The 137,596-nt window shown below is 42.6% G+C and overlaps 18 protein-coding genes and 2 long non-coding RNA genes across 24 annotated transcripts; 4 read left to right on the top strand and 16 right to left on the bottom strand.

The window, feature by feature from the left end:
• Positions 1-19,673: 19,673 nt before the first annotated feature.
• Positions 19,674-23,019, bottom strand: LOC129582770 (cytoplasmic polyadenylation element-binding protein 3-like). Its single transcript, XM_055474380.1, has 6 exons — positions 22,472-23,019; positions 22,047-22,173; positions 21,308-21,619; positions 20,507-20,956; positions 20,130-20,358; positions 19,674-19,834 (listed from the first exon to the last, which is right to left on the bottom strand). Exons 1-6 carry the CDS (start codon positions 22,655-22,657, stop codon positions 19,765-19,767), a joined length of 1,374 nt encoding a protein of 457 aa, XP_055330355.1. The 5' UTR covers positions 22,658-23,019; the 3' UTR covers positions 19,674-19,764.
• Positions 23,020-23,481: 462 nt separating this feature from the next.
• Positions 23,482-42,261, bottom strand: LOC129582661 (uncharacterized). The gene is made up of 11 exons (XM_055474238.1): positions 41,824-42,261; positions 34,304-34,508; positions 28,493-28,563; positions 28,320-28,421; positions 27,914-28,078; positions 27,335-27,450; positions 26,757-26,865; positions 26,062-26,305; positions 25,021-25,376; positions 24,468-24,556; positions 23,482-24,034 (listed from the first exon to the last, which is right to left on the bottom strand). Exons 1-11 carry the CDS (start codon positions 41,882-41,884, stop codon positions 23,825-23,827), a joined length of 1,728 nt encoding a protein of 575 aa, XP_055330213.1. The 5' UTR covers positions 41,885-42,261; the 3' UTR covers positions 23,482-23,824.
• A 3,555-nt stretch (positions 42,262-45,816) lies between these two features.
• Positions 45,817-46,942, top strand: LOC129582669 (C-type lectin domain-containing protein 141-like). Its single transcript, XM_055474247.1, has 2 exons — positions 45,817-45,973; positions 46,146-46,942. Exons 1-2 carry the CDS (start codon positions 45,907-45,909, stop codon positions 46,469-46,471), a joined length of 393 nt encoding a protein of 130 aa, XP_055330222.1. The 5' UTR covers positions 45,817-45,906; the 3' UTR covers positions 46,472-46,942.
• A 2,480-nt stretch (positions 46,943-49,422) lies between these two features.
• On the top strand, positions 49,423-50,348 carry LOC129582671 (uncharacterized). Its single transcript, XR_008689662.1, has 3 exons — positions 49,423-49,661; positions 49,849-49,980; positions 50,248-50,348. It is a non-coding gene; the product is annotated as an uncharacterized LOC129582671 (long non-coding RNA).
• Positions 50,349-51,966: 1,618 nt separating this feature from the next.
• On the bottom strand, positions 51,967-54,018 carry LOC129582664 (carbonic anhydrase 2-like). The gene is made up of 6 exons (XM_055474240.1): positions 53,834-54,018; positions 53,666-53,779; positions 53,424-53,603; positions 53,185-53,336; positions 52,930-53,107; positions 51,967-52,741 (listed from the first exon to the last, which is right to left on the bottom strand). The coding sequence occupies exons 1-6, from the start codon at positions 53,898-53,900 to the stop codon at positions 52,290-52,292; spliced, it is 1,143 nt and encodes a 380-aa protein (XP_055330215.1). The 5' UTR covers positions 53,901-54,018; the 3' UTR covers positions 51,967-52,289.
• Positions 54,019-54,211: 193 nt separating this feature from the next.
• LOC129582666 (uncharacterized) lies at positions 54,212-55,848 on the bottom strand. Its single transcript, XM_055474242.1, has 2 exons — positions 55,380-55,848; positions 54,212-54,928 (listed from the first exon to the last, which is right to left on the bottom strand). The coding sequence occupies exons 1-2, from the start codon at positions 55,734-55,736 to the stop codon at positions 54,473-54,475; spliced, it is 813 nt and encodes a 270-aa protein (XP_055330217.1). The 5' UTR covers positions 55,737-55,848; the 3' UTR covers positions 54,212-54,472.
• A 1,787-nt stretch (positions 55,849-57,635) lies between these two features.
• LOC129582667 (uncharacterized) lies at positions 57,636-59,505 on the bottom strand. Of its 2 annotated transcripts, none has more exons than XR_008689660.1 (3): positions 58,995-59,505; positions 58,452-58,541; positions 57,636-58,324 (listed from the first exon to the last, which is right to left on the bottom strand). XR_008689660.1 is itself a non-coding variant. In XM_055474244.1 (3 exons), the coding sequence occupies exons 1-3, from the start codon at positions 59,343-59,345 to the stop codon at positions 58,296-58,298; spliced, it is 465 nt and encodes a 154-aa protein (XP_055330219.1). In that variant the 5' UTR covers positions 59,346-59,505; the 3' UTR covers positions 57,636-58,295. The 2 variants fall into 2 exon arrangements, 1 of the variants encoding a protein (XP_055330219.1); XM_055474244.1 differs by having other exon boundaries at positions 58,457-58,541.
• Positions 59,506-60,957: 1,452 nt separating this feature from the next.
• LOC129582833 (uncharacterized) lies at positions 60,958-62,638 on the bottom strand. Its single transcript, XM_055474448.1, has 2 exons — positions 62,579-62,638; positions 60,958-61,778 (listed from the first exon to the last, which is right to left on the bottom strand). The coding sequence occupies exons 1-2, from the start codon at positions 62,616-62,618 to the stop codon at positions 60,958-60,960; spliced, it is 861 nt and encodes a 286-aa protein (XP_055330423.1). The 5' UTR covers positions 62,619-62,638.
• Positions 62,639-68,383: 5,745 nt separating this feature from the next.
• Positions 68,384-85,342, bottom strand: LOC129582832 (uncharacterized). Its single transcript, XM_055474447.1, has 11 exons — positions 84,595-85,342; positions 79,330-81,305; positions 79,180-79,241; positions 78,900-78,958; positions 78,421-78,526; positions 78,213-78,322; positions 78,033-78,141; positions 72,485-72,629; positions 72,311-72,432; positions 69,039-69,204; positions 68,384-68,903 (listed from the first exon to the last, which is right to left on the bottom strand). The coding sequence occupies exons 5-11, from the start codon at positions 78,464-78,466 to the stop codon at positions 68,384-68,386; spliced, it is 1,218 nt and encodes a 405-aa protein (XP_055330422.1). The 5' UTR covers positions 78,467-78,526; positions 78,900-78,958; positions 79,180-79,241; positions 79,330-81,305; positions 84,595-85,342.
• A 551-nt stretch (positions 85,343-85,893) lies between these two features.
• LOC129582668 (uncharacterized) lies at positions 85,894-87,719 on the bottom strand. 2 transcript variants are annotated; one of them, XM_055474245.1, is made up of 7 exons: positions 87,333-87,719; positions 87,166-87,201; positions 86,944-87,089; positions 86,736-86,845; positions 86,558-86,666; positions 86,176-86,422; positions 85,894-86,109 (listed from the first exon to the last, which is right to left on the bottom strand). In XM_055474245.1, the coding sequence occupies exons 4-7, from the start codon at positions 86,769-86,771 to the stop codon at positions 86,049-86,051; spliced, it is 453 nt and encodes a 150-aa protein (XP_055330220.1). In that variant the 5' UTR covers positions 86,772-86,845; positions 86,944-87,089; positions 87,166-87,201; positions 87,333-87,719; the 3' UTR covers positions 85,894-86,048. The 2 variants fall into 2 exon arrangements, with proteins under 2 accessions (XP_055330220.1, XP_055330221.1); XM_055474246.1 differs by having other exon boundaries at positions 86,558-86,588.
• Positions 87,720-88,825: 1,106 nt separating this feature from the next.
• On the bottom strand, positions 88,826-105,742 carry LOC129582662 (uncharacterized). Its single transcript, XM_055474239.1, has 12 exons — positions 105,162-105,742; positions 95,962-96,166; positions 91,678-91,751; positions 91,198-91,287; positions 90,975-91,139; positions 90,773-90,882; positions 90,578-90,686; positions 90,183-90,423; positions 90,059-90,123; positions 89,477-89,758; positions 89,304-89,395; positions 88,826-89,241 (listed from the first exon to the last, which is right to left on the bottom strand). The coding sequence occupies exons 1-12, from the start codon at positions 105,235-105,237 to the stop codon at positions 89,038-89,040; spliced, it is 1,713 nt and encodes a 570-aa protein (XP_055330214.1). The 5' UTR covers positions 105,238-105,742; the 3' UTR covers positions 88,826-89,037.
• Positions 97,253-99,259, top strand: LOC129582670 (uncharacterized). The gene is made up of 4 exons (XR_008689661.1): positions 97,253-98,287; positions 98,444-98,608; positions 98,915-99,033; positions 99,107-99,259. It is a non-coding gene; the product is annotated as an uncharacterized LOC129582670 (long non-coding RNA).
• An 821-nt stretch (positions 105,743-106,563) lies between the features above and the next one.
• On the top strand, positions 106,564-110,097 carry LOC129582665 (uncharacterized). The gene is made up of 3 exons (XM_055474241.1): positions 106,564-107,353; positions 108,472-108,837; positions 109,473-110,097. Exons 1-3 carry the CDS (start codon positions 107,034-107,036, stop codon positions 109,852-109,854), a joined length of 1,068 nt encoding a protein of 355 aa, XP_055330216.1. The 5' UTR covers positions 106,564-107,033; the 3' UTR covers positions 109,855-110,097.
• A 276-nt stretch (positions 110,098-110,373) lies between these two features.
• Positions 110,374-111,848, bottom strand: LOC129582734 (uncharacterized). Its single transcript, XM_055474338.1, has 2 exons — positions 111,418-111,848; positions 110,374-110,912 (listed from the first exon to the last, which is right to left on the bottom strand). Exons 1-2 carry the CDS (start codon positions 111,752-111,754, stop codon positions 110,677-110,679), a joined length of 573 nt encoding a protein of 190 aa, XP_055330313.1. The 5' UTR covers positions 111,755-111,848; the 3' UTR covers positions 110,374-110,676.
• Positions 111,849-115,283: 3,435 nt separating this feature from the next.
• On the bottom strand, positions 115,284-116,477 carry LOC129582620 (kelch-like protein 31). Its single transcript, XM_055474175.1, has 2 exons — positions 116,194-116,477; positions 115,284-115,994 (listed from the first exon to the last, which is right to left on the bottom strand). Exons 1-2 carry the CDS (start codon positions 116,475-116,477, stop codon positions 115,472-115,474), a joined length of 807 nt encoding a protein of 268 aa, XP_055330150.1. The 3' UTR covers positions 115,284-115,471.
• Positions 116,478-116,482: 5 nt separating this feature from the next.
• Positions 116,483-119,233, bottom strand: LOC129582619 (uncharacterized). 3 transcript variants are annotated; one of them, XM_055474171.1, is made up of 5 exons: positions 119,106-119,233; positions 118,306-118,995; positions 117,745-117,828; positions 117,487-117,671; positions 116,483-116,827 (listed from the first exon to the last, which is right to left on the bottom strand). In XM_055474171.1, the coding sequence occupies exons 2-5, from the start codon at positions 118,757-118,759 to the stop codon at positions 116,483-116,485; spliced, it is 1,068 nt and encodes a 355-aa protein (XP_055330146.1). In that variant the 5' UTR covers positions 118,760-118,995; positions 119,106-119,233. The 3 variants fall into 3 exon arrangements, with proteins under 3 accessions (XP_055330146.1, XP_055330147.1, XP_055330148.1); XM_055474172.1 differs by having other exon boundaries at positions 118,306-118,942; positions 119,106-119,231; XM_055474173.1 differs by having other exon boundaries at positions 118,306-118,942; positions 119,195-119,211.
• Positions 119,234-120,234: 1,001 nt separating this feature from the next.
• Positions 120,235-122,909, bottom strand: LOC129582650 (uncharacterized). Its single transcript, XM_055474217.1, has 4 exons — positions 122,236-122,909; positions 121,591-121,891; positions 121,309-121,509; positions 120,235-121,054 (listed from the first exon to the last, which is right to left on the bottom strand). The coding sequence occupies exons 1-4, from the start codon at positions 122,565-122,567 to the stop codon at positions 120,407-120,409; spliced, it is 1,482 nt and encodes a 493-aa protein (XP_055330192.1). The 5' UTR covers positions 122,568-122,909; the 3' UTR covers positions 120,235-120,406.
• Positions 122,910-125,202: 2,293 nt separating this feature from the next.
• Positions 125,203-126,293, bottom strand: LOC129582831 (uncharacterized). Its single transcript, XM_055474446.1, has 3 exons — positions 125,973-126,293; positions 125,445-125,603; positions 125,203-125,325 (listed from the first exon to the last, which is right to left on the bottom strand). Exons 1-3 carry the CDS (start codon positions 126,291-126,293, stop codon positions 125,203-125,205), a joined length of 603 nt encoding a protein of 200 aa, XP_055330421.1.
• Positions 126,294-127,896: 1,603 nt separating this feature from the next.
• On the bottom strand, positions 127,897-128,740 carry LOC129582830 (uncharacterized). The gene is made up of 4 exons (XM_055474445.1): positions 128,643-128,740; positions 128,372-128,544; positions 128,136-128,204; positions 127,897-127,907 (listed from the first exon to the last, which is right to left on the bottom strand). Exons 1-4 carry the CDS (start codon positions 128,738-128,740, stop codon positions 127,897-127,899), a joined length of 351 nt encoding a protein of 116 aa, XP_055330420.1.
• Positions 128,741-135,250: 6,510 nt separating this feature from the next.
• Positions 135,251-136,885, bottom strand: LOC129582829 (uncharacterized). The gene is made up of 2 exons (XM_055474444.1): positions 136,871-136,885; positions 135,251-136,691 (listed from the first exon to the last, which is right to left on the bottom strand). Exon 2 carries the CDS (start codon positions 136,373-136,375, stop codon positions 135,251-135,253), a length of 1,125 nt encoding a protein of 374 aa, XP_055330419.1. The 5' UTR covers positions 136,376-136,691; positions 136,871-136,885.
• Between the last annotated feature and the right edge of the window lie 711 nt (positions 136,886-137,596).

Below are 137,596 nucleotides of genomic sequence, written 5' to 3'. Positions count from 1 at the left end.
TCAGCGGGTTGGTCCGGTTTGGATCCACGCCGCTGGTATGAGCTTGGCTTGTGGCCGGATGTGGACTGAAGTTAAAGTCCATGTTCGGGAATATGGATGGATACAAGGACGGGTACAATGGCCTTGACCCAAAGTAGCTGTGGCTGGGTGTCGCCTGGCTTGGGTCAAAGCCTGGCCCGCTTGACGTAGACGTATAAGTCTGCGTTGCGGGTGTCACTATCGTCGTTGGACCAATAGTGGCTGTTGTTGTGACCGGGATTGGTGGTGGCGGCAGCGTTACTGTCGCCGTGGATGATCCCTGGTTCACCGGGCTGGGAGGCGCTGGTATGGTTGGCCCTGTTGGGGGGTGTCCAACCGATGGTCCTTCCACAGCCATGTTAACATGGTAGTTCTGCTGGTGATACACTGGCTCGCGGTAGAAGCGTTGGCCCTGCCGTAGAGCCTCGTCAACTTTTTCTTGTCGACGCTGTGTATCCGAGTCCGGAAAGGTATGATAGGACGGTGGTTCTGCGGACAACTCGGAATTTAAGTCCACGAGGTGTGATTTTTCCGCATCTAAGCAGGCGTTCTCCGTGCTTAGCCTTTCCAGGTCCTCGTTCAGCTCAGTTATACGTTGGGTGGCCGCCTGGTAGTCTTTGACCAGGCCGGCATTAGTGGCCTCCAATATGATGATCCGGTCATGTTGGCCCTGGATCACCTGTTTGGCTTGTGCGAAGGCCTGCTCCAATTGGACAAAGTTTTGATGTCCAATGGCGCTGTTTTGCTCAAGTTGGACCCGAATGGTTAATTCGGTCTTGAGCTGGCTCTGGAGGGCAACGGTCTGTTGCTGGAGTTGCACGTTCTGTGCCTCCTTCTGTTGAACCGTTTGGCTCAACAGTCCTCCTTGTTGGATCGTCTTCATGAGATTTTGGTGGCTCTCATAAAGAAGATTGTAGCCGTTCCGCAGGCGGTTGATTTCGTCCTGCAGGTTGGCCAAGTCGTCGGTGAGACGCTCATTTTCGTTCTGAAGGCGGTCCGCCTCAGAATCGGTTTCGTCAATGGTGGTCCGGGCCGCAGTCAAGTCGTCCTTGGCTTTGGCCAGCTCAGTCCTCGTAGAGGTGAGCAATGCCTCAAGTCCCGCCACTGCCATTTCTAGGCTGTGAATTGTCCTGCCGAGCTGGTCCCGCTCAGCATTGGGACATGGTGACAACTTGAGCTGGGTCAGCTCAAGTTGGGTCTGGGCCAGTATGGCCGAGACGCGTTTAGCCTCTGCGTCCGATTTGGACGCAAGGTCTTTATGTTTGCAGATCTCGTCCTGCATCCAACGTTCGGATGACAGGGCTGCTTCTGCTATGTCCGCCAGCTGTTTGGTCAGGTCCCTCACTGTTGTCCGAAGTTGGTCGACTTCGTCGATCTCCTCGGGCCGGGTTGCCTGGATCAGCTTTGCCGGGCTGACGTTGGCGTTGTTTGTGACCCAGGTGGGCTGATTCAGGTCCATCCTGGCTGTGGCCCTGTTAAGTTGGGCCAGGTCCACAATTGGCTTTCGGTCCGGTTTGGACGGGCCAGACGCGCCGATGACGTCATTGGTCATTGATGGCGTTGTTTGTGTTGAGCCATCGGTCTCAAACATGATTGGCGACTGACTCATGGGCTGTTGGCCCTGGTCATGTGCCTTTGGACAAGCCTTTTTGGCTTGGCCCTTTGCCTTGCGTCCACCTTTGGCCACCGTTGGTGCCTCAGGTTGGATCTGGTCCGAGCCCGATAGGGTTGGACTTGTTATCAGACCCTGGACGTCAAGGTTGGACCGGGCCAAGCTGTTTGGCCCTGGTCCATCGGTGCGTGTCTTGTCCTCACTTGTGGCCGCCGTTGGCGCCTCAAGTTGGACTTGGCCCGAGCCAGGTATGGCCGGTTGTTGTGCCAAGTCCCGAGGGACACTCTTGGCCTGGGCCGTCCTATCGGCGCCAGGTTGGCTGTCCTGAGGCTGGTTGGCCTCGGACAACCCGTCGGATGCCTCCAGGAATGTGTCGTCCCGGGTGGCGTCCAGACTTTCGTCGCTGGTTTCCAGGTCGGCCGGCAGGATTTGGTTGTCCCGCCTGGCTCTGGCCTCGGCCGAACTCGTAGAGCCGGCCGAGTTTGGCTCGTCCGGGTCAGAACTGGTTGGCATGGCGCTACGAAGCCCGTAAGGCCCCGTTGGTTCGCGTAGTTCTTCCCGCGAGGCTTGGCATAATCGTTTTGCTGGCGCCTGTCCATGGGACTGAGCAATCTCCGTTGGAGTTGCTCATGGCTGGTGTATGGCATCACCTTGGCCAAGGCGCTTTCAGTTTGGCCCATGGTATTGGGACTTAGAAAAAATCTTTGGTCTTGGTCCGGACCGGAATGTTGGGTTGGATCGCTGGTCGATGCTGGTCAGGTACGCTAGAGCTCAGGTTTAGCGTTAGCTTCCTATGGCCCATGTTACGTTACTGACCAGTGTGACGTCAGTTACAAAATGGTCTTGCAATTAGCTCTACGTCACGAGTAGCGTGCCGTGAGCAAAATTCAAAAAATAATATCAGTCACAACGACTGTTATAATACGGGGAAGTTTCCCACGTGTTCTGATTGGTCAGAATTTTATGGAAAATTACCACGCTGACGTCACGCGACTTTTTCGCGAAAATTCCGGCTGGACAAAATGGCGGTTGTTTTTCGCCGAAAATTCAGTAAAAATCAGGAACAATTTTCTCGAGAGTTCTGTTACACAATTCTAGTGCATAATTCTACGAGGAATCCGGAAAAGCTATTTTTAAGCGAATCGGATAAGCGGTTCAAAAGTTATAGAATTTTGAAGTGTGGTTCTACGCGGAAACCTCGAAATTTTCGAAAGTTCTACGAAAACCTACGACGCCACAGCAGGTCTTACCGGTCGTTTTTCGATTCAGACAATGCTGCTCCGTCGTTCCACTTCACCCTCTTCTTCCGTGAGGGTCGCAGCGCACCCGATAGGGCGTTATGTGTGACAGGACCGTACCCAACGCAGTTTTTGCGCGGGGAGCCAAAGCTGCGGGAGGCTTACTTATAAGCCTGACCCGTATCAACGCAACCCGGTAGGGCGCCTATTTGGTCAGCAGGGTCGTACCCAACACAGTTTTTGTGCGGGGAGCCAAAGCTGCGGGAGGCTTACTTATAAGCCTGACCCGTATGATTATTCCGTCGCGCTGCAGGTTTCCAATGAAACCTGTATGTTGCAGCAGGCAGATGAAGGTCGCGGGTTGGCTGGCCTACTTATAGGCAATCAGCGTAGTTCGACCGAGATGATGCCTTCACTGGGAGATCAGAGGTTCGCAGGAAGGAAAACCGAGCGATACTGCTACCATAGATATGACAGAATGATGCCTTCATGGGAGCATCACAGAGGTTGCGGAATATGCCGAGCGAACTGCTACCAGTCGATATGACACAGAAGCAGTGGAAAATGGGGCAAATATGCCTTTATGGTAACAATAAAGCAACCACAAACAAACACAGAAAAGCCAATGCGGCATATGCTGTGGAAAGTAGCTGCCAGCGAGCTCGTCAGAATCGTGATAATGATTCAGCGTGCTGCAGGTATGCAACAGCTGATGCCGTAAAGCATGGAATCGCTCGCGCTGGGCGGCGCCCAAAGCCAGAAAGCGCTATTGGTCAGCGTGACAAAGTATCTGACAAGCAGCGTTGCGCGGCACGCATGGCGTTATGTGCACTAACTGCCAACCCAGTAAACGACAAGTTGTGATTGATTGAAAATAATTTTTCGATTTTCTAAGCCAGCAAAATATATTGCAGGTTTTCCTAATTATAAAATTTTATTTTTAATAATTATTAGATACAATCAGAGAAACTGTTCATCGCGGAATAACTTCAATAACAATAACGCGCATATACTAATCTGTCTGACCGCGTCTTAAAGGGAATAAAGGACGAAGCTTATAACTGACAGATTAAACTTGTAATCTTTTCCCGTTCAGTTTCTACGATCTGTTTTTATTTTTACAATTCCTCTATATTCTTGGCCTCTGCTTACCAGTGTCCAGTGTGGCGGCGATGACGCCGCCGAATAAATCGTTCATGATTCGCCCCAGTCCCTCCGCCTTGATTATCCCGTGCAGATTGGCAACGAAGATGCAGTACGGAGAGCCCGGACTGGGTATGTAGCCGTGCAGCGCGTAGGTGGGGTCGGCCAGCTGCCACGGGATCACCTGCACCCACTTGCCACGCGGTAAAACCAGTTGTGCTGGTTGTGATGGCCGTCGTAGGAGTAGCGGCCCAACAGCTTCATCACCGAGCGCTCATCCGCGAACAGAAGGTACACATGTCCTATAAAATAAGCAACCAATGTCAAACACTGCGGCAACCAGTGAAATACATGTCGCGACAACGCGAAATTTTCAAAAATTATCCCCGGCTGGTTAAATGTTTTTGCAGTGCTGTCGTCAACGTGGCCTCCATCGCCTGCGCCTTTTCCGCATCACATGCGAAACTCACGATAACAAACACACAAGCTTCCCGCTCGACGGGTAAGTGAAAACGACAACGATCAGGCGGACGCAGCCAGACGGGTGCGGGAGACGGTCTAAAAGCGTCGCGCAGATGCTTTATAATGCGTAACTTGTGGGTGACGCCGGCTAGGACCGTCTGTATCCTCGGAAAGGGAATGAAGTGTTTTGTGTAGATCAGACCGCTGTGTCTCTTCAACAACGGTGAATCCGGGGGGCCGGTAACCGGTAACTTGACCTTTATCCACCATTTCTGAACAATAGGTGGGAGCGCCGGCGACGCCGGAAGAATTAACCTGCTGCGTTTTGATACTGAATGTTTCGCAGGAGTTTTTGCAGCCGTTGGAGATATGCAGCATTGTGGCGGATCGAAAGCGTAAGGGTCCACCGTCTTTGTCTCGCAGTGCCACTTGCAGTCTGCTGACCTTACAGTTGACAACATGTGTATCACTCTCCCAGTAGAACGGCAGAAGCCAGACGCTTCCCATGTGGATCCATTCGCCGTGACCTTTGTGGAGTCAAAGTGAATGAGGGCGCGGTCGTCGTTTATGCCCTGGAATATATACCAGCCACCATGTGTCGTCAGAGTTGCGAACCGCAACCGTTCTCTGATAGCCCATCTGATTGTCATCTGCTAGCAGCGGCCGATACCGCGGCATCACGCGCCACGCCGAACTCATAATGCCTGAAGAAATCATCCGTTTATCATAGAAAGTATACGACATTTGCAACAGAACATTAACTAAATTCTGGCCGCATCGAGGCCGCACCCTCCTTTTGGCCCAAGCAATTTGGCCCAATATATATATATATATATATATATATATATATACACACATCTATATTTCGTCGAAACATGATCGGTGCATGCAATAGGGCAAACACGAATTTTATATGAAAATCAGTTTATGATTCATTCCCATTCCATTCCATTCCAAAGCATTCCCTTTGGCTGTACATGCAGATAATCTTTACGATATCCCCTACCCGAAAAAGAAAGCCGAAATATCAGTCTATAAGGTATGAAATTCGAAACAGTGATAGTGCACTGGATCACTAGTTCGGTGACTCGTCACCTCACTAGCTCTTTTCACTGGAAAGTGGTGGGTGCCCGGTAGTATACATCCGGTGGTACCTCGAATACTTGTTTACCTAACCGGTTCTGTTCGCCGGACAGTAATGGTAGCTCGGTCGGCTACTCACCTAACGGACTCTGTGCACTCGACCGTAGTGGTAGCTCGGTCACTCGTATTATCTACCGGGCTCTGTGCACCAACGGTAGTGACATCTCGGTCACCCGCTCACCTACCGGGCCCTCTGCACCGGACAGTAGTGGTAGCTCGGTCACTCGTTTACCTGGCGGGCTTTCTGCGCCGGACAGCAGTGGTAAGCCGGTCATCCACTCACCTAACGGACTTTCTGCGCCGGACAGTAGTGGAAGCTCGGTCACTCGTTTCACCTAACGGGCTCTGTGCACTCGTTTACCTAGGGGACTCTGTGCACGGGATAGTAGTGGTAGCTCGGTCCCCTCGGCTTCGCCTCCGGGTTTCTTGTGGTTTATGGGTGGTCGATTCGAACTTCTGTTTTGACCGTTTTTATTCGTACCTTTTGGCTCTGTCAACTGGACTACAGTGGTATACTGGCAGTTCGGTCACTCATGTACACTGTACAATAATGACAGCTCGGTCACTCGTTCCCTAACGGGCTTTGTGCACTGGACAGTAGTGACAGCTCGGTCACCCGCTCACATAGCTATTCAAAGAGGTAGTGGTAGTTCGGTCTATCGCTGACTGAACAGACAATAACAGTAGTGATAGTGTAGCGATAGCTGCTCGGCCGGCACTTGTTTAGAAATTGTCCTCGATGACAACGTTAGATATGTAGTCGCTCTTGTCGTAATAACGGTCTGCTCATTAAATTCATTCTGATATTTCAATTAGTGGAAAATACTTACATATTTTAACTACATTTTAGTTGGTTCACGTGGCAACACTGCCTGGTTAAAAATACCACGACGATAATTTTTATTATAATAACTTAGTTACATACTTTTGGTGAGGGTAGTCAAAACTCTTCCGCTTTGGCGTTCGAAGCGGGAGAAGATTTGAAAGAAATGAATACTATCTGGCCGGGTTTTCTACTACGGGCTTTCAGAATATAATATTGGTTTTGGTCGGTCTTTTCTGGTTTGTCGGCTCTGGTGTATCCCATTCGTGGCAATATAGATCTGAATCTTGATATACCTTTTGTAGATTTGGGATCGGGAATGTATACCTGGCTGATCGCTTCGGATGGTTTAAACAGCGGAGAACAATTTCAACCGGGAATTTGCCCAACCACTGCTCTGCCGGGAAAACAGCTTATGACTAGAACAGGCGCGGGAGCTTCATGTACTGTAACATGACATTCTTTAGCAAAACTGAGGAGCAATAGAAGATTCTTGTCTCTGCTTTCACTTCCGGTTGCATACGAACAAATGGACTCTGTGTACTGCAGTAGTAAAAGTCAGTCGCGTTTCCCGTGACAGCCATGCAGTCAGCATCGGTAATGGGTTTACCCAGTACGGCGATTCAGCCATTCCAGGGCGTGTAGAGCAGTGGACTGCCACCGTCGTTGTGGTGGATACGAGGGTCAACTTGTTGAGCCATACTGTTCTTACCAATCCAAGCTTTTCGCGACATTTTTTTAAAATAATTCATGCTGATAACGGGAACCGCAGACCTTTGAAGACGCTCGAGTTATGTGTGAGACATTTCTATGTACTCGTATGTCGATTTGCTCTTTCGTGCATCCGCTGACAACTGTCGCTGCTGACAACTTTACGATAACTGAATACAGTACCGTAAATTTTACCATCGTATATCGCTAATAGCTTTTTATGTTTACGAAAACTCCCAAATTCATGCGCTGCTGGCCGAAAAGTCTGCATCGAAAACACTTTCTAAAGTACATCTGCTGATGTATGAACTGGACTGCAAGAGCGTTAGGGAAAACTGTCATGGCCGCAGAGCGGATACTTACTCACGTACAACAAATATAGATATTCGCCAATTTTTCTCTGCACCGACAGTCGAGATGGCAACATGTGGATTCTTTACATGCGATGGAGTTTGGCATGCAATCCTTATAATGCCGATCAAGTCGGAAGGAAGATTATGTAACAAACTGGCGAGTTTCGTACCCATGAGTCGTGACTCCAGATATGATCATATGAGTATGTAGTTGTGCTTGTACTTGAAGCAGCACGTTTCTTTTCGAAGGGGTAATGCTGCGTCTGCCGTTGGTGCTATCCAGATTTGCTTCCTTTAATCCGAACTGCGCGCTAATGTTAATAAAACGCACTACGAACTTACGAAGCACTTTCTTTTACTGGAGGCGGTTACGAGTTAAATACTAGAGATCAACTTCTCGATATTTATTTTTAACTGCCAAAGTAGTTGATAATTTTTACTACGTGGTAGTATGTACAATGTTACAAGATACAGAAGTATACGTTTCTTTCCTTGCGGAGTAATTGCCAGTGAACAATCAGTTTTCTTTTATCTAGTCATCTCTTCAGAATGGCTTTGAAGTCTGATAATTTTGTTCTGTATGTCTGCGTCGTTGGACCAATCGAAGATCGAAAACAGCTATGGAAAAATACGTCGTGAGAACGCCATGACTACTACCTGTGCTGATGCGACCATAAGAATAAAGATGTCCCTGCACGACCGTGCCCTGCCAGAATGAGTGACTGAACATTCATTTACTGCGTTGTCGAGTCAATTTGGCACTTTATCGTACAATGAGTTAGTACCTCTTCTGCACTTCAAAATCTCGATCCTGAACTCCCGTGTTTTCTAGTTACATATGTAACTTATCTACATACTGTATGATTATGAAGATATACGTAGTTTGATGAAGAAAACTAAAAATTATATTATCGAATGATATACGTAGCGTCGTCTTATTAACTACTTCCAAATTTTCTTACTACCACTACTAGTGTAGTTTAAATTTCCACTGTTGTAATTTTTCATGCTGATTCTGGGCAACTGCGATTGGTTCCGACAGTGTTTTATCTGCTTAATAACTCGTGCATATCTATGGAATCGTGGGCCATGGGGCACGAGCGTCTTAGTGACACCAAGGATGGACTAATGCAAAAAACAATTTAATGAACGACAGGACAATATTGCGAATTTTTTGTACTAAGCACACCCTCGACACGACAAAGCTAAAACAAGAATACTGGCTAAGAAACATTATTGAAATGGATAACAAAATTGAGAACGGAAAGGTCACTAGAACAGGTGATTTTATGCAAAAAGGAAGCCACCTATCAGCGTAGGCATGTGATGCAAAACGTCTCAAACATGGAAGAGTTGGTCGATGCCATATATTGCCAGTCGGCTCAGTGTGGACACATCCAGCAAACGCAAATCCACCGTGTCCCACATGAGCAATGTCCCATCCGAGTCGAAGCCGCTAAACCTACAACGCGTCCCAAATACAAGTTTGCCCTCAGACGTATTAACCAAGTGCGGGTACCCTTTCCCACTAGCAAGGCATTTACGTGTATGAGGATCTCTTTCTCTACGTCGTAAATGCGCGTTCCTAGCAGAAATTGACTATTTCCGAATTTTCTAAGCAATTAACAACCGCTCACCTACGTAATGCGGATGAAGAGAGCAAAATTTCCCCATACAGTATAACCGAGTACATCGCATGGTCACCGGCGGCGTTTTTCGGTAAGTTACAGGAGAAACTGCAGCTCGCAAGCCACGCATAACCGGCTGAGCATGTTCAAAATGTACAGTACGAGTGAGCAGTTGTTCAGAAAAGCCGGAGAACTTTGCCTGTACAGCAGCGGGAGTGGAAAAAGCGTTAGATTAGTTTATCCTCATATATACTTACACGGAAATGTAATTTCTAATGGCCTCCCAGTCCTCTGGATAGGCCAGAGTGCGCACCCAACGCGCATGCACAGTCGTGACCTTTGTTAGCATGGCTGTGGTGACCGGCGGGAAGTTGTTGTCGAGAGCGTGCACGAAGCGCGCGCTCATGCGGGTTCGGCCTTCGCTGCAGCGCAAAAGCAGCCGTGGGATGGTGATCTGAAGTTTGTCAATGTCCAGTGCGTGTGACTCCCGCGTAAGGTGCAGCATTAGGTCCTGCTCTTGTGCCCGCAGGAGACGGGCGGGTGGGTACCTATCACACTCGAATACATGGTACGCTGTCGGACCAAACAGGTCGCCGACGGTCCAGTTGTACATTATAATGGCGTCTCCAATCAGGTCCTTGAATATCAGGGCGTCGAGTGCTGCCCGGTGTTTCAAGTGCTCACCATTTAACCGAGAAACCGGTTGCGGTTTGCGGCTAGTGTGGTCCTTGTAGACGAGAAATGGCAGTTTCGTTTGTTTGGAGTACTGCATGTGATCAAGCCAGTCGAACAAAATATTCACGTCATTGGGCGGCAGGAATCGGAGCACGGTGACACTGATGGTGTTTGGAGTGATGTATCGGCTCAAGAGAGTCGCCGCTTTGAAGCAGTTATCGCTGTCGGACTGCAGCTGCCAACAGCTCTCAAAAGAAATACTGACGTGGTCCGCAATACGGGCACTGCTCAGTAGGAGCTGCCAAAATGCGCACACTCTGTCGCAAAATGGATCAATAAATGATCGGGCAATGGGCACACTTAGGATTCCAAAATACAAATTTTACAATATTTTCTGTTACCGTTTGGCCCTCATTTGGGAGTGTACATCCAGATGTGCCAAGATGTCGCTCAAGAGCCACGGCGTCAGGTGGGCGATGGGCACACTCGTTAGCAATGCATCACTTTCCAAACCTGAAGCATGATGACAATTTGAGTCTGCAGTAAATATTTTCAAGTAGGGTATTTTTCCGATAGCTGTCGCATCTTTTTTCCCTATTACAATTACGCACGCAAACGTCAGCGTGACGCCTGCGAAGCTCTTCCTTGTTGGTGGACGCGATAGGGCAAAAAAGATGTGACAGCTGTCGGAAAACTACAATAGGCTCAAGGTTTTCATTACATACAGAGTACTGTACATTTTCAGATGTCTGTGTTCAAGGTTAAAGTTAAATTTAGTGCCGTGACCTTAAGCGATTATCGACACTTGAGGTGAATTTCATCTGTTTAGCGTTAATCATGCAACAAAGGTAGGCATCACAGACCGTTGTCTTACAGTGAGACCCAATGTGAGCTTCATGCTTCACCCACTGAGTGGGTGAAGCATGTATTACTTAATGCCAGTACGTAGCACAAGAAGCATAAATGCAGTACTTCACAGTATATCTATATTAATTCTATGCATGTCACTAACCGGTCTCAGGGTGATGGGCAAAACGATTTCGGATGGGCTGCAAACTAGCCCGGCTGGTTAAATGATTCTGCACGACTGTCGTCAACGTGGCCTCCGTTGCCTGGGCGGTTTCCCCATCTCTTGCGAAACTTACGACAATAAACGTGCAACCTCCTTCTTCGACGCGCATGTGGAACCGACAGCGATCCAGTGCACGCGGCCAGGCCGATGTGGATGGCGGTCTGAAAGCGTCGCGCAGATGCTTGATAATGCGGTATTTGTCAAAAGGGTCGCTGAGTACCGTCTGCGCTCCCACCAAGGGAATAAAGTGTTTCGTATAGAGCAGACCGCTGTGACACTCCAGCAAGGGCGGATCCGAGGGCGGCCAGTCATTGGCTACTTGACCTTTATCCACCATTTCTGAATAATCGGTGGGAGCATCGGCGATGCCCGGGCATTCAGCTACCTGCGATGTGATATTGAATATGTCACAGAAGTTGTTACAACTGTGGGAGATACGGTTTCTTCTGGCGGGTCGAAAGCGAAACGGTCCGTCGTCTTCATCACGCAGCGCCACTTGCAGTTCGGTTGTTGAATGTGCACCACGCTCCCAGAAGAACGGCAGCAGCCACACGCTTCCCATGTGGATCCACGTCGCCGTGACCTTTGTGGAGTCAAAGTGAATGAGGGCGTGGTCGTCGTTTATGTCTTGGATGTATCCCAGCCACCACGTGTCATCAGCGTTGCGAACCGCAACGGTGTTTTGGTAGCCCATCTGAGTGCCATCTGCTAACATCGGTCGATACCGCGGCATCGCGCCCCAGAGCGAATCCATAATGATCTGAAGAAATCACATGCCTATCATAGAAATAACTTAGGATGAATGATTTTGTTTGTGGCAAGGCCGGCAAAACGCTGCAGTGAATCAAACTTTTCATACGAGATTCGAGATATTATTCCTGATTTCTGAGCTTGTGGATTTGCCATCACAAAGCCGTTCCGAGGAAAAATAATCAAAGGTTCGAAGAAGAAACTGTAAAAACCTAACGAAGACCAAAACAGAAGCATACGTAAACTGCAGTCTAGGATGAACATTACACAGAAAAGGAAGCGAAAAGATGAGTTTTGCAAAACCGTTTCTAAAACCGAAAAAAAAGGACGCTGACTAGTTTAGCTCCCTGATTCGGTCAGTAATTCGAATTCCACAAATATATTTCTCAAAATCCTTAGACATTGAAAAGGTTAAGGTATTTTTTACTTCTATCTGTCGACCTTTTTGACCAAGCGCGTCGCATCCTGTTTATGTTAACCTAGGAAGAAATACATCCAAACTCCAAAGGCAGCAAACTGTCACAAGTGTGAGTCATTTGTGTGGTCATGTGGTGCTCAGTTTCCGTTCCACACGTCACATGTACAGTAATTACAAGTTTATGAATAAGCAAAAATTACACAACAAGTTATTATTTTTTTAGTTTTGTTGAAAAGTACTTCTTGTTCGTGCAAGAATAACAATTGTAGCAATATTTGGAACACCGTAGTTGACAGCATCTTTACTACTAAATGTTAGTATTAAACACTAAATTTATGTATTACGTACCGACCTGAACCTCGGACAAATAAATCCTTTATAATAAAATATTAAAATAATACTGGCAATCCAAAAGTAGGCAGATTAAGTTACTTCCGATTTTTGGCAGCTGTTCAAATCCTACTTCTCCAATCGCTGCTGACACAATTACGCCGAATCATACAGCAGAACTAGTAATCGCTAGGTCAGCTCCTGAATTCTCTTCGATTGTTGTGACTTTAGATTTTTACCTTACACATGTCCATACAACCTTTGTGCAAATTTTTCTATAGTTGTAGTTTACGGAAATGTATCATGTGGATGTCCGGGTTAATGGTGCAAACATAAAATATCCTGTTAAGATTATAAAGGCATTCGCCCTTGTGTGCGTACAGTATTTGTACATTTACTTGCTTTGCACTCAGTTTGCAGGACTTCATAATTATACAAGAAGACATTTCAAGTCTTGAAGTGTCTTCTTGTATAATGGCCAAAGCCTAAGAGCCTTCCAATAAATTTAGACTATTATGGTAGTCTGAACAGGAACTTCGGATACAGATTCAGAATACTGCAATACCTACTTAACTCTTAATGGTCTGACATACTTCTAACCGTTAACTCAGTGATGGCCATTGGTCTGTTTAGCGTCCCTAGCCAGTGAAAGATAGAACAGATGCAAAAGAGGCATAGGCAGGCTACTGAGCCTTTACGCATTCAGCACACACAGCGACTTAAGCGGCCAGTACCGGGATAGAACTTAAATGCTTTTTCTTGCGCTTAAAATTCTATAGGACAAAAGGAAATCCATATTCTGATGCCGGCTTGTATCCGGCAGCATGACACCATCGCGGATAATAATTTTTTTCACTATTATTAGCAAGCGTACCACTTTCGAAACTGGTTTTAACAGGCAATAGCCATCAAATAACAAAAAGGCAAGCGCGGGCACACTACATCACAGTTAACTTGCTTGTAAGGAAACTTAAACTGTAAATTGCTTTCGAAACTTGCTTGTAAGGAGCGACGACTATTTGTACAGTACTCTGTAGCCAGGATTTACCTAATCTGCAAATGTTCGGCAAACTGCATAAAAAAGTGAATCCATTCACTTTTTTATGCAGCTTTGAAAAGTAATTTGGAGGCTCGCAAAGAGACTGTGGCGGACAATGCTGAAAAATAAACAAACCAACCTGTGCACAGTTCGTTTTTGATTGGGATGTATGTATCAGTTTTACGATGTTCGGCCATTAAGTGTTAATACAGTAATTACAGTTCTAGTACTGTATCTGTCGTAATGAGCCGCCAGATGTACAGGTTGATCGCGCCAAAGATCATGCAAGACACCAGTTACTGAATTTTTGAAAGGGGCAGCTATATGCTTTAAAAAAGAGTAAAGCTTCGCCTTACTCCTCCTTTTAGGCGCGTAGCACATCGAAGGATTCCAGTTTTAATATCACTGTATTTTCAATAAAACGTTATACTAGACAGTAGACATTAAGAACACCTGCATCAGAATGATTTACAGAATTATTTTTAAAATAAATTTTCTCCAATGCAAGTTGACGTGATAGACCTGTACTTACTTCGAAGTAAATGTTGAATAAAAAAATTTCTTCGCTTAATTGCGCTGCAACGCTATTAACTCGAGCTGAAGAACTGCTTATTCAGCTGTTCCCGCTGTATTTTTCTTGTTAATAAAAATTTTCGTGTGCTGAGAATTAGCTTTGCTGCTGACGTACGAACATTGTGCAGATTAAGATAAAAGCACAGCATTGTTCGAACACTATCTATCGAATGAGCCTAAACAGTTCACCGCGCGAGAAGTGGCCCGCAAGAAACAAATTAAAAGAGGAGACCGAGATTTTGTTCAGCCACCCGGTAGATGTAGTACATAAAAAAAGCTAACGAAAAAAGCACATCGTATAAAAATAATTAAACAAATGCCGAAAAGTTATTTTTTTATCGTAATGCTAACTTCTAAATTGTTGGTAACCGCATTTAAAGAAGAAGTACCATTTTCAAAGAAATGGTCAAGAAGAACCTGACTACTTTATTTGCATAAGGCAACTGCGGAGAGTTAGTTAGAAAAGTCCCGAGTTTACGGTTTAAAATTACTGTGTTGTCGAGTCAACTTGGAACCATTTTGTACAGTGAGTCGTATCCGATTAGCATATAACTCACTGTACGGGAAAGGTGCCAAGTTGACTCGACAACACAGTAGTTTTTTAAACAGTGCATTTAAACCTCTAAAAGTCGCATATTATTTTAATTTGGCATTCCGAGATTCCACATTCCAAGGGACAGAAGAGGGGGTGGGTGCAGGACCACGGCAGGTTACCGAGGTAGTGGGATCAATTTTGTAGAGTCGACAGCGAGCGAAACACAGCAAATACGGTATTTTCTATTGATGTAGGCTTTATTTCAGACCAAAGGCCTTTGTTTAACATGCAGTGGTGGCGGTTTATGAAAGGTCACAAATTTATTTATAGATCAGATTTCCCGCCGGTCCCTGGAGGCAATGCCATCATGGGCAAATTACGATTAAAGTTCTGTTATTTAGCGATGCATGCTGGCAAAGAGCGCTAGGACAAGAAAATTGCCCAAGAGATAATTTAAGTCGGGGGATCGTTAAAGCCGGTCTCTCGTGGGCACTATGGGGATGTATTTGCATATCGAACGCCATATATTATTTACGTAAAAGACAGAAATAAAAAAAGTGCACCATTTTTTAATACCCGCAGTAAAACGGCATCCACAAACTTTTTAATGGACTTCCGTAACGGACAGAAATCAATCAATGCATTGGTCTTGATTATACAGGACCTTCGCTGCGCTTCGGCCAACCATGCAACTCAGTGTACGCAATAGCCGCTACAATCACGATTTTAGATGCTTATTATAAGGATGAAAACAAAACCACTCGAGGATTAATACCGCGATGGCAAAGGTCAATCAATTTGGAAACCGGACTGATCTTGTGTGCGCTCGTGATACGGAAGCAGATGACTTGGGAGAGTCTGATATTTTGTCCCATTTTCCTGTTTATGTGCGCTTTGAGATCATACCATTTTTAAGTAAGTCGAAGCAGAAATATGCAGCTCCCGTTGCCGTATGGGTGGGGTCGTTGTCTTTCCGGTCTATCACTCGAGAGTGGATAAACAGCGTCTGGATCGGCAAATCATCCATTACCGTCGTGTGTACAGTATATCCAGTGCATTCTGTGAACAAGAACGAACGTATATGCCATTCGACAGCACATGTACAGAATAAGTACAGTGTTATATCGTTAGTAAATAATTGCTACAGGAAATACCTACGCACTAAAATTATTATCTAAGTTAATGATAAAATTGCCATTCGTATAACTTGTGCCGTACTTTGCATCCGGATGATAACTGTCGGAGAATGCTATTCACCTGGGGGAGCGCCGGATACATCTGTTTCGAGAAAAACGTCACGGCTGCACCTTTAAAACGGATAAAAGTTTTGTAGGTTTTGCGCTCTACCGTTTGCCCTGAGCAGTGAGCACTCCTGATGATGGACATAATGACTTGCCGCAAAATGGCTGCCGCAAAATGACTTTATCCTACAGCGCAGACTGGTTTAGAATAAGAGATAAGGGCTCTTTGTTGGCTTCCTCGTAGAAATGGACAATCGTTTTCCATAATCTTTTCCATAATCTACGTGAACCTTTGCCATAATCTACTCGTACATAATACAAATGCAGAGTACGAAACGCAAATGCAAGCTTGCTCAATGCACATAACAAGCGGAACTAAATTACATTCCTGCGAGATCCCAAAAAAGACTCTAAATATATGTAGATCATATTTTATATGCGGTCAGATCAAGTACTGAATTAAGTGACCTTTGAGCACTCTGCTAACTATAAAACCAACAAACCTCTCGTCGATCGTTCCCACACTGCATCCATAATCCACATCACAGACCGGCGCCAGTTTATCTTCGCCGATCTGCATGAACGGTACTCCCATTTTTTCCGTATCCACATTTTTCTAGGGCGGCCCCAATGGACCGCTTACGCTGGTTGTCGGAGAAATAAAGCAGCGACACCGCTACAAGAAACACGCTCCGAATCCACTACGCTGTACGATCCAATGGCAGCGGTTTCCTTATCATCCAGTGACCAGTTTATCGGATCATACCCTAAAACTTTTCTCGTAAGCAGTTATCGATAACTGCATAGATTCATAGTGATTATTTTTTAATTTCATTCGTTCCTATTTAGAAATTTCGTGGTTCTTTGCTTTTTGTGCCTGGTATAGAATTTTACTTATTTATTTACTTAGTTACTTACTTATTTACTTAGAATTTTTTGTGTCTGGCATCCATTTTAATTACTGCTTTTATGCTAAACTGCTCATTACTAGATAAGCGTAGACAGGATTTTTTAAAGTATTGCGCTTTCGCAAACCTTGTTTTAGGTTGTATCATGGCAGTACTATACTATTAAGGCAGCAAAGCGAATTCGATTGCGCAATGCTAAGGCAAGCCGTTGTGTATACGCCATATACTTAAGTATATGGCGTATACACAACGAAATGCATTTACCATACCATCATTAGAAGCTTCTAATGATGGCATGGTAAATGCATTTCGCTTTATCGTGCAACAAAATCATCGTGGCATAGTTCAAAAGAAAGCCCAGAAAATTTTACGTTTTCTGGTGCAAACGTTTTCAGTAAAAAAGGCGAACTAAGGTTTTAAAAACGTTTTGAAAGCAAATCGAGTTACCATACAAAGTGAATGCAACGGTCGGTCCAGACCGCACGACCGTTGTAGGCAAACTACATACACTTCGGAACCCTTCTGAAACCTCTAATCAGCCCGAACTCCACGCAAACTATACATCAGAAATCTTAAAATTTTTTTCTCTTTTTTCCAAGCTGTAGGACATTCGTTTTGAACTTGAACAAACCTCAAAGCGCTTATCATAGCAACCTATGGAGCCTACGAGCCGTAAAGCATTGCGCTGGTGGATGGCTTGCCTTATCGTGACGTAGCACCGGAAGTAGGCGTGTCGCTTTTTTGCCTTAATAGTATAGTACTGCCATGGTTGTATACATACCAGTATAGATAAGACATGACACTTCTCCAACAGCATGACACTGGTTTCCGCCAGCGTTGCTTAGTCTCCGAAACATGGAGACTGTCCGTTACGCCATTATGTGGCGCTGTCAAAATCATTGCGTGGCTTCCAGCTTTTTTTTTACTACAAATGCTGCAACTGCAATACAATAAAATTTGATAAATTCCGAGTATGGAACAAGATCCGATTTTTATGTGCCAACCCTATTATTACTTAACATCAACACCGGCTATCGCACAACGGAAATACTGTATTCGCTCGCACATCTTGAACCACAGAGTGTGTGTACGGGAAAAACGCGCATTCAATATACACACTCTAACCGGGCGAAATGCGCGATTCGCGATTTGATAAATTTCTGATGTCTTTGCAACATCTGCTGTGGAGAACTTCTTGAATATTAAAAAAAGTTAGAGCTCTAAGAATTTTTAACCATGTTATGTCATGCAGCCATTATACATTTTGTAAGCACGAGTTACAAACTGATTTGTTGTGGTTTACTGCCCCGTAGAGCATCAATAGCTTGAACTGCGATAATTAGATAACAGCTCCAGAAACCTTTTTTCAGAGTGAACTGTCATTTAAATGAAAAGTCTTGATTTATTGGATAAATTCACAAGAAGAACTGTTCATCTTGAAACCAAATGAGCAATATTTCGTAGTCGTGCATTTTGCCCGGTTAGAGTGTGTATATTGAATGCGTGTTTTTCCCGTACACACACTCTGTGGTTCAAGATGTGCGAGCGAATACAGTACTGAAAATTAAGAGCGGCAGTACAAAATTTTAACCAAAATCTGAAAATCTGTTAGACTGTTGATTATAATTGATACGTTTTGAAAGAAATTAAACAATAATAATATCAGTGCTGCCGCTTATACATATTCTGTTTTGCCGTGCACATTCCACAAATATTATGCGCTCTCAGCCCAGACTTCCGTTCCATAAATGGAATGCGTGTTATGCGTTTTATGCCCTTTCGCGTGTATATGTAGGTGAATTTTACTGCCAACTGCCACGATTAACACATCCTCTAAATTTGTCTGAAAAAAGCTTTAAACTAAACTAAACAAAACGTGCCATAGAAGCATAAGCAAACGAGCTAGTAACTTGCGTTATAATCATAAAGATAACACATCCATAAAACATATAAGGCAGCGACCTCCACATGATGATGTATTGAGAAAGCGTTACAGTAATGTGTAATTAAATTCAATTCAAGTTCATATCGTTAAAGTTGACGATAAATAATGAGTTTCTTGATCTAAAATTTATTTCCAAATTGAAATGAAAAACCGTATCAAACGTGAGATTTGATTTTGTGCAGTGTGCATACAGGAAAGCAACAACATGTGGGCGCACCGATAGCGGTATGCGTTAACGATAAATCTAGCGGCACTTTACCCTTACCCATAATTGCCCTACTGCATTCAATTTCACTGCACTTAATAATTTTTTGTAAAATTTTGTGCGTTATGCCTCAGATGTTTTAATCAGCGTTTTCACGCCAAAAAATAAATCACTGCATTTTATTCGCGAAAGAAGCGGTACATTCATGCCCCTGCCTAATCACAGTGCAAGTACGTACTGAATAATTTTGCGATAGATGGATGTTTTACGATGGATAATTTACTTTCTTGATTGTTAATCACATATCTTTTTCCTATTCCTGCTAGCGCAATTTGTTTTTACTTTCGCACAGGTAATTATTGCGTATTGTGCTCTTGGAGTACAATTTGATATCCGGTGGCCGCGGTTTAGGCTTTAATACGTTGTGTCAACAATATCGTACTTACACAAATAAACCCCGATTTCCTCCAACCCCCGCTCGCGTGCGTAATCAAGAAACTAGCGAAAATGACATTAGCACGTTGTCCAGTGCTCATTGGAACTAAAGCCAGTTTTTTTGTTCTTAGATTTATAGCTGAAATAACATAATTTTACACCTTAACTGGCGGCAGACGCTATTTGGTTTTAATTCCTATTGTATGTCCCGTATTTTAACCGCATTCTTTAAAAAGAACGTCAAAAAGTGTAGTGTGGAGTAACTTCCTCGTTTTTTTAACTGACTTTCTTTAATAGCAACATTTCTAACATGCCCGAAGCTTCCCCTCGTCGTCCATCAGGTAAGTAAAAAATTCTAGGAATACAATTACCGTGCAAATTAAGACGAAAAAGTGTTAATACGAATAAGCCTCGCAGACAATTAATGTTTTATTAACATGCTATACGGAAGTAGCAACACAACTAAACTCAGAACTACAAGCGCGGCACTAGCAACACGATCAAAATTCATTCCGGCACGTCCTCACATCCAACGTCGATCCCATAGTCTTCCGTTGGGTAAATGGCAAGATATCCCCTAAAAATGTAAAAAGATAACACAATTAAACAAAGACGCAATTATTAAATGCTGCGCGCAAGCGTAGGGCTGGCTGCAGTAAGTTTGGTCTAGTGTAATGGCTGGCGGATTAAAAAACACGGTGAAATGTAAACAAAAAATACTAATAAAAACTAAAAAAACCCTTTTCTTATTTAATTGAATTTAATGAATTTTCCGGTAATTTTTTTAAATTTTTTTATTAATTTAAGAATGAAGAGAATTTTAGCAAAATATCGCTATGCCATATCACAGACATATATAATCAAATACACACCGGATGCGGCCGGAAGCGCTGTTGCTCATTCCCGGCAACAGGCGAAAAAAAATGAAGTCCACCCCAAGGGGTCCGTCCCCGGCAACGTATTCCGGGTCGATCTGTGTGTCGATTGCGTTCTGAAAGGTCGTCGCATCCAATCGCTCAAGGATGGACTGGGCATCGGGCCGCGGGTCGGAATTCCAGTTCACATTGTCCAGCGGAAAATTCAGGTACGCCAGCGTGCGGTCTGCAAAAAACCAATAAACAAGATTACTAATTGTATAATAATAATTCTTAATGATATTTTTTATTTACATATTTTTAGTGATAACAATAACTATAATAAGCTTTTAGCAATAATAATTATAATACAATAATTTTTTACTAATTCTTACGCAGTTGGAAACGCATACGGCGCGGTCGCTGCTCCTCCGCTGCTTGGCCACCACTGCTTCCATTTCCACCTTCAGGGTGTCCTGCGCCCTGTCCGTCGCCACCTGCCGGCAACAGTCCTTCGCGGCGCGCTTCACCCCCACACCCACCGCTACCGACGACAACCAAGCACTGACCGGACCCCGCAGCCACACTTGCAGTTCCGCAACCGCCGCTGCGGTATACATCGCCGTGGCTGTTGTAATGACCATATCCGCTGCTCCCGTCAATCGCCGGATACTGGGACAAGAATCCCGCGCTGCACACAGCGTCCTCCAGGAAGGGGTCGATCTTGATCTGGCGGGTGAACTTGGCCGTCCGGATCTCCACCGTCTCCGTGGTGATGGCTTTCAGGTGGCTGGTCGGGTTGTTGAAGGTGACGCGGCCCGGTCCGATCGGGTACTTTGTCTTATCTGTCAAAAAAACGGTTTAAATTAATTTACAGCAATTTTCTGTCAGCTGTCTTATCTGTATCGAATGAAACGCTGTTCTCAGCTAACAGTAATTTTTTACTCTCAATTACCGACATACCCTACTGAAATGAAACACGAGAGGAATTAACAATGGCTTTTTTAAAAATTAAGTTGAATTAAAAATTAGATGCATTTAGCAAACTTGAACGCTATTAAAGTAGCTAACCGTGATAGGTAGCCACTGCACTACAACAACTAGCTTTACCAAAATTGAACATCGTTACGCCGATCCTTTGCCATCTATCATTGCACAGAACAAATTTTTTTATGTTATTCTTGAATGATGCTTACCAGTGTCCAGTGTGGCGGGGATGACGCCGCCGAACAAATCGTTCATGATCCGCCCCAGCCCCTCCGCCGTGATCATCCCGTGCAGATTCGCCACGAAGATGCGGTAGGGTGTGCCCGGAGTGGGGACGTATCCGTGCAGCGCGTAGGTGGCATCGGCCAGCTGCCACGGGATGACCTGCGCCGATTTGCCCAGCATTCGTCGACTGGCCACGCGGTAGAACCAGTTGTTCTGGTTGTGATGCCCGTCGTAGGAGCAGCGGCCCAACAGCTTCATCACCCAGCGCTCGTCTTCAAACAGCAGGTACAGGTGTCCTATAAAAAAGTAAAGAATGTCAGGCAGGATGGCAGCTGATGGATCAGGAAATACATGTCGCGAAACTGTCAAAAATAATTCAAAACGGTATCATAAAATGCTGAAATGACATGAAATCGAAATCGCATGCCAAGTTTAATCCGAAAATGTTATTAAATTAGCTGCCAATGCTCAACCAAAATCAACCTTCTACTGGTTGTTCTAATTGCGTTGGACACTCCGAAAAAATGAAAATTATTAATAATTTCTGCACAAAATCAAGACAACTGAATGCATGTACGACTAGATGTTTCACGCAAAATTCATTCAATTTTAAATTATTTTTAAAACTATTATTATGTGCTTTATGTTATAACGCATGTTAGCCATGCATTCGTATACGACTGATAAGTAATTTTCCCTATTACTTTGCACATTTGTACTGACCCTTTGGATGTTGCGTTGAGGAGTGATCGTACACACCCGGCCATTCCTCGCGCAGTGGACCACAAACTCCGAACGTTTTCCGCAGGTCCGTTTCCGTGATGTCCCACGGCACACCACCCAAAAATACCTGAAATCAATGTGCACAGTGTTGCAGAAGAACATAAACATCAGTCCATCGCAATCGAGCAAAAGCACAACAAGGAAATGGTACGTAGTTTTGTTAGCGACGTATACGGAAATTTCTCTGCTTTAAATAATTATATTCATACGACTCCAGCCCAGTTTACTAGGAGGAAAATAGGAAATACAAAGAGAAAGCTATATTCTACCACGCGGCTGGTTACGTCGCCGTACTACTGCTGCTCCGATCTGCATGAGACTACAGAGATTTTGAGACCTCAGCACAGTTTATCAGCAATCTTTACCTTGCAGGAGAACGGCGAGTTTGTGCGACAGTTTCGCGGTGGCAGCGTCCCGCTCCAGACCACATAACTATTCCCTGAATCCCGCAGGATGGCCATTCGAGCTGCACGGGAGCTGTCGGGAGATCCACTGTAGAAGCGTCCCAGCGGAGTCAGCGGAGGAGGTGACACGGGCACGCCACGTTCCATCGTCGGACTGGGAGACGGATTGACCCATGTTCCGAATTCCAGAGAATGCTGCGGCGGAGAACTGGCCAGGAGGGAACGAAGCGATGGAGGAAGGCGAGTCGAAAGACAGATCCCGAAAGGAATCCTCCAGACCAGTGAAAAAGGAGTTGGTCTTCTGCGCCATGTTGTACACTGGACAAGCACGTTCAAACACGACTTAAAAAATGAATCACAAAATATTATGAACCGTGTACTGGTTTCGGGGCAAGCCCAAACGAAAAAATATTGTATCAAATATTCAGACAGATTTAAAGGTCACAAGACGGTGGGCACCAAACAATCTAGAAATCGTCAGAATATCGGAAGACTGAGAGCGTTGACGTTCGAAGTAGAGTGGTAGCGATCTGACATCCTGATGACGGGCTTTCCTTGAAATCAACGAGCCCCTGGATAATGGGCCGGAAAATCGAGTTACGATGTACTACCGGTGGTAGCATCAGGTGAGGCACAACATGGAACCGTACGTACAAGTGTTCATCGACCAATAATAATAATTACAATTATTTACACATACGCTCTGTGCTTTTAAATTAATGGCATGTATCCGTTGTATCGTACGTGCAGCACTTGTACTGTACATCGCGTACCTTTGAACAGTTTTTGAACCGCGGTCAACGCGCAGCACGCTGAAGAGACGCGGAGTGCTGCCGCTACGATTACACATACGTACTCGAGCGAACCTAATACTTACTAGTACGAGCGCTGTACAGAATTTGTACAGAATTCAACTTGCTGTTATTTTAATTATTATTAACCGTAAGTATTTACAGATATACATTCAGCGGCAAACATCACCAAGACTTTATTCGGTATAATCAATGGCAGCAGATTCTGATGAAACGTTGAAACTCGCGATAGAAACAGCAAACAAAATAAAACCATAATTAAGTACAACAAAATAAAACCATAATTATGTACAGCCGAATACAACAAACAAACCGATACAACTTTGTATTGCCTTCATATCCACAAATCAGTAGAGAGAAGAACATGTTCATTTGTTCAAATAAATATCACAGACGGGCATTAATCACCAATATGGTGTTTTTCTTCTGTTGTCAACAACAGGATAGCGGCCAAGGATTTTGGTCCAGTTTTGAGCAGTCTGACGTCAGTAGTGTTGCCATGTTAGGCTCGATGAAATCGCAATAACATCGTGATGGATATTAGCCAAATACAAGAAACCGGAAATATCCGCCAGCCCGACGAATACGCCGCGGCACACTCCGTGAATTCGGTGACGTTGAACAGGTCAACCGTGGAGAGACTGGTGGGCGTCGGGCACTGGTTGGGAATACTGCTCAGACTGACGAAACCGCTGCTGTCCATTTGATAGGTCTGTTGAAAAATAAAAAAAAAACAAATCAAAATCAATATCGTCTATTTATATCAAATAAGAAGCTGATCATTAATTAAAAAGATATCAATCAAATCTAAAGCAACTCTGATGGAAGATGAGCAAATAAAATTTCTAATATCAAAAGCAATATGAAATAAAAACTACGGTAGATGAATTATGCTCGCTCTAATTTAAGACTTAAAAAATTTGACATGGAAACGATGCGCCAAAGCTTTTAAATAACAGAAATCCTTGCGAATCAATGAAACTAGCTATAAGACAGATATGAACTGCGCCATCGCACTACGATATTCCTCCATTTGTAACACTGCTGCACAGTCGCAGACGTGTTCAAGAATTGCAGCATGAATAAAAAATACTATACTCTGGTACTTGTAGTTATTAAGCATTAGTTAACAAAAGTGAACTTACAAAACAGTGCTTGCGCGTGCTTCGCGTTTCCGTCGCCACAAAATAGCCAATCTGATTCTCCATCCAGTGTCCATGACAAGCGAAGTGCACTGTAAAATTAATCATATCGTTAGCCAACGTAAAAATGTCCCTGGCTGTATAAAAAAGCCAGCGCAAAAAACGCTAATAATACATAAAAGTGACAGAACCACAATTCTTAAATTATCGTTCAATTAAACTGATTCAAGGTTCAGAAATATTAAGAGGAAACTTCATAAAAACGAAAACGGCAAAAAAATGTAGATGAATGTGCCAATATATACCAATTGATGTATCAACAGCCGAACCCGCAGAATAAGTAAATAAAACGTAGAATGCAGGCATAAAATGCAGTAAATATTGTGCCAATAGACAACCCGGAACCGAGATCAGAAAATAAAATGCTCATTAAAACAAATAGACAGTGATTTTTCTTATTTATGATTTTAGCTTTATTTATTTGCGGTTTGTGATTTGCTTGATTATCTGAAGTAAAACTTTCCTAAGTTTCTTTAACTGGTCTTTTTTTTCTTACTGGGATTGGTGTCTTCCGGCGCCGTGGGACAGTCATCATCCACCGGGTGCGCCTGCATCTGGACGGCGGAATGCCGCTGACAGCCGATGGTGACCTTGGTCATCTGGCTGCAGCGCTGGTACCCCCGTGGCGGCCACTGCGCGGCGAAATCCCGCGGCGTGGAGACCAGATACTGGCCGGGGAAGGGACAGGCGATGGACTGCGTGTTCTGCGCGATCAGCGTGGTCCACGCCGTGCGGTTGTTGAGGAATTCCTCCGAACAGGCCAACTCCTCCGAGCGACTGATTTCGCCTTCTTGCACCTGCACAATCTGGTCGGCACGCCGCAGCCAGTTGTAGCAGCGGAAACCCTTTTCACTGTGAACAATAAAAATGATAATTTAACACAGGTGCATAGACAGATATAACAAACTATAATGAAATAGTAAACTGATTAAAATATTATAAAATGCGTAGTCAAAACTTGAATTATCTAATCTTTTCCAATTATATTACACATTATTATTTTTATTACTTCCAGTATCTAATCGTTTTCATATACTTGGATTGGCTGAAAAGCACGTTCTGGAGACAGATTAACAAGAACTATCGCGCAAATAATTTCTACTAAACTCAAATCGCAGAAGATAATATTAACTACTAGCATCCAACTGACCACAAATATTATTATTTATTAATAATAATTATTTAAAGGATCTTTCACATAAATTTGAGCAAATGGCAAACAAAAACAATTTCGGAAAAAGATATTATTATTATATCTTTTTTCGAAAGATATTATTATAACATATTATTATTATTACGGTGTATTTCCATATTTCTGTAGACAAGCGAATGATTCGGTCATATCTATCAGTATCAGGACAATCGCCACTGTACTACGAAATCCGATATCATTAAGACATTACGGACCTTTATGACGGCGCCTACAAGATTAATAGCAATTTTATTTACACAATAACAAAACACTACTACCATATTGTATTCTTTCCCAAATGATAATTTTATCGAGAATCAAAAAATAGAATTATTCGGCATTTACCAGCCGCGTGCCACCAGGGTGACCACCCGGAACCAGGAGCTGGACGGGGCATCCGGGGAATCGCGGTTCATACAGGTGGCCTCCTGGCGCACCTGGTGCTTCTCGCTGGTCTGGTTGACCGTCAGGATCTGGAAGGAGGTCTTGGCCGGCGTGAAGACGTAGCGCTGGGTCCCGGCCATATCCTGCCACGTGGCCCGATCCGTCAGCCAGCTGGGGAAGATGCATTCCGGCTGGGGATCGCTCACTGCAGCAAAAAGGGAAGACAGTCAAAACGCCAACACCACATGTCACCGGCATCCTGCGGCTTATCGAATTTATCTGCTGTTAACCACAGCTGGAACGTAATCCGATTGCGTCATCCCGCAAACCGGGATAACATTCGCAGGGATGCGAATTAATCCCACCCGCAAAAAGCGGTAAAAAGTAGAACATCTTAGCTCAATCTTGCATTAAATAGGAAATTCCATCAAAAATCGTCATCAGTAAACCGAAATTTTTTAGTTGTTAAGAACGTCTGTTTTCGGTTTTATGATAAATGCAGGCGGGAAAATTTCTACGCAGAAATTATTAAAAAAATTTATAACCGCTGCATGATTTTATTGTTAATTTTATTATGGAAATTAAAAAAAATCCTAAGTGAATGAAAAAAAGATAAATAAATGAAGAACAATAATTAAAAAATTAAACAAGCGTACCTCGTGTCATGGCGAGCGTTAGCGGGCCTTCTGTCGGTGAATTAACCGCCTTGCAGCTGGCATCTGCCGACTGGGATAACTGGACGCCGTTTGCGGTTTCCTTATATAACTGCAGACAAAAACAAATAGTCAAAAATTAATTTTTAAATGAATTTCATAAAAAAGGGGGACAAACGACTTCATATTATTTTCTCAAATAAATTTCATGAAAACAAAAACAGATGACCTTTAAATTATTAGATAAATTTCTAGAAAACTAAACCAGATGCTTTTAAAACAAACTTATTAACATTAATGAAATTCCGCAACTGTCAAGCATTTAATACACAATTTTCCTTTTAGCTGGAAATAAAATCGTCCACCATGCCAAATTATCCAATCAGTTTTCACATTATACAGTGTAAATTTCCGCAAGCAGTACTATACCGATACTTGCCGATACCATCGGTAAATTCAATAAGAAACGAGACATTTCCGGCCATAAATATTATCTTAACTCAAGCGCCGGCGCACGGAAGAATAATGGAATAATTGGGTGCAATTATGTACTGTAGCGTCGCTCAGGAGAAATGACTTACGAAGCAGCGGAAGGATTCGTCGTAGCTGCTGGCCAGATGGTTGTGGTGGAAGATGTGCCCCACGAGGTACTGCTTCTCACCGTCCCGCCAATGGGCCAGACACTCCAGCCGCACTTCTGCAGAGAACGGCGAATAATCAGGCATAACAAAGACAGTACAATCACTTAGCGAAATTGAGCATAATCATCGCCGGATGGATGCGAGCAAGTTTTCTATTCTTCACTAACACACCCAGAAAAATTCTACACAAATTAAATAATTACGCAGTACTCGGTTAGCGTCTGTAGGAGTTTTATCCACTAAAATGCGAAAGCAACTATCTTAAAGAAACATTTTTAGACGCATGCGTATCGAATGACAAATAATTTCGATTTTCAAAACAAGCGTACTTATGCAACTATTTTAAAAGCTGGATTTCGCATTCTATAGAAATGTCTATTTATTTTTTTAAACGAATAAAAACGCTGAAAATTTAAAATCTAATAAAAATGAAAAAATAAATATTGATACAAAATTAAAGTGGGACGCCAAAGAAGCTGCGCACAAAAACTGATAATTTCTGGACAAAAGTGTAATTACTTCGCTCTTCAGTTTGATCCGGACAGGAACGATAATGCAGCATCATTTCCGAGTCTCGGACGCAGGATTCGGCATGGGATACGGGATTCTGGCAGCGTACGGACCCTTGCTCGTACGTGAAGGAAAATCGTCCACCGAAAGGACACGCTTCCGGCGCGGCATGCACTGCAACAAAGGTCAAATAAAAAATAACACAAAAATGCACGAGTTTATTAACCGAAGAAATCCAGGATTAATATGGCGATTCGTAAATTAATAATCTAAGTGTTCTCAGTCCTAACAAAAACCACTGAATTAATTCTCAGCGGATTTCGTTAACAAAAAAACTCAAGACAGAAATCATCGGCTAAAAATTAACCGACTAAACTAATTCCAACAAAATTGTATTATCAGTATTTATTCTCACATCTGAACATAGTGAACAGCTCCGAGTTGCCGGTAATGGTGTCGCATAAATCTTTAAAACTTCTGCCAACGAAATTCTCATCATCCAACGGTTCACATTCCCCTGCAGAAAGTGGTACAATAAGCAAATTAATTTGAGCAAGCAGTTTTTTATTTTTCCAGGATTTCACCCACCTTCTTTGTACTGTATGATATTGGCGTGCGGTTGCGCGATTGCCACTATACATTGCCGGCAATTCATGGATCTGCAAACAGAAAAATTAATAACTTTTAATCAAATATTGCCGATAAGATTAAATTGTTCTGATTCTAAGATACTGTTAACAAACGACATTTTTAGTCGCAGTATACATAGAATGGTGAAAAAATTGAATCACATCTTTTTAAAAAAATTCTACCCATATCGTATCTTTCCAGTGGATTTATTACATACGTACATAATACATCAGATTTAACGCATCGGATGGTGTACAACCTCGAATTGTTTTCTGAGGCTTTGAAGCCACCACACTACGATTCCACACGTCAAACTCTTCACGTTGCTCACTGTCAGTTGCCAGCTTTATTTTCAACAAGGCCGAAATGCGCAATAGCCCTTCATTTATTGGCGGGAAAAGCGGGATTTGTTCATTTGCAATGACAGCTCGCTTCATTGCGTTATTCGGTCGAATTAGCAAACTACAGGCCCCTGTGTTTGACCTAATCTCCACTGCCCGCCTAAATTACCACTGGGCACATCGTAAGCCCATATCGACAACTCTCCAACCCGCCCCAGCCTTGCATCCACGGCTCATCCTCACTGATCCGCAACCGGTACCCGAAATGAACAAATGCACCCACCCCATCAAATGACCAGCTTCATCATGGCGCTGACTGCTCGTTAAAAATCATCACATCATCGCGCGTCGCTTGTGATTCCAGCGGCAACCAATTACGTGGAGTATGGCGCAAGAGGCCAATCGCTGTTCAACGGACTAATCAAGTACGGCCTCAAAATCGCAATGACGCAATCGGATATTTTGGAACAAAAATCTGGTTGCATAATACGAAAGATATCCGATTGCGCAAGGGTTTGTAAACAGCTTATATACGGTGTGCTTGTACAAATTCCCAGTTCTGTGGAGCGCAAAAGCCCAGTTAGTGTACAAGAATTTACCGGCTGCGTAGTACGTAAAATATCTGATTGCCTGATTCTCTGTCTGACAGCTTATTTACCGTTTGCTTGTGGAATTCCCAGTTCTGACATGCACGAAAGCAACTTACTGTACAGGGAATTTATCGAACGGTATAATTTCCTTTTAACGCTGTTGCGACCGGCTTGCCGCGGCCGCTGCTGCCCATGGTAAGCTGTTAGGCCCAACAGTCGCCCCTGATTATTTCGACATAGGCCATTTGCTGCGTTCGTAAAAAGCTCACACACTGATGGTTATCGGGGCAGGCCCCCACTGCGCGTCTGATGAGCGGATACGGATCGGATCGCGGGGATACTCGGCGTTATCAAGCGGCGCAATCGGCCCCGACAGCGCTGCACAGCCGTAATCCACTCACCATCAACAACACACCGAAGCATGCCACTTTGCGTTCCTCATCGATATGTCGATGAGATACAACCCGGCATCATTCTCGACATTGTTGCCACATACCACACTATGCAAATATTGTCAAATAAACAATTTTGTCTTGTGACACAAATATTAATTGGATTAGAAACACGTTCGGACGCCGGGATGCAGTGTGCGGGATGCGGCCATGGGAAAATATGCTCACACCCCCAATCAAGACGCTACGTGACATCGTTTCACGGGAGGCAATGTGTGATTGGGAGGGATGGTATGATTTTTGAGGCCGCGCTCGAGTGTTTGCTTATTACCATTTCAAATTTTCCCACTTTTTCGGGATGACATCTTGGCACTGCTCCAATTTTTACACGCAAACAGCATCAAATTTCCAAAGAAAATGAAGAAATTATTCAAATTCATGGAAGCAAATTTCGGTTTATTATAAATAAATAAAAATAAAATAAGCTAAATATAAATACACTAGAGCAGTTAAAAATAAATTATAAACTTCAATAAAAAAGTAAATAAAATAAGTTAAATAAAATTGATTAAGCTACTCGTACTAATTAATTAAATACTAAATTGATTAATAAACTATAAAAATGTTTAACCGTGCAGATTCATTTCTATAAATTTAACAATCACTAGCTGTCCAGAAAAAAAAAGTAAAATTATTCTAGCTGTTTAGCCAGTTTTGCAGTTTTTTATGTCATATTAAAAAATGACCATTTTTTAATATGACATAAAAAACTGCAAATACTGAACTTGACAAAAAATTACAACAGAAACCATAAAGATCTCGAAGACGCACAAGCAATTAGCGGTGCCGGCGCGTGCGCGATATAGGTCGTGGAATATTTATTGGATGATTATTTTCGCTGACAGGTTGCTCGGTGTTTTTCTTTATGGAAACAAATCAAGACATGTCAATGATTGGACCAATATGCATCCATCAAAATCCTACTAACCTGATTTTTCTAATATTGCCGATCAATATGTACAGCCGCATCGGCTTTAAATCCTTATCGCGGAACGTAAATACGAGTATTAAACCGCTGCAGTTTGTCTGTCTAACGAGAGTCCACTCTCCACAATACCGCTATTGACCACCTACATACCACTTGCTTTTTCCGGCTAACCTCAATCATGTGCTCCTGTTGGAGACTAATAAGTGTTTCCGCAGGACAGCATTAATTTCATCCCAAACAAAGCCAATACCATACTACAGCAATAACAACATACGCAGTTTTCAGAAATTTAAAATTATTGCGAACAATCGTAATAAAATTAGATACTATCATTACTCGTATTCCAGTTATTCGGATGATAATAATAATGCTGTATTCAAATTTATTCTATTCATAATAAAATTACATGCTGTTATTACATTTATTAAAAATGTTCAAAGAAAATCATATAATTCGGTTTGATCGCCTTACCTATCTACTCGTATGTATTCAACCGCGACAGCCGGAAATTTAAACGGTTAAACATTGTTTTATTTATAAGCGTAACCATTTATAAAATCTTTACTATGTAAAAATAGGGAACACTCTATTTGCCGTGAAGGTCTACAATAAAACTAATTATGCAAAAAATTATGCGTTTAATAATGATAATGCGCAAAACTTTATTTCGTGTTCGTTTAAGGGCACAACGAAACCACTAACACTACGACCAAGAATTTCAAAACCACTACACTACATTGTACGACATTTACATACATCAGAAAACTTATATAGGGACAATCCTGTTAAAAATGCCCAATAATCGCTTTATTGAAAAGCCCTCTTGTTCGCCGTCTCCGGTAGCATTTCCGTTGCATGTTTGCTCAGATGATTCACGTTGTCGTTGGGTATATACTAGAGCGGTAAATAATTGGAAAATAAGCTCTCGTAAATTTAGCTCAAGTAATCGCTGAAGAATCAATGGAATTCCCTACCTATTTCGTATTTACCGCTACTGTGTGCACGCACAATCACTTGACTGATTTTTCCAACCATAATCAATACATGCGTAAGACGCAAGTAAGTGTCTATAAATCGTATAAAAATTAATATCCTCATCCGCAATGTGTACCGGTGAAGAAAAACCAGCCGCGAAATTGCCCGCCGGAAGTGCATGAAATCAATGGAAATGGCCACTGTTTAACCGGCATCGCCGGCGCGAAATGGTGCTGTAAAAATTAAGCGGCGATGCGGCAGGTTTTAAAGAGTGTTGCGGGTGATGCGCGGTTTATCGGTGCAATGTCATGACTATACGGTTCGAGCATTTATTGCTGACTGACATTTCTTATTGTCCATATCGTTAACAGTTTTTATGTGGCTCAGTAGCTAAAAATTGCAGGCGGAAGAAATTTTAAAAAATTCGATAGTAACAAGATTTAATTTTCGCCATTTTAATTTCACGTCGACTTCGTTTAACAGATCTTGTTGTTTGTGCTAAGCGACCCCTTGCACTACAATAATGCACAATTTAATCTCAGTAGAAAGTTTGAATTAATTTGTTCTACACCAACAATTCTTTAAATAAAATTCTAATTTCCGCAATTTTATATGGAAAAAGAGGAAAATCAGGAAATACTCATACAGATAAGTACATAATTGCCCAGTATTTAACGTTTCTGGAAAATTATTGTAAAGTGCACAAAAACTGATTTTAAAAGCATTTTAATTACAAAATAATTATATTCAAATTTTCTCTTTCGCAGATTTTCGTGATACAGATATGTTATATTTTGTGCAAATGAATCTTTTTTGCGAGATACGCACGAGGTCATCAAGCTAAAAATAAAATCACGATTTCACGACACCGTTAGAAAATGAAAATCACGCCCCGGAAAGAAATTGCGATAATATTTGATTTGTCCTGTCGAATTAATTTCCAACCCTGATTGACAGCCAAATGCAATGCCGAATCACCTCGGCAGCCGGCATTTCGAGCGCGACCTTTTTTCGCACGTCTGACGTCGACATATTCGGCACCGGTAGCGTTTACATTTACAGTGGGCAGTGCTTGTAACATGCTTGTAATTACCACAATTTCTTGATGGGTATTTGATTAAAAGTCAGTGTTTTGTCGCCCCGCGAGCCGGTATAAGGTCGAGCTTGTTTGTTGTGAGTGGCTTGTCAGAACATTGTCGCGGCGGACTATAAGCAGTTATAAGCCATCCGGCAGCGTATTAATGAATCATTTTTCACAAGAATGCCCCGGTAATGCCGCCAGATCGCTGTCAGATCATAATCCGACACGATTATGGCACTGCATCCACTATCGGTGTATTACGCCGAATGCTCCTGCTGGTTATGCGGACATTCACTCGTCCTCATCAGTCATGAAAAGGTGATGAGTCGCGGCTTTTCCAAACATACAATCCCACCGGCAATTTTAAAAAAATCAAACATTTTTACAGGTAAATATTAAACAAAAATTCAATAATTTTACGACGATTGCACAACAAATCTTAATTTTTGGCAGAATATCCGGTAAAAATTCCAGACAATAAGATACAATTTATTTAAACAACCCATCATCGCTGAAAATAAATCAATATCGCATTAGAGACAGATTTTTAACAAAAATGAACCAAGTACATCAACAAATTGCTGTAATTTTTTGTGGCCGTTATGGTTAATAACGAAATTAACCGCGCCGAAGCCTTCATACTACGATCACTTCCGACTTATCATGGCACCAGAAATATACCGACATTAATTTTACTGAAATAATCGGTGACAATTTCATAAATTCGTATGCAAATTTAAAATTGTGAAATTATTTAAAAAATGTTTAAATCAAACAATTCTAAAGCTTCTTCTCAAATCGCACACCACCGTAAAATTATTGCGGCCCCGAAAAACCTGTACGAAAATTTCCTGCATTAAAAAAATAATCAAACAAATCGACATTTCTCAGATGCAACTAGGAGCTTTTAGCCACTTTGTATTAACTGTGTTATTAATGGGTACAGCCAATTCACTACGAAAACCACCACTAAACCTTGACATCTGAAATCGATTTATGCTCACAATATCAGCTAAAATAAAAACGCCATTTATTTTTGTAATTTCGCCAGACTGAAAATTTAAATTAATCAAACTAACAATGTAATATTTTTGTCCGAAAACACTGGGAAAGTCTCCAATACAAAATCGGTAAAATATCGACCAGAAAATTTCCTCAATTAATTACAAACAAACTGACACAACACCATCATTATCCGCTAAAGAACAACCCGACAAAACAATTGTTGACAAGCAGGTATCATCGTCGGCGCGGCGTGAGAGAGCATATGTTCCGGCCAACATGTAAACAACGCCGCGCAGCCACCGGCCGTTACACAATACCCGAACACACGCATACAACCCACCAACAAGATAATTACACGCACTGCAACAAAACTATCAGAAACCATTCCGGCGCGTACCTGTCAATAATGAGAAATTTATCGGCTGACTTGTCGCTCTTCTGCTCCACGCAGTCGCCCTTGCTGGACATACTGCTGCGGTTGATGCTGATCTCGCCGGTGAAGCCCATGAGGAACCATTGGCCCTGCCAGCCCGCCGGAAATTCACAGCGGCTGGATTTCCGGGACACTAATTGCAGCGCCGAACTGCTGCTGATGGGATAGTCTGGAAAATGACAAACATGGTCAATTACACGTCGTATTTCTTTTGCTTTAAAATTTTTATTTCCGGTAGAAATATACGGAAATGGGATAAACACGCAAAGAAAATATCTTTTGTTGTAGGTTGCAGGAAAAAAACGTTTTTTCCAAAAAAAGGAATCCAAAGAACTGTTTTTCCTTGTAAATTACGAGAAAAAAATAATTTCCCTGGATTTAAGAAACCTAAGAAACCAAAGAAAATATATTTGGTTGTAATTTTTATAATCAAAAATAATTTCTGTAGATATACACTTTATATTTTTATTGATATAAAATTCTACAATGAAGATAGATTCACTCGTGCTTTATTTCCAAATTTACGAAAGCTCATCCAGCATGGAAAACCCAACAGAACTTATGATGAATTTTATTCAGAAATTTAATTATTCCTATAACAGCAGAATCTACTAAGCAAGACTCAGTATTTCATAAAAAGTGTACACACCGCTATTTTAATTGATTTGCTACGTTGCGGTAAGGGCACTCTCGAAAAAATTAAATTATTAAACTCAATGTATTTATCGTAAATCACGTTTTGTTATCTACGGTCTGCTCCAGGAGAAGTTGACCCCGAGTTGGCCCTTGCACTACAGTAATGCGCAATTTGACGTTATTGTCAAAATCAAGGTTCCCATATACAAAACCTTAAAAATCACGTTTGAGCTGTCAGAAACAATTTTACTCGTTTTTAACGAGATTCTTCACAGCGGAATTCGAAGCGCATTTTCTCATAATTATTATCCGGAATATTTTCGCGGAAATTCAATCGGTGTAATATTTTTAGGGAAGAGAACAATCACGGCGACTATAGAGTAACAATCTAACAATCTGGCGCCGTTACACATTCGCGTCGGTACTCTTCGATAGGCAACGCAATAAGCGACGGAAGCCAGGAAGCGAGACGCGCAGCGTTTAACTGGTTTAGCCAGCTCATTATTGTGCCGTAAATGTCCGTCGGTCATTAGCGCCCGTTTAAGAGAAAAGTGGATTACAGACCCATGTAATAGCCAGGTGAATTGCCTATCCTAATTAGATTACTCGCCAACTACGAATATATATTGTCCCCGGCTTAATGACCAGTGGCCAGTGCACACTGTGCATACCAGCTGTCTTGGCCAATTGAATGATGACAATGCGAGAACGGCCAAGGAGATGGACAATTCCCTCCCCATAATAAAACCGGGACGCAGTCTGCATTCTTCTCACATCACCATTTCGCTCCCTGAATATTTCCAACGCGTCACATCGCAACTTGGCAGTGCCGGGACTGCCGGCCACCCGCACAGCACGCATATCTCAACAACATGTGCTTTAATCTCAAAACTGGTATTTAAAATAAAAATATTTATACAGTTACACGAGTACTGAGTACATTTATACTTATAAAAATCTTCACATAACAAAAAAATAATTAATAAAACTAAAATAACTTAGGCTTATCAAAAATGTAAACAGCAACCTTTTAATCAAAGTATTTAAACAGCTGATACTTACGACAAGAAAATTAATAGAGACTAAATTTAAAGAGACTGCAGAAAATCGAACGTTCAAAGCTGTAATAAATAACACGTGTTGTACACTCAAAACCCTAAAAGTCAATTTTACTATTACAATTAATTAATAGCGAATTAATTTCATTTCAAATAAATTAAACAAAATATGCTGTCTATGAATAGTTAAATATTGAATTTTTTCCAGTGAATATAAAAATAATTTCCGCCTGTGACTGGCTCAGCTCCATCAAAAATTTACAAAAGGACAAAATCAAAGATGAAATTCAGTTAAATTAGGTTATGGAGAATTGTGTTTTATTGCTCGAGTGCATTTGCAATTCTGGTCCGGGGCGGAAGTGCGGAGTGATGCCGGCTGACGTTTTATGTGGTGAAAAACGAGCCCACTGCGCTTCCTGTCATTTCCCATGATAGGCCCATCAAAGGGCACAAATTTGATTTTGGATACTGTATCAAGCATCCACTGGGGAGTTGCACAATTCCACCGCACAGCTGATTTGTTATTCCCCTGATTTAAATACTCTTTAACGATTAACTATTATTTCTTGTCCCCAAAACAAAAAAATAAATTCCTCTTTAATCAAATAATTTTCTTAAATAAAATAATAACAGTTTTACATGCAACAACAAACATGGATGTTTATAAAAAATAAACAAAAATTGTAGAAAGAATATTTCTACGGTTATTAAAATTGGCAAGAAGTTGCAATGGAAGTTAATACAATTAAATCACTATTTGTGGCGCCGGGATTAATGATTTTCACAGCATTTAATTTCTTCTGAATGAAAGTGCGATACTGTATCGGCTGGAAAAATAAACAAAGCTGCGCTGTTTGGCACGAGAAATCGGAGCCGGTTACTTTCACGTGGTCTAATTGCATTGGCATGTTTATGCCGGTCAAATGAAGCGTAAGGTCAGAGCGATTACAATATAATTCAGGCCGGCCTCCGACGTTCTCTCCCGCTTTGCCAGATTTTGTTACCCTTTGATTATCGCGGCTTAATTAGCAGTTGCTCACCGATTTCCTGCCTTGTTTTCCGCTACCAAAACACATACATCATCACGGAAGGACATTGTCCTTTCTTATGAAAACTAGCACGGAAAATGTGTGAATAACGATAGTCATTTATTTAATTCGTTCTTTAAAAAATAAATACTTTTTAGTAATAATAAAAATAATATTACAATGAAATATAATAATATATATATAATAATAAAAATTATTTTATTAAAACTTTTTCAGCACAATTTTTCATCGTACAAGAGGAAATAAAATTATTTATTTCCGGGCAAAATAATTTTAAACGATTTTTTTCATCGAAATACTGCAGTTGAAAAATATCACAAGATGTTATTCTCATGAAAAATATTCATATATTCAAATTAGTCACCTACGTTTACATTTTATGTAATTATGAAAGGTAAAACGATACGATTAGGCGGGTCGTTTACACGGCGTAGGAATTATAATCCGGTCGGGTAGAATTTTAAAATCCACACACACAGACGGACATATAGTCATTTATTAACAGCGCGGTCATTCATCGTCCTAATAACACTGACAAAGCCGGCACTTAGCGTCTCTACGCATGCATAATAATTGGAGCAAAGGTGTGGAATTATGCCGGGACGGTTTTTAGCATAGAGCACCGGTACAGCTGGTGAATTTCTATTTAGCAGCCGATTAACGGCTTTTTACACACTGTACGGGCGCGTGTTTCAGCCGCAGCAGTAACTGGAACAAAAGCGGCCAGTGTTGGGCGCTATTAAGTGGGCCCAGTGAGTAATAACAATTTATTCCGCTGAGGATGCTTGACAACATAAAACAAGGTAAACGATTGCACTGGAGCAGCAGTTGGCATTATGTACATAACGAGCCCATATTCAAATATTCTTATCGTTGATGAATTGGTCCATGCCACTACCGAATATAGAACAGCTGCCAAATTTACACAACGACTAAAAAAAACGTAGGCCCATTGAAATGCGCATACGAGATTTTCCACTTAAATTCTTAATTCTCGAAACATTTTTCCCAAACAAAAATTATACAAAAACAGTTTAAACTACCCCGGAAATATTTGAGCAATTTTTTTAATCCGCAAAAATTCTGAACACAATCACAAAACCTGAAAAACTGAATAAACAGTTTATAAATTTAACAGACATTTAAAAAACATCGAAAATATACTTTTGCATTATAAAACATTTTTAAAATATCTGCAAACATTAGGGAAAAATTTTCAGTGCGTAAAACAAATTGCAAACATCGAATAATTACTGAAAAAACTGCTAAACAAAATTTTTTATTACAATGAAATTTATTAATTTTATTTACTGTACGAGTATTTCAAAAATCTGACTTGATTAATAATCAATGCTTTATTTTTTAAATTATTTGTTTTAAAAGTGATTCCAGAAAAATATAACCGACAAAATGCAAGCAAAAATTACGCAAAAAAATAAATTATGCAAATTCGTTACACCGGGCGCCAACTGGAAACAAAAACGGCTACTTATTATCATAGCAAATAATAGGTTGCACAATCGGCCATAATGAGCAGCGGTCATAAAAGTCGAGCATTCTTTGGCTGCGGCATTAAAGGTGTCAGTGTTTATTTAATCGGCTATCAATAGGCGATCGCGTCACAAAAGGCACATTCTCACGATTCCCCCCATCGCCCGGCTCAACGTCCACCACAGAATGCAAACTAGAGAGAAGGCCCCATTGTTATGATAATCCCTCCACCGATACATAGTCTAATGTGATTTTATGTCAATTTCATCAAGCGCCACAGCCCATTGTTGACCCGGCGGACGATGGTCATTAATGGGCAAAATATGCAATACAACGCAGCGTTTGTCTATTCGGCAGTGAAAATGGCTAAATGATACGCTGATCTTGTCAAGCAGAACGGACTGCGTTTAACTTTTCCCTTTTAGCCTCCCATTGTTTGCGGCTGTAAGCCTGTACGGCAGCAGAAGGCGGACAATCGCACCTGATCAAAATGTGCACAGCCATTCAGCGCTGCGCCTTAAAGATGGTTAAATGAATTTTTCAGGCTGATTAAACGCCAATAGAATGGTGGGATTTGCCGGCGCGCATCTGTGCTGTCTGCTGCGCCAGGATCAAATCGGCCATTTTACGCCTATTTCAGCACAAAGCATGCCGAAAAAACACCAATTTTCTCGCAAAGCCAACCGAAAGAATTCTCAGATGGATGAAAAACTAAGAAAGAGAGTTGTGCTGTACGACAAACACACCATTTCCCTGTACACCGCACGAATATTTCATAAAAAGAAATGGGGAATAACAATTTACGCGATATTTAAATCTTAAATACTGCGCATTCTCAATTTCTTGGTACATGTCCACACAAACAATACCGTTCCACAGGGATTTATAAAATTGAGCTGCATAAAATTCTAACATTCAACATTTTTGAGTTTTATTTCAACTTTTCGCAAAGCCAACCGAAACAATTACAGATGGATTACAAAACAGACCGAGGAAATTACTGTCTGGCAAGACACACCGTTTCCCTGTTCGAAACACCGTTAAACACGAATGCTGCAACACCGAGAAATGGATTAATAACATTTGCGCGAAAATTAAACCTTGAACACTGCGCATTCAAAATTCCTCGGTACGTGTTCGTAATAATCATCGGCATTGTACAGGGATTTATGAAAGTGAGCGGCATATAAATCTAACATTGCTCGTTTTTGAGTGGTTTTTGAACTTTCCATCAGCCCATTTGACCACGACGACATCCGTTCAGCACATTTGCACATTTTTCCGCATCATAACCACAACTGATAAGACAAGCAGGCCCCAGTGCCATTTGGATGGCAGACACTCATAAAAAACCCCCATTAAACTCTCTCTGGGCTATTCACTGCGCTATCTAGAGCACAACTTATTCGTTTTTTCCCCTTTTTCTCGCATAACATATTTGGCCGGCCCCAACCGTTGGCATACTTGGCAGCACACGGCGATAAAATCTCAAAATTTTAGCAGGAAAATTCATAAAGCAACGATTTTGGATAGCCTTAGCGCATAATTACAGGTTACGGATACACAGCCGCGGTTGCATTTAAAACTAAAAACAACAATTTATTTTGAAAATCAAACTTTTTTATGTAAAATGCAAAATTAATTTAAATAAATCGGGAACAAATCTTCCGGGTAACTTCTTAGCAGTAAAATTCAAATTGGTGAACCTAAAATGAATCTTTTCTCAGCAGTAATAAATAAAATCTTTATAGAAAAATAATTTGCCAATTTTACCGTATTTACGTATTTTAATTTACCTATAAAATTTTTAAATTTTAATTGTCGAAAATGACTGAATAAATAAAAATGAATATTTTTCACATTTTTTTTTAAACGCACGTTTTTAATTTGAGCACGTCCTGGCGCAAACTGTTTCATGTCGAACGGTTAAAAACCTGTCACATCTAAGGCTCAATTAAAGGGTGATTAGCGATTAGCTTGTCGTGTTTTTGCCAACCAACAGATCGAATTCGTGCAATGGATGCCGGCAAAAAAGAGACGTGCTCCAAGTGAAATGCAGCCAAGCAGAGAACAAGGGCAGCAGCGAGTGTGCGCATACCATTTTTAAATAACAATTCGCATTCCCAAATCGTTTCTGTTTCACTCTGGCCATTCTGCCGGCACGCAATGCGATATTGCCACTGCTTGACGGCGTCTTTGTCGTTTGTATAATTGGGAAAAATGGACAATCCAGCACGCGATGCCACCGGGCCAACGGAGAATGCTATTTAGCGTTTAACACTGCATTTTTCATCCATGAACGACGAATTTCAACCCAACTGTCATGAACATTACTGGGCTAATAATAATGGATTTTTGTCCGAGCAACGCAATAAAAACCGATACCTCCATAAATAAAATATTCAATTTCACCATTTTTCTGCAGTTCAAATTTTATTTACTTCCTACTCAACAAAATTATTTTTCTAAATTTTTTTACATTATTACTTGATTTACTTCAGAAATTTGAAAATAAACTCGGCTAAATTAAAACGCTTAAAGTAATACGAGTATTTAAGATATCTGATTAAATTATTTTCAGAAATCAAGATTTTAATTTTGGTAATCAGCACAATTTGATAATATTTTATTGTTGTAAAATTAATTTCTAATAATTTCGCAATTGATCGGCTAAATTAAACTGTTTTAAAAAATTATCTTTATTAGTTTTTAAAATATTCGGCTAAATTTAGTTATTTTAATTCATCCAGTTTCTAAAATTCAAATCGTAAAAATAAACTGAACAAGCGGAGCTCATTGTTGCACCTGCTTTGGTTAACCTAGAAAAAATCCGCTACAAAACTTCAAAACTGTACAACAGGCGCGTCAATCATTTTTCAAGAAAACCTCCGTTAATCATAAAACACGCCGCACTTGAGCGTCGCACTTGAAAATACACAAAAAAGAAACGGCCAAAAACACCGCCGAAATCAGCAGTTGTTCTCCAGGACACAACAGTCGATTGCGCAAGCGCCCACAAAAATGTATGTAAGTGTGTCAACCATCCACTAAAACAAACGCAAATTCCCCCGTCCATTAGAGACCGTAAAAACTCCGTCGCTTAAAAGCCGGGCTAATGCGGCAAAAAGCGACCGGCCACTTAACCAGTAATTCCACTTTCCTCCCCACCACAGAGTGGCGACGGGATCCGATTACATCAAAAGAATTCCCGATTCGAGTGTCATGCGATTGACACAGCATAATAACGTACCTGAATTACTCGGTGCAGCGCCAGCACACAGCGCGCTCAACAGGAGCATTAGCAATCGCATCTTGACAGCCGGGATGAGATTAATTAATCCGTGTGCATTGTCAATTAGCCCATCCACTCGAAACCCGGTGGCGGTTGGCGGACAACGCGTTAGAACGCGAATTACAAACAAAGCGCTTTTATCGGTTATGAATCAGCGACCACCAAAAAACCGCTGGGTTGATGGCGATAAAATGGAGCTGCCGAAGAATTTTTCGGAATGACAGCGCAAGGCGAGACGTAGAGGCGGGATTACGTCACCGTCACGGTTAGTGATTGGCTGGTTGTGGTGTAGCAGCTGAAAGCTGTATTAAAGCGTAAACGAACTGGACAGACGGGCTATTTATTATTGTAACTCGGGATGAAATTTCTCAAGGGGCTCTGTTGCCTCTGTAGGGAAAGGAAGAGTTACTCATCTGGACAGTGGATGAGTGTTTGTGGAAAAAGGGAAGCTTGGGGAAAGTGGCCTCGTCACTCGCGTTTCGATTTTCAAACTCGTACAAACGCCACAGTCAAACCGGTCGACGGGTAGAAAGCAAGAGAGAACAGACAGACCGTACGACTGCGAGTACGAGTGGTAGCCAAGCCCACACGTCGAAGCGGGTCTGTCTGTCTGCGATGAGATCATAGACACGTGTGGGCTGTGGTTGTGGTAAGCCAGTCGTGCCATTCGCGAATGAATAAATAGTCACAGACCACGATATATTTTCATAATTCCATTATGTGAACTCCAGCAGACATTGGTGGAAATGGCCAACGGCTAACAGGCTTAGCCTACTTTCAGCCTCCTTGCTGGTAAGTATTAAGAATCGGAATTACTCGTACAATGAAAAACTTATTCCAGTACTATAGTACTTATTTACTGCAAGGACGTAATAATGAACTAAACGAAGAAAGAAATCTTGTAAAATATCTTGTAAAAGAAAATGCTAAGCAAATGATCTATTTTTAGTTGGCACGTGATTCATATTACATTACACTTATTTAGTAATATATCTATAATATCACTGTGCATGTAAACTGCAGTAAAGGATATAAAAACCTATGAAAATTAAATAACTAATCAGATAGTGCTTGTTTTGTACAAATTTAAAATATGCTCTGCTTTTTTTTTAAACATGCTTTTTTTTAAAATATGCAGACTGTATAACCAGCATACCTACACCATAATCTAATATTATGGAATCTTATTCTAATGAATGATATTCTTATACAAGAAACAGCCTCGGCTTCGCCTCCGCGTTTCTTGTGATCCACGGCCACTTTATTTGAAATTTCGATTGAATATTTACTTAGTAGTATCACTTCTATATTTCGTGGTAATATGATCGGTACATCGATGCGTTTTGAGCACTAGATAGTGGTGGTAGCTCGGTCACTCACTATGTCAATTAGCGATTTTGCTCACTGGACAGTAGTGATAGCTCGGTAATTCACTCACTCGATTACGATTTTGCTCACTGGACAGCAGTGATAGCTCGGTAATTCACTCACTCGATTAGCAATTTTGCTCACTGGACAGTAGTGGTAGTTCGGTAATAAGTTCAATTTATTCCGTTTAATTTGCGTATTTAATAATTTATATTGCGTATTGTATCCAGGCAAAATTTTTCAAAGTTTCAAGGTCACCTTGAAACGGGGTTGGATCGTTTGCGGCATCGTGCCGGCACGAATCTGATCGGACGTATTCAAAAACAAAAGTCATGTGACGCAGTTCTGGACCACGGCCGATCTAACTGTGGTATCAGGTTTTTTTAAAAGTTTTTGGTTAGAGAGATCTCCAGACTGTGGGGAGGCCGCGCGTAATATTGATCTTTTTCCTAATATACGTATTTTTGAACTTGTATATGAAATACTTACGGGTACGTTTCTTCGTTCACGTTGTACAATATACTTACAATTAAACGTTGCCGGCCTCGGCTTTTTCATCATTAAGCATCATGGTTCGGTACGAAATTATCTGCAGAATTAAGGTTGAAAATCTTGAAAAGTTCAATCGCTTGGTAGTTGCGGATTAAACGACTGGCATTTCCATGTTTTTATTTAATTTAAATTTATTTTGTTTTTTTTAAATAACGGTTGAATTTAAGTTTTTTTCTCCTGTTTTAAATCCGTTTCCAGCAACGGGAGTCTGAGAAACTGTCTGAGAAAAAGCATCATGAAGCACATGCCCTTTAACTAAACATTTACACGAATGCATAATGTACATAATTGATATGAATACTTCGAATAAATCTACTGCTCATCGAAGGTTGGCACTATGATTGCCAAGGGCACTAATCCGCCCTATTACGATACCAAATTACCCTCTTAGTATATCTAAATGCACAAATTATTACCATGTGGCCATGGACATCGTTAAATTTTGGTTTTTCCGATTAGTTTCTTCTACGCACACTGTACATAAAAATCAAGGGAAGTGTGCCGGTACTGTATACTGTACGTGGTACCAAACTTGTGCACTTCTATAGAACGAGTACATGTACGTACATGTACAAACTTTTGCATTCGCTCGCTATTAAACACTTTTTCGCATTGTTTTATAGCATTGTACAGCCAAATACACTGAGTACAGTACACTGGCGTGAAAACTATTTGTGCGCGCAACATCCGGTTGGGAGAGATATCGGTGATGTAATTTCAAAAAGTTTAAAACGCACGGAGTTGCACCAAAAGTATTATCATGAACTGATCCTCGAAATTTTTCATGAAGAGCATGTTACTTACCATAATGATCGTTTTTACACCGAATCAGCTTTCGGCCATGCTTTTCAAAATTTCAAAATAAAATTTAAAAAATTTAAAGATTAATTTACAATTTCAGTAAAATGGTAGATTAAAGCTAATGCGGTCATTTCGGTGTAAAAATGATCTTCCTCGTAATGCGCGTTTTCATGTACAGTTTGAACAGTATCGATTGAAAACGACACTTTCGGTACGAGTACTCCTCCGTGTGTTTAACCTTTTGGAATTTTTATTTCATCGATATCTCCTCGGGTGTTGCGCGCACAAACGGTTTTCTCGCCAGTATATACAAATCATCTGGCTATGGAATGCCATAATAATACAAAAAACGTGTTTGGGAGTGCACGAAAGCGAAAGTTTTGCACATGTACAAGTGCGGGCACACTTCCCTGATGCATATTGCATACGCTAATTTGCCATACTACCGGCACCTAAGGAGGAGTTTCAGGATCGGAGGCTGACAAAAGTCACAAAATGGACCGGTTCAGCGATCGAGTCGTCATGTTTTTGTGTTTTCAATCACTTTCAGGCCGGCTAATCACATATATAAATCTCGCTACATAGCGAAATTCATGGGGTACATGTAAATTAGCATGATACTCGTATCTGGAGCTATATATATATTCATTTTAGGATGGTGTATCTAAGTTTTTTATCCAGTTTTTATGTACATTGATACATTGCACCAGAAAACCGAATATCAATGATATCGATCATTGATTTCGAATACGTAAATTAATCGAAAAGGCAATTAAGCAAACATCTTTTTGCATGTGCATAACCCACCATGCATTAAGCAAAGAATGGTCAGTCGGAAAACACTCGAATAATTCAGCTAACGTTAATTTAGTGAAGAAGCCAGCCAAGCAATTCCGATGACTGCTTTCGAGGAAGCGCAGACAGTTGCACTGTCGTTACTGTCCAATCCACCACCATGAAATGCCGTTGCTGCCGAGAAACGCAGGTCAAGTAAGCAGCGTACTACTTATTAGAAAATCCGCGGAAACCTATGTAGTACTATTAAGTTTAAATAACTGTATAGTACAGTGCAGATACGAGCGTGGCACTTGAGTTTTGCCAAACTATGCTGTTTTTCCGTACTTTCCTACCACCGGAACGATTATTACCATTTCACGAAATGTACTTCATCGGCAGAAAATCGAAATATAAAACGTTCATCTTGAAAGAAATTCGGACACCATCTTTCCTGACTGCTTACTAGTACGTTATAACTTCACTTCTCACGCTGTACACTTATGTGTATAAATTTTTTACTGTCCGATTCAGGAAATTTCAGCAATGATGCCTTTTTTCCTCTCTGCCACAACTATGACTGTACTATTCGGATTGTTTGGAATGCTGTCAGGTGCGTGACCTTTCTGTCCTTCGTTTATACGCACGTATGCTAAGCTCCATGTTACTCCCGCATTTTCTTCATATTTATTGTTAGTTTACTGCTTTCTGTGAGAGAAACGCTTTATTAAGTATGTGAAATTTTCGTAAAAAAAGAGCTTGCATTAATTTGCGTCTATTCGTAGCTCAGTCAGCGGACACTGCGCAATCCTTGTTGAGCATTCTCGGATCGCCCAAGGCGCCTTATGCATATAAGGTGTACAAGGTGGATGGCTTCAATGATGCACAGCGTCAATATTCCATGTTCCTGGTGGCCAGAAAGCGGACTGACATCGAAACAACAACAACAACGACCACGACAACGACGACCACGCCGACAACGACGACAAAGCCTACCACGCGGCCCACGACGCCGAAACCTCAACAGGGAAGTCAGCCGTTGAATTTGCAAACGCTGACGGCACTTTTCAATCTTTTCGCTCATCGCGATGTGCAACAGAAGAAGACATAATTTGTTTGTGGGACTGATCAAATCGGGAACTGAAAATTGTTTTACTCAGCGAGTTACCCGCAATATCACATTAATTTTCCGTAGATGCGAAGCTGTTTCGATAAGCCGTTTGTACTTATACACATTTGTATCAGTACTTATTGTAAATTGTAATAAAACGTTTTTAATGCGGGGAAAACTCGGTTATCTTCGTTAGAAAGCCTCAGTGGACTTTTCTGTTTGTGTTTGTAACGAGCTAATGATGCTCGTTTGTTTTAATAGAAATGACGCTCTAACAGTTCTAATTTTATCATTAAATACTGAATGGAGCAACAGCGTTAAACGAGATTTTGTTACTGTGATTAACTGTTTTTGTTCTATGTTCAGTGTATTAAATACTTGTATATTTTTTGTAGAAGGGTTACCGTAATTAACATTTTGCTTGTTTAATGTTGTAACGAACTGGTGGTACCCCATTTTTCCAGCGATGTGCGAACATTTTTTTATGTTAAATAAATTTTAAGCGGAATTCTGTTCCAGACAGTAGAATAAAAACAGTACAATTTACGGCCAACAGATACCCAGGTAGTACTTAAAGTCTGATCACGCGCTTCACCCAGTCACATTTTGGTGAATAACTGCTCGTTAAAGTCCCGGCGAACTCCCAGCTATCTCCATTTAGCAATAAACATGGCTAATAAAAACTGCGTTCACGCTGGAAAATTCAGCGGCGACACGTCTTGCCAGGAAATTCGATGAGTTTCTTGCCGTTACTTTAACGATTTCCTTATGGAATGTTGACCACGAATACACTCACGCGATGGCCAAACGCATGAGCTTTAACGGCGGCATTTAGGCAATAAAACTGGTGCAACCTCGACGTACAAATCTAGAGCAGTATATAAACAGCCGCGTCGCGCTTCTGGTAAACCATTAATCAGCAGAATTTTTTCGTTTTTCTGCTTACAAGAGCACACTAGATTCTTCAGCGGTTTCTTCTGATTTCACGCGGAATGGCGTGGAAGCTCCGTAAAATTCTCCTGTCTATCATTTCCAGTGTATCCGGAGAGAGTCCCTCGCCTCCACCGTCGGTGTCGACAGCCCGCAGAGGGAGCGCATCGGCGGTGCATTTCTGGTATAACTAGACTTCCTGAGTGGGATGGATGCCGGGTGGTTGCGCAAGAAGGTAAGACGAAGCGCGTTTATTGCAGACATCTTGTAGAATGCGGGTCCGTGCGTTGGTAGAATTCTACACTGTGATAACTTTAATTGACCGTTATTCAGTTTACATTTTACAGTTGTAGTCATTCAGCTAATTTACAGTTTTTAATGGATTCTTCGTAGTTCGTATAATATTGCAAAAAACGTATTGTTATTGGGAAAATGCCGGCTACTTGCGAAGAGGTCGTGTGTGCTTATGATTTTCTTTTCTGCGCTATGCAATGCGTATTACTAATTTCTGATCGGTTAGAAATCATCATACAGCTAACGACGCCAGTGATTTTGTTGATTTAGGTACCTAATCCAACGGAAAATGCCTTGTTTCCTCAATTTCCCCTTGGCTTCCAGAGAATGCTGTACGATTTCGGAGAGAGGGCCGAATCCTGTCAGAAGTTAATGCCTAGTTTCTAAACTATTAAATTATTTTTAAATTATTGCCAAAGCTAAGTTGTTGTTATTTTTAATATGCATATAATGGTGACGGGCTGACGCTGCCTGCGCTGTACAAAACTACTTTCATTTTTTATGGCTTAGTTAAAGGCTTGGCGGGAAAAAACGGCAGCTTTTAAGTCTGCTCGCAGTTATTGCTAAAAAAAGCAAGTTTGAGTTCCAGTTCCGATCACTCAAGGAAACAGTAATACTACTACAAAATTCACATTGTATAAGGCAAAGGTCAAACCTTAAAAATCAATAACATCAAACGCTGCAAATTGAAGTCAGAAGCGAACAACCTGAATCTTCACATGAAATAATGAGCTTCATAGAATACTGTACTACCAGTATGGTACAGGTTCAGATACTGTATTATCAACTGGTTCTTGAAGAACGGTCTGTTTTGCACCAAAATCTTTGCGCTTGGAAGACATAAAACAACGTAGCGAAAAAATAGGACGATTGTCTATGCGAAGCGGTAACGCAAAACCTGTAAAAGGAAAACATTACTGCATTGCTAATAATTGGTTTACCATGTCGCTGCAGACCCGATACCAATTTCGACCGTCTAGGTAACGTCTTTTGCAGACGGCGTCCGTAAGCGGATGTTTTCCTTACAGTTCCGCCAGAAACCGCGGTGCACGACTGACTCACGCGGATAACCAAATTACTGTAGCACGAAAATACACAGTTGTGGTTAAAGTTTCATCGCTAACAATACTGCAACTTGTGCCGGCAAAATTCTTTTTCTTGGTAATAAATAATTAGTCAGCCAGTTCAGCACGGAACTGCTACCGCATCAGCCGACATTGACCTTGAGGCTCATTTTGTATACACGTGTCGCGCAGAAAGCGTAGCCGGATAAATGTCAACAAATCAACAAATGCCAGCTGTGTTTTTTGAAATACTTTGTTTTTGATAAATGTTAGCCATAGACTACATATTATAAACTGGAAAAGTGGACTCTTGTTACCGCTTGCTGCTCAAATAATCTGTTCGCATCCAGTGCCGAGTCGCTGACGATTTATGCATACTGAATGTGTTTCTGTTTGACATATGATTGTTGATTTTTGTAATAAATTTTCGGGCAATTTATTTGCTCGGATTTTTTTGATTTGGACACGGACCGACGGGCTAATTTCCACTTTTTGGTCCTACATGGTTTTGTATACACAAATAACCGAGCAGAATAATGACATCGACAGAGGCTTCGGCGGTCGAAGATGAGTATGTACGCATCGAGATCCACACGTGTGCGGAATTCCTGGCATTAAATCTGACTTTGAGTGTATTGGAAGCCAATCCTGGTCAATGGAGCACCACAGATCGCGATGGCTGCGGACAGCCGTTCTACAATATAACGGCTCAGCGCGTGCACCCCGTGCATTATGTAACCAAGGTGACCTATCCTATCTTTCTACTGATCTGCACTGTCGGCAATACGCTGAGCTTGATTCTTCTGGGTCGCAATTCACGCCAGCTACAAAGCGGCAAATGGATTTTGGTTATGGCGTTGGCATTCTCGGATTTAATGTATATGTAAGAGTCAAACACTTAGGTAATTTACATCGATAGAAAAATGTCTTCTGGCTGTATATCTGCTTCTTCTTCTTCGGTCTAGTGAATTATGTTGACCTAAAGTCGCCCTGTAAAACTTAATAAAACACTTCAGACTTGACTAGCGAGCTGCTTTCTAGTAATTTTTAGCAGTGGGTTTTGGAGTAACATATGGTAATTATTTGCAGGTGGGCTCAGTTTTTCCCCTTCATTACTACGGTAGCAACGCTACCTCCCACATCAGGGTTCATTAGTTTTGTTCGAGCTATCGGAGGAATCTGCACATTCTTGAAAGAGGCATTCATAACAAGTTCCGACTGGTAAGATCGGATGCTCTTAACTGGCGCTAATTGCACCTCTAAAAAGAAATGAAGTACCGTAAGACACTATAGTATGACTATTACGACTGTACCCTGTACAATCGTTACCCTGTACAGTATTCTAACGACTGTACCCTGTACAGTCGTTAGAATTTGTTGTTGTCAGTTGTTTGCAGTATTTTAGTACCCCTATAATTTCTTTAAATATTCCGTATTGCAAACTGCATTTCGATGAGACGACGCCAGCTTTATTGACCTATGTACTAGGATCCTCGTGACCTTTAGCGTTCAACGATTCTCGGGGACATTTTTCCCTTCTTGTTATGCGGGATTCTCGAGAAAAGTGTCTGCGAGACGAGGAATATCACTGGCACTGGCTATAGGAATTTTTGTCCTTGCTGCAGCGTATGCGGTGTTTAAGTTGGTGGATTATTATTATTTCTATTACAATGATGACGAACGTTGCCCTCCATATTTGATCCGCCCACCTAAGTACATGGTCAAATGGAACGCCCTCCAACAAGCAGCCGTAGTAAGTTAGTTTTGGGTTCATCATATGCCAAAGCCTTTTAGGAGAGCAGTAAACGAAATGATTGCACCAATTGCAAATTATATGGAAACGTTTGTACGGTTGTAACTAACACAGCAAACGTTAAACGTTATGTTTATTCGACAGCAGCATTCTTAAAACCAAATCTTTTGTACGAGTACATAACATAAAAAACGTTAAGCAGTGCCTTCAGCAGCATTGGTACTACAGCATTTTGCTTTCGCGAGTAGGTGGCGATTCAGCTCGCCAACTACGTCACCATCTTCAGCTTAAACACCAGTGTGGCCGTGCGGGTTTTCTTTTGTCGCCGACAAGAATGTGCCACCCATAGCGCAAACAATCGGAACGATTGCCAGGAGGCTGCACGGCTGCTCATCGCAACGGCGCTGGTGTACTCTGCCACGCAGTTTCCCCCCTTTGTTCTCAAAATTATCGCTCTTCTCAGCCAGGTACGTTTTCGTCGACTTGGAACTTATTAGGCAAGTGTTGAATATGTAGTTGAAAAACTTTATTTATTGCAGTATCCGCTTTGCGCTACTTCAATGGATGATACGGTATACACCAAATTTCTCGAGGCCAACGCGTTTCTGATTAATTTTAACTATTCCATCAATTTTCTGCTGTATGCCTTCATCAGTACTCCTTTCCGGAAAGTTTTTCGGGGTTATGTTGCTGAAAAGTGCGCTTCTTGGCGGGTCAGGTGGAATGGCGCACATATGAGTATGCAGAATGCCGAGTCATCACTAGATTTGCACGATCTGGAAGACTCTTTGCCTTCCACCACCAAGAACATGAGCAGCAGAATGTAGTAGACAGTTTAGGTAATCTTTCTACCTGCAACGCTATATTTCGAAAGTACAATTTGTTTTGCTCTGTTGTATTCCGTTTGCAATTACAGTGATTGTTGTTTAAACAACCGTTGTCGTTGAGAACGTTTACTACTTTATATACAGCAAGTACATTGTACACAGGCATAAATATTTTTCACTGTAAATTAGCGCACGATAAGGTTACAAGAGTGCACCTTAAATTTTCGCAGATTGACCTTTGGTCACTTGATAGCCCAAAGCTGTCGGTAATCGATACATGAATGTAAACCAGTACGTTTCACATGCCAATTACTGTCCTTACTATTAACCCGAAGCACAGGCTTCCGTGGCATGTGATCAAAATTTATATACTTTTCGGGCAAAGCGATGACCGCAACGTTACGATAAACAAGCCACCGGGATAGCGGTGTGCGGTAAATAAACTTATTTCAAGTCAACCTACGAGCCAGATTAACAATAGACCGCAAATATTAAACGCACAGAAGTAACTTATGTAATAATTTCGATCATTTATTACGGGTAATTATGTTATCAGCGGCGTACCGGATTAAGTTATTAACGGTACCCGTATGTACGCGTGCGTTTTTCGATCGGTACAGTACGTATTGTAAACAAATAACCCATCGTTGTCTGCAGCTTGTTCATTGTATTCAACGCTGATCTATTTATTCTCTACAACAGTAGACTACCGTTATATTTAAATTTTAGACAAAGTAGTAACGTACTGGTTGATATTCCTTTTTGATGGGTGTGCAGAAATAAAACATAGACGGTAGTTAGCCGCTTTCCAATAAAATACGGTTACTCGTATTGTAACACGCTGACCATATTGGGTCTTTCTGCTCTTTGTGTGTTGTTTCTGTACAGCGTACATCCAGCAAAAAGGCACTGCAGCAGCATCAACCAGTTAAGGTCGACTCAGTCTCCCTTTAACGTCGGTCATCGTCTTCTTCGGAGTTTAGACAATCCTGCGGGCGTGTCCAGGCCCAGTTTGGTTGTCGTTTATGGCGTCGTGCCACCCTTTTAAGGCTCAAACAAGGATTCGGTAATAACCATCGCGGTGACGCCGGTGTCGCCTGCGTGGTAGTGGTTACAATCTGTCCGGGGTAAATTTTGACCTCTCGTCCATGTGACTGCTGTACTGGTCGGAAATTATCTACTAGCACGTTGTTGGCCGCATCACCATGTGGATGCTTTTTCAGGGTACGGAACATATTGAGCTGGTCTTGCGTGACCTTCAGCGGCTCTTTAAACACGGTCCACATCACCGCTTCGGCGCAGGGTGGTGTTGTTAAGGACCCCAGATAGCGGTAGTACACCGGTGAGGTCGGGATGAAATCCTGAAGCCGGAAGTCCTTCAGGGTCACATCTTTGGCTTGACCTGTTCAAGAGAAGGACGTGTCACAAAAACTGTCAGAATATTTTACCTACTCTTTAGCCACGTAAAGACGCGTCTAGTTTTAATTATGCGATACACAATATAATGTACGTTTTTTTCATGGTTTTTTTCCTTGCTCGACAATTCATGTATGAACATTTTCCTTCAGTAATTTATTATTTATCTCTCACCGGGATGTGTGAGCTCCAACAGAGCCGTGAACAACGTACTGATACGGACAAAGCGAGGATCATTTTCGTCCACTGGACTGTCTGCCAGTTCAAACATGATAGCCAATGCAGCGAAACCCGTGGAATCTCCAGGAGCTTCGTTATCGTAGAAAATGCTTTTGCGGTGCACGATATGCAGCTGCAAAGCAAGATTGAATTACAGCAATTACATACTTGATTCATTTGCCGGTCGGCAACAGGCGCATGGGTATCTACCTCAAGTGGATATCGCTGTCCATCGATCACATGCTCCGATCCCCGCGTGTTAACAGAACCCCAGTGAAAATGAAATTGCAGGAATACATAATCATCGCCCAGGCTGCCACCGCGGATCTCCGGGGCGGTTGCATAATGGCCCGTAAACTGCGCTGCAGAAAGTAACAATTATACTCTGTAGACTTGTTAACTTTCTGCATTTGCATTTTGCAGTAGACTTATTGGTAAGAGTTTATTACCAACATGCCCGAGATTGACGGCCGTCCAACTATCATTCCTGGACGGAGTACCGTACCGGACGAAAGCCACCGGTTCTAGCGCCGGATCACGCACCGCCAACCGCGTGTTAATGGGGATGGGTGACTGGCGACGGCCATCACATCCCGGATACGCTTTTGCCCAGGTTTCCGGTAAAAGATCTGCTAGTCACAATTCGAAGGAATCAGCATGCTGAAACTGCATTAACGAAGTGTTCTCTTGCCTGCTGTATGGTTTGCGCTGTCTGTATATCCCCAGTGCGTCTGGACCGGCGACTTGCTGGAATCTGCCGGAGAATTCGGGTCCACAAGGGTGATAACGGCACTGGTTACTGCGGCTAAAATAGGATAACCATTTAACTTGTTTCACGGTAAAATTGTAACCGCCTTACCGATTAGGTTGCCAAGAATGCACACGATGAAACTGGGGCGCTGGGTTCTTCTTAGCTGGCGTGACATATTTGCCTTGCCGCCCTTATTTTTGTTATAAAGGAAGGGAGGCTATAAGAAACCTCACGCTGTAAGAAACCTCTCACAGACGAGACGCATTTCCCGCTGGTGTTAAGCAATGTGCAGTGCCGCTCCGGCAATAAATATCTCGTAGACGACCACTCCCTACTATTGCCGGCATGCAAGCAAACGAGCGGTCCTTTGTTTGTTAAACGCCGAGAACCGGTTCCCATGCACGTACCGTGCATGAAGCGCTGACTAAGGCAGAAGCCCCTTTTATTACCTACTCAAGCGTGAAACGTTACTGAAGCGTTATGAAATAACGAGCCGCAGCTTTATTGTTAGTTTTTATTTAGTTTTCAGATTAGGCTATCCTGCTTCCGGGATGACAATAGCGCTCCAGGCAAGAAGGCGAGGAAAGAAAGTTTGCTCGTGTGAAAAACTAGCAAGCACGTGACAGCCACTTTAAAAAGCAACGAAAATCAAGCCGCATTTGCGGAGCCATAGGCTAACATTTACGAAGAAACTTTTAGTATGCAAACTATCGCCGGTATTAGTTTTGCCATGGATAAAACACTGTTCTAATGGCGTGAGCCAAAGCGACCACGACCGTCCAGGTAATAATCGTTGTTGTTGTTGGAGGTGGTCTGTTTCGGGCAGGTGGCGATGGCCCACTTGGTCCAGGTGCCGCTGCTGAAGGTCCATGCGTTGCAGCCGGTGGTGACGACGGTGGCGTAGCTGGCATTGCGCACCTCCAGTCGCAGAGCATCCAGAATGGGGATCCCGTCAAAGTTGTTGGTGGCGGCGTTGAAGCGGAAGACTTCGCCAGCGCGCGAAATAGTCCAGATCTCCCCGTCTTCCCCGACACTGACCCATTTGCTCCAGCGAAACGCTTGGTTGGTTCGCTGACCGTTCCCTCCCAGTTCGCTCCATGTGGGGATTAAGGCGGCCCCGTTCACTTTTTGAACATCTCCATAATCCGCGGTTGGTGTTGGCGCCAGAATGTCCACAGCGGTGTTTTTGCTCAGCGCGTTGATCTGCAATACGGTTTTGAACCACAGTTAATTGCTCAACGTATTTCAACGATTATAAAGGAGAAACTATTTTCAAATTTATGGTCGTTCCTGCAAATCTTTGTTGACACTGTTCTGACACTGGCCGCCATGTACGGCAAAATAGACAGAATCGCATTTCGCCACCAACACAAAAGCTCGACTATCGGATCTACGTATATGGTTATAAAAACATAGCTCTTAAAAATTTCTTGTGCCGGATGGTTGTCACAATCCGACAAACTAGGAATCAGAGGCAGGCTACAAGACTGTGCGTGTTAAAGCGCTATCCAAAACCGTTGCAAAGTTGGAGTTTGTGTGGACCACACCAAATTTTTAAGTTAAAAATTTGAAGAAGGCAAACACTAATATAATTATTGCGGTACTAGTACAATAACGGTTGGTCTGTTAGCGAATACTCAGCATCCACGCTCACCTGCAGACATCTGGCACTATTGAAGTACTCCCAGGCATTGCTGGTTGGATTGAAACGGTAAGCCTCACCGATCACCGTGCACATGTAATGCCAGCCGTCCGGACTGGCGCCGACAGTGACGGCTTTGGTCGAAGTAACTCCGGGGTCAATGGGGTCAGTGAACGGCACAGGTGCGGGCAGTGCAGTCCATGCCCCACCGACGAGACTGTGGACGATGCCGACTCGATCAATGGCCAGGAGCGCGCTGCCTTTCCCGGAAATGTAGGTGAAATTACTGTACGGTGCACTCGGCGACGGAATCTGGCCGAAGACGCCGATCACGCTGACCGACAGAATCAGGAGGCCTTCCACAATCATGGTTAGGGGACTACGGACTGACCTTTGCAAACTCGCTCTTCAAATGTTTACGGGAAAATGGCAGTGTCTGCTATACAGTGAACAGCGTTTTGATAAAAAGATTTGTGGCTTTGGTTGAACAGGGGAAGCGCTTTTTATAAGAGCTGCGACCCGCTGAACAAGAATTTTATTGCAGTTGTAAAGTTGTTTTGGTCTGAACGAAATCTCTGGAAGAAAGGAAGGAATGTATCATTACCAGGTTCTTCAGAAAATGTTTAACCAATCAGACAACAAAGTCTGCAATATTTCACTTTGTTTGCAGGGTTTTATGATATCGTAAACCCTGGATCTGCCGTAACAGGCTCGGGAAAGTATCTTGCTTATTTACATATGCAAACCTAAATTCCACACTGAGCTTGCGCAAGCGCACGGAAATGGGCTGTTTCCGCACTTCATTGTCGAAAACAAAGCCGTAAACTGCTATGGGACTATCCCGCTCCAGTTTGCCGGCCAGACGCTATGTCAACATTGAACAATAGAATTGATGTCTCTCTTATTTTTGTCGTCTTTTTGGCTAGACATGTAAAAGGTTTGCTCTGCATAGCGGTGTTTATTGTTAGGAGTTGCCTGTACGGCTTAAACAACACTGCCAGTGCTGCGTGAACTTACTGTTGCCTTCTCCATAAAAAATGAAACATTTTATGTAATGCAACGTTTGCGCTACGTGTTGCTTCGCACTTTCCGGCGGATTCACGTTAAAGATTGAAAAGATTTTTTTTTGTTTTTTTTTCATCACTGTATTAATTAAAGTAAATTTTTCTGGATCGTAGTTTTAGCGTAACGTGTTGGGTTTTTGCAACCGCTGTGGCACTCACCTAACTGTGCGTATAATTACGTCGTTTACGTGTACTTTATTCTTACAAAATTAGCAGAGAGATGAAGTGTTAAATAAACGCTTAAACATTCAAGAGAAAATAAGATATTTTATGTGTAACTCGTTGTCTTGCTGGCATTAAGCAAGCGAGAGGTTATTTTTGTTTGAAATGTTCGCTTATAGCTGAATTCATGCTGGAGTCCATGTTCGCTTATTTTGCGTAAACTGTGAATTTGTGATTACGTAGAGTAACAATTTGGCCGAACCTCTTAAGGCAATCGGATCTTTCCTGGCTTTGCCGGCTTCATGATCTTGACACACATTAGATCGTGGAGAAAATATGTTCACATGGGCAAGATGCATTATGGCAAATCCATACTGGGATCGCAAAACGGTGCAATGAAATCCTTGTAATTTAGTTTATAATTTTTTTCTCACGTGTGACATTAATATTCTGCCGCAGGAGCGAGAAGAAAATTTTCCTCGCTTAGCCACTTTAGCGATCGTTTATTGCTCTTTTAACGTTTTGCATAATACTTGAGTAGTACTTAATGTTCTTGGAAATTATTCTTGGAAACTATTCGTGTATTATTCTTGGAAACAAGTTTTATTGCGCGTGTTTCTTTATTACTGAAATGCATGTGTTTGTTTGTTTGTCAACAAGCCACGCAGTTTAACAGTGCAGTATTTCTGAACCATATTACTACACGCGATGCTCTAAACTTCGGCATTTCGAAGTACTGTTTACAAGTATATACTTTTTCTGTGGTCCGTGCTAGGGCCATTTTCTGAGTGATCGTTCTGTCACAAGCGCTAGAATATGTTCAAGTGTCTTACACAAGTTAGGTTAATATCCCACAGGTTACTGCATGCAATTCTCCGCTATGAACTGTTGCATGCTATTCTCTGCTTTTTCGGTCGGGTCGGTTACGTTAACAAAAACGGCTAAACTTGTCGAGAAAAAATGATTTATTAAAACTGATTTACTGATCGCTTTTGCATTCGCTGCACACAACTTAGAACATGAAAGACGTTTGCTGACGCAGGAAAAATCCAACACACACATTATGTCTATATATATCTATTATATATATATCTATATCTATTAGCGGCACATTATGTCTATATATAAAAGAATATAATACGTAAGGAATATAATGATTATAGTACTTTGTAAGCCTGTCAAGACGGCTTTGTCGAGCTTTCAATAATGCGCTTAAGAAGTAGCTGAAGCGTTTATACATAACTTTTAAGGGCAAAGGTCACTTTTAAGGGCACCAATTGGTCTATACCCTTTTTATAAGCATTTCCGCCTTTGTCAGTACGCGCTGTATGAAATCCACAAAATGGAAGAATCAAGTCTTTCAGTGTCGCGAACCGAAACGACCGCGCTCGTCTAGGTAGTAATCATTGCTACTGGTGGAGGTTGTCTGCACCGGACAGCCGCTAACGATGTACCATTTGGCCCATGTCCCGCTTTTGAAGGTCCACGCGGTGCAGCCCGCTGTGACGACAGTGGCGTAGCTGGCATTGCGCACATCCAATCGCAGGGCATTGAGAATAGGGATCCCGTCAAATCGGTCCGCCGCACTGTTGTAGCGGAACACTCGCCCTTCATTCGCAATAGTCCAGGTCTCGCCGTCCTCCCCAATGCTGATCCATTCTAGGTAGTCGAAATTATTATCCGTGGTGGCGCCTAAGAGATTTCACGATCCGGTTCCGAGGATACCTGTGGCTGTACATTAAAGAATTTTTGAAAGCGCCGTTGAAAAGTTGAAACAGTTGCGATTTTAAAGACACGGGATCAACATTGCGCATGTACAATTCTATGGACAGCTCAGAAAGAATTTTGATTAACCCACCTAACCTGTATAGGTTTGTGCTACTCCCTGGTAACTTCCCGGGGCCAACAACCTGATTGCCGCAGCGTTGTCCTTGTTCCTTGCGTTAATCTACAAGAAAAATGCATGCATTCCTGTTACATTGAAGGCAACGTGTTCTGTATGAACAGGTGACACAGAATAAAACAATGTAAAAATTTAATTTAAACAGCAACGTCAGTGCTTAAAGTGAAACTTTTAGCAAAGGGATCTAGCAGGCAAAGCAGTTACCAAACTCTGCATTTTATACAGTACATCCAAATCCAAATTCTGTAGCTTACCTAGCAGTCTGTTTAAGCATTAGTAACCTTATCGATCCCCACTTTTTTAATTTTTACAAAATTTTTATTCGGTTTTAAGCACTTGCATCTGTAATTCAGAAAGTGTGAAATTAAAATATGTTACATAATACAAGAAATGCACCTGTATGTCTGCATTATCAAACAAAGCCATGTGCAGGCTTTGAATAATTCCTGTGGGAAGAGCGCGATGGGCGCATTGCTCTCATTGTTGACATGCACTTACTTGTTTACACATGACATTATTCGTGTACTCCCATGTGTTGCTGTTTGGGTTATAGCGGAAGGTTTCGCCAGTCTTGGTGCACATGTGATGCCAACCATCCGGACTGGCGCCCACACTGCGTGCGTGTGTTGAAATCAGAGGGATATTTGGATTGCCCACCAGCGTCGGCGCGGGCAGCGCAACCCATGTTGTCCCATTCAGACGATGAACGATACCGGTTCGATCGATCGCCAACAGATAGCTGCCTTTCCCGGAGATATAGGAGAAATTGCTGGCCGGCGCACTCGGCGATGGGACCTGGCCGAAGACCCCGGCAAGGCCGGCCAACAGAAGGACACTTTCCAGAAGCATTTTAAGAGGATTACCGCTTGACCTTTCAGAAAAACGCTAACAGCCGCAAAATTGGAAACGTGTAAGACAGAACGGAGAAGGTGCACCGTCGCAGAAGGAAACCTTTGGTCTTGAAACCGGAGACTGGTTTTGGCTGGCCACTTCAACTGCTATTTATACACACGGACCACGGTATCCGAAAAACAGGACCATTATTACGATAATAAAGATGTTTTCATCCTAACTGAAGTCGCGAAATAAAACCATGGAACTTTTGTTACCAGACTAAGCGCAAGGAGCCCTGCTAGTTGCACTGTGAAAATGGGAATATTGTTTTTCTATTTACGAGGCTTCTGTGATGCCGTACATCGTGGTTGTGCAACGACAGACTCGTCAAATTCTCTTGTTTATTTACTTATGACAACCCAAATTCCATTGTAATAGCAGTCAGTGCTAACGCTCGGAATTAGGCTTTTTCCGCCCATCATTGTCGAAAAACAAAGCTGTAAATTCTTGTTGGTCTATTCAACTACTAGGAAAGAAAATAATAAAAATCCATGGATATGTGGGTGTTTGTCTAGCTTTTATCGCTTTTCTGGCTAGACAAACAAAAGTATGCTCCGCAATAACACCGTTGTGGAATTGTTTGTCAGGTTTATACGAATACTGCCCTGATTGTGTGCAGCATGGATAATTCGGTATTTCTTTTTATAGAAAATTAAAACTATTTCGGGAATGAATATAGTAAAGAATGCCGGGATGCTGGGAACAGAGGCCGTTATACCGTAGACACTCGTATTTCCCGGCATGAAAACGAGACAGCACCAGAAAAGCATAAATCATCTCTGCCGTAACAGGACTGCTTTCGACGAGATTATACTTGCTATAAAAGGCGCAGTAGAAGAGCTAACGACACACCTGCAATGCTGTATCACGGACAGAAACATTTCGGATTTCACGGTGCATATCCGCCTGCTGTTCCACCAAAGTTGTGGGTCTTCCTCCCTGCCTGCCCGGCACAGGAGCTCCTCCCTTGCAGTGGAGGTTTGCTGTTTTTCCCTCTGGTGACCTGATAATGCTGTCCGCTGGCAATGTCTCCACTGGTTCGTTGATTGAAGACTCTTTTAACTGAATGATACCGTTTTTTGCACGGTGCCGCTTTTCGCAAAACGGAGCGCGCGAGCGAATTGTCTAGGTTTTTATTGACTAAAAAAATCACGGCAATAACTGCATGTTCCTACTTAGGTTGTACCGGGCACTACTGGGAGCTCTGACGTAGTAGACTCTAACTTTGTATAAACTGCACAGCTGAGCTCCGCCTGCCCACGAACCAATCTGGCACCTTCCTGTTCTTTTTCGTGTTGTTTTAGCAGCAATACAATCGCGAACGAATATGCAGCTTAGAATTTAGCACTTACAGTACTATGTAGCTCACAATTAGCACGATGCGTTCCACCCAATGCCAGGTAGGTGCCCTTCGATAAACCTATAACATGCACAGTAGTGACACACAAACATACGCTGTCAGTGCTGTCACACAGCATACACATGAGTAGGGCATCACGAAACGTAGCATCCCCGCGCAAAGGACAAACCATCGCATTATGTAACCTTGCGGTCTCAAGGAATATTTTCAGGTAAGCACAATTAAATAAGCATCTTGAACAATCCATTCCTGGAAGACGTCATCTACTTTAAACCAACATTGGTAACGTCCGGCATGGTTGGGCTGCACGCGCAAGATTTCCAGAGTTGAGTGGCAGTGGCAAAAGCCATCCGTTATTATGTGAACGGTAGTCCTGAAATTGGTCATTGTAGAACGCCCGGTCTGAAATTCCTTAAACCCATCAGCATAAATGACGTGATCTTCGTTTCTCCAGAGAAACCGATCTCCAAAGTCGCCCGGCATGGCTATGAATTTTACATAACATGGAAAACGGGCGGTGTCACCCACTATGACGGTCACGTTGCGCATCGGTGGCTGAAAGACTTGAGCTGGTGTGACAGTTGGACTGAAAAAGAATGTTTCGGTGGTGAGAAAAGAGCTGCCGTTGTACCGTCGACAGTCGTATTTCCCGGCATGGACATGAGAAAATGACAGTAATTCAATAATCATTTCTCCCGTGCTAGGGTTATTCAGGGCCACGGTGTATTTGTTCGAAAAAGGCGTATCGATCGAATCAACAAGGCAACTGCATGTCTGCACCTCGAACGGCATCGTTTCTGATTTCACGGTGAATTTCTGCCTTCCGTTCAACCAGATCTGTGGTTTTTGCTCTGTGCCCACCGGCACAGGATTCCCTCCTTTGCAGTGCAGAGTCACTGTGACTCCTTCGGGTGACCTGACGATGCTATCCGCTGGCCATGTCTCCGCTGGCGCGCTGATTGACGACTCCTTTAAATGGACAACACCGTTTTTCGCCCTTCGAATGGCTTCGTCCAGGCGTTCATTAACTGGAAACCCCAGAAGAAGATTAATGTTTCCAATATATGCGTGCTTCGTTCGGCCAAGTTTAAAAGTTAATATAAAATCAGCAGGTTCCCTCGCAAATTAAACCAACTCAGTTTCTTTACGTTTTCATTGCGCCCATGATGTTAAGGATGTGTGTCGAGTCGGAGAATATGGTCGGCAAGGCCATACGAATTTTGTGTTTGACGCTATGGTGATAGCGTTGCTGGTAGTTGCGGTACGATGCATGTAGTACGTGTTTGCACGTTTTCTGTAATCGACGTTTATCAAGGCAGTTTAGTGGGGCTTCAGTTTATGGCATCGACAGATTCGTGTAAGCCTTAGGTAGGAATACACCGAGTTTAGAGAAAAGAATTTGCATTACGACCAAAGTTTCCGGTTGAAAATTATATGCCGACCCGGATCAAAAACACACTCAGCGTACTTACGTGGCCCTAAAAAAGCATATAAAAAAAATCGGCAAAATTTGTGTGGACGTTTTGGTCGTTTGCAGATGTTATAAGCATATTTCTAAACGCAATGGCCAAATACGCATATTTCAGTAGTACACAGGTTGAATGCACATTAAAAAGGGTGGTACGGATATAAAAATATGCACTAACTGTAAGTACGAGCTATTTGTACTACTCGGGTGCTGAAGTAGTTTAACTACGTGGCAACGATAAACATGGGTATGTACAGTACGAAACCCTTTTGGGTGTGATCTTTGGATCGCTACAGCACACCATATCTGCAAAGAATCGAAAGTGAGCATTTTGTATTACATTACCAATTTAGTACTTACTACGTTCTCGGCTTAGTCCTGTTTGTACGGAGCATGCCATTATGCTCAGCAATACTAGGTTCAAATACAGGATCACGTGTAGTGTGTCGGTAACAAGTAAGGTCATCTTCAAAAGAGTGGACTCCTTGTCAGCAACCTTTTCTGAGCAATTTTAAACAGCGACTAGAACTGTGGCCAGTGCAGCATTACGTGTTTTCCGATTGCTGAGCAACCGAGTTATTTGTAAGAGTGCATAATGCGCGGTTACTGAAAAACTGCAGCTGAACTGTATTTTTATCTGCTGTTAATCAAACCGCAAGGGTGATGGCCGATACTAATCGTATCGTAACGGCAGCTGACGTAAAACACTATACGAAGTTGGCGACGCTATTCCGACAACTGCTATCTGGCTATCTGGTATATAACTAGATTATTAATTTATTAAGCAGTTTGGATACAGTTTTAATTTGGTTATGATTTATGACATTTAGGATGGTCTTATCAGCAATACATACTCTGCACTTGAAACGCTGTGTTTGAGCTTTGCATTCGAGAGCTCTTTAACATGCTCCGTGCAATCCGAACTAAGCCAAGAAATCAGTAAGCATGAATCACTAAAATTCACATTGTCAAAAAAAAAATTGAACAAGCTTTTAACTGGACGCGGACTTCGTTAGTCAATGGACGGCTGAACGATGCAATCCGTAACGCAAAGAACGGATTCGTTTATTTAAGGCATTCAATCAACGAGCAGGCGGAAATACGGTCAACGGATGAAATCATCCGTGCACCAGAGGGATCCACAGTAAGACTGCAATGCAAAGGAGGAGATCCTGTGCCGATAGACCAACAGGAAAAGCCGCAGCTTTGGTTAAACGGAAGACGAGTATTTGTCTCACAACACGAGACACTGCGCCTCGACTTACAGCAATGCAGTTGTCAGGTTGATTCGGCTACCACGTCGTTCTGGAGCAACTATACTCTGGTCAAAAGAAATTCTGATACGGGAGAGTTGATTGCTGATTTATTGGAATTTTCCCACGCCCAAGCGGGGAAATACGAGTGTGTACGGTGCAACGGCAGCTCTTTCTTAACCACCCAGACTTTCGTGGTCAGTCCGACGGTCAACGCATCGCAAGTCTTTCGGCCACCGATGCGCAACGTAACTGTTAGAGCGGGTGACACTGCCCGCTTTCACTGTTACGTAAGGTTTCTGGCCTTGCCGGGTGACTTTGGGACGCGTTTCCTCTGGATAAGCGAAGATCATGTGATCTATGCTAAAGGGTTCAAGGATATTACAGCCGGAAGTTCCACAAGAACCGATTTTAAAACAAGTGTTAACATCGAAACAGATTGAATGTGCCATTGTCACTCTACTCTGGAAATCTTGCGCGTGGACGCCAACCACGCAGGACGCTATCAATGCTGGTTCAGGGTGGATGACATCTTCCATGAATGGGTTATTCAGGAAGTCTTTCTTGCTGTGACAACCTAAAATGTCTGGTACGGAATGGAATAAGTTTTGGAGCCAGATGCGATGGTGTAGCTACTGCAACAATCCTGACGTTTGTTACAGTCAGAGGAAAGTTCTATTACAAACTTCTTCCTTCTTGATTGATTTGTGGGGACTCATTTCGTGTCGTCGTGTATGTACAACAAAAATCAGCAATAAACAATAGTAATCAATATTAAGAAAATCGATAATCATTTGAATTTTAGGAACTGTACAAATGCAATGCGCATAATACTTAATTTTCCACATGCTTTTTAAAAGTTTTTATCAACAGACAGTTTGCATTTGATATTTTTTCTGAGTAACCTGTGTGACCTTTTAATAAGTATACCATGGCGCACTTAGACAATTTGGCTCTTGAGTTTGATGAACTGCATGTGCAGATGTATCCGCTCGAGCCATGCGCCTAGCTGAGTACAGGGAGCTGTGTACGTTATGCCATACAAGGTTTTAGAAGCTTAGAAACAAAAAACACGCGCAAGATTTCTTGCATTTGCGCATGAATTCGTTAAAGGTAGCGATCTGTAGAAAACATTATCGACATTCCATGGTTAAGCAATGCTACCAATGATGCCGCTTTTTGCGCTCCGGATCGCATTGTCTACTAATGTCCAGGAGCTCATTAGCTGACAAACGTAACAGCCTGGCTGCGCTCCCATAGCTAGACAATACGCAATAAAACATAACGAATCAGTATTGTCATTTTCTCCTTTTGATTAGTGAACAGTGAACTCAAGCCATTAATTGCAGTCGCAAGTGGCTTCCATAACCATACCGCAAGGTACCCCATTTTTCAGGTAGCCACGATTAGATAAGATTCTTGCGCAATCCATTCATGGAAGACATCGTCAACCTTGAACCAACACTGGTAGCGCCCGGCGTGGTTGGCTTGCACACTAGAGATTTCCAAAGTTGAGTGGCAATGGCAGAACCCATCCGTTCCGACGTAAACACTGGATTTGAAATTCGACAGCGTGGAACTGCCGGTTTGAAGTTCCTTAAGCCCATCGGCATAAATCACATGATCTTCGTTTCTCCAGAAAAAACGATCACCAAAGTCGCCCGGCATGGCAATAAATTTCACGTAACATTGAAAGCGGGCGGTGTCACCCATCCTGACTGTTACATTAGGCATCGGCGGCTGAAAAACTTTGGACGGCGTGACCGTCGGACTGGCGAAAAATGTCTGGATGGTACGAAAGGGGCTATCGTTAAACTGTATACATTCGTACTTCCCGGCTTGGGCATTGGAAAACGCCAGGATATCTACAATCAGTTCCCCGGTAACAGGATTGCTTTCGGCGATTTCATATTCGGCAGAAAAGCGTGTTGTGTTCGAGTCACCGAGGCAACTGCACCGATGCACTTCGACCGGAATTCTTTCGCTCGCTCCGCTGTGTTTCCGTCTTCCGTTAAACCAGAATTTTGGTTTCTCCTCTTGGCCTGCCGGCACAGGCGCTCTTCCTTTGCAATGTAGTCTAGCCTTTTCTCCTTCCGGTGACCTTATGATGCTATCCGCTGGCCTGATTTCCGGTGGTTTCTTGACTGACAACGCTTTCAAGTCAATGATACCGGCTTTTGCGTCGCGGATCGCATTTTCCAGGAGCTCATTAACTGACAAACGTAACACCTGATTAAAAGGTGTATGTACTTACCGTTCTCTGAAGGCCAAAGCATAGAAGTAGAAGTATAAAGTGTGTACTTATTGAATGCGCATCACAACGGGCAGAGCCGCGATTATCCGTACTTTTGCAATGCTCACATTCCGGACGATTTCATACGGTTAAACATGTACTTCGAGAAACTTCATATTCCGGCACCCTTTTAACTTTATCACTATATCCGGCAGCCGACTAGTTGAAAATGCCACATGAACAACCGCCCCCGTTGGCGACTGCAAGTTATCATTTACACTCGATTCAACTGCTTTCCAAATTTTTCTATTGGTCGGCGCGTACCACCTGTATGAACAGATGTTGCGTCGACCAATAGAAAAATTCGAAAAGCAGTTGAAGCAGCTCATGTTGCATTGTCAACTAGCCGGCTGCCGGAATATAGTAAAAAAGTTAAATGGGTGCCGGAATATGAAGTTTCTCAAAAGTATAGTGTTCACCCTTTAGGGTTGCACAGTATTAGCCGCCAGTAAGTAAGCGCTCTACTTATTTTATTTAACATTAATTATTTACGCTTACTAGCTTCTCGGCTAAACCCTTGCTGTACGGGGCATGTGATAGTTCTCCGGAATATCAGGACCAAGCAGGGCACTACCTGTAGTGCATCCATAAAGGTCGTCTTCAAGGAGACTGTATTCCCTGGCAACTAAGAGTCTTGGGTAGGTTACACTGTGATGAAACTCACTAGAGTATTGCGGTACTTCTATACTGTGAAAATTTTTGATTTTCCGATAGATACACAACTGAGTTACAGTAGTTTTCACAGGGAAGCACTTTGTGAATGACAGCGCCTCAATACGGTACCATGGAATGAGTACTCGTACTGCTGGTTTCGTGCGAAGGAATTTCGCGTTTGTATTAATGCAGTGTTAAATGAATAAATGACATCATCCGCATTCAGCACTTCCATAGTGTTCCAGGGCGTATAGTTAGAACAATCATTTTAACATACCTCTTTGCACCCGCATACGGTATCATCCAGGAAACGTACATACTATACATTCACTATCCAATACGATCCACACTGTAGTTCTAAAGTACTTACTACAGTAACCTTTGCGTGCGGTAATATACGGTAGCACGTCGAACGCGAGTGGCGCACAGCTGAAGTGAAATGAAGGTGAGCCAACTTTCGCTGAACCTGCATCGCTATGAGCCAATCTGAATCGCTGCCGATCTCTTTAAAAGCGAGAATTTGGTTCTCGCAAAAATAATGCACTCCCAAACGTACTCGTAATCCAGATGAGCTTACTCAAAATCACCAATGCAACTATCGATTATTTTATTTAACGTGATTCTTAGTTCTAGCAATTACATTTCTCATGACAAAGAGCAACAAACGTTAAAAAACCGGCACGCCCAACCGCCACGTTTTACCGAACATAAAACCCGCCATTAGCGTCCATATCGCAGCGCAACAAAAATGTCACATCAAAACGCGGAAAAAAATAAACCAGGCTTTTGAGAATGTTGGATCTGGACTTTTTTGGTAAGCAGACTGAGCTGTCTACAGTAATTTTTCTGGGTATCATCTCCTTCCCGCTCCTAGCAGTAACGAGAAAACCGCAGGCCGACGACAATATAAAAAATGGACGATAGTGAATTGGCAGCGGAAGATGTACACTCCGTAAACCTGGTCAAACTGAAGAGGTCGTTCTGCGGATTGATCAGGCTGGGATAGCGCTATGGGATGCTGCTGATTCGGACGGATCCACTTTCGGCTTGATACATCTGCGAAACAGTTCACTTTCTACAGTAATTTTCACATATTGTCGTATAAACTGAAATACGTCGATACGTACGAAGCAGTATCGTGCTGAGTAATTTTTCATCAACGGCAATAAAAAACGAGATTTCGTTCTCCTTCCAGTGTTCGTGGCAGACGGATCCCACTAAAAATGTCAACGCTTGTATACATTGATTAATTCGTGGTATATGCGTTCTTAATTGCTGTTAGGTTGATTTCTTGAACCGTTTTTGGACATTGTGCGCTGCTGTCAGCGGCTCAGCCGTCGTCGGCTGAAAACGCACAAACGAGCCGCGAGCGCATCCGAATGACATCTTGATTCCTTGCCGGCATTTAGGTTCCACGTTGTTGCCGGGAACCAAACCGACTACGCAATCTCCCGGGAAGGGGCATGATGCGACCGTTGGGATCCGTGAAGTATGACTTAGGAATTCGCGAATTTGATACCACGTACCGCACCTGTGGCACGTTTCGTAACAAAGGCAAAACGTGGATCGTTTTTTTGCCTTCTTGTAGCCACAGTAGACATCTGTAGTCTGTGCACACGCTGTAGACAACCTGTAGTCCTACCGGCAGTCATCTGGCTTCTTAGCCTGTTTTGGGTGTAGAGTATACAGGGTATCTACAGGCTGTCTACAGGGTGTACAGGTCTACACAGATGACCACAGTGACTACAAGAAAAGAAAATACGTTCCAGTTTTTTTTTTATTTGATACGAAACTTTCCATATATAATTAAAAGGTTTGGAACATACGCATACAAAATACAACGCGAAACCTCAAAAACCGTCGTACACTTTCTATCTGACAATCGAAAACGCAAGCTTATATACAGTGGCCAAACCAGTATAATGTCATAGGCTTCCTTCAGCTTTCTGGTGCGTGTCACATTCTTTAGGCAATAACAGTTAAGTAAGCTTCTTGGGTAATCCATTCATGGAAGACGTCATCAACCTTAAACAAGCATTGGTAGCGCCCGGCGTGGTTGGACTGCACGTGCAAAATTTCCAGGGTAGAGTGACACTGGCACATTCCATCAGTCTGGATATGAACATTTGCCTCAAAGTTTTTCATTGTGGAGTGGCCGGTCTGGATTTCCCTATTCCCAGGAGAATAAATCACATGATCTTCGTCCCTCCAAAGAAAACGTTTTCCAAAATCGCCCGGCATGGCTAGGAATTTTACGTAACAAGGAAAGCGGGCGGTGCCACCCACCCTGACCGTTACGTTAGGCATCGGTGGCCGAAAGACTTGGGACGGCGTGACAGTCGGACTGACAAAAAAAGTCTGGGTGGTGAGAAGTGAGCTGCCGTTATATCGTAGACACTCGTATTTCCCGGCATGAAAATGAGAAAACGCCAGAAAATCAACAATCATTTCACCCGTAGCAGGATTGCTTTCGACGAGGGTATACCTGCTAGAAAAAGGCGCAGCAGCTGAATCAACGAGACAACTGCATCGCTGTATCACAGACGGAAGTGTTTCGGATTTCACGGTGAACATTCGCCTTCCGTTCAACCAGAGTTGTGGCTTTCTCCTCTTGGCCCACCGGCACAGGCACTCCGCCTTTGCAGTGTAGTCTTGCTGTTCTTCCTCTGGTGACCTGATGATGCTATCCTCTGGCCTTGTCTCCACTGGTTCGTTGATTGAAGACTCTTTTAACTGAATGATACCGTTTTTTGCACTCCGGATTGCATTGTCCAGACGCATGTTAACTAAAAAACCAAAGGTTAAAGGTTTGGTCACTTTTCTTGCACGCTAAAACAACCGCGCGCGTTTATTTGCTTGTCGTATGCATATTTATGTGCTTTTCTGAGAATAATGGGCAAAACATCATGCGAGAATAATCGCAAACCACAAGTCCACAACTATATTTATGCCGTTTGTCTGTAGTGCACGAGTTTCACTACTGAATAATTTCGGTGCACTGTCATAACATTACTGTGCCAAAAGCTCATGCATTAAATTATAAAAGCCGATTTCCTTTTGCAAACCTCTGCAACTTCTAAGCTGCAAACCGCGCTCAATGCACCGCTGCAACTAACTCTGTATATGTGTTGGTTCTCTGGTTAGTTATTAAGACGAGTAATTTTTTACCTACGTCAAAATCAATTCTAAAGCGTAAGGGCGATGTCGTTGATTAAAATGATAAATGACTGATATTGATTTTATCTTTTTGATTACACACACGTCTACATAACTTTGTAAAGAAACATGACATCGCACTACACAGAATCAAAAAGCAGCAGTCACTGATCGTCTGAGAACAGAGAGCAACTGATTTAGATTTGCTCCCGGTGAACCTCTTCGGCAGATTATTTGTCTCTGATTGAATTTATCGAAGTGCGCTGCGACATTAGAATTTCCACCTCGCTCTCACAAGGCAAAGTTAGTTCCACCTATATTTCGTGGCGGATGCTTTCTCAAATCTTGGAATCGAAGATTGCGAACGCGTACACTGACCGTACACTGGTGAGTGGTGAGTAAGGTTTGTACTTTTTTATCAAGAAATAAATTCCTAACTTGTGCGAAAAGGTCTCAAAGGGGGCAAATGACCATTGCTTTCGAGAAAAAAATTACAACGCATTAAAATTCAATGCAGTTAACTTGCAATAATGCAGAAATGCAGAAATGACTTGCGCGTATCTGCAAGTGCATTTTTCAATCTTTAACACAAGAAAATGTTAATATTTCGAAAAACGCCAAATTCAGGTCATACACGGATTTGGCAACATTGATATAACGTTCTATCTAACCGCGAAAGCACGTTTGTATTCCCTTTAGAATTTCTTGTTCGAACAGGACGTGAATAAGAAAAAGCGTCAACGTAACATCGCATTACCCAGAAATAAATATAACTTCAGCAAAATATAACTATAGCATGTATCTTGGCTCTTAGGCATCATAGGTGGCCTAAAAACAAACCGCGACCAATCCAGATTTATTTCCGGTGAGATTGTTTGATATCATTTGTCGCTGATTGAATCATACGAAGTGCATATAGCGAGATAACGATTGCATATACATATGACATAAAGCGGTCTCCAGTTTTAAGCAGAGGCGTGCCCATTTTAAAGGAGTAAATAGTACACTAGAAAAGTGCACTCGCTTTTTGCGAGCACTGCGTGACCGAAGCGTAGCGTGCTCGTATGACGGTTTTTTTCCGGACTATAACATCATTTAACGATGCAGTCTTTTTTAAAGTTATTATCTTTACAAAAAATTCGAGACAATAATCGCGCAATTTCCACAAAGAATTCTTGGAAACGTTTCCAATCAATCACGCTTTGTTTTTGGTACTGCCTATTAGCGACAAAGAAATTTTAGTTAAGAATAATGCGCACTCCATACAGCGTTTACATAATACTCCATGCGGCATACGTTTTTTCAACTTTTTAATCGAAAAGCATGGAGGGAATGCGAACGAGATTTTGCGCTCGAAAACTTTATCAGGCTTTGTAACTTTTGGTCTGTTTCCGGTACAATCGAAGTACGTAGAAACATGGAATACATACAGGCGAGATCGACGTGGCCTGTGCAGTGCGCCCGTATTTTCACGTTTTGGTGCTTGTATTCTGCTTGGTTATATTGATCTGCCGATAAAGCGCGCTAAAATTTTTTCGATGCAGCGTGCAGCATAAAGGGCCAACATTTTTGATTATACCATAATATTATAATTTATAATGAAAACATCAAGGCTAATTTTTACAAACCAGAAATTATAATTTCAAGAAACGCAAGGTTACCGAAGAGCTTAAAATCGAATCACATTGAATAACTCGAGCACTGATTAAATATAGCACAGTAATCAATTATACCGCCTCCGGCGTATCTCGAGATTGGAAGTTTGTTATCATGAATGCTTCATGGTAACTTCCAACAAACAAACTTGAGTCAGCCTGCATGAGAGAGTCCATATGACTTTATCATGGCCGACTCAAGTTACTGGGCGGTGGGCTGTGACCTTTAACTTCCAACATACGATGTCGGGTAATTACTCGTTATTCTGTACTTCACATAATAAAAATTTGTACGCATTTTCGTTTTCAATGTTTAAGTCTCGAGATTCAACGTGGTAATGCTCAGAGCGTTCTGGGAGCTGTTCCGTCTTAAGCTAACTGGTGCAAGGGATGTGCTAGGATCGTATAGAACTTCGGAAAAAATCTGCCGATTGAGGGAATCGAACCCACAACCTCCATACTCTAAGGCCGAGAGAGGCACCACTAGGCTATCGGCAAAGCATACAAATTCTATCGAAATGTTTTATCTAACGATCCTATAGAGAGCGGATGCCGCTCTAACACTGGAAAGGATTTTTTATTTACGACATGTGAAGCAAGACGTGGTCGCTTATTAAGCACACTGAATAAAGGTTTGTTACATAATGATATTATTCTTAGTTCGGGGATTCGATTAATAATTACTTATTCAGCGGTTCAATAAAAATCCTCAGAGAAGTAGCAAGTGCGTAACTACATAGTTACGGTAACGCGCAAACGGTATGTAAACTACTAAACACAAACGCACGGCTAATCTCTGAGCATTCAAACACATTTTAAGTGTTACCACCAGATCTGTTCAGTTTTTTCGACAATGCTGTTTTTTCGATAACTTTAATAGCTAACGACGTTTTGAAGAATACGCAGTAAAAAACGGTATGAATAGTTATAAGCCAAAATATGCATGCTTGCTGGGCTTTAATCGTGCTCCTAAGAACTGGTCCATCGAAAGGCTGCGATGCGAAGCTTGCTCAGTTGATTTATGAGTACAGTACCCGACTACCGGGTATAAACGATACGCAGTTAATTACTTAATCCTTACTCAGTTCTCGGGTTAATCCGGCCTGTTTTACTGGGCATGGCTTTGTACTTTGTAGGACCAGGACCATGGAGAGCACCAGTTCCAGCATCTCCAGAGCGGTCATTTTCAAAGAGACTGGGTTCCTTGGCAACAAAAACTTTGTATTAATGGTTCACAAGGATAGGATGATTTTACTTTAACTGTAAATTCCCCGCTGGCCGCACAAATGCGCAGGTATCCAAAATAAAACACTTCCTAAATGACAGCGCTTCAATACTTCGGCATAGGAGTTTGACGATCAGCTGGCCGGGCAATGGTGCATAGCTTTTCATCATCGCCCCTGAACAAGCAAAAAACTAAAAGCTGCGTGCATTAGAGATCGGAATCGGATAAGGTTTCTTTATCCTAAACCTATCCGACACTTATTAAAATTGTTCTTAACCGAACCCTTATCCGAAATTTTTATATTTCTTCATACTTATCCTATCCTTATTCGCCACTCGGATATCCTAATATCATCGGATAATTGTCCACAAAGGCAATTTTTACAAGAAAACATTTGAACTCATTATTCACCGCAGTTGAATCAAAAAAAGTTTGTGATGGCGTGTGGAGTCACTGATACCGCGTTAAAAAATATTCTCCTTAACAATAACAAGAGAATTCGGCTTATTGAATAAAAATTATAAGCAACGTTAACCAGCATAGTTTAATAGTACTTGTTCAAGGTTTTCAAGAAACATAAGGAAAGCTTTTATATGCTCCATACAAAAAGCGGATACTGAAGCTGCAATTAGACTGACGAGTTGCCGCATAAGGAGAAAGAAACAACTGAATCCTGCTGTCAGAAGTATACTGCAGATTTCCGGTATGTATCCGTGAGTCAAGCAATTACCATGGCAGTTGACTGTAAATATAGATTTATTTGAAAGGTAAACACTGCTTCGTGTGACACGAAGCACGAAATGGCAATTAACAGACCAGTAACAAGGCAGAGTAACAAACCAAACCTGCTCTTCAAAGCTTAAGCTTAGGAAAATCGCTATGATTACAGAAAAAACCACACCCTTCTAGTTCTAGTCCTTTTATAACGTTTCCGCCGCACAGCAAAAATGTCAGTTATTCACAATTAGATAGGCTTCTTGAATTCCCCATTCGTGAAAGACGTCATCAACTCTAAACCAGCACTGATAGCGCCCGGCATGTCTGGCCTCCACGCGAGAGATTTTCAAGGTCGAGTGGCAGTGACACTTTCGATCCGTTGCGATGTGAACATCTGCATTCAAGTTGGCCAGCTAGCTTGGTTTGAAATTCCTTAAACCCTTTGGCATAAATCACATGATCATCGTTTCTCCAGAGAAAGCGATCTCCGAAGTCGCCCGGCATTGCCAGAAATTTTACGTAACATGGAAAACGGGCGGTGCCACCCACTCTGACAGTCACGTTGGGCATCGGTGGCCTAAAAATTTGAGACGCGGTGATCGTCGGACTGACGAAAAATGTTTGGGTGGTCAGAAAGTCGCTGCCGTTGTACTGTACACATTCGTATTTCCCGGCATGGGCATGGGAAAATTCCCGTAAATCGGTAATCAGTTCTCCCGTAACTGGGTTGCTTTCGATAAGGCTATAATTGCTATGAATTAACGCAGCTGCCGACTCAACGAGGCAGCTGCATCGGTGCATCTCGAACGACCTGCTCTCTGATTTCGAGGCAAACAATCGCCTTCCATTTAACCAGAGCTGCGGTCTTTCCTCTTGTCCCGCCGGCACCGGCTTACCGCCTTTGCAATGTATTCTCGCTGTTCTTCCCTCCGGTGCCCTAATAATGCTATCTGCTGGCCGAATCTCCACTGGATCAGTGATTGAAGATTGTTTCAAATAAACAATATCATTCTTTGCGCTGCGGATTGCTTCGTCCAAGTGTCCATTAACTAATAAAACCGATGCAAGATTAAAGATTTGCGCACCTTTTTTTGTGGCATTTCTTTCAAACGTTTGTTTTTCTTTAAAAACTGACTTGCGATGGCAAATCTGGCCGCTAATGGGTATCGAACGATACGTAGACATAAAAGTTTGGTTCAGTGGATCGGACTAGTGAACTCGACAGAGTAAGAAGTTCGTAAAGGCTTACGCGGTTATTATATAGTGAAGTGAGTTTTAGAACATGTAAAGGAGTTTTAGAACATGTAAAAGCAAGACGTTGTCGCTTGTTAAGCACACTGAATAAAGGCTTGTTACATGATGATATTATTCTTAGTTCGGTGATTCGAATAGTTACTTATTCGGCGGTTCAGTAAAAATCCATAGAGGAGTAATAAGTGCGTAAGTAATTACGGTAACGCACAAGCGGTATGTTAACCCAAGGGCAGGGCTAACGTCTGAGCATTCAAACACAGATTGAACGTTACCATCAGATTTGTACAGTTTTTTTCCAACAATTGCTGTTTTTTTTTCGATAATTCTATAGCTACCGTTGTTTTGAAAAATACGCATTAAAAAACGGTATGAATAGTAATAAGTCAAAATATGCATATATGCTGAGCTTTAATCGTGCTCCTAGAAACTGGTCCATCGAAAGGTCTGCGATGTGACGCTTGCCCCGTAGATTTACGAGTACAGTGTACCTGGGTATAAAAGGTACGCAATTAATTAATTCTTACTAAGTTCTCGGGTCAATCCGGCCTGTTTTACTGGACATGGTAATGAACTCTGTAGTACCAGGACCACGGAGAGCACCAGGTGCAGCATATCCAAAGCGGTCATCTTCAAAGTGACTGGGTTCCTTGGCAACAAAAGCTTTGTATTAACGGTTCACAACGACAATGATTTACTTTAACTGTAAATTCCCCGATGGCCGACAGTTGTGCAAGTATCCGAAATAAAGCACTTCCTAAATGATAGCGCTTAGTTACTTCGGCGTAAGTGTTTGATGAACAGCTGGCCGGGCAATGGTGCGTGGCTTTTGATCATCACCATTCAACAGGCAAAACACTAAAAGCTGCGTACATCACCAGTCTCGTCCGATTGGCAGTGGTACGCGTCTCCGGCGAAAGAGAATCCACCCACGCACGTGGCTTTGTGCAGTAATTCTCGTTCAACGCTACAATACAACAACAACCAGCGTTCAAATTAAATTCAATCTAGTTAGTTTAACTTCGTAAATTGTAATCATGCAGATTGGAGACTGGCCGAAAAGTATGCATGTCACAGTACTGATATCAGAAGTTGATGCAACACGCAAATTAAGCTTTCCACTGCCGTAAATTGCTAGTTAACAGCGGCAGCTAGATGACGTATTGAGATCGAACCTTGAATGAGGTCGTTGGTGCGCTGCCGGGACGCAGCGATACATGTACGTGTTACGACAGTGCTGAACGCACCGTATAACCCGGACGTCCCAGGTGCACCACTGCCCGATCCGGCCGCTTCCTTCTCCCCATGCCGGGCACCGCCCACGCTCCATCGAACAGCTCATGTAGTGCTTTTTCGGTACGCCACACGCTGGTACAGTTTGATCGGGCGGCTACAATAAGCGGTTCCGATATAAAAAATGCAGGGAGAAGGAAGCGGCCGGATCAGACAGTGGTGCACCTGGATATCGTCCGGGTACGGTGCGTTCAGCGCTGCCGTGACACGTACTGTGATGTACATGTATCACTGCGTCCCGGAAGCGCACCAACGACGTCATCAAAGGTTCAATCTCAAGACGACATCTAGTTGCGCTGTGTACTCGCAATTTACGGCAGTGGAAAGCTTTGCGTGTTATATCAACTCCTGATATCACTGTTACATGCTTATAAAAATAACTACAGTATGTGCGACTCCCCGACGGTGATCCGCGTCGGGAAATTCCGCATGCATGTCGTCTCCAGGATGACATCGTCGTCGTCCGTCAATTGCCACTGCCGCAATGATGTCCCGGAAGCGGCAAAACGGAACTGGACATCTGATTCCAAGGCGTGCCATGCAGCTACTCCGCTCGCTTAGCCACAGTGGAAAAACACAGTTTGGCTCAGGGTCAAACTACACATGTATCCGCTCGAGCTACACGAAAAAATTCATTTCGTTAACAGGAATTCGCAAATTTGGGGTTCTATCTGTACCATCCGCGAGTGGCAAACATGACGGCTTTAAACGACTGCCTGACGGTGATCCGCGCCGGGAAATCCCGCATACACGTCGTCTCCAGAATGACATCGTCATCGTCCGTCGAATTCCCGGTGTTTTGCCGCATTGACGTCCCGGAAGCGGCAAAACGGAACTGGACATTCGATTCCATGGCGTGCCAGCTTCTCCGCTCGCTCAGCCATTGCGGAAACACACAGTTTGGGCAAGGTAGCCTCGCGCATCCGCGCTCGGCACTTAAGTACTGGATAGCACTGGCTTTGTTTTGGAAAGGTCATTATAAATTGAAGTATATAAAGGAAATAGACTAAGATTGAAATCGGATCTACGCTTTCGTAGTAGTGTTTTATAAGGCGTATTAACGTTCTAAGGTTTTAATTTTTTACGCTCTGATGTTCTGACGTTCTGATGTTTCACGTTTGGATTTTCTAACGTTCTGACCTTCTGACGTTCTTAACTTCTGACGTTCTTACTTTCTGACGTTTTTTCACTTTTCACAATCTGACATCCTGATGTTCTGACGTTCTGATGTTTCACGTTTGGACTTTCTAACGTTCTGACCTTCTGACGTTCTTAACTTCTGACGTTCTTACTTTCTGACGTTTTTTCACTTTTCACAATTTGACATCCTGATGTTCTGACGTTCTAACGTTCTGATATTCTGACGTTCTGAATTTATGACATTTTGACGTTTTTAATTTTTCACGTTCTGACGTTCTGACCTTTTAACGTTTTATTTTTCACATTCTGACATTCTGACATTCCGCTGTTCTGACGTTCTAACGTTCTGATATTCTGGCGTTCTGAACTTCTGACGTTCTGACGTTTTTAATTTTTTACGTTCTGACCTTCTGACGTTCTAATGTTCTGACGTTCTAACGTTCTGACGTTCTAACGTTCTGATATTCTGACATTCTGATATTCAGACGTTCTGAATTTCTGACGTTTTTGATTTTTCACGTTCAGACGTTATTAATTTTTCACGTTCGGATTACCTGACGTTCTGTCTTTTGGCGTCCTGACTTCTGATGTTTTTACGTTCTGACGTACAGATACGGTGTAGGCGGCATACTGGGCAATGTACTTGACCGTTTATGGAGGTTTACGTAATTTGCTGCTCACATAACAATTTTTCATCTACAATCTACATTAAAAAGGAAGTATGTATTTATGTATCCGTTATAGTCTCCGTGGTTACAGTCATTGTGTTATGGGCTTTTCATAACTGTGCAGTGAATACAGTACTTACTTCTTCGAGTGCTCTTTACGTTTCCTATACTTAAGACCTGGTGAAACCATCTTCTGACCACTGGGTAATAAAAACAAACAAAAATCTATTGGCACACCTATGGAAAATATGGAATTTTTTAAGATCAAGCTGGACTTAAACTGACCACGCGTTGACGAGCCTATTAAAACGGCGCATAAATACGCTTTGGTCGGTAAGCTTGTATGAATATAAAGAAAAGATATAAAGATATAAAGATAATGGGAAATACAGCTGTAATTAAGCTTCTTGTTTCCCTCACCTTTTTACTTGTGCGAATTAATTGGGTAAATCAAAGTACAATAAATGTTTTAGAAATCTAATATTTTACTGCTATTTTTGTTTTTTTACCTGGTGTCATTGTTAACATCTGCGGTCCTTCCTGTGGGGAAAAGAGTGCATTACATGTTGCGTCGGCCGACTGCGCCAACTGAACTCCAGAGTCCGTCATCTTATACATCTGTACAATAATTTGTCAGACATAAAATACTTAACCTTTACGTTTCGACGATAATTATCCCGTATTCTTACAAAGCAGTGAAATATTTCTTCGTTACTGTTGGCCATGGTGTGTGTGATGCGACCGATAAGGTACCGGTTCACTCCGTTGCGCCACGATCCCAAACACTCCAGTCTGACATCTGTATTGCAATAAAAATACATAAAAATGAATTAATCGCGCTAAAAAAACAACGGAAATAAAAATCATTCGAGTCTTCGTCGGCTCTATCAATCGTACTGCGTTCTTCCGTGGCATCCGGGCAGGATCTATAATCCAGCATCATCTTCGAGTCAATAACAAGAGGTTTCCGTCTGCGGCACCAGGTTGCTGCGTTTCGTGGGGCCTTGTTTGTATGTGAGAGAATACCGTCCATTAAAGGTACACTGTTCCGGTTCCACAAATCATAATAAAAACAATATCATCTTATTTCCTATAATATTAACAAGTGGGAGAAACGAAATTTTAATTTACAAAAGCAAAAATATTATTGAATCAATATTAATAAATTCGAGGGTTCCATACAGGATTAAACCAAGTACTTACTACTTAGGATTCGATTCTGGTATCAGAGACAATGCCCTAAATATAAAGCTATTTTATGCATAAATTAAATTAAAAAAATTGGTTCCAGCTCGGAAAATAACAGATTCAAATGCACAAAATGAGAATCGAACCTAGTATAGTATCTGTACGTGACTTCTTTGCAGATGTCTTACTAGTTCTTAGCTTGGTCCTGTTTGCATGGGACGGGGCAGGCTGGGTTGGTCCGGAATCCCTTCGAATACATAAAATGCAGAACCAAGACAGCACATCCAAAACAGATTTTAAATCCGAAAATAATTTTCAAAATTTTTACAAGATTTCACAGTGCTGTAAGCTGCATTAATAATTCAAAATCCAAAAAATGTACAGTACTTCAAATTAGTACTGTAATTCAGTAATTGTTTTTATTTGCTGTTTCGTGTTTACGCGATATTAAGGGAAATCAAACCGCACTTCGCGTCGCGCTTCGTTGATACTTGTGCCAAGGAACCGACGCCCGGGCGCCTGCGGGCAATCTACGGGGATTCATAATTCCTTAATATTTTTGATAATGGTATGACATGGTTAATATTATTTACTAAAGATTTAATATCTTGTACATACCGTGCAGCCATAAATGCTGAATCTGCTGTGAGCCATTAGATAGTCTGTTACATCGTACTCGTAGCTAGTGCTTGATGCAGCACTCTTTCGATGGCCTTTGGAATTATATAAATTTTCTCGATCGCACAGATTACGATTAATTAAGTTGAAAGATCTAACACATACTGCGGTACTTCTACAAACAGTTAGATACATTTTTCAATCGCTTCTTTGTTAAAGCCTGCAATACAGAGCTTCTATATAGCGCAACATCGAACGTTCACACGCACATAAACACCAGTTTTGAATATTTCCGCTTTACCCTCCTTGTTGTTTTTTGTCCGCGACGGTTAGCAGAACAACCTTGTCGAAAAATTAGGATAGTGCTGCATTCTTGCTAAATCAAGAGACAAATTCTAGATCCGCGTTACAAGGCGTCCCTTTGGATGCCAAAACAGTCGAAAAGGCGGCGTCCATAATTCTGCGCAAAATCGCCGTTGAATGTGTCCGTAAATTAGTTATTTTTCGATTAATTGATCACCCCATCGTTACTGATGCCCTTTACAACAATTATGCAATAAAAGGCGCAAAGCAAAAAAATGTACGCAATGGCGAATACAGTCGGATGATGTAACCTTGTAAGTGTGTGCGATGTAGACATGATGCGTGGCCTAGACTCCAACTCTGACTCTGACTCTGATTCTGACCGCTCCAACTCCGACTCTGACTCTGAAGGTTTTTTAGGTTTCTTAGGTTTCTTAGGTTTCTTTGGTTTCTTAGGTTTCTTAGGTTTCTTAAGTTATTCTTAGGTTATTCAGTCAGAGTCAGAGTTTGAACAGTCAGAGTCAGAGTTTGAACAGTCAGAGTCAGAGTTTGAGCGGTCAGAGTCTGAGTCAGAGCTTGAGCGCGGGCCCAATGCCAGCCCTTAGATACACACACATACACAGAGAGATACACAGAGGCGCACAGAGACTCACAAGTCAAAGATACACAGATACACAGAGATACAAAGATACACAGAGACGCAGGACCTGCCACACGCAGCATACACGCAACTACGACGTAACATCGCCAGCCATCATGCATTTCTTTCTGATTCAGAAACGTTGACGTTATCGAAAGGACAAACCATCGGTATTGTGGTCACATAACCTTACCGCGACAGACCACAATTTTCTAAGTAATTGCAACTAGGTAAGCTTCTTGAACGATCCATTCGTAGAAGACGTCATCAACCTTGAACCAACATTGGTAACGCCCGGCATGGTTGGCCTGCACGCTCAAGATTTCCAGAGTCGAGTGACAGTGGCAAAATCCATCCGTAGATATGTGAACGGTTGTCCTAAAATTAGTCATTGTGGAACGCCCGGTCTGGAATTCCTTAATCCCATCAGCATAAATTACGTGATCTTCGTTTCTCCAGAGAAAACGATCCCCAAAGTCTCCCGGCATGGCTATGAATTTCACGTAGCATGGAAAGCGGGCGGTGTCACCCACTCTAACGGTCACGTTGAGCATCGGTGGCCGAAAGACTTGAGCAGGTGTGACTGTTGGACTGACAAGGAATGTTTGGGTGGTGAGAAAAGAGCTGCCGTTGTACCGTCGACATTCGTATTTCCCGGCATGGACATGAGAAAATGCCAGTAAAACAATAATCATTTCTCCCGTGCTGGGATTACTTAGGTCGACGGTGTACTTGTTAGAAAACAGCGTAGCAGTCGAATTAACAAGGCAACTGCATGTCTGTACCTCAAACGGCAGCGTTTCTGATTTCACAGTGAATTTTTGCCTCCCGTTCAACCAGAGCTGTGGCTTTTTCTCTTTGCCCACCGGCACAGGATCTCCTCCTTTGCAGTGCAGCCTCACTGTGCCTCCTTCGGGTGACCTGACGATGTTCTCGGTTGGCCATATCCCCGGGGGCTTGCTGATTGAAGACTCATTTAAATGGACAATACCATCCTTTGCGCTGCGGATTGCGTTGTCCAGGCGTCCATTAACTAAACAAACCCAACACAGGATTAAAAGTTCCTTCCTTCTGTGCTGGCCGAGTCAACCGCGCATACAGCTTAGGACGAAATGGTCGCATAGCCCCATACCCAGCATTCTATGTATACGAGGAGGATTATAGTTGAGTCGGTAGCGCATAGCTGCTGTGAGTTAAACTGAACACCATTTCGGTAAGTTTGTGACGTAACAGCCAACCGTGGATGGTTGCACAAACCAATAGCTGCGATTGGTAAGCAAACAGTGCAACCCCCCACGACTGACTGCAGTTCAGTTGTTGGAAATGCAACCTTCCACGGTTGACTGTTACGTCAATAGCTTATGGAACTGGTGGTCGGTTTAAGTTTAACTAGCTGCAGCTATGCGCTACCGACTCAACTATAATCCTCCTCGTACGCATGCGGTGCAGTGCACTTGTACGAACCGGATATTTTGAACTTAGTCGTACAGTGCACTGCACCGCATGCGTACTGAATGTGGATATGTTGGGTGTGCGGCCATTTCGTCCTAAGCTGTATGTTTGCATTTTTTTTGTACAAAGTAATTTTATATACTTTTTCAGGACTAATTCGAAGAATGGACAAGGTCGCAATTATCATTACACATAAACACAAGTACAATGACCAAACTATGTTTCGCTCTTAGTGAGATGCTTTAAGAGCATTGTTTTAATATTCAGGAAATGACCATAGTTACGCCCTAGGCCGGGTAGGCCCTACACTCCCTTTGATTATTAGCACTCCCTACCACAACCGCTTTTGGCTATTGCCACTACTTTTAATTTGGTGCATATATGAAAATTTGTCACCAGCGGCTTTTTTTTCATTTGGCTCTGATTATCACCTGCAGGGAAAGGTGGCAAGCGAAACTTGCTGACACAAGTTATACCTAGGGGTCGCTAAGATTCGTTTTCTTAAAGTCAAATTTAGCACCTCCAACAGTTCTTTTAAGTGTTTCCGCCGCAAATGTGACTGCAAAATGACCGGAGTTGTGACTATCTTTCTACGGTGCACGCGTGGAAACTGTACAAATATTTAGTGTCATGAGACCGGCATAAATATAACGGTGTGGCTGTTGTCATCCGGTTCATCCCCTGCACTCCATTTTGAATAGAGTTACTACCATTTAAAAATTAAAGCTATCGAGCAGATGCTGGACAATATATTGCTTAATTACATCTGTGACTACCAAAATCTTAGGATCAACGGAAAACCGTGACACTTTACGTACTCTCCAATGCACGACATAAAAAATTTCGCTGAATGCTAGGAGCTCGTTACATTTATAAAGACCAGATTTTTCTGTGCACTGTACGTAAGCACTAGATTTAATCACAACGAAGATGCTGTTGATTAAAATTATGGATTTTACATAATTCCTTAATGCATACACGTCAGCACAGCGACGTAGAAAAACAGTCAACAAAACATCGCATTACAAGATATAGTTATTAGAGAACAAACAGGTCAAAACTCAAAATTTGCATGTTTTTTAAAGCTACGTGGGTTCACAGCTTTGCTTGCCCAAGCGGTGCATCGGTACTCGGTATCGAAGGTGAAACGCGGCAGAAAGCAGTATTGTGCTGCCATTTCAATTCACAGAGCTACAATTATACACGGACGGTAGAATTAGAATCACGTCTACCATGCCGACCGCCCGGGGTGGTGTTCAGCAACCCCATGTTTTGCCAACTTCCAACAACCAAACCGCATGGTGCATGTTTGGCGTCCGAACCGATATTAAATTATTCTGGTTACGTAGTGATAAGAATCTGTCGAAAGTGCACCCGCCCGTGTATTCACAACCCTTCATGGGCAATGGTGTTGGCACGCAACACACGTTTTTGACGGACTGCGGTCATCTATGGTTCAACTCACAGAATCTGCGTTGGACATTTTTGAATAAAGCGTTATCAATTGTACCTTGCTGATTTATTTCCGATTTAATTACTCACCCACTAATTAGTTAATTAGCAAGATCTGCGAGAGGTCAGAAAGTCCGAAATTGGTCATTTTTGGACACCTGTAGTTTGTAATTAACTTATGATACAAGTTTGAGTTCTGTTGTTACTGCTGCTTTAAGGTCCCTTGTTGCTAATTATGCAAAGGGATATCAATTAAGTGTTCGCGATCACTTGGAAAAAAATCCTGAACACCATGTTGCGCCCTGACGCCAATGCCCGTCAAGTATGCAATAAATACCGTCTTCGTAGTAATAACACATTGTTCATAGTGGTTAGACGAAAACTACTACTTAAACATAAGTGCCAGAATTTTCTTTTTCCGGGACTAACTTGAAACTTCTATTCCCCCTACACAATACCCATAAAATAAAGTGTGTTAACATTTTTTCAATGCAACGGGCAACACAGAGGGCCACGATTTTCGATTATACCATGATAAAATAATTTAAAATAAAAAATCAAGGCTAATCTTTACAGACTAGAAATTATTATTTCAAGAAACGCAAGGTCACCGAAGAGCTTAAAATCGAATCACGTTGAATAACTCGAGCATTGAATGATTATACTATGAGTATACCACAGCGATTGATTATACGTCTACGGCGTAGCTCGAGTTCAGAAGTTTGACTTTATCACGGCTGACTCTAATTACTGGGCACTGGGCTGTGACCTTTAACTTCCAGCATACGATATCGGGTAGTTACTCGTTATTTTGTACTTCACATAATAAAAATTTGTACACATTTTCGTTTTCAGCGTTTAAGTTTCGAGATTTAACGTGGTAATGCTCAGAGCGTTCTGGGAGCTGTTCCGTGTTATGGTAACTGGAAAGAAGTTTTAGAACATGTAAAAGCAAGACGTTGTCGCTTGTTCAACACACTGAATAAAGGTTTGTTACATGATGATATTATTCTTAGTTCGGCGATTCGAATAGTTACTTATTCAGCGGTTCAATAAAAATTCATAGAGGAGTAATAAGTGCGTAAGTAGTTACGGTAACGCACAAGCGGTATGTAAACCCAGAGGCACGGCTAATCTCTGAGCATTCAAACAAAGATTGAATGTTGCCATCAGATTTGTACAGTTTTTTTCAACAATGCTGTTTTTTGATACTTAATTCTATAGCTACCGACGTTTTGAAAAATACGCGTTAAAAAACGGTATGAATAGTAATAAGCCAAAATATGCATGTATGCTGTGCTTTAATCGTGCTCCTAGAAACTGGTCCATCGAAAGGTTTGCGATGTTACGCTTGCCCCGTCGATTTACGAGTACAGTGCACCTGGGTACAAAAGGTACGCAATTTAATTAATTCTTACTAAGTTCTCGGGTCAATCCGGCCTGTTTTACTGGACATGGTAATGAACTCTGTAGTACCAGGACCACGGAGAGCACCAGGTGCAGCATATCCAAAGCGGTCATCTTCAAAGTGACTGGGTTCCTTGGCAACAAAAGCTTTGTATTAACGGTTCACAACGACAATGATTTACTTTAACTGTAAATTCCCCGATGGCCGACAGTTGTGCAAGTATCCGAAATAAAGCACTTCCTAAATGATAGCGCTTAGATACTTCGGCGTAAGTGTTTGATGAACAGCTGGCCGGGCAATGGTGCGTGGCTTTTGATCATCACCATTCAACAGGCAAAACACTAAAAGCTGCGTACATCACCAGTCTCGTCCGATTGGCAGTGGTACGCGTCTCCGGCGAAAGAGAATCCACCCACGCACGTGGCTTTGTGCAGTAATTCTCGTTCAACGCTACAATACAACAACAACCAGCGTTCAAATTAAATTCAATCTAGTTAGTCTAACTTCGTAAATTGTAATCATGCAGATTGGAGACTGGCGTATGCATGTCACAGTACTGATATCAGAAGTTGATGCAACACGCAAAAGCTTTTCAATGCCGTAAATTGCTAGCTAACAGCGCAGCTAGATGACGTATTGAGATCGAACCTTGAATGAGGTCGTTGGTGCGCTGCCGGGACGCAGCGATGCATGTACGTGTTACGGCAGCGGTGAACTCACCGTATAACCCAGACGTTGCACCACTGCCCGATCCGGCAGCTTCCTTCTTCCTGCCGGGCAAAGCCCACGCTTCATCGAACAGCTCATGTAGTGCTTTTTCGGTGCGCCACACGCTGGTACAGCTTGATCGGGCAGCAACAATAAACGATTCCGATATAAAAGTGCAGGGAGAAGGAAGCGGCCGGATCGGGCAGTGGTGCACCTGGATCGTCTGGGTTATACGGTGCGTTCAGCGCTGCCGTGACACGTACATGTATCGCTGCGTCCCGGAAGCGCACCAACGACGTCATCAAAGGTTCAATCTCAAGACGACATCTAGCTGCGCTGTGTATACTTGCGATTTCGGGCAGTGAAAAGCTTTGCGTGCTATATATATATATCAACTCCTGATATCACTGTTACTGTATTTACACAAGTTTAAGAGCCACCAAAATGGCGGTATCCGTAAACAATAGCGCGCGGCTTCTTTGAAGTTCAAAAAAGCCGTCGGATATTCTGCGCGCACCCGGACTTTTTTGAGGCTTTTAAACTTGTGTAAATACAGTACATGCTTATAAAAGTAACTAGAATATGTGCGACTAGCCCCGACGGTGATCCGCGTCGGGAAATTCCGCATGCATGTCGTCTCCAGGATGACATCGTCGTCGTCCGTCGAATTGCCGGGGTACTGCCGCAATGACGTCCCGGAAGCGGCAAAACGGAACTGGACATCTGATTCCATGGCATGCCAGCTTCTCCGCTCGCTTAGCCACAGCGGAAAAACACAGTTTGGCTCAGGGTCAAACTACACATGTATCCGCTCGAGCTACACGAAAAAATTCGTTTCGTTAATAAGAATTCGCAAATTTGTGGTTCTATGATCTATCTCTACCATCCGCGAGTGGCAAACATGACGGCTTTAAACGACTCCCCGACGGTGATCCGCGTCGGGAAATCCCGCATACACGTCGTCTCCAGAATGACATCGTCGTCGTCCGTCGAATTCCCGGTGTACTGCCGCATTGACGTCCCGGAAGCGGCAAAACCGAAGTGGACATTCGATTCCATGGCATGCCAGCTTCTCCGCTCGCTCAGCCACATGTACAGCGGAAACACACAGTTTGGTTGGGGTTTATTTTCTATAACAGGAAATACAGTTGTAATTAAGCCACTTGTTTCCCTCACCTTTTTACGTGTGCGACTTAATCGGGTAAATCAAAGTACAATAAATGTTTTAGAAATTTAATATTTTACTGCTATTTTTGTTTTTTTACCTGGTGTCAGTGTTAACGTCTGCGGTCCTTCCTGTGGGGAAAACAGTGCATTACATGTTGCGTCGACCGACTGCGCCAATTGAACTCCAGCGTCCGTCATCTTATACAACTGTACAATAATTTGTCAGATATAAAATAACCTTTACGTTTCGACTCGATAATTATCCCGTATTCTTACAAAGCAGTGAAATATTTCTTCGTTACTGTTGGCCATGGTGTGTGTGGTGCGACCGATAAGCTACCGGTTCACTCCGTTGCGCCACGATCCCAAACACTCCAGTCTGACATCTGTATTGCAATAAAAATACATAAAAATGAATTAATCGCGCTATAAAAACAACGGAAATAAAAATCATTCGAGTCTTCGTCGGCTCTATCAATCGTACTGCGTTCTTCCGTGGCATCCGGGCAGGATTTATAATCCAGCATCATCTTCGAGTCAATAACAAGAGGTTTCCGTCTGCGGCACCAGGTTGCTGCGTTTCGTGGGGCCTTGTTTGTATGTGAGAGAATACCGTCCATTAAAGGGACACTACAAAAGCAAAAATATAATTGAATCAATATTAATAAATTCGAGGGTTCCATACAGGATTAAACCAAGTACTTACTACTTAGGATTCGATTCTGGTATCAGAGACAATGCCCTAAATATAAAACTATTTTATGCATAAATTAAATTAAAAAAATTGGTTCCAGCTCGGAAAATAACAGATTCAAATGCACAAAATGAGAATCGAACCTATTATAGTACGTGACGTCTTTGCAGATGTCTTACTAGTTCTTAGCTTGGTCCTGTTTGCATGGGACGGGGCAGGCTGGGTTGGTCCGGAATCCCTTCGAATACATAAAACGCAGAACCAAGGCAGCACGTCCAAAACAGATTTTAAATCCCAAAATAATTTTCAAATTACTTACAAGATTTCACAGTGCTGTAAGCTGCATTAATAATTCAAAATCCAAAAAATGTACAGTACTTCAAATTAGTACTGTAATTGTTTTTATTTGCTGTTCCGTGTTTACGCGATATTAAGGGAAATCGAACCGCACTTCGCGTCGCGCTTCGTTACGCCCGGGCGCCTGCGGGCAATCTACGGGGATTCATTATTCCTTAATATTTTCGATAATGGTATGAGATGGTTAATATTATTTACTAAAGATTTAATATCTTGTACATACCGTGCAGCCATAAATGCTGAATTTGCTGTGAGCCATTAGATAGTCTGTTACATCGTAATTAGTGCTTGATGCAGCACTCCTTCGACGACATTTGGAATTATATAAATTTTCACGATCGCACAGATTATGATTAATCAAGTTGAAAGATCTAACACATACTGCGGTACTTCTACAAACAGTTACAGTAGATATAATTTTCAATCGCTTCTTTGTCAAAGCCTGCAATACCGAGCTTCTACCTCTGTATATAGCGCAACATCGAACGTTCACACGCACAAAAACACCGGTTTTTAATATTTCCGCTTTACCCTCCTTGTTGTTTTTTGTCCGCGATGGTTAGCACAACAACCTTGTCGAAAAATTAGGATAATGCTGCATTCTTGCTAAATCAAGAGACAAATTCTAGACCCGCGTTGCAAGGTGTCCTTTTGGATGCCAAAAGAGTCGAAAAGGCGGCGTCCATAATTCTGCGCAGAATCGCTGTTGAATGTGTCCGTAAATCAATTATTTTTCGATTAACTGATCACGGCATCGTTACTGATGCCCTTTACAACAATTATGCAATAAAAGGCGCAAAGCAAAAAAAATTTTTCGCAATGGCGAATACAGTCGGATGATGTTACCTTGTAAGTGGCTGTAATGTAGACATGATGCGTGACACCACTGGCAATCAACAGGTGATACTAGTAACGACCTACCGGAAAGTATAACTCTGCAGATATAATTCTCGCAAGTACTGCACCTAGCTGTAAGTAATTTTTTGTTATTGTTGTTTTTAGTATTAATAATATACATGGCGGAAGAGTGCGCAACTCTACAGGATGCATGAAGTTTCCTTGAGCTGGTGTAGCGGCGTTCACTGAGCACCAGATCTAACTACAGCCTGCAGTCGTTGTAATAGTGAGCCTGCGCAGTCCGCCTGAGCAGGCGACCGGGCACCGTAAAACGCATTTAATCAAGGGAGCAGACAGAAATTCGTTAGACACACGCTCTGTTTAACTCTGTATTTTTGATTAAAAGCGGTGCCCGTTTTACGGTTTACGGCGGACTGCGCAGGCTCACTAATATGCGTATGTTGTTCCGGGTTCCCAATACTGCGTAGTAAATTTTTTATGACCAACGTAAAAACATGGAAACTGATCAGCCACGCTTCACCAAACATAAAAACCTGCCATTCACGTCTATATCACAGCTCAACAAAAATCTCCAATCAAAAACGCAAAAACAACCGCAGACTATTGAGAATGTTGGATTTGGACTCTTTGGTAAGCAAACTGAGCACTCTACACTATTTTTGCTGAATATCATCTCCATCCCACTCCCAGCAGTAGCGAAGAAAACAGCAGGCCGATGACAACATGAAAAATGGACGACACTGAGTTGGCAGCGGACGCTGTACACTCCGTAAACTTAGTCACGTTGAAGAGGTCGTTCTGCGGATTGATCAGATTGGGACAGCGCTGCGGGATGCTGCTGATGCGGACGGATCCACTTTCGGCTTGATACATCTGCAAAACAGTTCACATTCTAATTTTCATTTAGGTAATTTCGAATAAACTCCAATACTTACGAAGCAGTATCGTGCTGAGTAATTTTTTCTATCACTGGCAATGAAAAACGAGATTTCGTTCTCCTTCCAGTGTCCGTGGCAGACGAATTCCACTACAAAGGTCAACGATTGTCAACATTGTTCAGTTCTAGCAATTACTTATTTATTCGCAGCATTTCGGTCCTGCTTCTTACTTAGGTTGATCTCCTCAACCGGTTTCGGGCATTGTACGTTGCCGTCCGCCGCGGTCGGCTGAAAGCGTACAAACGAATCCCGAGCGCATCCAATGGAGATCTTGGTTCCTTGCCGGCATTTTGGTTCCACGTTGTTGCCGGGAACCGGGCCGACGACGTACTCTCCCGGAAAGGGGCATGTAACACCGGAAGCGACCGTCGGGATCAGTGTTGTCCAGTCGGTGCGGTTAACGCTGAAGTATGATTTCGTACATGCCGCGTCCACTGTTTTCGCTAATCGTCCTACAATCAATCTTTTGTATAAATCACAAATTATTTTTACATAGTCTAATCTTTAATTTTTTATGTGCAGTACTTTGGATAATTCTGGAGTTCAGTGTACATCAATCATTTATACGAGTATACTCGTACGTACATACGGCTTTTGTATAATACATTTTTCCCGTATTAGCGTAAGTGATCTTTCACTTTCACCATTTTTGTGCACCCAAACTTCTTATAAAAATTTTTTATGTAATAATTTTTCCTAGTTGGTGTGCGTGGCCTTTCAAGTGCGTATTCTATAATGGAATTCTTTCGTACCTTGGTGTAGTTGGACAATCTGGTCGTTCAATTTTATAAACTGCATACACATGTATCCGCTCGAGCTACACGAAAAAATTTGTATTGTTAATAGGAATTCTCGAATTTGTGGTTCTATCTGTACCATCCGCGAGTGGCAAACATGACGGCTTTGAATGATTCCCCGATGGTGATCCTTGTCGGGAAATCCCGCATGCACGTCGTCTCCAGGATGACATCGTCGTCGTCCGTCGAATTCCCGGTGTACTGCCGCAGTGACGTCCCGGAAGCGGCAAAACGGAACTGGACATCTGATTCCATGGCGTGCCAGCTTCTCCGCTCGCTCAGCCACAGCGGAAACACGCAGTTTGGCTCGGGGTCATTTTCTAATAGGAAACACAGTCGGGATTTCATTAAACCACTCAGTTTCCTCACCTTTTTTACGTGTGCCGAATTAACTAAGTAAATCAAAGTAAAATTAACCAAGTAAAATAATTTTTTTAGAAATTTAATATTTTATTGCTATTCTTGTTTTTGTACCTGGTGTCAGTGTTAACGTCTGCGGTCCCTCCTGTGGGGAATACAGTGCATTACATGTTGCGTCGGCCGACTGCGCCAACTGCACTCCAGAATCCGTCATTTTATACATCTGGAAAAAAGTTAAATTTCTCAGCTACAATATTTGATAACGTTTGTTGATATTCGTTGATAGTTGGAAGAACTCCTTATCCTTACAAAGCAGCGAAAAATCTCTTCATTGCTGTTGGCCATCGTGTGCGTGATGCGACCGATAAGGTACCGGTTCTCTCCGTTGCGCCACGATCCCAGACACTCCAGTTTGACATCTGTTGCAATAAAAACACATGAAATAAGTCAGTCGCGCTAAAACAACTGAAATCAAAATCTTTCGAGCGTTTTTCGGTTGTATCGCTCTTACTGCGTTCTTCTGTGGCATCCGGGCAGGATTTGTAATGTAGCATCATCTCTGAGTCCTTAACACATGTCTCCGTCTGCGACACAGGATTGCTGCATTCCGTGTAGCCCTGTGTGTACGTGAACGAATATCGTCCGTTGAAGGGACACCGTTCCGGTTCCGCATTAACTGCAGCAACAAAAATCTTTACAATAATTATACAGATAAATATATTATTGTGGCGTACGGCGAAACATTGTGAATAAATCCGCGTTTCCGGTTATCGTATCACAGAGTTCCTCAAATGAGTATTGCTCTTCGGATGGCACACAGTAGCCTGAAAAGAATTCGCTGTTGTAACTATTATCATCCCATTCAATTATTTTTACACAATCTTATTTTTACACAATCGACAAACTTAATACAAGGAGGCAAATTTGAAAAGTATTGAAAAAAAAGTTATTGAAAGAAGTTCAACTTGAGTTTAAAACGACTTTGTGAGAAAGAACTCCCTTTTAATTAAAAGCCCATACTCTACAACATCGCACAATGCATTTTCGGTGCAAATAAGCACCGAACGGACCATTTAAAGAACTTTGCCAGTAAAATAATCAGAGTAAGTGCTACTGCCAAATTTTTTAAAAATCTCGAACGGGGAATATTTCAAAATCAGATTTTAAAAGCAATATACTTATATTTATTTACTTTTTTTAAATGATATACTTACTTTCTTTAAATTGTATGACATTCGGATGCTGTTGTGGACTAGATGTGATGATACACTGACTGCAATTCTGCACTCTGCAAAAGACAAACACAGCATCATTCAGTATTATCAACCTCATTTCAAGATGTTTCTATTTTGTATTGATTTATTGAATACAGAAATTCGACAAAAATATGTATACGAATTGTCTGAGTAACGAGGCATCGATGGTTTGGACGATGACCTTTAATGTATGCAGCCCACTCCTGGCGCATTAGACCCTAAACGCGTAAACGGGAAAGTGTTGTATCGCCTTCGGGCAACCGGACCCTGATTCATTCGCTCCGCATCCCCCCACTTAACAGCGGAAACACTCGAGCCGCGAAAAATCAACTCACCGCACAATGCACACGGTGATGAGCTGCTGCAGTGGAGCGCGCGCACCGTAGATGCGTTAAATCAATTACAACTGGCGCGGAATGACCGATGCGTGTGTATGAGGCGCGTAGTCGACAGGCAGTGCACGCCCCTGTATTAACCCGGGCCGCACTGGACAATGGACGGTCTAAATGGATGGGCACGGTGCACCACTGCACCGGGTATGGTGCGCTAATTTGCGGGCTCTGCGCCGGCATTGTGTCCTCTTTGGTAGCAAGTTTGGTAAAATATTTCTAGAAGCAACCTTATAATGCTGAATGCCCGAATACTTTTAATACGGAATAGATACGCGAAAAACTGTTTGACTTATTTTTCGGCGGACAACGCAAAATAAACATAAGTATTGCGTTTTTAAAAAAAATACGTTTAAAAGAAATTTGGATGTTGAAGTTTTGCGGGAGGCAAGAGCGCCAGAATATTACAGTTTTTTTTTCAAAACCGAGCTTTGTCTTACAGTTTTCATAGCTGCGCTTAAATTTTTAGGGATTAAGGTTCCACAAAATAATTACAAAAAAAATTAAAGGTATAAATCGGTATTGCACTCAAATAACGTTCCCAAGTTTCACTAGTTACAGAACGTACAGCAGAATTGAAACAGTTTCAGTGGTTTATGCACAACTGCGTCCACTAGTGACTAGTGACTAGACTACAGAACCCTCAGATGCTCCAATAAAACTTGAAATCGGGAGGAAATGTATCTGTAGGTAAAGGCCACTGAAAACATAACTTGCTTCTTAGCTTGTTCTTACTTAACCGGCTTTTTCTTATTTTTCCCGAATCCTGCGTTTCTGTTCTTGTTTCTGTTTCTGAACCGGGATACATATCTCGCAAAAAATAACCGCGAAAAAGTTAAATTCTAAACCAATATTGTCTTGTGGAAACATCCTTCCCAGTTTTAAAAGAACATCACCAACGAAGCAAGCTAAAAGCTGCTGCTGCTGCCACCACATTACAACTTTGCATATAAAGAGAACTGCATGAATACACGCTGGTGTTATTGTAGCGGCTGTTATGTTATCGCCAACACACGCCATGTTGACCATCCTCAATGGCCACACATCCCCATAATTAAAGCAGTGTCTGTAATGTTTGTGTTGACCATAGCATCTCGACCGTTCTAAGCCGATCACGTACACACCGCCACGGAGCGACTGACCATCCGGAATGTGATCCGAACTGTCAAACACTACAACATGCCAACTTGTCAATATTATAGACACGACGGCGAGTATTGCGTCGATCTGCGTAATGTTATCGTTAACTTCCTGCCGCGAAATGGGAAATGGCGTTGATTACGGCATCGCGCGCGCTGGTCAGCTTTCCCTGACAGATGATCGCTGCGCTTAATTGTATGCGGCAGTGTCCAGTTGGAGTTGCATATAAAATGCATAGGGTATAAGAATTATTGTTAGCGAGAGGCTGTGACGGGCCGTTTTCGTCACGGATCATTGACTGGACGCCGGGGATCAGTGGTTACGACTGTAGGCTGAGATTGATGGACGTGGGGCATTTTCGGATGGTTATCGCGCGTAATTTTCTCATTTATATCGGGAAATAAAATGAGGAACACTCGCGCTGCGGAGTGAGGGCTTAAGTTGGGACAAACACAAAGTCTGTTAAACCATCCACGAGGAATCGGGAAATAAAATTACCGAATAAAAAAATATTGAAATTCCATCACTGAGAACAGCGAAAAGCAAAATTGACCGTTCTTAAAAAAGACTCCAAGTAATTTCTTTGCTAATTTGGTCAAAATGCCTTTTCAGACTCGTCAAATACGTTTCGAAAAATTCTATTTTTTAAAAGTTTTGTTTGACTCCCAGCTGTGATTTTGCTGCGCCCAGACAGAACCGACCAAACCGACCTAGCAGTTTTCACTAATGCCTCTGCACTACGATTACCAGACATTTTTCTGAACTTAAGATCTCGAACGGTTCGTAGATACCTTGTAGAAATTTAAAAATTTCAATTTAAATTATTTGCAATCACAACATGTTAACATTATTTTGAATTTTCATTTCGAAGTACCTAAGTTTTTTATTTAAAAATTAAAAAGGCTAGTTTCAGAAATATTTTGCCAGTTAACCAGATGATCAAGCAAAGCCAAAGAACATAACACATTACAAAAGCCCTTCACTTTTGCAAATACGGTTGTACTCGTAAGTGGTACGGTATGCAATAAACTTATAATATTTTATGAGTTTTTTAAATACATGCATATGTATGCATATTTTTAAATGAAAAACTGAAATTAAAATTGTTAAAACATAATATTTTTATATAATATGTATCACAATTTAGAGCCTAATTCCACGCTGGGAAAACGCAACAGAAAGCAGATGTGAATACGATATTAGTTTTATCTTCGAGAATTAATTCGATAAAAATAAAGTAACTGCTCTCCAAAATTCTGTCCGCACATCAAAACAATATGAAAACATATTAATAAAATTAACAATGTTTAAAATGCGTTATGTGGAGTTCTAAATATACACTGATTAATTTTCTAGTACAACAAAACTATGTATGATATAGCCGCTGAAAGAACAACAGCCCAGAACAATATTAATGAGCTTGTTATGTTAGATAACAACATCATATGTCAATGTAGCGGAAAAGGTGGACGGCGTGCCTCACACCGGGAGTTGGCGTAATGTGGGTCAGTTGCACGCTCATCACGGCATCTGTACAGCAAGATGGATGTTTCGCTGCGATGATTGATGCTGATGCGATCTGGTTTCTGTATAGTGTATACACCGGCAACAAAACACCGCTATTTTGTCAGCGACGCAGCCGCCCGCCACACCGGTCGCGTTGTGGCACGCGGCACTTATCCGTTATAGTACGGAACAAAATGATTTGTTGTTGTCGGCTTAGCAAGAATTACCGGGTTTAAATCAAGGTGAAAATGCGTAAATAATTTGTTGGACACGGACTAATAGGCAATTATGATTGTCATACGTTAGTAGCATGAATATCTGGAACAAACAGCGTATATACGCCAGTGTCGCGTCAAAATGGATGGAAATAATTAAGTGTCAGTTATCGTTAAAGAGTAAATAAAGGGTTTGACATGTCCGTTGCCGAAAATTGCCGGTTCATGGACACAAATGTTGCAGTTGCGCCCGGCCCCGTTGCGGCACATTCGACACTGCATGAATTAAAATGTGCAATAAATTAGCTCTGCCCCACATTGTAGCTGAAATTTACGGTGCATTAATTGATAGATATGCCGGTATTAATTATTTTCTTCGCTCTATTCTGCGATAATTACCGTGATTTCAGTTTTACTGGTTCGACAGCGTTAAAGAAGTGCGATGCACATGTTTATGTACAATTCAAATTAATTTTAGCGCAAATCGTTAAGAAAAATCCTCTTTCCACAAATGTGATTTCTAACGCTTTCCAGATTTTTCCCCACGGTGAAAATATACGAAAGCACAATGTTTCTTAATTCTGAAAGGTTTGAAAAGAAAACTAAAAATTTTTATGCGCTCGCCGAAAACACAATCGTTTTTTTAAAAATGTAGGCTTATTTTACTATTTTAAGCGTTCACTTGCATTTAGTTGTGTAAAACTGATTTGTGCACCACGCGACAAAAGCCGAAGCATAGCTAGTCTTCGTAGTGCAGTGGCTCGACGACGAATGCACATTGCACAACTGTTATAGGTATTACGTCAGATTAAAATTTTAAACTTTACTGTGCTTAATATGAAATTTGAACTTTTATTTTACATTTTGTGTGGCATGTTTTTAGACGGTTTTCTCTGATTCGAGCGTTTATTCAATCGATACGGTTTGCAATTTAAGTTACTAAAGTACTAGTAAACAAACTGCATTTACATTTACATAACCTTGACACTCACCGATTATAGAGAAGAAATTTGTGGATGAATTTATCGGACTTTTGAAGGACACACTCTCCTTTTCCGGTGATGGAATTCTGATTAATGTTGATCACACCGACCACGCCGGAAAGGAACCATTCGCCGTTCCAGGCATCCGGCAGGGCACAGTTGCCGCTGTCAGACGGCCTGTCAGCCTCCCTCGTTAGCGCCGACATGTCTGCCGCTAGGAGAGAAGAAAGAGATCACGTCAGGTCACCCTATTGTCTCTTTGTCAGGACCATCTCATTACGCGGCTGATTGACTGTTTACCGTCTACCACCGTTCACAACCGGCATTCTGTCTTCTTTTAATACCACAGAAAGCAACAAAAACCAGCAAAACACTAACAAATCGTCTCTCTTATAAAAATAGCAATAAATTTAAATTGGTGCTTTATTTTCGTAGAAATTTTACGTTTCCTTTAACGGACATATTTGCATTTGCTCTCAGAAGTGTTTTTATGAAAACATTTAACACCAGAAAAATGCTCCCAAATTACTGCAGTTTGCAATTAATTAAATGGCAAACACAGAAATCGCTGCTCAATATGAAACAGCAAGTTTAGAACAATTTTGATAATTTTTTGTCTTATTTGTTTTACTTTCTGAATTATTTTTATAAGTAACTAATGTCGAAAAATCATTTTAAATATTTAGCAACCACTAATAAAATTCTTTACATATCTAATAAATTACTGATATCCTAGAATTATTTACACACAAAATTAAACTTTGCTCCTGTCGCGAATGTATAATTTTTTGCTCGATAGTTCTGCCACGACCCTTAATTATAAAACAAATCCGTAGTTAATGGGAAAAGTTGTTAAGTATCGTTTTGCAACAAATGTCAGTACAAATATTTAATCAGAAATGCATGTTTCGTGTGGACGTGAACTCCGGCCACCCGGTGCGATTGCATCTTTGGCTGCGGATTTGCCGAGTTTCCTCGGCATGCTTAAAAAGTACAGCTGATGATTGATGAGCACTAAGCGGTTACGGCACACTGCACCGGCAAGAGAGTGTACAGTATTTGGTCGGATTAACTAGCCAGCAAAACAAGGCATTAATATTCTTCCGCTGAATTATGAGTGCTACTTGCCATTTAACTCTCTCGCTTATACGACGCTGCACACACACCGGCCATGATTGGCTGTGGGCCAGCCCGATTGTTGTAGCTGATAAAATAAATGTTTTTTGGAGCAGTCTGTTGTGAGGATTTTTAATGGCTTCTTAAAGCGACATGTGAATGGCTATTTAAGCAAGATTTACGATCTATTCAGCGCTGCGCACATCGGCTTTACACGCACCAGTGACGGTGACAATCGTAAAAACAATCGCCACGGATTTGTGGTCGGATATCCAACGTGTACAGTGTACACGGGGATTTGCTCGTGCTGGTCCGTTCGGCACCGGACCCGATTCTACACGGTAAAAAACTATACGTACAGTAGATGTCCAGTGGTGTGCAATGTGTGTCGAAATGCAGGCGTTAGCACTGTTTGTTTTTTGAGCCGCTCGCAGACCGTAGTAAGCAGGTGCTGCACATGTGCCGTGCAGGCCCGTGCTGAATCTGCTGACTAACTGCCACTCACTGGGTAAAATCAGGAAATAATCTTAATGCGTAGTCTGTACTTTTTATTGATCCACATTTTCTTTATCCTTCATTCCCTCATTATAAAATATTCAAATTATTAGTATCACTGACGATATGGTCTTGTTACACATTCTTTGTGTTAATTAATACTGTATTCTATCGAAATCTATGTTTCGGCAAAATCGAACATCTGTCCAAAGCCAAACCAGAGCAAGTGTATTATGTTGGTAGCGTGGCAGTGCTTGGTTCAAAGTCAGTGCACCCGCCATGGTTTTTGCAGCTGAAAATTCAGTCGTGTTTGGCTGTTTGCTTCGCTGCAGAGTGAATCCATATTTTTGTCTTTCAACTCGTGGTTCTTCAGCTCCTTTTTGTTATTGTCATCCCGTTTTGAGAAATTATATTTTTTTGTTTTCGCTTTTCTGGAAAAATTCAACTGCGATATCGCAAACATGGCGATCGACTGCTTCGGAACATCACGACAATCTGAATAAGCCAGTCTGTCGCTCATGTCCTCCTGTGCGAATCGACGAAGGCATTAGCTCGTTAAACTGTTCGGAGAACTTTAGTTAGTCCGCTATCTGCGCTACGACCATCTCTTCTTGCCAGGGCACCCCGTTTCAACGCGCAGTTTGACGATAATCGTCTGTATTTGGCCAGCCTCGAAGATGAAAAAGACGAAGAAGTTTTCCTAGCAAAGCCTGCCATGCAGAAGGTAAACGAGTAAAACAAATTTCTTCTTTTGCGCTTCCTGTAGTTGTTATTGGTTGTAGGCTTTGTATTACAGGGAAATCTGCGATATCGCATGTTTTAATTGAGCTAGCTGTTTTTGCTAATTGCATTATATTAATTTTGCATTCTTATTTATTAGGCCGTATCCGGATGAAAACGTAAAGCAGATGCCAAGAAAAACGATAAGAAAGTCGTATTTTGAGACAAATAGCCGCACTCTCTAGTGCCCTGCGAAGTCCGCAACACGTGAATCCGATTCTTGACGATATCGTCGCTACCACAGATGATGCAGAGTTACTCAAAAGTAAGTTTACGAATAAGAATTAGAAATTAGTTTTAGAGCTTGTTTACTATAAAAAGTCATATTACCCTTTGAAAAAATAAAAGCAGTATTGCTGTTTAAAACTCACATATTATTTGCGCTTATTCCTTATCTAGAGCTGGATAACTTGATCGCTAGATCAGAAACAGCTTGGTAAATTGTTAAATGCACTTCGGCTATATAGCCAGTTGATTAAGTATTTCAGAAATTACTGAAAATTCTACAGCAGTTTTGAAACGATAGGTAAGAAGGAAATGAAGGAACATTAAAAGTTGGATTGTTTTTTAGCAAATAACGATATCGTTGATTGAAGAGCAGAAGAAACTGCGGGGTCGGCAGTAATCAGCAACATCAACCAACAGGAATGATGCAAATTGTGCAACTGGATTGCATCGGAGCGATAAAGAGTGAGTTTCTGTATATCTGCTATATAGCAAAAACTGTTAGCTTTTTTAATATCTGCCTGATTTTCTTTTGCAGTGCATTTGGATGGGCTCAGATACAAGGTGGCAAGCGGTGATCGACTGTATCGTACGATGAATGCGTGGAAGAAAGCCTTCGAAGGTGCCAGATTACCAATATAAGGATTAGATTTTCGACAATATTGTCAGACGTTTCTTGTTTGGTTGATAAAACGTGTTTTTCGAATTTTATTACCAGCGCGCCCAAAAAATTGGATAAAAAAATTTGTGATCAATAAATTTGTGATTTTAGATTGTACCCCAGAGTATGGCTTTTGTTTCATTTTTCTTCGTGTTTGATGTATTTTTTAAAGTGGTATTAAGTTTGTTAATTTTTGTTTGTTTTTTTTACTGATGGAATCCGGGTACGATATCGTAATTAAAGAAATGAATGGCGAACGTTGTTTCTCCGAGTTTTGGTACGCTTCTGGACACGTTTAGCACGTTCAAACGCCATAGTTGGAGACGTCTTTTTGTATGTCAAAACGGCTCCATAAGTATACTGAAACTATGTGTAGCTGCGACATCTCATCAGTGCATTGTTTATGTACCCGGCAGCGCCATTCAACGTTTAAAAGCTGCCTAAGCAACGTTAAAAAAGTGCGTACCGTAGAATCGGGGGAAAGTCAACGTTTTCACTGAATACACGCTGGGTGAATTTATTTATTTTTATTATTCTATTTGACATTTTTAGCAAAATTAACTTAATTAAATAAGAAGTTCCGAAAATACTCAACAAATTTCAAAAATCAATTTATTCATAGAAATTAATTTCAAAACTTTTGCCGAAGAATTACCAAAAATTTTACCGCTAAAAGAACATTTTGCGTTTTCTCATTTCTTGGCAAAGCGCGTATAACAAGGTATTCAAAAGTATTTATTTTCCAAACTTTATGCATATTTTGGTTGAATGTTCTTTTGCAAACTTTTGAAAAATTATGCAAAAATTGTGTTTTGTTCCTTCTGGATTTCGAATGTCTTAAATAATAATCGGTTTGATCCGTACTGGAAATTATTTGTACATTCAGACAATTCAGACAGAAGCTTCAGCTGCGCTTTCTTATGCACACAAATGATGTCCGATTTAATTTACAAAATTCATAACGACCTTGTAAAATTGGCTTTTCGCTACTACCGACAAATATAATAATTCGATATAAACGCAGCGCGTCTTATACGCTGATGCGGAAGTTATTGTTGTTCCCCGCTGAGAACCCCCGGGGAAATTCATTAAAACCCCAAACATTTAAATTCCTCGGCTCACTTTACACGCTACACTGCCGGTCAATCCAAATTTTTATGGGATCGTTAACCGTTTCGGATTTGCCTTATATCTCTACTAGGCAGAGAGCCGGGCCGGCGTGGAAAATGCGCCGTAAATTATCACAGTACAACCGCCTTAATGCGACTTAAACAGACAACAGTGAAAACGGACAACGTTGTTAGCGGTGGTGCGGCCGGAACAATGCAAATTTAATTTCATGTCAAGTGAGCCGGTTACATTGTTGGCAGATGGATTACATGCGGTCGTCATGTGGCTGTTGGCGTTGTATTTATAGGTTAAAATGGAATTTTGTCACTCTTGTGGAAGTCTTAAGTAACTTAAGTAGTCAATCTTTTTGTAATTATTTTTTGCATAATTATTTAAAACCCGCTCTTTATGCGCTCTTGTAATTATGCAAAACTTTTCCGTCAATCAGATTTCTGCAATTATTTTTTGAATAGCGAATAATAATCGTTTATCTTTTACGCGAAAGTTTTGTAGTTATTTCTGTACGGCGAACAGTAATCCCTTTTCCTGATTCTATTATTACGCGAAATCTTTGTAACTGTTTTATGTACAGCGATTATTAATAGTTTTTCTTAATTGTTATATTACGCGTAATATTCATTTGGCTCATGATAATCAATCAAAACCAAATCTGGCAATTTTCTTTAAATTATAGTGCAGAAATATTTGTGCATATCACCACGTCACCATGTACAAATGTTTTCTAGCGTAATTTTTATTTCCACTTCCGGGTGTTTATCTGTTGACTAAGGCACTTTATAATCGCTTGCTTATATCGGTTTTCGATGTTTACATTTTTTTCCGTTTCATGGTCCGATCCATGTTGTTTAACATCCGCTCGTCAGAGCGCTGAGAGTCGAGTCAGTAGACTAACATTTTCTAAAGGGAAAATTGGCTAAATCCGATCGGGGTAATTTGACTCGACATCGAGGAAGCAATTGAAAGACGATACGCGGCTCGTTGGTCTAATTTCTAAAATGCGATGCTTTGAAAAGTGTAAGACAAGCAGTAAAAGCCAGCCACCTGGTCGCTGGTCATTATAATCACCGACATTCCAATCCCGGTAGAGACTATAGCGCGGGGGGACAGGGAACAATTTAAAATAGGACCGTTATGTCGTCAATGTAATCCGCCTTTTTACAAGCAGAGGGCCCCGAGCGACCGGTTTTGGATTATGATTATAATATCGCACGATGCAGGCGTACGGTACTGAACCATGACCAATACTGACCATCCGGCACGCGGTCACAGTCGCTGCGCACGCACACAGACAGCCGGCTATTTGCGTTTTAAAGTGCAGCTGGAGACACAGCGCAGACAGGCCTCTCTGTTTCCTATCACTCAACTGACCAGCACCGCGTACGAATACGTACGGTTGCGATATCCGTTTTAAAATACAGCGGTAGACACAGTGCAGACAGCCCTCTCTGCTTCCTATCATTCAACTGACCAGTACGTACGGTTGCTGACTGGTCCATTGTTCCGCGCTGACCACTGTGCACTGAAACCGGTTTCTGTCTCGTCATGCGGGTGAAGAGTGCCAGACAGATGTGTGCATGCTACGGACGGTACAAAGTGTGTACACCAATAATTGACAAAGCAATATTGGCGGATTAAGCCGGTAACAATAGATGAAGGGCCATTTTCGGTGCTTTGTCACATGCAGATGGATTATGACACGTATAGCCGGGATTTACCGTCAGGATGAATTAAAACGGGATTAGGACCCTTTATAAGGAAAACATTTTAGTCTATCGGTGAATAGGCTACCGTTTATTGTAAGTTAAATTGCTGTCAGGAAGAATTAGACGGTGACAGTTGGGAAAAAGTAAAAGCTTATTTAAACCCGTGATTATTAAATGTTTCCCACCCGGGAATTAAATTTCCTTCAGGACCCGCTCATCTGTTAAAAAATAATATTGCAAATAAATATCCAAAAATTGAAATAGTTCACACTAAATCTAAAAAATCTGGAACGAGACGTAAAATTCCATTTCTAAATTTTAATTCATCAAAATTCTTTTGAGATGACGCTTGAATTGGAAGATGATGAGAAAGTGTTGACAGAATATTTGGGTATAATTGAAAATGTCCATATCTAATGGCCGGGCTCATTACGCGGCGCACTGGAACCTTTGTGTAACACATACCCAATTCTTGCATTGCAATGGCAGATCGACTGTCAACTGACCACTTGTTTGCCCAACTCATCGGTCATTCTACAAGAATTTTGACGTTTCAAGTGGAAACCTGTATAGAAGCGCGGAATGCTGCCGCGCGTAGACATTATATTCTTTACCACGGCAATGGACATATATTAATATGCATGAAGAATGCCTCTTAGGCAGGAAAGCAGGTAGACTACCACCCGTAACGCACCGTTTCAACAAGGGTCTGCATTTTAAAATATTTTGACACAACCGCGCGTAATGGAATGAGCTGGAGATCACCCGGTGTGCCAGTCATTTGCGAAGGGAATGCGGTTTGCAGATACCGCACCATACGTAATCGGGGGACAATCTAAGAGACCGTGTTTACGCGTTTAACGTTATGGCTGTTATGTTTAACGTTTTATGGTAGGACTGTGTGTGTCTTTAGGGAGGAGGGTCACTGGCAAACAGTGTCCACACCCAGCCAATATCCATCATGTAATCAATTGATTGCCGGGATTTTTCTACATATAGTGAGGCATATTCAAGTATCGATTTTACTATAAAAACTCTGTCAACACAAAATCAAAATTGATGAATCAGTAAAATATTCGTGACCGGATTATTATTGATTTAATTTAAATGCCGCCTGACTGATGATCGGAATTTCAAATAGCTTTTTCTTTACCTAGTGTTTCATTTTTCTGTTTGGAACATTTTTTAAAATCTTTAAATTTTCTTTTAGTTTTAAATGTACGTGCTAATTAATATTTCTAATAAATAATAAAAGTCTTAGAAAAACTGTGCAGCTTGAAAAAAAATTATTTTCAAAATTTATATAGGCACACGGAATTAAATTGACTTTGGCACGCGAACTGGTCATAAAACGGTTTAATGTTTTTTTATGTCTGTTTACCGGTCACAATCCCGTTGTTTGCACACCATACGCCGAAACAACTGCCGATATGAAATTAGTGGTTTAATATACAGAATACTTGACGGTTGCATGTCGCGTGGAAATTAGATTGGCCGGATGTATTTACCCAAGTATTGTAGCGACAGATGTTGCCGGATCGCGGAGTTATACTTCACGGCAATAATCACAACTGTACTCGGTTTGATGAATTAACGAACTGCCCATAGAGAGAATGATTATTAAATATGCATGACACGGCCCTGTCCACTTGCGCATCGAATTAAGAGAGATATATGTATTTTATCACAAAGCAAATCAACAGCTCCGTGTGTAATTAAAGCAAATATTTAATATGACAATAGGAAAACAAGGAAGCGTAAGCAAATTAAAGCGCAACAAAATATGCTGCGAAAATAACGGCAAATGTTACAGGCAATCGCTAATGAAATTTTATTTTTAAAAATAACAAAATCTAATTTTAATTTTGTCCAATTACGTTTATTATTCCATTTTGTTTTCGCAAAATCTTAAAACCAGATTTTTTATTTTCGCTATTTGTGGAATAGCACGTACTCTGTAAAAATGCGATTTTTAACAAGGATACTTTTTGGTAAAATAATTTTTAATTCATAAATATATGTTTACAAAATCCGCATTTTATTGAAATTAGCCGAATCATTTCATGAGCATAACAATAGCCAGTGCTGATGCATCCATATTTGACCCAAATAAATCTTTATCCCTGAAAATGTGGTAAGAGTCTTAACCCGTTCATTAGGTCATATCAGGGCGCATTCGTCGGCGGATGCATGTTTGGCGCGTGCGCACGACATTTCATGGGAAGGATCGTTATAATTCATCTGCTTGTTGCAATTATCGATTATTCATGAACATATCGGTGCGTGTAACTGTAGCCGATGCAGTGTCCTTGCTGACCAGATACTTGTTTTTGCCCATCACGCTACGGCATTTTTACCGGCAATCCACTTGACTTTTTCATAGCGAACGTCATCGAAAAACGTTTTTTTTTCTTCCTTGTACCAAAACGCCCACTGACGAGTTGGCATGCGATTAAACGATCCGTATCAATAATATTATTTAGCATGTATTCACGTTCCAACCAAAGTACTGTGTAAAGAAATATTTTCACAAGCTTATCGTGTCTTTAACTTATATAAACCACTTCGTTCAGGAATGTCTCAACTGCTGCAAAAATTTACATTTCTAACATTAATTTTAATAATAATTTTTTTAGAAATTGTTCCTGTATTTCTTTTAATTTATTAAGAAGCCATTCTTTTTAGAGAGTAAATAAAAGTTAGAGTCTGACTTCTTTGTAATATACAGGTAAAAATTAATGGGTACAAATACTATTAAGTAATTTTTCAGTTAGATTTTAGTTTTACGCGGCTTTCTCTAAGCAACGTTTGAACTGACTGTAAACATCTTTTAATTTTCTTGTAGTCTTCCGATTCAAGTATGCCTTCCAAAATTCCCATAAAAGTCAAGCATCCCCATAGGTGCGAAGAGGCAGTAAAATGCAAATTTGATTAGAACGGAAGCAAAAGCAAACAGCAATCAGCCGGCCCACGTCAAGTAGCCGGGCTTAATCCGCTAAACCAACGCCTTTGCCTTAATTAAACCGGCGTAAAAGTGTACTTCAACCATGGACTATCGAGCGTTCATTGCCGAATTTGCACAAGGAAGATCCCCTTACCTGCCGGTCGGCCCCGGGCCCCCTCCAGGCAGGACCATAATCCCATTAACAGCAGTCCAGCAGCCGCCGTCCTCATTGCGGCGCCGCAGCAATCAATCCCATCCAACCAACTGGACGTAGCGAAATTCGACTACAATATTGCCACTCGAATAACCGCACTCAGAAGATGATGCCGGGTTGTTTGTTTTCTATTCCACCATCCGTCCAGTCAACGGCTGATATTGGACCCATCGTCGGCATCACCATTCACTGGGTCAATGGGGATGTTTTCGCTTGACCAGCTGGACACTTTCTCATATGGCAAATCGATCGCGGTGAAGGATGGACAAAATAATCATCTATCATACGAAATGCCGCTGTAATCAAGCGGATAAGTATAGCGTTCCTATTGGATATCAGAAGAAGATTATTGCGCCAGGGCAAATGTAATCCGTGCAGTTGTTTGAACGGGCCAAATTACAGGAAGTCACCAGTGTGGAAAGGTAAAGAGCGGGAATTAACGAAGCACGTTCCGGTTGTTGTGTGCATACAGAGTAACGGTGAGTGAACGTTGAAGCCGGCGCGGAAATTGTGTAACGTATTTTGCCGGGGATGCCGTTGCATTGTTTTGACCACTCTGAATGAGCGGATCAGCTGTGCCGGCGAAGCGTACGTACGTACGGCGCAGTCCACTACAGAACGGCGCACATGAACGGAGTGGACTGCACCGTACGTACGTACACTGCACCGACCAATCACGAGGCTCGGTAGATTTCCTTATGGTGAGCCGTTTGCTGTGGCCACGCTCTACTTTCCTTCGGCGCCATACATTCTGCTTTTTGTTGGAATGTTTATTTTGATAACAAATAACGATTAGCATGGCCCTTTTTTACCAAAAATTTATTGAATGTTTTTATAGGTATTTTCAGGCCGAAACCATACTCGGTGGTTTTCCTCGGCACTTTGACCGAGTTTCGGCAGCGGAAGCCCAATCAGGGCTTTATGTTCGTTCACCTCGTTAGGCCTGCACACAGCCAACAGGAACTGTGCGCGGATTTCAGGAATCATCACCGGAAATGCGAAATAAATCTGGTGTAAATTTGCCATGAAGGATGCCGATTTTGCTCAGGACAAACATTTCCGATTGCCGTTTCTCATGTTGCACATTTACGTGCCAAGTTAGCAAAAGAAACACAAAGCAAACAAGACGGAAACACGATACCAATTCCAGTGGAAGCCAGAATAATGGAAATGCATGCAACTTCCATTACCATGTATCCATTGGAAGCGGAAATGGTTAGTGGAAGTTGCGCTATATGTGAAACCTGCGACACTTCCATTTCGTTCATTTTCCATTGGAAACGGAAATCAGTAGTGGAAGTATCGCTTCTCACTGCGTGTCTGCTGCTGTTGCTTGGCTTGTTTTAGAAAATCACAACAAACGCTTTCTTTGAGACACTTTTCTTCTTTCGAATAAACGATGTAAGTGGTTGCTCTACGACTACTGTTGCAGAAATTTGCAAGTGTTTATTTGCAGTAGCACTTTGTCGGAAACAATTATGCCGCAGTCTTCCATGGAACAATTGCGGTTGTAAGTTGACTGGTACTCGGAGCCAGTATGTGGCCACGCAAGCGGCCCTTACAAAGTTGTTTAGTGTACGTTTTTAATTCAAAATCGCATCGATCTGTTTCTTTCTCCGCTCCTTCTTGGACATGCCCCGCGATGAGTCGACAGTATTTCCTGCTTCATCATGCTCTTAATTAGCGTTCTGCATGTTTAAAACGGACGCTGCAGGCGGAGGGAGAACAGTCTCCATGCTTCGCTGGTTCTTGGAATTATTTTGGATTTTTATTTTTCTGTTTATTTTTAAATAATCAGTAATTTTTAGAAAAATGTTTAATCTGAATTTCTGTGATAAGCAGACAGTGCACCATGTGTGTGCGTTGTTACTAATTGCGGGGCAAGCGGCGGTGCTGGATTTTTATTTGGTATCGTTTAATCTGCGGAAATTCGGGCATGGTTATCAGTGGTTGGCGTGGGTCGCCGTGGATGCGGTGGGATTGATCATTTACGTGCTGCTGTTTATCCGGGGACGGCGCTATGTCGACAGGCATATGCAAGCGGTGAAAGAGGAAGATCCCGATAATCCCAAGGGTTTACTGCATTTTTTGGGCATTTTGCCCTATGCGTGGGTTTGCTGGTTGTTTTACAGGTACCCAGACGATCATTAAATTTCTTATAATTTTATAACATACGGATACGGCATTTTAATTTATGCTGTAACTGTCTACTCTCTACTCTACAGATACACACTTCAATGTTTTTTTTTTCATATTTTCTAATATAGTAAGCATTATTATTATTCCAATTTATTTTTAACCTGTCTACTTGAAGTACTCGTATCGTCGTATGGTACTGTATCATCAAGAATATTTTGTTGCAGTACACTGTACAGAGTAGATTGAGCAGAATTGTAGAAATACAAATATCTGTACAAAAAGCCTTGAAGAATTATGCTATGCTATGAAATCATCGTAAATCCGAGAACGGTAAATCTGCAGTAGAACGTGACAATATGCCGATGTTAAAATTAATCACAATTCTTTTAATAAAATATTTGCTTAAGTTTGAGAAGGGACAATGAGGGAGTTTGAGAAGGGAGTTTTCCATTCAGTGACATTAATTATGTATTTCGATGCGTTCATGATGTCCGTTATATGAATTTGTTATAAGAACTGCGTCTTAATTAACTTATCGCCCCTTGCAATCACAATTTAATCTAAATACCGATACAGTACTGCAAAGTTGCAAACTAAAAACTGTAGATATGTAAAACTGTTTGACATCGGGATTTGGAATGGATAAGGTGGCTTTCCGGTTCGGAATCGCCGCTGTTCGATGATCGTAAAAAGGCCAGACGAGTACTGGTTGTGAATTCTGCAGACGATTCGTAGTGCCGTGGCTGTCTAGCATGTAGTTACAAAACGTCGAATTTAATTACTGCACATACGTACCGTGTCGATGATTAATACTCGTACTTGTAACACATCGTTTTTTGCTATTAAATTATTCATATCTATATTATGTTGGTTTCTGGATACTTAAAATTATTATTGCTTGCATATACAGTATTCCAGTTCCAGATAAATGTATACATATGTATATATATTCTGGCAAAGCCGGTTGTTTCACATTTTACATGTTCGTTAAAGCTAGCGCAGGGTATTTCGACACAGCTCGTTTTCAGATAATAATTAATATCATAGTTTTGCTGAATACATAACATTGTCGCAATACTGCCGGTTCATTACATGGATGATGGAATTGCAGTGTAGTTTTGGTGGGCAAGATCATCGCCATCTTCAAGACGTTCGGTACGGATCTGCTGGAAACCGACCACCTCGGTATCAACACCATGGAGTTCACCTTTGGCGCGTCGGCCGCGGTATTCATGCTGTTTGTCGGCGGACTGGAGCATCTGGCCACGTCGGCGCAGAAGCACTACATCCGCTGGATGCAGCATTTCGTCCTGCTGGAGATCGTCGACTGCGTGGAATTCCTCACGTCCCTCTTCGTGGCCGCCGAACTGGAAGTGGCCAAGGGCCACGAGAAACCCCGTCTGCCGCATCATCTGGAGAATGCTATTCTGGCCTTCGCCTGCATCAATTTGATCGCCCCGGCACACGCGCTGTATCGGTAAGATGGATGAGATAATTACATAATTTTGCAGTGGTCAGCATAATTTTTGTCGTATCTAAAAGAATTGTCTTCGTTTTTATAACACTACTCGTACATAATCCATTTTTAACGGTGGTAATCGTACAGTAAACTTCCAAATTTGATTAGGTACTACTTATAAGTTGCAGCTTGATATTATTAAGCATGATTTGCGTAGAACAGTGGCATATACCGTATACGGCAGTCGCAAAATCCGTGTATAAGTTTGTTCTAATGAAATTTAATTACGTACTGTACAAGTTGATTCTGCAAGTTTCGAGGATAAGGTATGAGTTTTTACTGTACTGTGACGTCCCTCTGTTTCTCTGATTATGTTTTTTTCAATGATTGCACTGCTAAGTAATTCAAAAAAAAATTTAAAGCTTAGAAATACCTGGATGTTGTTTTAGGGACAGATACGTAAAATTGTTTTTCCAGGAAATACTGAAACTCGCCAACTGATAACATTTCGGAGTTCCGATATTATAAAAATAAACAGATTCTTTTATTTGTTATTTTTCATTTCTATTACGGGAATGATTTAAATTATAATTGGTTATTATTTTGAATAAGGCTTCCTTTCATCTACTCTGCAGTTTTGCTGTCATTCACAGATTGAGCAGTTACCACAATCGGCACCCGGAAACCCGCAACCGTTTCTTCCTAACGCAGACTTTAGTGGGGACGGTGTTCGGGAATATCCCGTACTTTGTGGTGCGATGCTATCTATGGGATCAGCACAGCTACATCACGGGACTGTTCGCCATGAAGAATCTGATCGGGATCTTCACGGACGGGCAGGAGTTGATTGAATTCTGGGGGGAGATGCGGCGCGGACGGGATGAGAGTGATAGTGGTAGTGAGGAGGAGGAAGAATCGGGACCGGCACGCAAGTACAGTGTCGCCAAGAAGTCGGAGAATGTGGAAGCGGTGCCGATGACGGTGCAAAACGGCGGCGGCAAGGCGCAGCAACACACTGAAGCGTTAACCGGTTAACGGGAATGTCAGAATCCGAACCCGGTGCCGTAATTTTTTTACGGCTTTATTTTCTGTTTTACGATTTAATTTTTTTAAACGTTTGTTGTCCGTCCTTTGTTTTGTTGGGGACAAGAGACATTTGCATGGATGAAATATTTTATGTTTTCTGAATGGATGGATTTAGGAGCAGCTTCAGTATTTGCGTACGGTAGTGTTACGTGAATTCAGAATTATTATTGTTGTCAGTGATTGTGTCTGGTATGTAATTTCGTGCCTTATATTCGTTAATGGTTTTATATGGATCTCTCGCCATTTTGTCTGGTCTTTTGCTGATGGAAATTTATTTTGCGATGATATAATAATATTCGTCCAATGATTGATAATATTTGTACGGGTAAATCATACCAAAATTATTCTTCCCCGATTTGTTTTGGCTAGAAGATATGTACTGTACTTTTTTGAATTGTAGAAAGTAATTTATCTTGAGATTGATTATTGGCGGACGATTTTTGAGATGAATTAAAAAATCCCCGAATCTTGCACCGTTTTTTAATTTATTTTAAAAATACACCTTTCGATTGAGAAGAAACTGGAAGAGAAATTGACAACCGGAAGTGTAAATGAAAACAACATACAGGCTGCATATATACATACGTATATACATACATGCTGCATGTGTGACTCAAAAATAAAGGAACATTTTAAAAGGAAAAATTGTGTAATTATCTGCTCTATTTGCTGCGAAATAACAATACTGAAAGCATTTTTTTTGTTGGATAAAAACGGTAGCCGAGTCCTTAATACACGGTAATGGGAATGTCCAGTGGAATGAAAGCGGCCTTATTTCCACGATTCCGGTCGGCGTATACGGTGCAGCACGGTGACGCCTTCCTTATCCAGCCACTGCTTGATGTTGTACATCTTATCGGAGCCGTTGGTGGCGCCACTGAAGATGGGGCGCATCATTACCGACTCCACTAACACTTCGTCGCTGTCTTCCGGATTGATCCGGTGCCGGATGGCCACGCACTGCTTCCATAGGGAGAGGGAAAACTTGCCGAATTGTTTCGTATCGCCTAAGAAGAAAACCAATCTTGCAATATTTATCTGCACCGGTTCAACATGCAATGTTTAACATAAACAGGAAAACTTTACTTTATGATTATAATAATTTTGGTACAAGATATCACTGATACGAGAAGCTAATAAGTAAGTTCCATATTTTATCATAAATTATTACAATTATTGTTATGAGTTCATTATATTATTACATTATTATACATTTTTATCACTAATAAATTATTAAACCAAAAAATGATAAGCTACGTAGTACGTACACATTTCAGCGCTTAATTTCAAAATTAACAATATGTTTATTTTAAGTTATTCATATTTGTTATTGAAAGTTATTGGAAAAACCAGATATATATAAAAAAGAAAAGCATCTTACGGAAGCGTTACGCTTAAAATTGCTTCCTCTTTCGAGAACGAGCATGTATGTATATGCATGTATGACGCGGCTGCAATATTAAAATTAATTATTAAAATAAGTATTAACTGACTGACGTTATTGATGTGTACCTGGTGCTAGGCGAAAGACTTCGCGTTCGGCCCCCTCCTTATCCAGATCCTCCACCGCCAACCGCGTCCACTCCATGGATTTCCCGCTGGACACCAACGCCGCACTTCCGGCCACCACGGCCGACGAGCCGGCCACTACCGCCGCCGCGGTGGCGGTCTTGTTGATGCCCAGTTTCTTGCCGCTGGCGGTACACTCCCCGGCCAGTGCGCCCAGCGATGACACCGTGCCCAGCGCGGTCAGGAGGATCCCGGCGCCCTTCAGGGCCTTATCATCATGTGACAGCTTGATATACCATGTATCGTTGGTGTCGTTGTAAATCGATAGATAGGAGGCCATCGTGTAGACAAGCACAACAGGCGTTGCGCGTGTGGGAAAGCTGTAAGTTTAAAGGAGATCTAGACAAAGAAGGCAACTGCTAGCAAGTGTTACGATCAGACAACTGTGATTTTTTACGGTGTCGCGTCTTGGGTTTTATATACCGGCATCTTCGACGGGATGACTCAGTTGTGGGATGAGTCAGCTAGATGCAAATGATGGGCCGGTCCTTCCAGATAGCGCATCGATTGCAGACCGGTTCGTGTGTAACAAATACAGACTGTACAGTTACAGTACATTTCCTTGTTGCAGTGATTGTAGACGGGTACAACTCCTTTACCAACGATCGGTACGGTACTCCTTTCCCACCAGACTAGTATGATCGTGCAGTCATACTTGTGTATCAGTATCGATTGTCTGCAGCCGTGACTTTGTGCTTCGTAGTTTTTATGAATCAGCTCGTTCGGTGTAAATGATGTCAGGTCTTGTTTTAGTGTTGCCGGCTTGTAGACAAAACGAAGCGCTTTAATTTAGGCGGCTCATGCTTAAGTTATCCATTACTGGCATTACAGTGCTTTCCTTTGATCTTTTACCGTGATTAAGGATGTTGCTGCCGCGTCGCTGGGTTTCGATTAACTTATCTTTGGAAATCTTTGAAAGTTTTCATTGCACAATTCGGTTGAAGCAGTGTGACAGCTGATCTTGAATGGTTGTCTACAACCTCGTGCAGGAACTATTCCTGATTGTTGTAGACGTTAAGCTGATTAAACAAACAAACAAAGGTAGGAGAAATGACTGTGCGGAAAACGTGTTGTTCTTCATTATCAATGACCGAAAAAACTTGAAAGTCAAAAACATAAATTCCTCCAGATTACGCAGTAAACGCCGGTTCACATGATTAACACTTAGTCCAGCCAGTTCTTTTGTTCATTATGTAGACATTGATGCATACTATTGACCTTTCGGTAGTGAATAACTGGGTTTCACGAAATCGTTTATTACGGTTTTTACTACACTATTTTAATTGCGAGAAACTATCTATGGCTACATACCCTTCGATTACACCGAAAGTCCTCCAATGAACTCTAAAATACTACGTAGTACGTATAGCGATTTGCATTACATTCAGGCCCCGAGTGTAATGCAAATCATTAAAGTACTGGCACTCGTTAGTTTGGTGAAACGCCGATGTGTTGAAAGAATCACGTTAATCATGTTAGTATGGCTTCACCGCGCTATGCTGCTAACAACGGAAAACTTTGCATTAAAACTAGAAATTGTGTGAAGCTTTTTTATAACGATGCCATGAAGGGCTTTATTCCAGCGACACCAAAGAGCCCTTTCTACTACGTAGTTTCTGGTGACTGTAGCACTTACTTTACTGCTGCTCACTTTGCTGTTGCTCAGCCTGCTGCTACAATACGTGGTCAATAAAGCACTGTAATAAAATGCAGTCGCAAAAGACTCACTGGTATTACCATAACCGCACTCTTACATTAGTTGTTATCACAGACAGTTTCGCACTGCTACCGGTAGTGGCTACGCAAGTGCATCGACTGGGGATGCTTGGAGTGTTCAAAATTATGTTGACCGACAAACGGTAAGTAACCTCACTACAACTCTGCAAGTAGCCAGATGGTTGACTGGCTGTAAATGTGGGATGATAGGAAAACATTAGCGCAGAAAGCATGATTTTCTACCCCTAATTCCAGGAAGATCACATTATCACTCTAGTCGGAAGTGGGTCCAGTTTGGCGTTACGAATCCGTACCGCACCGTGTCGTGTACGTGGAACTCGTAGACAGGGCGTAAAGACTCATCATGAAATTGTGCAATCTAGCAATTGCCCGACTGAACATCTTTGCGATACCGTTTTTTGTCTGTTGACAATCGAGGTACGCGCGAATACTCGACCGGTTATTGTCATTCTTCTTGTGCAATTACGATGGATAAGTAAACATTTAAGCGCTGCGATCCAGCAAACATTGCAGTACCTTAAAAGAGCGACACAGTTGCCAGCAGCCGGGACCTATGCAATTATGCGACCGTAGTGCCGCAGATCTTATCGCTGTTACGACTTGGGACTGTTCAAGGCTTTTCTGTTGTCGAAGAACTCAGTCGCTTCAAGATGACCATTCTGGGTGCGCATGGAATGCTGTATTTGATGCTGATATTCCTGAGTAGCCCAATAAGCCTTGCCCAAGCAGGGTTGAGCCGAGAAACCGGTAAGCGCAATTGTGAATATACTGCACACTGACAACGTGAACTTCTATGATGGCAAACTGATGCTTGACCACTGGGCCCAACAATTGCAATATGCGATGACTTTTTCAGTAGTCTGATCCCGTCCAAGTCCACATGTTTTTTTTACAGCCCAAATACGCTCTTAAGTTTTTCCTGGCTTCCGAACTGTTGTTTTTGCAGTTAATGAACTCCTGAACGCTGCATTCCGAAGTCGCCGTAATGGCATCGCTTATTTAGTTGAGCCGTCGATGTCAGCCAGCAAATCAGCGGAAACATGGCCACACGCTAGCATTATTAGGTCACCAGAAGGCGGGACAGTAAGACTGCACTGCAATGGAGACATCGCGGTCGCTGAAGCCGACAAGCACACATACCGTCCAGAGATAGCGGTAAACGGGAACCTACTTTTTAACCCAGAAAAAAATGGCTACATCGGGGCTTCCAGTGCAGCTATGCAACTCTATCGGCGATCACTATGACAAGACCGTTATCCGGGTTGACAGCAGTTCCGCCACGGGATCGTTGACTGTAGATTTACCGGTGTTTTCGCATGTGCATACCGGGAAATACGATTGCTTGCAGTACAACGGCAGCCACGTTGTTGTTACTCAGACCTTCTTTGTCAGTCCGATTGTCACCGCGTCCCACGTTTTTCAACCGCCGATGGTCAACGTGACGGTTACGGTTGGCGATACCGCTCGTTTTCCATGCTACGTGAAGTTCTTAGCCATGGAGGGCAATTTTGAGCATCGTTTTCTTTGGAGAAACGAAGACTATGTTTTGTATGCAACGGGAAACAGTAAATTCGCAACTCATTCTGCGCGGGGAGACATTGCCTGGAGTGTCACCACCGTCGTTGGAATAAGTCAGTGTTATTCGACCTTGATTATTCCGGGTGTACAGGCGCAGCATGCCGGGCGCTACCAGTGCTGGTTTAAGGTGGATGATGTTTTCCACGAATGGGCTTTGCAGGAAGCGTATCTCAACGTAATCACGTGACAGTGTATTGGCTAACACGGGCAGGAAAATGGTTGCATGAGCCTGTTACAGTGCTTTACGCCGCTTGTGCTGGTCAGGTCGGTTGTGTTTGCTAATTGCTTAGATGGCATGCTGAGTCCATTTTTGTGCTTCTGCGAGCACGTGTTGCTCTTAGTGGCTTAGTACTTTAGCGTAAAAATGTCAGTAGTCGGGAGTATCAACCTGGTGGTGTATTATATTATCCGTCCGGAGGCAACCGAGAAGCGTGAGTGAAGTGTTGAAGACACCAGCAGTTCTACGAACTGCAAAGACTTCAACTCGACCCTGATCGTTTTGAATTCGCATTAAGTTTCAAGCAGTTGGACAGAGTGGGTGTTTGAACTCGTATCTACACAGATCACGAACTGCAACAACAACCAACAGGTACAGTACACATCAAATTACCTGTAACATAAAACGGAGCAACGCACTAATCGAAAGTAAGAAAACAACTATTAGCGTAAAGGCCGTCCGTCATCAACACAGCACTTTATATGGAACCGCAAGCGTCACGCAGGCCGATACCGGTGCCTGCCGTACTCCGGGTCGCTCGGCTGGCCGCACACTGCTCCACAGATTCAACGAAGCATCGTACACTTCCATCCCGGTTAGCGGCATCCCGTCGCGGTTGCAGCCTCCGCACACGTGCAGCTTATCATGCAAGACGAACATGCAGTGTCCGTAACGGGGCACAGCCAGGTCGGGAAGGCGCTGCCACCGGGCGCCGGCCACGCCCAACTGCAGTCGCTCGCCGCTGCGGAGAACGGTTGTTCCGGCCGCCGGAACCTCTCCGACGCCGCCCGTCACGTACAGGTAGCCTTTGTGGACTTTGGCGGCGAAACTGCAGCGCGACTGGAACATTACCGGCAGACTGCTCCATTGGTTGGTCGCCGCGTTGTACACTTCGCCGGTGGCAAGGATGTCGCGGTTGCGGCCCTTCGCGGGATAGCCGCCACAGAGGTAGAAACAGTGGCCCCACACGTCGAATGCCGCTTCTTTTCTGTGAAAACACGGAAAAGTGTTCGACGAGCATAGTGCAACAGCCGCATATCATATCTAGTTTTTTTCGCTTATTTGGTAACTTTACGTAAACGTATGCTTACTTATATTGGTCTGGCATACCCGCTGTTCATTTTCCCAAACAACACCAAGTTAACAGACCTGGATGGTTTCAAAGCGCTGCATGCTATATCACCAACCTAATGCGCTTGGGATTGCGGATATTGTGTTCGAAGAGGAGCGAAGCGGGACCAAAAGTGTAGGAACTCGTGTTCTTCGTAGCGCCGGTGTTCCAGCCGTATACCAGACCGTTGAGACTGACCAGTGGAAATGCGGCATCGGCCATCTGCTCCTCGTAGATATATTCCATCTGCGCATTCTCCAGAGCATCATCTTCATCAGCATTCAGTGTCAAGGCGTAGGTTCGCAGCTGCGCGCCGTGCTCAACGCGGAACCACACCCGGTTATTGACCACCGGGCCCATCTCCTTCAAAGAGTTCCACGTCTGCAGTTCCACCGGCAGCGAAAGCGGATGCAGTTTTTCTGGTGCGCGTCGTACAGGCGCAGACTGGCAGTGTGTCGGTCGGCGTAGAACAGGCAGGCCACTTCGGTGAAGTGTCGTTCCCGCGGCACGGCGATTAAACGGACGCCCGTCGGCGGGAAGAGGCGCGCCTGCAGGTCCAAGAGGACGTCGCGCAGTGGTTCACTGGCGGTGAGGATGGCCACTGGCAGAATCTCAGACAGCAGATCCCAGCGGATCTCGGGCATGAGAACCTGGAAATTCTCCGCCGTCCAGCGCGCTGGGTAGTCAACGTGGCACCAGTTCATCACTCTCTATAATGCAGTCACTGACATAATTGGGGTTATGATGTAGGAGCTATTGTGCGCTTGTACGTGTGTCCCAGCTGTACTAGCGATGACGTATTCTACCTGTGCTCTTATAGTCTTATTGGCAGCCTCCGACCAGAAGCTGTGCTTCGTCGTCGGCTAGCAATCGGCAGTCTGTGTGAGACTTGGTTTGAGTGAACATCAGTGTGATTCAAATGGTTAACATCGTCTTGATTCTGTGTTTGTGTAGTGAGTTCGGGTAGTGAGCGACCTTCGTTTAGGGAAAGCACTAGTTGGCATTCCTGTGGTGTAGTAGTGAGTGTAGTGAGATCCTGTGCCGTGTTTATCTACGGCAGCAGACAAACGGCAAAACCAACCTCCAGACTCCAGAGTTCCTTCTCTAGCAACTGCGGTCAGATCGGTGAGCTCGGTATAGTGCACGCGGTGCGTCTATTATGTCAGCGTTCTACAGGGACCTATCCAGTGCCCGATAGACAGAGAAATGCAGCGGCTGTTTTGGGCACATTTAATGCACGTCCTAAGATCACCAATGACACTAACGATTTTAGATGTTTTTGCATTGTTTAAATTTTGATCGTTGGACAAGAAAGTGGTGTAACGTTTAGACTACAGCGGTCTTTTATGCACACAGCACACGCACTTACTTGATACAACTCCATCTCCGAGGTGACAGGCAGGAAATCTTGCCGGATCAACGCCAGGACCTCCACTAAAGATAGATGCGCGTAAGCCATAGCAGGATCGACCGACGGTGGTTTGCTTTGGCTGGCGTTTCCGTGCGCTTTGTTGGCCGTGCTGGACGGAGCGCTGGTCGCTGGCTGCGCAACTCCTAGCTCAGCGTAATATTTTGTACATTAACAGAAGATATCTCTATGGAGAAAAAAGCGGAAAGAGAGCCCTACCATGCGATGGTGCCGGTGTCTGTATGGTCTTGATTGCCAGCTGGACGGTCTGACACGCCACGGTCACGGGTTGTTTTGGCGCTTCTACACACGTACCAAATATGTAGCAATCCCCGCAGTAAAACGTGTGTTTTCCTCTAAACATTATCCATGGTATATCACTGCTTCTACAAGTACACTATAGTTCTGGCCCTTTGTCACGGTGTATCATTGCTTTTAGTTCCGGCCCTTTATAAACTTTTGCTGCCACAAATGTAGGATAATTTCAATATTTTCAATAAACTTTCAGCAATTTTCGCAGTGAGACCATTAGCTGGCACCACTCCGAATCAACCCGAAACCAGAGTACCGAAACCTTGCTTTACAAACTTCACCAGTTTATAACTTCTAATAGATTTCTAGCAGTTTTTAGAGCCAGTTATTTCGATTTCTATAAGGGCTGCTGGGTTCTCAAGCATCACCCCCGCCTTCAGTCCGCCTTTGAATTCGCCTTGAATTTCTCAACCTGTACTACTAAACACGTACTACTAAACACTCAACCTGTAAAACACGGTAGCTTACTGTCGGTTGTATCCTGCGCCTGCAGTGTGACAGGCAGGGGGATTTTGAAGAACGCCGCGGCTGCCAGCAGCTGGCTGGCGGTGCTACAAGTTCCGTGCCCCTGAACGCTGGCGTCCAGGGGCAGACGGGGATTGAGGGTGGCCAGCAGGACGAGGTGCGCCGCCCAGGGATCGATGTGCCGCGGCAGGAGGACGTGACACTCGTTGTCCTGCCGGTGATGCGGTATCGCCAGGGCCTCCACCTTCGACCAGGGGGCGTACAAGACAAACTTCCCCGTCACCACTGCCACCAGCTGCGGAGGCGCACGCTGTTCCCGTTCTCCGTCGCTGACGCTCGCCCTAACGTCGCGTCCCGGGTCGGGCTTGACACAGACGCTCTTGGCGGTAGTGTCGCCAGCATCGTCCGCTTTCCGTTTCCCTGCGATCTCCGCAATCGAGATCGCTTCCATGACCATCGCAGTTCTCAAGCAGTTTCAATGAACACAATGCGCCACTATCCGGTACAACAACCACAAGATGATAGCAGGCAGCAGCGGAACGCCACTGTTTTCCAGCTCACTCGATCGTCAAACCTCCTAGGACGGGTATATGGATCCTTTGAATTCCTTTCTACCGTATTTAGCGATTGCTTTATTGAGCTAGTGGTTGTGAAACGATAAGAATGCTTCTCTCACGCTCATGAGCGCACTGACTGGAGGGACAAGAAGCATTCTTATCGTTTATCTCAAAATTTTCGTCAACGGTTGCCTGTGATCACAGGCAGTCGTTGAGGAAAATTTTGAGAGAGCGTTCAAAGCTCACATGATTGCTCCAGCTAGATAGCTCGTTGGTACAAGTGGTCGGGTGCAAATCGAGAAGAGAACGGTGAATGCGTGACTGCAGTACAGGACTTAAAAATTGTAGCAGCATAGGCAAGTTGAAATGGGCGCGTTCAGGGCGGTGAATCGCTTTATGGCTATGCCAACTGGCCAAGCTGGCGTCTGAATCTGCACTTCACTTTGAGCGGCGAGATTTGTCTGCACTTTAACATTTTGTTGTCATTTCCATTGTTTCGTAAACAAACGGGCAGTATACCTTAAGGCAATTTTCTTTTCTTGTGAGTTTGACCGTGCTATTTATTTACTATTTATCCAGGCGTACTTCACTGCTGTTAAACTTGCTTCCTACTTTTCGCTAAATTTTGTATGCAACGGTTTACCGGCTGCTTGCGCTTTTACATAACAAAAAAACTAATTATTCAATTTCTGCATGACCATTATTCGTAAATCGGCAGCGACTGTCTCTTGAGATACAACGCGGCAACGCCGCCTCTGTTTTGGGCACCTCAGAGAGAGCGGAACTGTATAATGAGCTCTTGTTTATTTAGCTGTTCTTAAACCATGTACGCGTTCGGTTTGAAATAGAAGTAAAAGTATTCGTAAAAAAGAATCATTATACGGTGGGATGCACTGCTTTGAATTACCGTTTGATTCCTGTTAAAGCTGGCCGTGCTCAAAAATACGTCTTGACGCGTGCACTGTGGTAACCTAACTTCACTTAAAATGTACAGATACAGAGTCTGTATTTCAGAACTCCGTCCGAGGATCAGAAGTCTGGCTGTTTGTAGTACTGTAATGCTCTCGAAAAATATTTCCGGCACTAGTTCCAGCGAACTTTGCGGTAAGACTGCAGGTATTGCGAAAACGGAGGACGGTGACCTTTGATAGCACCCCATGTGAACGCGGGGTGGCATTGGTAACCGTTTTAGAATAAATCCCGTATGCGAAGTACTTAGCAGCAGGGCTCTGTTAACTGCCGGCTCTTTGTGCTTGCCCAAATCAATAAGAAAAATGTCAAATTAAATTTTGCACTAACACGGCGAAATAATAAACCATACCGACAAATATGTATAGTTGTTGTAACTAACGAAGAATTACGTGGTTCCGTAACAGAGAAACACCCGTTTATCCGGTTTGCAACCACAACTGAAGAGATTTTAGCCCCGTTTAATTGAACACATCAGGAACACCGACAACTGTTAATTAAGACTTAAGTTACGCTAAGTTTGTGTAACACTGTAGAAAGGAACAACGGCTGTAGTAACCGTAGTAACCGTCAATTCATCACAACTCGTACAACAACGGCCCGAATTTCTCCCTGGCCCCGCCTGACAATACACTCATACTCCGCGCCGTCATATGCACCGGCCCGTGCTCCTCTTCCCCATGTGCTTGTCCGTGAATCTGCAGCGCTGACTCCTTCCGACGCAGCTCCCGCAATGCATCCTCATTATGCTCTTCCTCCATGTACAACGAGCCCCACGAGCACACCCATGCCGCTCCCACCGATACAGCCAGTACCGCAAAGAATACCGTCCAGATGGCGGTGGTCGAGCGGCTTTGCAGATCCAGTAGAAATCCCATACCTAACAGGAAAATTCCGCCGCCCAGGCCGCTGCTGGCCTGGATGAGGGAGATAGCCAGATCGGTGTTCTCCGGGCGTACCAGACGGGAAATGGCGTGCGAGACGCTGACGGAGTTGATGGCGTAGCAGAATCCGGTTAGCGAGGTGGTCAGGCCGGGGAAAAAGTACTTGGGAATGGCGGCCGTTAGGACTAGGGTGATGAAGAATAAGCCGATGGCGGCCGAAGATATGGTTAACGGTTTGTTCAAGTAGAACAGAAAAGGAAGGAATAGGCAGGCTGTCCAGGCGAAATCCGGGATGGAGCCGGTGATTAGCGCCGCCATGGATTCGGGACGATCCCGATTTTTCTGGAAGAAGATATAAATTTTACAAAGTCAGGATACCAGTCACGATATTCGGTTTAAAACCAATTTTTACAATTTATCTGTTTTATGAAAAATCGTTCATCTTTTGATACTTTTCATTTTACTTCATCATATCAGTACATACAGACAGTACTTGTACGATAATTGCCAGCCGTGTATCATGGACTCTGCGGTAGGTAAATACACGTAGCAGAAATTCTTGTTCGGCTCACTAAAAAAAATGTACACTTGCGTACCAGTAAGAATTCGGGAAAGTCCGCCGTCAGAGTAAACAAAGCGCTGTTGAAGAACGACACTATGACACATGTCAGCCAAAAATGTGTGGGAAGATGCAACAGCTGCGAGAAGATCCCATAGCGCGACGTGCTGCTGATGAGATAGCTGACTTCGGCTTTGGAAAGTACCGGATAGTTCTTGGCAATTAATGATGCGGCAACCTGATAAACATACATAGAATAAACACTTTTATACATATATGGCGCTAATTTTGAAAAAGCGTATTTAACAAGCATAGTTACCAGGGCAATGGTGCCCAGTACTCCCACTGCAAACGTAATCCACAATGTGTTCTGCAGATACACTTTCTCCAGTATGAAGCCGACAGTAGCGAAATTGATAACCGAACCGAGCTGACTGGCCCCAAAATACACGGCGGTGGCGATGGCCAGATTACGGGGCGAATGGAACCAGTGGCAGTGCATCTGCTGCGCTAAGGACATACTGGCGAAGAAGGCGTACCCGAACAGTACCCGGCCGCATAGCATGGCTCCCAGGGCGATGCGGGTCGTGGTGGCATACGGACCGATGGTGAAGAGAAGACTACAATAATGTCAGAATAAGTATTTTTGCTAATTATTTTTTTAGAAAATGCTTAAAAATTACTAGCTAACGAAGAACGATGATAAGAAAAGTTATTTACTAGTAAATTACTAAAAAAAATTATTGTGTGCTCTCAGCGTGCACATAATATATTATGAACCAATCCAGATATTTTTTGCTCTGCAAAAAACCACGCGCTTTTCATGCTGGCCATTTGAAAGTGTTGTCACGTGTATAAATAAATTAGAATAAATTATAGTTTTCTTATCGGGATTTTCAGCCCGGTTTTCATTGGTTTTGCGCAGATGTTCTGTCAAACTTAGGACACATCTCGAATGACTTACTTTCCAATAACCAGTAGGACAGCGGAAATCCCTGTCATGTTGAGAATTCCCAGTCGGGGCGCAATCATCCCCACGGAGAGGGCGCCCACCGCCCCGGCCCATAAACATCCGACATACAGTCCGTTGAACTCGACAAAATTGAAATCCAGACAACTGTAATCCGGTCGGTCGGGATGGGTGCAGGCATCCGCCGAGTATGTCAAACGGGCCACGAAAATACTGACTTGATCATAGACGACACGGTTCGCCATAACGGCGAGACTGTTCAGCGCCAGGAAAATCCATCGCGCTTTGCTGGTGCTCATCGGCGGGTCGGAAGTTTCGTTATCCATGATGATATTATTAGATTAAATAATTTGGTAGATAAAGATTTGTTATCACATTCTTATCGGTGCAATATGTAAACGCAACAGCAAAACTTTACTACGTTTTCTAACAAAAACATCTGCAATCATGTGCTACAGTATAATATCACTGCTATGTAGACGATGTACGGCAGCTTACGCGTTTTATCAGCGGAAAGTTTATTGTTCGGTCGGGGAGAAAAACAAGTGTGTGCTGCTTAATTAATAAGCTCACATACAATCGATTCACGGCCGTTGTTAAAAAAACCGGATTTTCACGGATCTATTAGACAGCGTACAATGCAATGCACGTACATAGGAATTGTATGTACAGGCCTCTCTCGCCATCCGCCGGTACGGCTTATTTGTATCAGTTTTTTTGCGGCAACTTCGATGTTGGCCTGAGAAGTGTACAGCACGCTAAGCATTCAGCAGTAATTATGTATTATATGCGCTGGAGTGTGAAAGTATAAGTGTATGTACATTTTAATAGGTTTGATCGCCTCAGGGTGTCTTTGTGTGATCATTGTGCAGATACGACATATGACCATTGACTTGGTATAATTATTCAATCAAAAATATATTGTTCTGATACGGTTCCTAACGTGACACATGACACTCGAAAGATAAACGTGATCAGGTGGGAAAACTTTACCAAGAATACCTAACTCCGGTGTTAGCCGACCGGCACAACCGGCCTAAATTAAACTCGTCATCTGCCTAACTGATTTACATTATCTCTCCAAGGTATTACGCTTTGTCCATGGAAAACGTGCTCTATCAAACATGATTTCGAACATCCTAGGGAATTTCGAACATCCTATTCGAAACACACAAGGAACGAGTCCCATGTCATGTTGATTCATGCAGCACTAGTGCTGAGCGCAATGCAAGCAGTACTCACAAAAAATCGTAGCTGCTGCCTGAAACAATTTATAAGGCTTTAGCTGCTTTGCTGCGCGCCCCGAATTTTAGGGCGCATAGCGCTTTCGTATAGTCATAAATCTGAGTTTCGGTCTGCCCTACGATAAGCAGACTTATTTATCGGCAAATACATCCACTTCCTCTTCCACTCTATAATGAAGCTCATGGGTGCACGCTTGTCGGAGTTGTCGCTAACCAATAAACATAAAAATAAGGGTTTCTTCTTTAAAATCTTTCGATACTGGGTAGGAGTTCTGTGGATAATGGGCTTCAGTTCTTTCCCGGCAGATGAACTTTCACAGCGTTCGCTATCAACCGTCATTTTAAACACTCTGGCATTAGTACAACTCGCCATGGTTTTCGCGGTAGAAGCATATTACGCGTATGACTACGCTCTGCGCTACGAATTTTCCAATTTCATCGAAGTCGTCATGTGCGCATCGGATTTTTGTGACTGCTTTACAGTAGTTTGCGCTGGTTTGTTCATGTGGAAATCCAAGAAAGTTGTCCTGCGATGCGCTCCGGAAATCGATGAACGGTTCTCTCATCACTTTGCGCATAACGAGCGCATCGAGCTGCTGTTCTTGGTCGCTGCATGGTGCGCTGTGGAAATGTTGATAACAGCATGCGGTATTTTCGTCTACGATCTTCCTGACTTTTATGCCGCGCGATCGCAGCAGTGCCCGGATGCAGTGTGTTATATTTTCACGGCACTGTATTACTGTTCATGGCGCCTGCACGAGTGTGGGACCCGCATTCTGCAAAGCCTGATTTTGTTCATGGGAATTTTTTTAACGGTCCTCATAAGGAAAGTAAAACATTTAGCCAAAACTGAAGCAGATTTTGGAATGCTACGGGAGCACTATGGTGACCTTAGCATCCTTATAGAAATTCTGGATGGAGAATTTTCATGGTTTAATCTGCTAATCGTATCGCAGTATCTGCGCCTCATTATCGTGGAATCGTATCACATTGGGCAGAGATTTGCCTACGAACGTATCATCGACCCGTACAGCTTCTTTCTAATAACCGTATCAGTCATGCGACTGACGGTGACCGGGGTTGTATTCGTGCAGCTTTATGAGAAAGTAAGTTATGTTGTTAGTAAGTAAAGTTCCGCAGCGAGATAGGATATCTGAGTCTTCATACAAAATTGTATAAAAGTAGAACTGAAAATTGTTGGTGATTTATAGATGCTTTCTGCTTGGTCCTTGCTGCGTTGGAAGGCAATACACCCGCTAAATTCGGGCCAGTTCAAAAAGGCCATGAAAACTGCACCCCCTACATTTTCCGTCGGAGGCTTGGTTGTAACAAGAGAACTGTGTCTCGCGGTACGTTACATCGGTACGTTACACGAACTGATACAGTGATGATGTTGCTGTTTATGACCTTATTCTTTTTAACTGCTGTAGATTGCGGGAGAAATAATGGGATTTGCGGTGGTCTTCAGCGATTTAGGCCACGAAAGCAATTCTCCTACCAAAAGCTGGTTTCTGGGAGAAATTTCCCATGCACTGTTTATTGGTGAAATTTAGTCGAAATGTAGGAATGTGCTGCGTTGGTCGAAATGTGCGAGGTCACAGAATTATTTTCGTAATCAACAAACAAGTTGACTTTTTACAGCCAGTAAAATGAAGTTTTCTCTTGAAGTTTAATGAGCAATGTGTACACAAATAAAAAGTTCACAAGTTGACAAATTCTACGCTGTTGCGGTCATCTCGAGAATCGCAGAATCCAAGGTGTGATTGGCATCCTGGGAGCGCAGCTTTCTTTCGCTGAGTTCGGCAATTAGGATAGTGTAGCTTAAGAGCGTAACAAATACCTGCAGCAAAGCTGCTCTTGTTACATATGTAAATATGTGGATATCCATGATGTTTCCATAAGTTGATTCAAGTGATGGGTTAGTATACTAGTATACAAATTCAAACAGCATCGGCTTACCGTAACCGCTGCTTCCCGGGACAGCATGATGCCGGCAACTGTCAGACACGATCTTTGTTCCTGGATCCTAAACAATCGAGCGCGTATGTTTCTCCGAATTGGTTTAGAAATGTCGTCACTCCAAACCATAACAGTTAACGTGCGCTCCACATTGCACTCCTGCAAAACAGGAACAGCGTCTAGCTCGGATTAATAAAAGCTTGAATAAACGTGGATGTAAAAAATAAGCAAATTTTCTCCCACTACAAAAATAATATCAGCAGTAATAATGTCGCGCATTTTGTACAGCTAAACAGCAGCATAGGTAAGTAAATCAAATGTTTTTAATTATTCCGGCAAAAATTTTATAATACAAGCAAACGATAATTACGTATTATTACATAAATAACTGAAATCGTAACCTCCGCTATGTGCTAATACACAACCTGTTTAAGAAGCGGTATTGAGGAAGTTACACAAAACTCTTGTAAAAAACAAGTACAGTCAAACTTTCATCACGTAGACGGTAAATTTGGAAGTGTATTGTACCTGTTCCATTGCGTAAATGAAAACGGAAAGATATACCGTTAACATGACCACACCCGATGTCACCGGAACATAAACCAACGGACTCGTATAGCCGGGTGAATAGTGCTCCTCACACAAACCGTAGATCGCCAACAACAGACGCAAGATCCGTTCCCACAGGATCACCGCATTCATCCAGCGGATGCTGCGATCCAGCAGCGACACAGCGTTGCACAGATTCTCACAATCGAGCATCTCCTCGCTGACGTTGGTGGATTTTAATTTTTCGTTCATACGGTGGAAAACGCAGCCGGTTATTACCGCGCTGATAAAGATAAACATTTGACTAATCTGTTTACCGGCAACCGAGAGAATGCCCACAAACTGGTAAGTAATAAGTATTCCTGGCGCATGATTAGTAACAAAGCCAGAATCATGATTATCGATAAACTGAGCAACTTGTGCCGAATGATCCCGGACGCACTCATAAATACTAATCGATGCATTCTGAAATGGATGCAGTATAAAAACGACTGTTATAAAAACTATGACAAAAATTCTATCCGTTCGTGTTAAATACAGAAAACTATATCGATCCACTAAATCGGCGAAGTTCTGCAAAGCAGATGCCCCTTTCCATAATATCGCCACGTATATGAGATGTATTGTCGGGACAAGGTAATTATGCAGTTGCAGAATGGATTCCGTTACGCTGGCCGACGATTCGGAGGGAAGAGCCAGAAATTCCACAACTTCGAACCAATTAGCTGCTGATTGAATTATAACGTAAATTACCATAAACGTGACGACAACGTTTTGACGAATACCGAGGCGGACACAGTATTTTTCTGAACAGGGAAGATATCCAAATGCTACCATAATGATAATCCATACATTTAAAATTCTGCTATAGCTTTGAGTATTCTGATTCATTGTTCATTTCGAAGATGAAACGTTTTTTTAAAAAAAGAAGATTCGTTATCGCAGAAACGTGATAAAAATTCACAATTTTCCAGCTTTATAACCGGAGACTGCAATAAATCACGGCCAGAACTTATCCTTGCACGGTTGTACCTGTATCTTGGCGATGGTGTCCGCGGCACTTTGTCATTTGATACTCCACTTATGATTAAAGGTAAACAAGGTATATGCATTACCCAGTTGCTCTGATGACGACGGCTGTGTTCGATCAATAATACTCGTATTACACAATCGTGTCTTACAGTAAAAAAAAAACATGATTCAGTTGTCATTCTTTTAACCGCAAGTCGCAAGTCATAAATTTTATTTCAACCAGACACCTAACCAGCAAATTATTGGCCCAATAGGTTATATTACTAAACACCGGTCCGGTGTTTAGTTAGACATTGAACCGAATGCTGGATAAAAATAAGTGTGCATTATATTCTGCACAAATTTGGCAGTACAAAACATTTAAATGTAGTTTCAAATTTCAGCCAAAATTGGGCCTCTAACAGCGCCCTTTTGTGGACGTATAGCAACGGAAATAGACACATAAACAACATACAAAGTACAAACAACTGATAAAAATAAATACATAATATACATACATATAAATAGATACATAGCAAATATGCATGCAATTATACGTTGATTACACACGCAGACAATCACAGAAGCATGTACTACTTTTATACGCGCGCCAACAAAATGCCCATGAAAGAATCAGTACAGTATGAATGCAGGTTCATCAATAAAATTATATTATTCTGTTATAGGCTTCTACTGCAAAGCTTCATAAATATTCCGACAAATCGCAGCTGCCAGCGGTGCAGCATTGCTGTCAGTGAAACGCTTTATTTATTCTGCCGGTATTATTTTATTTTGGTGATCAGATCATTTGGGAAACTTCGCTCTAACAGTGTGCGTTGCAACACAACCTGAACTTCAAGAAGAAGATGCCACGAATTGCAAATCATTGGTTTCAGCCGGGGCCTAAAAACAACCACGTATCGCCATTCAAGCTCTGTAACTGGAGCGCAAATGCTAATCTATCGAACTTTTAGTCTCTTATACGATGATTTCGTAAAACGTTTCTTGAAATTTTAGAACAACATTCACTAAAGCAGTGAAAATATATTTCGCCATGTCCTGATAGTATTCTTGTAATCAATTTTATGCTGGCACAAGGCTCATTCTGTTTCCGGTGAGAGCAAAACGTACCTTCGGCAGATGTGGCTTTTTTTGTTGCGTCGAAAACACTGGATATATGCGAGCCCGCGCGCAGACGATCTAAGAAAAATAATCGCTATGGAAATTTAACCTTTTAATCGTCTTCTTTCAGTTATCGGTAGTTTTCACCGGTCAGTTATTACTAATCCCGAGTAGTGAAATTTGATATCTCACAAATGCAGCCATTTAAGATTATTGTGGACAAACATGTGGCGTCAGTCACGTACCAAGGCCGAAATCGGGACGGCGCAAGCGTTTACTGCTGAACACAGACGGAGCCGACATGACTAATTGGCCTGACTGCTTGTCGGATCCGGGATTATCTTCCAGTATACTCTTCAACAGCAATACGCTGTCCGCAAAGTTGAAGTCGTACTCTACCCGGCGTTTATCATGAACCCTGCAATAACATTTTGCAGTACAGATAAAGCAGAAGCAGAATCAGCTCAACTGCAAAAAGAAATTTTGTATCTATAATTATAGACTGTAAATACGTACGGAAGCTGAAAGTAGCTCTGGCATTGTGCAGCGCTCGAACATATGAACACCGTCAGCGCAATGCGGATGAATACGAAAAGTTTGATCGTTAACAACATGTTATTCTCACGTGGTAACTACAAAACAATTGTATGCGAGAAACCACTGGTGAATAAAATGAGCGACGGCAGTCAGACACCGCATTTAATACCAGTCGAGATGTAGTTTACCACAAAATAACAAACACTTAACACAGTGTGCGGCGACACAATAACATGCGACACAATCTTATTAAAGTTTCCCCGGGAAACGGGAATCAATGACCAGATAAGCGGCGCATTTATGGATAATGAGGCCGGTAGTCAACTGCTCCCTACATTTAAATTGCCATTGAGGAAATTATACGCCGTGTCTGTCATTCTCTTTCAGAAATCCCCAGAATTATATTAACGGCAGGCACCTGGTCCTTTAATAAGGTGTCCAGAGTAAGCAAACCATACATTTACGTTCAAACTTCAAAGCCGTCGGAAGTGTATCGAGTTCGACAAACCATTGAACGCTTATAGACTATCTGACTGTATTGATGACGCTGTACATGGACACTGGAAAGCTTCCGTTGGAGGTTACCCAGGCAGGGTTAGATTGATGTCTTGGCTAGGGGAGACTGCCGGCACGGGGTGGGCCGCTTCCGCTGCTACGTGACGCTTTGTGGCCCATCTTCAGATCAGCTGGGCATGCATGGACTTTCGTATCTGTACCGTTGCACTGCGTGGATACTTAATATCCACTTATGCTGCGGCCTAGCTCATATTTTAACCGCACAACGGCTTCAACTGTCACTAGACTTTAAAGAAATACAAAATGGAGAAAACCGTGGCGCATGAGTAGCCACTGTCAAAGGAAAACTTAAGGGGAACTATTTTTCGACAGTCTTTACTTGACACCAGCACCGCTACGCAGAGTTAGTTATACTCAGCACGTTTTCGTATACTTAATTTACCTTGCAGAAATTGCATTTACTAGCTGCAGAATCAACGGGACTTGAAGAAATATTACAGATTACTATTGGTATACCATTAATAAAAAAGCGCTTAAAATTACCGAAGCCGATGTACTTGTTTACTCTGGCAGTGTGCACAAAGTATGTATAATAAGCAATGCAGTACGCTAATTAATGGTATTCATGGAACCCGAAAACTGGCGGGACTGTTGGTACAGATAGTTTGAAGATTAAGTTATTGGGCGAAAACTCATTATTGTCCCGCATTGCAGTAATGGGCGTTAATGGCGGTTTTCTTTGACGGCTGATTGGAATCGAGGTTGCGGCATTCATGAACAGCCTCGTTAACCGTTCTTTGCAAACTTTTGCGCTAACCCACAAAAAACCCACAAACTTGCGCTAACCCACAAACTTGCGCTAACCCACAAAAAGCATGTACGGTACACACCTATTTGGACTATTGACTACCACATATGTAATGCCGGCCACTCTGCCTGTTGCGAGCAGTGCCAGAGACAGCTAGCCTGCGAACTACTAGAAGAAATTTAATTCCGCGTTAATTTTTGATTGCGGTGTAGGCATTAAAAAGTAACCGGACAAATAGAGTGTAACGCCACTATTTGTATAGGCGGCCTTTTTAAGGCCATAATGAAATTAGCGTGATTTTTAGCATTTCGTGAGACAAACATATGACGACCGGTAATTTGTTTGGAGTAACCGTTTGTCCGTTTCTAATGCGAGCGCCTGTATTTGGGAGAACTAATAACCGTGCGCGGTTAGTCATATAAACGAGATTGCTTAAAGAAAAAACCCTTTCCGTATGTTTGCCCCATGCACAGGCAAGTACTTTCTACTTTCAGAATCGCCAACATTGACCGCTAGACTAAATGCACCAAGATGATAATCCCAAGAAAAGCAATTTATTTAAATTCAAATAATTTTTCTTGCTTATGCTTCATTTGATTTGTTTTCATAAACGGCTCCAAACCTCGTAATTTTCAACTTTATTATCGATTGCCTTGCATTTAGAATCTACGGACAAGATATGATATCGGTCCTCGGCACAATCCTGGGAGCGGAACGGTTTTGGGAATTCCGCTAGCCGAAAAACAAGAGCTTTGGTGTTTCCGTCCACTCCAGTGGGCGATACATGAGCACAAGGAGAAGTCTTATACAGTATGTCAAACATTTACCCCGATGAAACCGCGAACTGGAAACGTACCGGAAACCATTAGTTTTGTATAAATCGTGTGAGCTAACGGATACCCTTACCACAGACGGATTATACCATTTTTAAAAATGGTCTACTGTACATAACGATTACGTGGGAACGTAATTCTATTGAGCGCGTTCGACGTTTCAGCAGACAAAACTGTTAGTTGGGGACAAAAGCAACTATACAATTTACAAAACATGTTATCAGGTTTGCGTTTGTAATACAAATTGTCTTCATGGAATTCCCATCGTAAACAGCATTTGATCGTCGTCGGGCGACGTCGGTTAACCGTTGCAAATGAATCGTCACGTGCAGAATTTATTGTTCCTATTCAGCAATTTATAAGCTTTTCTCTCGTCTTCCTGTAATTTCTGCTACTGATATACCTGCTGCCTGCTGCAAGAAAATACTCGTAATAAGGTTCGATACTGTCGAATGCAAAGCTATCGTTGTCCGCTTGCAACTGCACTGTAATTTTTCTAGCAGCGCAGAAAATTTTGCTCGTGTTGCATTTGAAACGATCAAGACTTATTGAGTTTTTGATTGATTTTGAAGTTTTCGTCATGAACAACACAAGTGCCACCGCCGGACTTTTCATTCTAAAACTCGATTCACTCCACCTGGATAATATTTTTACAACCGTTTCCTCTGCCCTTTGCGTTATGACTGCCGTGCTGTTTTTGATACTGATGACGATAGTTGTCGCACAGAGATCCCTTCGCACTGGATCCGGCGCTTTAATATCGCATCAGCTATTTGTCGAGTTCTTGATGGTCACTGTTCACTGGCCGACTTTTATTTGGATGATCAGAACATCCCAAAATAGTGCACCACCATCACACGTCTTTTGCCGGCATTATCACTTTGCTTACATGATCATGGTGACCGCCAGTCTGTGGAGTTTAACCATGTTGGCGGGTAACCGTCTCGTTGCTATATATTTTCCGTATATTTATGAAAAATTTATCACACCGGTGGCGTTATGCAGCGCAGTTGCAATAACCTGGCTCATTGGAATTACGATACATGTGCATACCTATTTGGGTATCGACGGCGGTTTTGTGGCAACGCCTCCGTTTGGGGTGTGTGGTTTTGGACACATGGGCAGCGCGTTTAACTTCCTCAATGTAATGCGGGCGTGGTTGTCGGTGGGACTGTCCGGTTTATTTTACCTGCTGATTTTCATAAAGGTCGGCCTGGGGAGAATACGGCGCAGCCACGTAGCGCCCGGTTTACCCAGTGTTACATTGTCTACTTTGAGAGCATCCGGGCTTCGACAACAGGAAAATCCTGTGCGTAAAAACAAGCTGAAAAAACGGCTGCATATGGCGAAACTGTTGGGCTGTGCGTGTCTCATCCATGGATTCTGCTTTCTCGCGGTGCCGATTATGGTGTTTGCTGCTCCGGGTACTTTTCAACGCAATCCGATGATCGGGAACTGGCTGCGATCGGTGTTCTTTCTGGGATACGCGTCGACTCCGGTAAGCAGCATTTTTCGTGCTCGTTGTACCGCTTTTTGTTAATCACTTGAACTGTATTATATATGAGAATAATAAAATCAAAATTTTTTGGTTTTATTCCGTTGCAGGTATTACTTCTGGTAATGAGTCAGGAATACAGGAGCGCGCTAAGAAAACTGTTGCATGGACAGAGCGCTTGGCAGCGATAAAGATTTTAGTAACGTTACAAGTGCACTCCGGCCCGTCTTGTTTTGGTTGACTCAAAAACTTCTCGGAAAGTCCCGCGTGCGCTACATTATTAGATTTGATGCAAAGAGCCTAGATAGTTCCTTTTATTCGACGACGAAGAAATTAATTGTGTATAACACATCTTAACGCGAATCAACTGAGCTTTAATGCTCAAATAACTATGTAGTTCTCCGATTGCGTTTTCTTATGCTTTTAATGCTTTTATGGTTGTATAATCTATGTCACTGTCAACATCGTTGTTGGATGACTGACCAGGTGGGCGAATAAGATCGTGTAAATTGCTAATTCACGTGGGTTCACTAGCCTGTTGTGATTTCTTCGCGAGAACTGTGACTGTCACAGAAGGATGGCGAAAGATTATCTTGTTTAGCATGTATGTTTCCAGTCGCTAGCATTTCATACCAAAATAACCGGTTTAATACTCAAAACAAAAGTCATGCTGCTGTATTTGCAAAATTTAACAATACAACGAAATTGGAGCGACAAAGGTCAGAATTCAAATTAACATAACAACCTTTTGTTGATATCGGTACTTATGAAGGTGCCATGATACGTATTCTTGATTCGATGTACAAACAGATATATTTTAAGTTCAATGAATTTAAGCAGTCTGTGCTGCAGAAAGCTTAAATTATCCAATTGATACCTGGACGTTCATCTGCAAGCGCTCAGTATTTGCCCACACCATGTGTAATCACACGGCAGCCGTACTTCATTACAAGGAATTATACTGTTACATTAGACATGTAGACCAAAATAATTAGGCGTGTCTATACGTACCTAGAAATTACTGGTTTCGTGTTCTCGTAATTACCGGAACCAGTGCACAGAAATAACCCTTTGAGATGAGAAATGGGAGAAGTTTTGTTATTCTATCTCACGTCCGCAGCATCATCGGAGGCAGCATTTCCCCTTTATATACGATCCATGTTATCTGTTAACTAAATTACCCTTTTGCAGTACTGCTGCCCTTTTTTTCTACAGCCTGTAGGTACTTCAATGTGGAAGGCGTCGATAACGATGACTTATTTTCTTCAACCGCTGTAGCCATTCGAGTCTGCGATTTTGTCGGGCATGCTGCCTGGTTGCAAGTATTGCTTAACCCTTCTCGTTTATATTTTTCCTAAAAATCCCATCAATAACTCATCTACGCGACCTTTAGGATTTCTGTCATGAACAACACAACGAACAGCACCGGACTGCGCATTTTCAAACTCGATGCAATTCAACTGGATATTTTTACTAGCGTTTCCGTTGCGCTTTGCATAGTAACATGTGCGTTGTTCTTGTTGCTGCTCGCGGGGATTCTCGCACAGCGCTCCCTGATTGCTGGATCCGGCGTCCTGATTTTTCATCAGCTGTTAGCGGAGCTGTCGATGGTCGCCGTACACTGGCCGACCTTTATCTGGATGATCCAAACATCCCAAATCAACACACCGCCATCACACACTTTCTGCCGGCATTATCACTTTGCCTACATGATTATGGTAACCGCCAGTCTATGGAGTTTAACAATGCTAGCGGCTAACCGCTTTATCGCTATATATTTTCCGTATGTTTATGAAAAATTTATCACACCGATGGCTTTATGCAGCGCCATTGCGCTGACCTGGTTAATCGGAATTTCTGTACATGTGCATACTTATCTTGGTGCTGAAGGCGGATTTGTGGCGACTCCCCCTTTTGGAGTGTGCGGGTTCGCCCGAATGGGCAGCACGTTTAACTACCTGAACATCTTACGCGCGTGGTTGCCGGTGGGAATGTCCGGTGCTTTCTATCTGCTGATATTCGTGAAAGCTGGTTTAGGCAGAATACGGCGCAGTCACGTTGCACCTGGGTTACCCAGCGCCACATTGTCGACTATCAGAGCTTCGGGTCTGCGTCTGGAAAACCATACGGTGCGCAAAACTAAACTTAAAAAACGGTTGAATATGGCGAAACTGTTGGGTTGCGCGTGTGTGATTCATGGATTTTGTTTTCTTGCCGTGCCGATACTAGTGTTCTCTACGCGCGGAGTTTTTCATCCAGTGATCGGTTATTATTTGCGATCCGTGTTCTTTCTAGGCTACGCGTCAACCCCGGTAAGCAGAACTAACACATATTGCACTAATATGGTGAGGAGGTTAAAAAAAACCACAATTTTACCTACTAAAAATAATTTTGTGCTTCTTTTTATTACAGGTTCTGCTGATGGCAATGAGTCGGGAGTATCGTACTGCGTTAAAGAGACTGTTGTAGATCAAGGGCATGGGCGCGACAATTACAGTATTTGTATAGTGCAACAGATACGCGCTCCGGCATATGAAGTCATGTGGGTCAATCCTGTTGCTACTTAAAATAGGTAGCCGCTATGCCACCTGATATACAGAGTATTTTTTTATAGAGAAGCTGAGGCGATAGAGAAGATATGTGCGAGTGGGGTTATCTGGAAGCTTATTTCCATTTGGTTTAGTGACGAATTACTTTATTGGTCAAATCAATGCCTCAATACACCAATTCGAAGAAAAGAAAACACGCTAAACTATAACAGAAAAATTTCGTTCAGCTTATCCAGTCCTTCCATAGTGCCTAGCACTGACGCCGCATTTCCCCGTTGAATTTCTATGGACAATCGCTGCCACAGAAATTCGTGCGAGCGTGCTTCTCCGGTGTACTGCTGCAGTCTTTTTCCCAGTTCTTTGATGATGGCGATCGCCGACGGTCCTCACGGGCCCAGTGTTTCGAAGGCGATCGGGACGAATAGGTAGCGGCCGACCAGATAGGAATATAGTCCTGATTTCCGTAACTCTGCTTGCATGGCGGCCGCTCCGGCTGTGGTGGAAGTGGCCTTGACATGTGAAAGCGCAACAGTGTCTACACAGGTCACGTCCCAAGCGAGGCATAATCCGCGTTTCCATGCAAAAGTCGTGCAGCCATCTGGGCGGCGTTCATTGATGTGAGAGGTGCCCCGCGGCTCCAGTTTCGCGGGCACACCAGCGGATACAAAGGCTCTGCAGACAATGCTGTTCAACGCGCCGTGACGTGGATGCCGCCCGGCGGAAAAGGCACATGACAGCCCGTGGTGCCCGTAACCACCAACCGGTTTGTGGCACTTGACGCAGTCGTGGGGTTCACAAATTGTAGCACCGAGACGGAGGCCGATGCTGATCTTCAGTTCGTCATCGCCCAGTAGATTACCGATGTGAGCGGACGGTAAGGCGTTCAACCAGATGCCGGCCTCTGGCCTGGACTGGGCAAGCAGGCGCGCTGTGTTGACTTCGTCTCCTTGAAACACCTCCAGCAGGGCCGCAAGAGACACGTTGCATAATGGCAAGTCCCAGGCCTTTTGGGACTTCCGAAATGCAGCTTCCGGGAGTACGGGTTGACGGGCTTTTAATTTCCATGACTCCGAGGCACCAGTGACGTCAGCAGCGGCGTGGTTAGGCAGTAGTGCGGATAGCAAACCGGATACGGAATGAATCGAAGCCAGGAAGGCTGGAAGGGATAATTCTTCCGACCGGCGGATGCCGATTCCACCTCTGCTAACCGGTAACGTTGCTTGACGCCAAGGCGGGTAGTCGTTGTGATTAGTCCGTACATTCGACAAATTCTGGAAACAGCAGCGCATTGCTTCGTCCAGCTGATATAGTAATGCAGGGTATTTCCATGCATTACAGCACCGCAACATGTAGATAATTTTTGGGGCGCCGAGACAATTTTTAAGGAGAAACAAGGCTTGATGACTAGGTAGTAACTGAAGTCGTTCCCACATTAACTTCAAGGTACTGGCCTTCTCGTTCAGTACAGGGCCGATTGCTACATCCAATACGGGTGCACCGAGTAAAGACATGGTGGATTCCGTCAGAATACGTAGTCGTGGGTAACGCTCTAGGAATTCCGCTGTGACATCGCGCTGCGATTCAGATGACCCACCGAATTCCAGCAGTTCGCATTTAGCCTCGTTAACTTGCAAACCGATAGCAAGCGCGCCTTCAATAAGTCGGCGGAAACAATCAGCAACCGTCGTCGGTGCACCGCCCAGGGTTCCCTCGTCTAGGAACCAGGCATTGAGTTCCACGTTCAGGAGTGCCACCAAAGAGTTACTTCAAGTTTGCTATCTTGCATTAACTTTGAATGTCTCCTACATTATCCTCCTTTGAATCTCTCTGTAAATTGTAATTGTACAAAAGTGAGGAGTGCAAAGAAAGGGGGCACAAGAGGTTTTATCTACCATTGGTAATTTGGTAGCGATGGTAGGTAAAACCTCTTGTGCCGCAGCTGTGAGGAAAAACGAATAAAACTGTGATTACTGTCTAAAGTGTATCATTTACTGTACTTAACGTACTCATATAAAAACCGCAGTGCATCAATCAAAATAATGAATATCGGTCATATTGGCCGTTACAATTTAACACCGAAAGTGCCAAGTGCGTTATCGGCAGCTGCAATTCGATTCAGCGATAATGGTTTTGACAGCACTATCGCTTGACAAAAGCGCATCTACCAAATTTAAAAGATGCCTGTATCTTTCTTGCCGTTTAAAAACTTCTTTCTTGGTTACATTCAGCGTAACACAAGCAGCTTCCACGCGCAAAATGCAAGCGACCAGTGCGCTTTCTACAGCTGGATGATTGTACGGTGTACAGATATGGTTATATGCGTTCGTTTTGCTGAGACCTCAAACCTTTTTTTGAACAGGAATACGAACTGTTGCAACCTTGTTAAACATAATCAGTATGACGTCGTTGTTGGCTCAGTTGGTGGCAGCACGCGAACTGCGAAACAAAAGAAGAACGGAGCCGGAATCGTTAAATGAGAGATGTGCATGTCAGTATAAAAGACGAGATAAGCATATCATTGGGTTCGGTACAACGGCCTACGTCGTTGAACTGGCCACAGTGACACAGTGTGGTGCCTCTTGTGGCCAAAACAAGCGAGCCATTAAAATTGCCTCCTTGGCCAATTCAAAAACTGGGGCCACTGATTGGGAACGGATGCGTAGTCGCTGGGAGAATTTATGTGACCTTATTCACCCTCATCTAGTTGCTTACCACAATATCTTTAAATTGCG

This window comes from Paramacrobiotus metropolitanus, unplaced genomic scaffold (genome assembly GCF_019649055.1).
Source record: "Paramacrobiotus metropolitanus isolate TYO unplaced genomic scaffold, Prichtersi_v1.0 Parri_scaffold0000008, whole genome shotgun sequence".
Taxonomy (NCBI): Eukaryota; Metazoa; Tardigrada; class Eutardigrada; order Parachela; family Macrobiotidae; genus Paramacrobiotus; species Paramacrobiotus metropolitanus.
Note: the sequence above shows the minus strand (reverse complement) of the source record. Positions and strands in the feature narration are given on the sequence as shown.

What these genes read in the sequence shown, in the direction of transcription:
- LOC129582770 (XM_055474380.1), bottom strand. Translation starts at nt 22,657, where the DNA reads ATGGAACGTGGCGTGCCCGTGTCACCTCCTCCGCTGACTCCGCTGGGA. An exon ending in CCCCGCCACACTGGACACTG is followed by an intron (nt 20,957 to 21,307) that starts GTAAGCATCATT and finishes TTTTTTTGACAG; the next exon opens with ATAAGACAAAGTACCCGATC. An exon ending in AGCGCTTCCGGCCGCATCCG is followed by an intron (nt 19,835 to 20,129) that starts GTGTGTATTTGA and finishes TTACATTTTTAG; the next exon opens with GGGATATCTTGCCATTTACC.
- LOC129582829 (XM_055474444.1), bottom strand. Translation starts at nt 136,375, where the DNA reads ATGTCTTTACTCGGTGCACCCGTATTGGATGTAGCAATCGGCCCTGTA.
- LOC129582650 (XM_055474217.1), bottom strand. Translation starts at nt 122,567, where the DNA reads ATGGATAACGAAACTTCCGACCCGCCGATGAGCACCAGCAAAGCGCGA. An exon ending in GTCCTACTGGTTATTGGAAA is followed by an intron (nt 121,892 to 122,235) that starts GTAAGTCATTCG and finishes ACATTATTGTAG; the next exon opens with TCTTCTCTTCACCATCGGTC. An exon ending in ACTTTCCCGAATTCTTACTG is followed by an intron (nt 121,055 to 121,308) that starts GTACGCAAGTGT and finishes ATCTTCTTCCAG; the next exon opens with AAAAATCGGGATCGTCCCGA.
- LOC129582661 (XM_055474238.1), bottom strand. Translation starts at nt 41,884, where the DNA reads ATGCGATTGCTAATGCTCCTGTTGAGCGCGCTGTGTGCTGGCGCTGCA. An exon ending in GGATCAAACTGAAGAGCGAA is followed by an intron (nt 27,451 to 27,913) that starts GTAATTACACTT and finishes CGTTCTCTGCAG; the next exon opens with AAGTGCGGCTGGAGTGTCTG. An exon ending in ACCCTGGTGGCACGCGGCTG is followed by an intron (nt 25,377 to 26,061) that starts GTAAATGCCGAA and finishes TATTGTTCACAG; the next exon opens with TGAAAAGGGTTTCCGCTGCT.
- LOC129582666 (XM_055474242.1), bottom strand. Translation starts at nt 55,736, where the DNA reads ATGATTGTGGAAGGCCTCCTGATTCTGTCGGTCAGCGTGATCGGCGTC. An exon ending in ATAGTGCCAGATGTCTGCAG is followed by an intron (nt 54,929 to 55,379) that starts GTGAGCGTGGAT and finishes ACCGTATTGCAG; the next exon opens with ATCAACGCGCTGAGCAAAAA.
- LOC129582667 (XM_055474244.1), bottom strand. Translation starts at nt 59,345, where the DNA reads ATGCTTCTGGAAAGTGTCCTTCTGTTGGCCGGCCTTGCCGGGGTCTTC. An exon ending in ATAATGTCATGTGTAAACAA is followed by an intron (nt 58,542 to 58,994) that starts GTAAGTGCATGT and finishes TTTTTCTTGTAG; the next exon opens with ATTAACGCAAGGAACAAGGA. An exon ending in AGTAGCACAAACCTATACAG is followed by an intron (nt 58,325 to 58,456) that starts GTTAGGTGGGTT and finishes TTTAATGTACAG; the next exon opens with CCACAGGTATCCTCGGAACC.
- LOC129582664 (XM_055474240.1), bottom strand. Translation starts at nt 53,900, where the DNA reads ATGTCACGCCAGCTAAGAAGAACCCAGCGCCCCAGTTTCATCGTGTGC. An exon ending in CATTCTTGGCAACCTAATCG is followed by an intron (nt 53,780 to 53,833) that starts GTAAGGCGGTTA and finishes ATCCTATTTTAG; the next exon opens with CCGCAGTAACCAGTGCCGTT. An exon ending in CAGCGCAAACCATACAGCAG is followed by an intron (nt 53,604 to 53,665) that starts GCAAGAGAACAC and finishes TGTGACTAGCAG; the next exon opens with ATCTTTTACCGGAAACCTGG.
- LOC129582619 (XM_055474171.1), bottom strand. Translation starts at nt 118,759, where the DNA reads ATGGTCATGGAAGCGATCTCGATTGCGGAGATCGCAGGGAAACGGAAA. An exon ending in GGCGCAGGATACAACCGACA is followed by an intron (nt 117,829 to 118,305) that starts GTAAGCTACCGT and finishes GTACGTGTGTAG; the next exon opens with AAGCGCCAAAACAACCCGTG. An exon ending in CGGAGATGGAGTTGTATCAA is followed by an intron (nt 116,828 to 117,486) that starts GTAAGTGCGTGT and finishes ACTGCATTATAG; the next exon opens with AGAGTGATGAACTGGTGCCA.
- LOC129582662 (XM_055474239.1), bottom strand. Translation starts at nt 105,237, where the DNA reads ATGAGGACGGCGGCTGCTGGACTGCTGTTAATGGGATTATGGTCCTGC. An exon ending in TGTCATACAATTTAAAGAAA is followed by an intron (nt 91,288 to 91,677) that starts GTAAGTATATCA and finishes AATTCTTTTCAG; the next exon opens with GCTACTGTGTGCCATCCGAA. An exon ending in GGTTGAGGAGATCAACCTAA is followed by an intron (nt 89,396 to 89,476) that starts GTAAGAAGCAGG and finishes TGACCTTTGTAG; the next exon opens with TGGAATTCGTCTGCCACGGA.
- LOC129582665 (XM_055474241.1), top strand. Translation starts at nt 107,034, where the DNA reads ATGTTTAATCTGAATTTCTGTGATAAGCAGACAGTGCACCATGTGTGT. An exon ending in GTTTGCTGGTTGTTTTACAG is followed by an intron (nt 107,354 to 108,471) that starts GTACCCAGACGA and finishes ATGGAATTGCAG; the next exon opens with TGTAGTTTTGGTGGGCAAGA. An exon ending in CCGGCACACGCGCTGTATCG is followed by an intron (nt 108,838 to 109,472) that starts GTAAGATGGATG and finishes TGTCATTCACAG; the next exon opens with ATTGAGCAGTTACCACAATC.
- LOC129582668 (XM_055474245.1), bottom strand. Translation starts at nt 86,771, where the DNA reads ATGGCCAACAGTAACGAAGAAATATTTCACTGCTTT. An exon ending in AAGAAATATTTCACTGCTTT is followed by an intron (nt 86,667 to 86,735) that starts GTAAGAATACGG and finishes ATTATTGTACAG; the next exon opens with TTGTATAAGATGACGGACGC. An exon ending in ATGTTTGCCACTCGCGGATG is followed by an intron (nt 86,110 to 86,175) that starts GTAGAGATAGAT and finishes TTTTTCGTGTAG; the next exon opens with CTCGAGCGGATACATGTGTA.
- LOC129582734 (XM_055474338.1), bottom strand. Translation starts at nt 111,754, where the DNA reads ATGGCCTCCTATCTATCGATTTACAACGACACCAACGATACATGGTAT. An exon ending in AGTCTTTCGCCTAGCACCAG is followed by an intron (nt 110,913 to 111,417) that starts GTACACATCAAT and finishes TTTTCTTCTTAG; the next exon opens with GCGATACGAAACAATTCGGC.
- LOC129582831 (XM_055474446.1), bottom strand. Translation starts at nt 126,293, where the DNA reads ATGTTTATCTTTATCAGCGCGGTAATAACCGGCTGCGTTTTCCACCGT. An exon ending in TCATTTACGCAATGGAACAG is followed by an intron (nt 125,604 to 125,972) that starts GTACAATACACT and finishes CCTGTTTTGCAG; the next exon opens with GAGTGCAATGTGGAGCGCAC. An exon ending in CCCGGGAAGCAGCGGTTACG is followed by an intron (nt 125,326 to 125,444) that starts GTAAGCCGATGC and finishes GCTTTGCTGCAG; the next exon opens with GTATTTGTTACGCTCTTAAG.
- LOC129582620 (XM_055474175.1), bottom strand. Translation starts at nt 116,477, where the DNA reads ATGGGCCCGGTGGTCAATAACCGGGTGTGGTTCCGCGTTGAGCACGGC. An exon ending in CGCAATCCCAAGCGCATTAG is followed by an intron (nt 115,995 to 116,193) that starts GTTGGTGATATA and finishes GTGTTTTCACAG; the next exon opens with AAAAGAAGCGGCATTCGACG.
- LOC129582833 (XM_055474448.1), bottom strand. Translation starts at nt 62,618, where the DNA reads ATGGCATGCTCCGTACAAACAGGACTAAGCCGAGAACGTA. An exon ending in AGGACTAAGCCGAGAACGTA is followed by an intron (nt 61,779 to 62,578) that starts GTAAGTACTAAA and finishes TGGGGTTTCCAG; the next exon opens with TTAATGAACGCCTGGACGAA.
- LOC129582669 (XM_055474247.1), top strand. Translation starts at nt 45,907, where the DNA reads ATGATGCCTTTTTTCCTCTCTGCCACAACTATGACTGTACTATTCGGA. An exon ending in ATTGTTTGGAATGCTGTCAG is followed by an intron (nt 45,974 to 46,145) that starts GTGCGTGACCTT and finishes GTCTATTCGTAG; the next exon opens with CTCAGTCAGCGGACACTGCG.
- LOC129582832 (XM_055474447.1), bottom strand. Translation starts at nt 78,466, where the DNA reads ATGATGCTGGATTATAGATCCTGCCCGGATGCCACGGAAGAACGCA. An exon ending in GGATGCCACGGAAGAACGCA is followed by an intron (nt 78,323 to 78,420) that starts GTACGATTGATA and finishes ATTGCAATACAG; the next exon opens with ATGTCAGACTGGAGTGTTTG. An exon ending in CGGATTAACCCGAGAACTGA is followed by an intron (nt 69,205 to 72,310) that starts GTAAGGATTAAG and finishes TTGGTTTTTTAG; the next exon opens with TTAACATGCGTCTGGACAAT.
- LOC129582830 (XM_055474445.1), bottom strand. Translation starts at nt 128,740, where the DNA reads ATGTTGTTAACGATCAAACTTTTCGTATTCATCCGCATTGCGCTGACG. An exon ending in CAGAGCTACTTTCAGCTTCC is followed by an intron (nt 128,545 to 128,642) that starts GTACGTATTTAC and finishes ATGTTATTGCAG; the next exon opens with GGTTCATGATAAACGCCGGG. An exon ending in CCGTCCCGATTTCGGCCTTG is followed by an intron (nt 128,205 to 128,371) that starts GTACGTGACTGA and finishes TATTTTTCTTAG; the next exon opens with ATCGTCTGCGCGCGGGCTCG.